General features: G+C 38.7%; 1 protein-coding gene across 2 annotated transcripts; it reads right to left on the reverse strand.

Moving 5' to 3' along the window:
* Window positions 1-3,927: 3,927 nt before the first annotated feature.
* On the reverse strand, window positions 3,928-121,193 carry tmeff2a (transmembrane protein with EGF-like and two follistatin-like domains 2a). Of its 2 annotated transcripts, none has more exons than XM_017470611.3 (10): window positions 120,625-121,193; window positions 93,509-93,618; window positions 78,599-78,728; window positions 50,809-50,835; window positions 31,229-31,325; window positions 15,077-15,225; window positions 14,331-14,390; window positions 13,766-13,889; window positions 10,002-10,160; window positions 3,928-4,931 (listed from the first exon to the last, which is right to left on the reverse strand). In XM_017470611.3, the coding sequence occupies exons 1-10, from the start codon at window positions 120,800-120,802 to the stop codon at window positions 4,835-4,837; spliced, it is 1,131 nt and encodes a 376-aa protein (XP_017326100.1). In that variant the 5' UTR covers window positions 120,803-121,193; the 3' UTR covers window positions 3,928-4,834. The 2 variants fall into 2 exon arrangements, with proteins under 2 accessions (XP_017326100.1, XP_017326099.1); XM_017470610.3 differs by having other exon boundaries at window positions 31,229-31,328.
* Window positions 121,194-144,179: the final 22,986 nt, after the last annotated feature.

Here is a 144,179-nt window from a genome sequence, read left to right on the forward strand (position 1 = left end):
AATTTGATGCAGTGTGCAGTGTATGATCTGAGCACTGACAGGCTGACCCCCCACCCCTTCAACCTCTGCAGCAATGCTGGCAGCACTCATACGTCTATTTCCCAAAGACAACCTCTGGATATGACGCTGAGCACGTGCACTCAACCTTTTTGGTCGACCATGGCGAGGCCTGTTCTGAGTGGAACCTGTCCTGTTAAACCGCTGTATAGTCTTGGCCATCGTGCTGCAGCTCAGTGTGAGGGTCTTGGCAATCTTTTTATAGCCTAGGCCATCTTTATGTAGAGCAACAATTCTTTTTTTCAGATCCTCAGAGAGTTCTTTGCCATGAGGTGCCATGTTGAACTTCCAGTGACCAGTATGAGGGAGTGTGAGAGCGATGACACCAAATTTAACACACCTGCTCCCCATTCACACCTGAGACCTTGTAACACTAACAAGTCACATGACACCAGGGAGGGAAAATGGCTAATTGGGCCCAATTTGGACATTTTCACTTAGGGTGTACTCACTTTTGTTGCCAGTGGTTTAGACATTAATGACTGTATGTTGAGTTATTTTGAGGGGACAGCAAATTTACCCTGTTACACAAGCTGTACACTCACTACTTTACATTGTAGCAAAGTGTCATTTCTTCAGTGTTGTCACATGAAAAGATATAATCAAATATTTACAAAAATGTGAGGGGTGTACTCACTTTTGTGAGATACTGTATATTAATATTATGCTCAAACTTGCCATCCTGAGCCATCTATCTGTTGCAGAAGCATCTAGATTCAGTCAGGATTTTCTACGAATTCAGCCTGTATAAATAATGAAGAAATATTCAATGTTTAAACTTATATTTAGTCATGGAACCTCTGAGATATTATGTCCATTGTTACTGTCTGAATTCCTCCATATATTACAGAAAATGCTGTTCATATGAGGCTGGATGGGGCATGTCTGGGTGGAACAAAGTTCCCAAGAAACATTTCACACACAGAAACACACATCCTTGCACACACATTATAAAGGTTTCCTGTTCAACCTTTCATTTCATGTCAATGAGACAGTTGAAGATGAGGTCGGATTCTACAGTCTGTTGTCACAAATAAACTGAGAAAATCCTCTGCCGACTGGGAATGTCAGGAATCCGACGGGTTGCTGTACTTGTTCGGGCCTTTGCTGTCTGTCAGTATTACCAGGATTTTAGGTTAACATGAATGTAATACTTTTAGGTTCATTTGAATAAATGCAAATGGATTCAAAATAAGCCCTGTAAACTGAATGATGAGTTTCCCAAGTTTCCAAATGTGAAACTATCATTTGGATACTGCTGAATTTATAGCTATTCTCACAGAAGCTTCCAGTTCTGTCTTATGTTTTCCATAGCTTTTGCTTCAGCTTCACTCTGGCCACACCCTCTGCTCATAGCTGTCACCCATGTCTAATTTGTTTCACTAGTGTTATAATACCACACTGTGCAAATTTATACTCTCTTGTTTGTCTTTTATGTTTTGCAAAGTCTTGTTATTGCTACAATTCTAAACATTGATTCCTAGTCCCTAAGCTTCTGTTAGTTTCTTCCCTGGATATCCCTTCAATTATCATGATTTTCATTTGTGATACTATAAAGAAAACAACTACTGCTGCATGTATTAGTGGCAGCTTTATAGTGTCACACCACCATATCTGTGGTAACACTATTTGTCTGTTGTCTGACCCAAGTTAGAGATTTTGACTACAATTTGTGTAAAGGCTTGTATAGAGACATAGAACCACCCTCTGCTGGTTCCCTCATCCTTCAAAAGACCTTGCCACTGATGCATGTGGTGTGTTTCACTGGCATAGAAAATTTGGTGGCTTGGGGAAGAGCTGTGTAGAGTCACATTTTATTATGTAGAGGATAGAACAAGCGCTGTACTCTCCCACATCTAGCTTGGATCAAACTGCAGGTAAGCTGGGTAAACTCCCAGCAAGGTAAGCTCAGTGGTTTTTTAGTTGTGTCCTCCATTCTGATGCTGGCAACTATGACGTGCCCAAATTTACCAGCAGATATGACGGGATTCTAGGGGTTTATTGGGTTTCTATTCCATTGTTCACTCTTCCCGATTATATGTGGGTACACCACCTCTTAAACAACCAAAAGATGATCTCATGGCTCATATGAGGGCTATACTATATGGCCAAAATTATGTGGACACCGGCTCATCACACCCATACGTAGGTCTTCTTCAAACTGTTGACACAATGAATGTCTTTGTATGCTGTAATTTTACAATTTTCCCTTCAATGGAACTAAAAGACCCTAACCTGTTCCAGCATGGCAATGCCCCTGTGCACAAAACGAGCTCCATGAAGACATGGTTTGCTAAGGTTGGTGTGGAAGAACTCGAGTGTCCGTCACAGAGCCCTGACATCAACTGCACTGAACACCTTTGTGATGTAATGGAATGCTGACTGCACCCCAGCCCTCCTCACCAACATCAGTGCCTGATCTCACTAATGCTTTGTAGCTGAATGCTGAATGGAGGTTATTATAGAAGCAAAGGGGGAGCAAAATCTGGAATGGCACAAAAAGCACATATGGGTTTGATGGTCAGGTGTCCACAAACTTTTGGCATTTATTATAATGAGTGAGTTGCTTTCAGTTCCAGACTCAGTATCTCCAACTGATCCTGCCCCAGTTACTGCCCCAGTTACAGCAACAGTTACTGTAACTGATCTTGCTCCAATCTAAATGTCTAACCCTGATACTGTTCCAGTCACAGAGTCCCCCATTGCTTCAACCTCAGTCCCAGCCTCTGCATATGATCCTCCTTGGCTTGGTCTATGCCCTTGATCCTTCATAGGTTTATGCCCTTGTCTCAGTTTCTTCCACTGATCCTGCTCCAGTCTCAGACTCTGCCCTTAATTCTGCCCTAGTTCAGTCCCTGCCCATGATCCTGCTCCAGGCTCAATCTCTGCCCCTAATCCAGCACCAGTCTCACAATCTGCCACTAATTCCCCGTCAGTCTCAATCCCTGCCCAATCTTGCCTCAGGGTTAGACTCCTGATCCCACTCCAATCTCAGTCTCTGACCCTGATCCTACACCAGTCTCATTCTTTGCCATTGATCCCACTCCAGTCTCTATCATGGATCCCATCTCAGTCTCACTTTCCTTCACTGATCCTGCCGATGACTTGCATGGTCACTAATCTTGAAGCTCCCAAGTATTATTATACCTGTTGCAGGTATTTCAAGCTTATTTGGAGGACCACTTAACCACCACTTAACCACAAATTTTCATGTAGAGATTTTAGACAAACATCTTTACCACTTTGTTGTCAGATAATAAATATTCAGTATATTTAAAAAAAAATCAAGTACAGTCCATGTACTGATTCTAGTATCACTAGGGTCTAAGAAGCACAGGTTTATAGTGAATAGTGCCTGCAGAATAAGCATGTGTCAGTATAGAATGGGTCATCAAATGAGTATTCAAGAGTACAAACCATGAGTCTTAACTGAGGGAATATTGATAAGGGAAGATTGAATCCTTCCTTGGTGGCTACCTGCAGCCAAGATCTCCCTTACAACTTTGGGGGTGAAATTAAGCACTTGATTAAATATTAGCTAGGTGCTGTTGTGGTCCTCCAATTTGTAGTAATTTCAAAACTTTATTTCAGTGTGTTTGGTTAATATAAGGACAGCTTCAGAGTGACGAACGTTTTTAATAGTACAATTATTCATTGTTTTAATTAGAGTGTCTGGACCAAAACTGTCAAGAATTAGATATAGATGTATAAATATAGATATAAAAATGTCTGTTAGTGCCGGTTTTACAACATACATGACTTGATTATATATTGTTGGTCTACAGACCGAGAGTATATCCAGTACTGCTCTGAAAGCTTCTATCCATTGTTTGACATTAACAGACCCCCCCCCCCCCCCCCCCCCCCAGATTAGGTCTTGGAAGGATAGTCCAGGGTAAGGTCATTCTTACTATAAAATATCAGCTACAAATTGCATTAGTTAATTATAATTTTTTCCCTCTTCACCGTTGGCAGAATATGTGAATCAGTTTGTGAATCAGTATGTAAATCAGTGTGTCAGCTATGTTGAGTGATATTCACATATGCAATGGGTAAAATTGGTGAAGTTTGGGTTGGACAGCTCAGTGTGAGGTGTGACAGCTCATTGTGTATGCAGTTTTTTTTTTTTGTAAGATTACCAATGTCGATTATGATGTTACAACTGTAATTGCATTTAATGGGTCAGTTCTGATAAGCTCTGATCTAAGGCACAAGAAGTTACATTATTTTGCACAAATCTACCCCCTAGTGGTCAGAACAGGTGTAACATATAACGCATATCAAGCTGTGAGAGGGTGTCCATAGCAAAATCATTCATCTAAAATTTACATTAACCCACAGATGTAGTGTTGTCTATAAAAAAAAGTTAAGAACCCCTATTCTTGCCAAATTGGCACCCACCATAAAAATACAGTTGCATGCTGTTATCTGTTTTGTGATATAAATTATTTATTTACATTTACAGAAAAAGACCCCACCAAGACAAAACAAAGAAACTAGTGGAAATATTACCCATACATAACCAAATAGTAGGACTTGTCCTAACATAATGTCCTAAGATCCTCTCAGTTTGTGTCCTGTGCCACAGGTAGAAGGCACCGCGTGTCACCCCACCTTTGCCTCACCTACAACCCCACCATCACCCCCTCCCCTCTGTCTAGTAGTACGGTCCGGTATGGTCCATCTTGTTGTACCAGGAGGCAGGAGGGAATAGCTGTTTTTGTATATTTAATCACTTGCTACTACATATCCACGATTGTGAGGCTTCTCCCAACACTTAGATGAGGCGGGTGGAGGCGCGCAGGGTGTTCTCAGAGTTGTAGTGCGTGACGTTTTGTTTTTGACGGTTGATACGGTTAGTCCGTGGGCACTTCCTGTAGAGATGGCAAAAATGACAAAAATGGGTGAATATTAATGATGACTGAGTGCATATTTTAAGCTTCAGAAGAATATAAGCGGGAGGTGTGTGGGATCTGGATCTGCACAACAGGAGATGATTTTTATAGACCCTGGACCTTTGATGCCACCTAGTGGTACAATATGAACATATTGGGTAAGCGATGCAGTATGGCTCTTCCTTTGTTCTAAATGATTTTTTAAAAATAGGTAAATAAGGTTGCTGATACAAGAAGTGGGCTGCCTTTTTTCCATTTCTTTCTTTAAATAATAAAAAAAAAATTGTACTCCAACTAGTGGTGTTCATTGTGGCTTTGTATTAGAACAGTTATGAATTATGTCATGTTGGCTCCAGAAGCATTGACTAACATGGTCCATTTTTTATTTGGCTGAAAACCTTAAAGTTTGAAATGCACTATTTACAGTGGGGGAAACAAGTATTGAATGAGTCAACATTTTTTTCAGTAAATATATTTCCAATGAGGCTATTCACATGATATTTTCACCAGACTTTGGAATTAACTCAATAAATCCACACATATAAAGAAATCCAAACATTAAAGTCCATAAATTAAGTTATATGTAATAAAGAGGAATGACACTGCAAAAAAGTTTAACAAAAAAATCCAACAAAAAACGCTAATTGAAATGTATTTAATACTTAGTGGAGAAGCCTCTGTTTGTAATGACAGCTTCAAGACGCTTCCTGTATGAAGAAATTAATCGGCCGCAGTATTCAGGTGTGATTTTGGTCCATTCTTCTAAACATATTGTCTTTAAATCTTGTTCAATTAGATTCAAGTCAGGTGATTGACTGGGCCATTCTAACACCTTGATTTTTTTTCCTCTGAAACCAACTGAGAGTTTCATTTGCTGTATGCTTTGGATCGTTGTCCTGCTGGAAGGTCCACCCATGTCTCATCTTCATCATCCTGGTGGATGGCAGCAGATTCTTCTCAAGAATCTCCCGGTAAAGGGCTACATTCATCGTTCCTTTAATTATAGGAAGTCTGCCAGTACCATGTGATGAAAAATAGCCCCACACCATGATGCTTCCACCTCCAAACTTCACTGTTGGTATAGTGTTTTTAGGGTGATGTGCAGTGCCATTTCTTCTCCAAACATGGTGTGTAGTATGACAGCCAAAAAGTTAGATTTTGCTCTCCTCTGACCAGACTACACTCTCCCAGTGTTTCATAGGCTTGTCCAAAAGAGTTATAGCAAACTTTAAACAAGCTTCGACATGCCTTTTCTTTAGTAATGGAGTTTTGCGGGGTGAGCATGAGCAGTGGAGTGCATTGCTTATTGTTTTCTCTGTGACGATGGCACCTGCTGCCTCCAAGTGTTTCTGGAGCTCTTTCCGAGTGGTCCTTGGCTCTTGGGCTACTCTTCTGACTATTCTTCTGACTCCCTGGTCAGAAATCTTGCAAGGAGCTCCTGTGCATGGCCGGTTGATGACGCAGTGATGTTGCTTCCACTTGCAGCCCCAATGGTGCTTACTGGAGGATTGAGAAGTTTTGAAATACATCTGTATCCGATTCCATCAATATGTTTCACAACAATAAGGTTGTGAAGGTCTTGGAAGAGCTCTTTGATTTTACCCATTATGAGATGCTTATTGTGTGACACCTTGATAATGAATAGCCTTTTTGTAGACCATTAATTTACTAACCCAGCTGATATTAATTTGCACAGATAGGAGGTATAATTACTTTCTAACTGCTTACAGATTTCAGATGGTTCCTTGCCTTACCTTGCCTTAGAGAACTGCCTTTTCTTTGCGTGTTCAATATTTTTTTTCCTGTGTCATTCCACTTTATTCCACATAACTTTATTTTTGGACTTTAATGTTGTGAATTCTTTATATTTGTGGATTTCCTGAGGTAATACTGATGTCTGGTGAAAATTTCATGTGAATAACCTCATTGGACATATATTTACTGAAAAAAAATGTAGTTGCGCTCAATACTTATTTCCCCCACTGTATTTAGTCAGAGTGAGGAAACAAAGGAAATATTCTGACACCATTAATTTCATCATGCCTTCAGCTTGACGTATTCCTTAATCTCTATGTTTTGTATAAGTGTTGTCTTTTTTGGCGCAGTAACATATTAACTAGCATTAGCTGGTGCAAAAAAGGGTAACACTTCAATTTTAAGGTTCAGTAATAAACTACTTATAAGCAAGACTGCTTTTAAATCCTTTTTATTTATTATATAATTATTTTATATAACTCTAGTAAACACATTAATTAAGCAATTTGAAAGTGAATAATGTAAAGGTCAACAAGGTTGCTCAACTCCAGTCATAAGGACTCAGTGACTTGCAAATAATCAGGTTTTTCTCAGCATGTAATCTAGCTCATAAACAGTGCCTCATCTTATTATCAAACTCCTGTGGAGATTTTTGTTTTATTTTATTTATTTATTTATTTTTATATATTTATTTATTTATTCTTGTATCTTACATCTGTGTCTGACATATAACTGAAGAATAACTGTATTAATTAAAATGTTTTATCTTGTTCTCATTTTACATTTTATTTATTTGTGAACATACTTTTAATAATTTCTTGCAGATTTTGTCTATATTTTCTGAGATACTTCATCTTTTTTTTCCAAATTTTTGGAGATTATGTCAATATTGGTAAATATGTTCCTCAATTTTCTTAAATGTTTGTAGCACTTTGTCTATACTTGTGGAGATTTTTAAAAATTTTGATCGATGTTTGCAGCTTTTACCAAGTAATTGTGGAGGATTATTTTTGTATTTTCTTATTTCCTTCATTTTTTCTTCTTTTTTTCCAGCTAATTGCCTATATTTGAGCTGACCACACCTTCGCAAGTCTGTGCACAGATCGACAAGCCCACTGGGAATTTTCCAGATGCTCCAGATGGCTGGTCCACATCTATTTCTGCATCTATCATTGATCTGTAAGTAAACACTCCCCCTGCTGGCTTGTCATGCTCTGTGTGAAGTGCTTCAGAGTAGTTTCTTGGTATTCGTTTAGAAGGTTATTCAGGATTGGAGCAGATTTAAACTTTAATCACTGATCCCCGCACGGCACCACAATCTGCTGACCTTTAACAGAGTATTAATTCAGTGGCCTCCCACTGGAACTGAATACACTCCCACTGGAAGTTGAACCGTGATGAGGTGTGTGTGTGTGTGTGTGGGTATGTGCCTGTGTGTGGGCATCAACTACCCTGAAAACTGCCTTGTCTGTATAACAGCGTGTGAACTGCAGCGTTTGTATAACATGACTCTTTGGCTTTGATGATTTTTGTGATAATAGCACACATGCAAATAATAAGGCATAAGAATAAGATGTTACATATTTACCAGGGACAGGTTGAAATGAAAACAGTGAATGAATACAAATTAAATCAGCTCCACTTATTACCTTGAAAAACCAAATGTGCACAGTATAGTGACTTTTTCATGATGATATATAAATCTGTTTCACTTAAATATTTCATGTTGATATTTTAGTGCTACAAATAACTGTCCAACAGAGCTCAGAGCTCAAAGCAAATGCATTTTCATTACTGTTTTGTGTTTTTGTGGCTGTTCAGTCATGTGTGAGCCTCTAGGACAGAATTATTAGTAGCTAATTTCTTGTTTCTATGATGGTGAGTGGTATTTAAATTTGTTTTGTTAAACATTTTTATTCATTCGGATATAAAGATGATTTTCCATGTATAATGAGCTGTCGGATTGACAATGGAAACCACAACTGAGTTGATTATTTTTTTCAGAAAAATAATCGAGTTTGTTGTGGTTATACATTATAGTAGCTGGATAAAGTATTCTATTTACACTGATCATCCATAACATTAAAACCACCTTCCTAATATTGTGTAGGTCCTCCTTGTGCCACCAAAACAGTTCTGACCAGTTGACTCCACAAGACCTCTGCAGGTGTGCTGTGGTATCTTGCACCAAGACATTAGCAGCAGGTCCTTTAAGTTCTGTAAGTGGTGAATTGGGGCCTTCATGGATTGGACTTGTTTGTCCAGCAAATCCCACAGATGCTTGATTGGATTGAGATCTGGGGAATTTGAAGGCCAAGTCAACATCTTGAACTCTTTGTCATGTTCCTCCAACCATTCCTGAACAAGTTTTGAAATGTCGCAGGGCACATTATCCTGCTGAAAGAGGCCACTGCCTTTAGGGAATAGCGTTCCCATGAAGGGGTGTACAGGATCTGTAACAATGTTTAGGAAGGTGGTACATGTCAAATTAACATCCACATGAAAGCCAGGACCCAAGGTTTCCCAGCAGAATATTGCCCATAGCATCACACATCCTCCACCGTCTTGCCTCTTCCCATAGTGAATCCTGGTGCCAACTCTTCCCCAGGTGAGCGATGCACATGCACCCAGCTGTCCACATTATGTAAAAGAAAACGTGATTCAACAGACCAGGTCATGCTCTTCCATTGCTCCATGGTCCAGTTCTGATGCTCACATGCCCTTTGTAGGAGCTTTCGGCAGTGTACAGAGGTTAGCATGGGCACCCTGAACGGTCTGCGGCTACGCAGCCCCATATGCAGCAAACTGTGATGTGATTTTTCCTGCTACCAATGAATCAACTCTGAGAACTGACTGTTCACTTGCTGCCTAATATAGATGCCATTGGAACGAGATAATCAATGTTATTCACTTCACATCTCAGTGGTTTTAATATTATGGTTTTAATGTTATGGCTGATCGGTGAATGTTTAAAGTAAATCATGTATAGTCATTGGTTTTGTGGATGTACACTATCAGTGGCATAGCACTACAACACAATTAGGGTACTTCACTTGATGTTTTGGCATAGAAGTTTTGGCTAAAAGAGGGGTCTTATCAAGCGGTAAGTGCAATTTTGAATAAACAGGTGTAAAAACTACCCTCGAATGGTAGATTTTGATTCAACGTAATGTACACTAAACTAAAAAGTTTACAAAATGCAAACCACTTAAGATGTCAGCTTTTGTGTGCAACTTTTTATGTGTGTATGTGTGTATTGTGTGTATGTGTATGTGTGTGTGTGTGTAGGCTTACCGGGTGATACACAGCACCACCACACAGATGATAGCCACCTGCAGGGCTCCGATGATGGAGGCAATGAGGACGTAACGGACTTTTCCAGAACCCGGGACCACATACAGCACGTTGTATTCCTTGGTGTCACACTGTGGGCCGCTGAATCCTGAGTGACAACTGTGTGGACCAAAAATCGGCCAATGAGGGAAGGACAACAGACCAATGAAGGAAAAGAACCAATAAGAGTACATCAATGGACAATATCAGTGAAGGTAAGTCAATGACTCAGTAGTGGTTAGTAAATGGGACAATAGACCAATAAAGACAGAGCAGATGTACAAATGTGGTGGGACAATGAAATGCAAAAGAAATATGGGCAACGGCCCAGTGAAGGAAGGCCAATAGGGCAATGAGGATGGGGCAATGGGTGGATGAAGAAATGAAACAAATCAATGAGGGTGTGCCAAAAGATGAATGACAATGAGACAATAGATCAATAACAGTGAGAGAGTTGACCAATAAGAGAAAGGCAACAGTCCGAAGATGGTTAGTGTAACTTAATAAAGAGATATACACTCACCAGCCACTTTCATAGGAACACCTACTTATTCATGCAATTATTCAATCAGCCAATCATGTGGCAGCATTAGAATGTATAAAATCATGCAGATACAGGTCAATAGCTTCAGTTAATGTTTACATAAAACTGCTGATTTCACATATAGCATTCATGAGCGTTTACACAGAATGGTGTCAAAATTCAAAAAACCTCCTGTGTGTGGCAGTTCTGCTGCAGAAATGCCTTGCTAATAAAAGACATCAGAGGAGAATATCTAGACTGATTTGAGCTCACAGGAAGACTACAGTAACTCAAATAATCACTCGTTACAATTGTGGTGAGCAGAAAACCATCTAAAAAGCTCAACACCTCAAACCTTGAGGTGGATAGTCTACAACACCAGAAGACCGAATCTGGTTCCACTTCTGTCAGCCAGAAGCAAGAATCTTATGGAAATAAATTTGTGCCAAAAGTGGCAAAATAAACAGCATTCTCTGTTAACAGTTTTCTAAGCTTTGTTTTCGCTAATAATGGTTTATGAATGTGCTGCCAGCATTTTCGGTTATGCTTTCAAACTTTTCATTTATGCTCAGCAAGATTATGTTTGCCATTCTGGCAAAAACCTCATGTGTGGGCAGGGCTTAACAGCGATTTACTCATATTGGCTAGTGAGATTTGGATCGACAGTGTCCAGTTGAGGATGATGATGATGATGACGCTCTGTGCCGCTCCCGAGAGCTCATTTCGTAAAAACAGTGGTATGAGACTACCCAAAACTCAAATATAAATTTTTTAACTAATATACTGACTAAGTAAGTAACACGTTTTGCTTGTATTTTCTCATTTGTAAGTCGCTTTGGATAAAAGCGTCTGCTAAATGAATAAATGTAAATGTAAATGTAAGTAAGTAATTTCCACTACAAAGTACAAACACTATAACTATACAGAGAACCGCATCCAGAGTGCTCTCCAAAATTCACACCAATGAAGTCTCTACTTCCAGGTCAGGGAGCTGTCGATCTAAATCTCACTAGCCAGAGTAAATTGCCCCGCCCACACGAGAGGTTCATGTCAGAATGGTGCAAAGGTAAACTTGGGCCAAAAAGTTAAAGTTAAACAAAAAGTCAGAGTTACAGTTAAACGAAAAGTCAGCATTACAGTTAAACGGAAACTCTGGCAGCATATTCATAAACCATGATTAGTGAAAGCTTAGAAAACTGTAAACAAAGAATGCTGTTAATTTGAAGACCATGTTGAATCTTTGCCACTGAGTTCACTGTTTTCAGTTTCAGAGTCTTTTTCTTCTTTCTCATTGTATATCTTTGCTTGTTTCATAAAAAGTTACATTCAATACTTTTGGAACAAATTTAATTCCATGGAATTTGAAGCTACAGCAGGCACAGACTCAAAAAACTGGACAGTTAATAGGAAAACTGTCTCCTGGTCTTTTTGTAATCTTCAATTGTCCCGTATTGGCAAGCCTGTTCTCAATGTAGCCTGAGATTTAACCTCATTCTGATGTTTGAAGTGAACATTAACTGAAGCTCACCTATGTCTAAATGATTTTACACATTGTGCTGCTGCCACATGATTGGCTGATTGGATAACTGCATGAATGAGCAGGGGCACAGGTGTTTTTTTTGTTTGTACATTAAGGGCTGTCAAACTCCATTAAACATTTAAAATCACATTCAAATTGGAATTTTAAATGGAATAAGTTTGGTATTCATTTGAATTCATTTGAATATTAATATTAAACTGTTATTAATGTTAAACTGCCACAGACAGCGTAAACACTATATTCTGGATTTGAATAAAAGGATGGCAAAATTTGCTCGTTTCTTAAGCAAAGATAATTATGCGAAGGAAAAATTAATATTTTCTTGTCCCTGACATTTAGTTAGATTTACATTTCTTGGGCAATACAGGATAATAAACTTCTCCAATCTTCAACATAAACATCACGCAGAATCTCAAATGGCTTGCTATTCACTATATTTGCTCACTAAATGGTGTCGCAAAAAATATGAAGCGCAGTATATGAACACTTTTTTTATTCAACCACGGAAAAAGAAAGACTGACATAGTATTGACTGTAGTACTGACATTAATTTTTAGGACATACTTTGTGCAAATTTGTTCTTTAATTAGAAACTAATAACATAAATTTAAATAAAATCAATAAATGATGTGTATATTCAGATATATTCACCTTTTCTAGTTAACAAGGATCATTTAGCAACAAAAACATGTAGGAATCTCATGTTTTTAGAGTTACGTTAGACAGTTAAATGTAAATATTGAAAAGCAGATTTTTTTTTTACCTTTTGAATTTAATTAATATATAATATTATTGAAAAAATTCTGAATATTATTCAAAGGGTGAAATAATTTGACAGCTATGTGTGTGGGCTTCTTCCCTGGACAAAATACCCATGTCCTCAAATATGTCTCTTTCTCTCTCTCTCTCTCTATTTCTCTCTCTCTCTCTCTCTCTCTCTCTCTCTCACACACACACACACACACACACACACACACGCACACACACACACATCTTTCTCTATTCTCTTCAGACTTCTCTCTAGGGAGATTCTTGCTGAGTAACAGCTGCTGAGTGTTGAGTGCAGCACCTGTTAGACCTAAACTCTTCCTCTCTCCTTGCACTCGTTTGCTCTCACATCCTTTCTCACCTTGCACTCACATTAGTGACTGACAAAGCATCAAGAGGCCAATCATTTAGTTGGGGATAAGTGTCTTTTGAACTGAGATAGTTTTGAATGATTTGAATGATTGAACTTTATGCAAATGACTTGTTATATAGTAAAGGTACAAAGAGTGTTTGGTGCCAAACTGGAAAAAAATCAACACTGGTCTCATATTGTTTTAAAAAATGTAAATGGTCATATCATGTCATGATAAAAGCAGTCAGTGCATGCTGACTTGAGACACATCTGCAGTGATATCAGTGATTTGTTTATTTCCAGTGAACTCAATTTTACTCATTATATTTTTCTCTTGAACTAAACATTTCTCTCTATTCACTGTCGTTGTCTTGTCCAGCTTTGTGAGATGTACACAGCAGGGGGAGCTGTTGTGCCTTTTTTTTTTTAGGTGTGTGTGTGTGTGTGTGTGTGTGTGTGTGTGTGCTGGTTTACGGGTGTGTGTGTGTGTGTGTGTGTGTGTGTGTGTGTGTGTGTGTGTGTGTGTGTGTGCATGTGTGTACCTGCAGGATGGTGTGGAGAGCATGTTGGGGTATTCACAGTCTCCGTGTACGCAGTAGTTCTTGTAGTGCTCTGGACAAGGGATGTAAATTCCACGTGCCACCTCCGACACTTCGGGCTTCTCCTCTACACAACACAACACCACACCACACAACACAACACAACACACACATACACAATGTCAGCTACTTTATTTCTCTATCTCTCCTACTGCGCCTCTGTCTGTCTGCCTCTCTCTCTAGCAGGCTCAGTCTCCCTCTTTGTCTAACACTTTCTCTCTCACTCTTTCTCTATGCCTCTTCCTCTCTCTGAATTCTGTCTCTAATCTAACTTGACATGTCTCTGTTGGTTCCTTTATAGCAAGCAGTTACACTACAACACTTTTATTTGGATCAGCACAGATGCCAAAACATCACAATGCAGATTACAATAAAAATGTCTCAGTAAATGTGCATGAACTCAACAAATTACTGTCAGTCAGCAGCTTGCAGCATATTACACTCCCTACAGAGGAATCATTTAGAAAAGCTATAAAACACAAACACACACACACACACACACACACACCTGGCAAGTCGGCTCTAGCGTAGTGTCCATCCTCAGGTTTGTTTCCTGTTATCATGTCACCTAATGGTTAAAACAAAACAAAAAAAAGTTTTAAGTGCACAAGCTTAAATTGTCAGAGAGTCATTAAACTGTAATTTAAATTAAATAATTTAGTCAGCATCTCTGCGGCAGCTGCTATACACTGGCTGATGTTATTGCACTCATTAATGGAGTTTTTTTTGCTTAAACTGTACATCTGGCCAACTGTCCCTCCACAGCAGGTGGCCACCGAATAACACAATACGACAACACTTCACAGGTAAATGTGTGTGTGTGTGTATGTGTGTGTATGTGTGTGTGTGCGTGTGTGTTGCATAGGGAGCTCCGTCTGTCTCCTTAACCCTCATCTGTTTGGGTCAAAATGACCCATTTTCATTTTTCACTCCATGTGTAGCTTTATATTTTTTGGCTCAATTAACACACACGTTCAGTCATTTTAGAATGTCATATTTATATTACATTGATGATGTTCAGATCATGAAGCTGAGTGTGAATAAAAATATCTGATCCCTCTATCGTTGATTGACACTCCCACCTGCGCTGCCAGGACTGTTATGTATCTGTTTCCAAAAGCGTTGTTATCAATAATAACTGAGATGGAGGTAAGGTGTACTGCGTTATTTATGTTATAACTGTATTGTTAGAAAAACTAAAGAGAGTTGAGTGATAGATGGAGGGCTGAACAGGTAAAGCATGACATCGCTTGCCTTGACAGTGACCCAGGAACTTGACTTCGATGCGCTCCTGCCTTTGACAAGAGGCTTCTTTGACTTGGCACGGGTTGTCGTACGAGCGGCCGTCCGATGCGCACACCGGGTTGAAGCTTATGTGGGAACAGTCGATGTTACACACACACCTGTGGACGCAGATTCAGATTTACTGCTGACGATTTATCCACAACCAGAGGATTAAAGTGTACTCTGACATTACATTTAGCTATATTTTAGACCAGTACTGGGCTGTATCCCAATCTGCACTTTATTATTCAAAATAAAATGTAAAAATGTTCGCCACCAGATTTGATTTTGGTGACCAATATGTAAGAATTATTGACTCAAAAATCAATTATTATAGATGAAATAATCTGTAGTGCCATAGGGGTTCAGTTCCATCATTATAAGTCATGAGCTACGTCCCAAACCTCTTCAGTACTTTCACTTTGTTGTCTTTAAACCATTTTGCACCAACTTTGGAGGTTTGCTGGAAGACCCGGTTGCAACCAACTTTCTGGCTGATGTCTTGAGGTGTTGCTTAAGTATATCTAGATAATCTTCCTTCCTCATGGTGCCATTGATTTCCTTAAGTGCACCAGTCCCTTTTCACGCAAAACACCCCCACAGTATGATGCTACCACCCCATGCTTCACAGTTGGGATGGTTTTCTTTGGATTGAAAGCCTCAGACTTTTTCCTCCATACATAGCACTTATCACTATGTACAAACAGTTACATTTTTATTTCTTCTGACCAGATAACAAAAAGCTGGTGACTACCTGCAAACACCAGTCTGGCTTTTTCTGTGGAGTAAGGGCTTCTCTTAATGGTGTATGTACATAATTTGTTACTTGATGCCTCCAACTCCTTCACCAGTTTCTTTATTGTTGTTTAGGGGTTCAGTTGAACCTTTTGGACCAACGCTCACTCATCTCTGAGATTGAATGTCTTTTGGTGTCAACTATATTATTTAATATGGGGTAGTATGTGGTTGGATGGATAAGTACAAGCAATGTCAAACAGTCCTAAATCTTTATATCCCAAATTATCCACACAGAGGTAACATGGAATAACCTTCAAACCTACAACAAAGCACCAAACACACACACACACACACACACACACACACACACACACACACACACACATATCATGGATTAGAATATTATTAATGGATAAACATCACAGACTCAGACCTGGAGGATGCTGTCAAACTTGAAGCTGTCAGTAGAGTTTGAGTTGGCAATGACTAAAGAATTCAATATTTCAGAGAGCAAGCCAAAAATAGGTACCGACACACACTGTGATCTGCATCACGATGTTCTCACTGCTGTCTGTATGACACCCCAATAAAATGATTCGCACACTACGCTAAGACATAAAGTTGTGAGACCTTGCTCTTCCAGTGTCTATGGTGTGTCCAAGTATGTATTATAACAGGATAACAGGTCTGTATCAGGTAAATAAGTGGATAAAAATGACAGCTGTACATTTCTGAATTGTTCAAGGGCTGGGTGATATGATGATTTGCTATAGCATGATAAGTGTAGTATTATGTTTTTCAGAGTGTATTGTAAGTGTTTCTATAATATTGAACCTCTGCTCAGTTTGTGTGTACTTGTTAATATGGTGACGTTTTCTGTGAAGAGACACTTATTTAGCAGCATGTGACAAGCTGTATGTTTTGTGGATGTTCCATAACATACAATGTAACTATGAATAGGTTAAAAACTACAACGTGTTGTTCTAAAATAAATTACAATTCTAATTATTGATAATTGATATCTCCAACTTTGATTGAAGTTGTGCTATGGAAAGTAGCCATAGCGTTTTAATGCTTTAAATGCTATTGTTAAAATGATATAGGTAATGGTTATAATTTAACAGAAAAGTATTTAGCATCAAACAGAAAGAAGAACTTACAAATGGTTAATATTTCAGCTGTACCACCCACAAACTAACGTCTATAATGTGTATTAGTCATCAAGCCCACTTGTTCTCATGTTGGAATAAAATTCACCACTGTTCGTGTCAGTGCCAGTAAACACTGAAGCCTTTGAAAGCCTCAGCTTCCATTTATGAAACTGTTTAGGTTAGCGTTTTCTCAAACACTCTCAAAGAGTACAACAGTAAAATACATAGATCCCCCCAACACAACCCACCCTTCCCCCCACCCAAACTGCCTGCATTAGCAAGCAATGAAATGAATCCCACTACACAGGGTGTGAAATAATGGCTTCTACACACCACATAGTGCTTTATTGTCCATTAGCGCACCATTTTCAGATTCAGCTAAAGGTGATGTGTCACTTGTAACTCCACTGGGTTTTAGAAACGGCATCTATACGACACAATTTCAGCCTGAAAGCAATATTTGCTCACATAAAGGGTCGTAACGTAAAATATTTCGCTGCATAACTCGTGTTAATGGACAGAAGTGGACATGAATTGAACAGGATAAAGTGGTGTAATGGAGCTCTGATGAGGTCATCAGCTGAGGGCAGGAGGATTAGTGGAGAGCAGTGGCTTATGAGTTCTGCTGGCTTTGAGGTCCCAACACTTGTTCTGGCTGCTGTTCTTATTCACACAAGCCTTCATTAGTGAGGATGTAATGAGGATTTGGATGTGTGTGTTAGAGAGGGTGTGTGTGTGTGTGTGTGTGTGTGTGTGTGTGTGTGTGTGTGTGTGTGTGTGTATGTAAAAGAGACTGAGAAAGAGGGCAGGAGGAAGAGAGAGTAAGAAACTATGAAGTTATGTGTGTATATATTTCATTATTTTTTTCTGTGTACTGCAATATGAATATTGAATATGAATACAGTAATTACAGAAAGAACTGATATGTTCTAAACAGATACAAATACAGATGTCAATTTGTATTTGTACCAATTAGATGTAATTCATCCTTAGTGACTTCCTGCTCAGGGTTGTGGTGGTTTAAATTAAGCTACATTGCTATGTGCACATTTATAATTTAAACCACTTGTGAACAGTTGAGTGATGTAGCTAAGGACGAGGAACTGGCTGAGCCAGAATACATACACGATGTTGAAACTGCTGACAATTCTACATCTGTTTCTTTTCATATGTTTTCCAGGGGACCAACAAAAACCCTTCCAGTTTAAGTCACACCCACTTGAGGTTTAAATCTGAATCCAGACAGGAATAAATGGAGCATTAAACAGATATAGATGCAGATACAGATAATGACACTGAGTTACACCCCTAGAATAGATACACTTCTTAAAGGTTTGTTCTATAGTTATAGATATATTATAGATGCACTCATATATAAAGGATGTGACAAAAAGTTTCCATTCCAGATTTATTTGCTCTTTGCTGTTATAATAACCTCCACTCTTCTGGGAAGGCTTTCCACTAGATTTTGGAGCATGGATGTGGGAATTTGTGTTCATTCAGCTACAAGAGTATTAGTGAGATCAGGCACTGATGTTGTGATGAGGAGGAGGCTGATGTTGTGATGTTGACGAGGTCTGTAGTGCAGTTGGTGTTCCAGTTCATCTCAAAGGTTTTCAGTGGAGTTGAGGTCAGGGCTCTGTGCAGGACACGTGAGTTCTTCCACTCCAACCTAAACACACCATGTCTTCATGGAGCTCGCTTTGTGCACAGGGGCATTGTCATGCTGGAACAGGTTTGGGCCTCTTAGGTCCAGTAAAGGGAAATTATACTGCTACAGCATACAAAGACATTCTATACAATCGTGTTCTTGTGTGCTTCCATCTTTGTGGCAGTTGGTCCATATATATATTAGGGATGAACCAATCCTATTTTCAATATGACACTGATATCAGAGCTGCATCAGTGACCACATGCAAGTGTCACACAAGTTCATGGTATAAATTACATCAGTGATATCTAAAATCTGATCCCATACCGATCCAGAGTTCAGGCCCATATACAGAACCTTATATTTAAACAATAGAGCAGAGAAGGATTGCGTTATTGTGAATAGCATCACGGTTGTGATTTGATTGCAGGCACAAGGTGAAGGTAAGTCCAATAGATAACCACAGTTTACACAGTAAAAAAAGTAGTTCCATCACAAATGTCTTGTGTCATGTAACAGGGTTTGGAGACGGATGCAAGTGCAGTTAAAACTTTTATTGAAGAGAGGCAGTAAGACATAAAAATTCTGGGGTAAAATCATGGTAAAAACAGGCATAGAACAGGTGAGGGGTCAGGCGATTGGTAAAGAACATAAACTAGGCTTGGACGAGAATTGAAAAACGTGAGGACAAAACAGGATCAAAACCATGAAACGCTGAACAAGGATCAAAGTCTCTGTACAGGTCTGGCGATAAACACACAGCACACAGAACAAAGAACCATGGGGGTTAAATATACAACGAAATCAAAGGGCAAAACATAAAGAGCTGTGAATAATGATGACACGTGAGGGAGACAGCCAATAAAAGACAGGGGCAGAGACAAGACATAAACCGTAACAAAACACACATGTCCAAAAGTAAACATATTTAATGACAACCCGGAAGCGCACGCTGACAAAATCTGTGGCACCTTGTTGCTATGCAAGAAAATACATTTTGCAGAGTCTGTGAACTAGCAGATTTATTAGCAGATTCCTCTGCATAACAGTTAATATCATTGATAATTGGTAGAAAAGCTCCACTTCTCCATCATGCATTAAATATAACCTGAGTCAGGATGCATCACACCACCCAGCTGGTGATTATTTTCCTAAAACAGCATGCCCTGAAATGTGTGATTCCAGTGTGTAGCACTAGAAGTGGAGCTCATTAATAATGATGAATTAATGATATTGAAGTTTTTGCATGATGAAAATTGCAGCGTGTCCCTGTACTGAATCTTATGTAAAGTTCATCACTTATGGCACCTACATGAATACAGTTTTGTAACGTAATGTGCAGTTTAGGATGTAGAAAGAGATCCAGAGGACCTGCATGCTCAGCACAAATGTCTAAAAAAAAAACCGAGTTCACAGAAACCTGCCGTCCCTGAATGCTTCTAGCCGAACAGTGCCAAACGTCTGACGTTGTAATTATAAACCTGTCATTTTTTTAATATTCTGTACCTCACAAAACTCTCATCCAAGCAAAATGGTGGACGGTTTTCTAATGTTCAAGACTGGAAAAATGAGCATAATTCTCATTGACTACAAAAACACATTCACCCATGAAAACAGACAAAAGCTATTAATTTTTTTTCCCACTAGCCTGTCAGAAATTCGACTTGGCCAGATTCGGGTATCTAAAAAAAAAAAGGAAGACAGCTTGTGTAGCAGCAGTGTGAATCAATGCCCATAAGCAGTGGAGGTGTAGTGCTACTACTATTGACAACATTAGCCCTCTCAGGAGTTGCTGTGTCTAGACTACTACGTCCTACATTTCCTATTAGTTTCACCGTAGTTCCTGAGCAATCAGTTTTAAGAGGAATAGTTAAGTAATAAGCCAGGACAAGTTAGCAATGGTCATGCAAGTCTGATTTTGGAAAACAAAACAAAAATAATTTATCTGTTGGAATACTTGAACTATTGTGTCCTAGGATGTCTTAGAAAACCCCTACTGATATATTTAACAGTAGCACAAATTGTAACAGTTTGTACGTACTATACATAAGGAATGAACAATAATCAAGGACAGTGAAGTGAGGTGTGTTCTGACACGAAGCAGAGTCACTGTTCCCACCCCAAATGTCCTGATGTGATTTATAACATTTTATATATACCAGAGTCTACAACTTTTTTTTTTTATTAATTATGAACAGCATGTCTTAGTTTTTATCAGTTTATAGTTATGTTTAATGCTATGGAACATACATGAAACAAATCAGTTCCTGTTATCACTTATATACAGTAGCTGCTATAAACTGACGTCTCTTTGTTTCTCTTGAAGTTAATAAGACAAAAAAAAAATTGCAGCTTGTCTTATTACCAAGGAGTCCTCTGTCCTGAACTTTGAGAACTTAGTTACCTCTGACTGGTGCAGAGCACTAACACTGCAGACTCCTTAAATAAATACAAAACAAATATACATATTTTTATATATAACAAATATATGATAATGTATTAGAACAAGAGCATTAATACAAACCTGTGATTTTCAGCTGGAACTACTGCTGCTATAGAAAATTAATCTGAATCAAGAAATCAACAACATTGTGTAATAAATAAGAAACACTCCAGCAAAAATCTTAGATAATTAATAAAGTGCATAGTATTGGGGCACTAGGATGCTAATTAATAGAAAGTGGTGTCATATTGGATTGTAGATGTTAAGCACTTATTATAGCGCCTTTTTAACCTTAGTTGTGCTAAAGTGCCCATTCACACTCACACCAATGGCAGAAGAGCTTGGGGTTCAGTGTCTTGCCCAAGGACACTTCGGCATGTCTAGGCACGTGGGCTGGGGATTGAACTACTAATCCTGCAATTAGTGGACAACCAACTCTACCACCTGAGCCACAGATGCTCTGGATTGTTCCACTGAAGCTCTGTTAGAGTTGTGAGTGAGAAAAGAAAAAAGATGAATGTCATAAAGTCTGATGGCAGAAGTGTAACATCTGGTCTGCGGAATATGTAAAGAGTGTGCATTTGAGTTACTGTTGTTTTCCCGTCAACTAGAAACAGTCTGGCCATTCTCCTCATTCTCATTCAAATGCTCAGGAGAATGCTCAGATTTTTTCTTCATTCTGATGTTCGAAATGAACATGACAAGCTTGTGACCTGTGTCTGCATGATGTTATGCATTGCGCTGCTGCCACATGATTGGATCGTCTGATTGGATAATTGCATGAATGAGCAGGGGTACAAGTGTTCCTAATAAAATGGAGGCCGTTGACTGTGTATGTGTGTGTGTGTGTGTGTGTGTGTGTGTGTGTGTATAAATATATATATATATATATATATATATATATATATATATATATATATATATATATATATATATATATATATAGTACAGCTGGAAGTCTATAGTATTTTATTTGACTCCATTTCCCACCACTCTATTTTTATATTGAAGGCATATACAAAAATCAAAGTTGAACTACAGCATAAATGCTTTCAGTTCACACACACACACACACCCACACACACACACACACACACACACACAGCTAGGAGACTCTTGCTCTCCAGAGTGACCGTGGTGGTCATAAAGGATAATGTGCCTGGAGTATTAATATTTAATGCAGCCTCTCACTTTCTCGAAACACTAGTGCTACTGCAACTACACTGCGTCAACAACACACACACTCTCTCTTTCTCTCTCTCTCTCTCTCATACACTCACACACACACACAAACACACACACACACACACACACACAATGGCATTATTGGTGCATGTGTTTGAGTGAGACATGGAACATGAAAACTGTCAGTGACACATATTTCTGCAATGACAAACTTTATCTGCATGTGTATATATGTTTGTGTGTGTGTTTATCAGGCTGAGTGAGGGGATGTCTTATTGATTTGTAAGAGCCATGTGGTTTCCCTGTTATCTAAACTTCGCCAGCAGGTCCACCTGTCCTTTTACAGCCACACACTCACACACACACACACACACACACACACACACACACACACACACACACACACACACACACACACACACACACAAATACACAAAACACATCACAACAAAAACAAGGACACACAATCTCTATCTGACCAGTGCTATCTTTGTAAACAAAGTCTGGTTTGTCTTTGCGCTCATTGTGAGGCTAGAGCTGTGTGTGAACAGACACATAAAACATTATTACTGCAGCTTACAGCATTGATTTCATTTCTAATCCCTCGTTCCATTGTTTCCTGCTATAATCCTGTCATAGGGCACTCAGAGATAGAGAGATAGAGAGAGAGAAAGAGAGAGAAAGATACAAAAAAAGGAGGCAAAGATATTACAACACCAAAATAATAAGAGGGCTGAGGCAGATAGAGGACACAAAAACAACTAAAATTATGGAGGGGAGAGGAAAACTGAGTGATTAATAATAAAAAGTGGGAGAACGTGAGAAAGGATGGAGGAAATGGGAAAAAAAGGCAGATAGAGTGAGACGGGGAGAGAGAGAGTGTGTTTGGAAGCCAAGACACAAGAAGAGAAAGAGACGCAGTGAGGGAAAGAGAGGGAGGTGAGTGAGTCATCCTCAGTTCGAGTGCGTTCGAGTGAGCGTGCGGTGTGGGACCATCCCTATGGATCTGGCATAAACAACTGGAATCGGGCGATCACTGAGAGAATGAGAGAAAGACTTAGGGAGGAAAGGGACTGTCTCGTTCCGGTGAGGCGTAATATCTCTGCTCTCGTGCTGCTGCTTGGCGGTTTAATTCTATAACAGTTTAAATCTTAGACAAGGCCAACATGTAATTCCCCTTGGAGAGCTTTGAGTGGAGAGGCTGCTTGGGGCGGAAAGGCACGTCTGAAACGAGCCCATTTCCATTATGAATAAATACTCTTCTCCCTTGCTGCTGGTTTGAGAAACAGCTCTACAGAGCCAACATGCTTATCAGAGAACACTCAGAAGTTTCCCTAATGGCCTAATAAAGAGGGGGTAAAGGTGGGGGTGGGGGTTCCTTTCAGGAGGAAAAAAAAACTTCAGTGGCTGTGCTGGCATTGATAATGCTCAGAATTCATCAGCTAGATTTTCTATTAAAAACCTTTTATTAGCTCTAAGCTACTCACTACAGTCTTGAACCTTGTGTGTAAGCTATGAACCGACTTTTTCCATCACTGAACCAAACAATTAGCTCTTCTATCAGTTAGAATACACCAGAATTACCAGAGCTGATAAAATAAGACCCTCTGATTGTAGTGAGACCTACTTAACATGACAATATGATACTGCTATTGTGATAAATGATGGTACAGTACATTTTTCTGAGATATGGCAGCTTCTGTCAATATTTTTAAAACAAATATAAATGCTAAGTGGCTGATTAGACGTTAACATTTTGTACTGAATCAGTTTACATATATTTTATTTACTATTATTTAAATATATTTTATTTACTCTTATTTATCTTGTATCACTGTAAATTGTTGCCATATAGCAACAGTGTGTAATAGTGGAAAGTATCTTACAGTCAAAAATAACACTAAATATATGAGATTACAATTCCAACTGCCGCATTTACCAGACTATAAGGTGCAGTGTTCCCTTTCAAAGATAACTCAACTCAGGCTGTGGAAAAGCCCTCGCGCGTGACCAGTATTTGAAGTCTGTGTGAAATCATGCCTATTTAAAGTCCTGCCGTGGTCAGTTGTGAGCCACATCCACAGTCTTATTATCTTCAGTGAGACTGCACGTCGGTGATTTGTTTGAACACTCACAAAAAGACGTTTCATTTCCTCTCTATTTTTCCAACAAAAAAAAAAATCTCACTGACTGCACGCACTGTGAGTGCTTTACAATCAGACAACTCCACTAGCGGCTCTCTCTCTTCTTGGCTGAAGAAAGTTGGGTTTCAGAGCGTTGCGGATGGAGCTTCAGGTCCTGGGGATCCCGTATGTCTCTGGAAAAGGGGTCAGAGACAGGCGCTGCTCTATCTCTTGCTCTGTCTTCTGGGTCTGGCTCTCCGGACTCTGGAACTCGCGTTGTGACTCCTTCTGGTATAGAAAGTCAAACAACCCTCTCTGACTCCGAGGAGAAGGGGGAGCCATTGCACCAAAAATTTATATAAAGCATAAAAAGAGCTGCTTTAAGTGATAAGTAGGGCGGTAGAAAAACTGAATTTAGACTGGCCCGGGGAAGAGGAAGCAGCCCGTAGCAGGCTGGATGAGCGCTATCTCCCCAGTGAAAATACATCTCCCTCACACAACAGAAAACTCCCCTTTTTCCAGAAGTGCATGATGAAATATCATGCTTCTGGGGAAAACCACACACTAGTCATGTTTATAACCCTGCCACGTCAGATTATTCAGCGATCGTTGGGAATGGGTAACAGCATGGGTATTGAGTTATGCCAGGAGCAGGCACTTGCGAGCTACCTCTCTCCATTGATGGCAGGAAATATAGGGGAGCCGGCATTGCCATCCAAGCCATGTAAGGCCACCTCGGAGTTGGTTGGCAAAGCCTATGCGGCAGTGGGTCTCGCGTGTGGGTCACTGCATACAATGGCAATGTTGCAGGCCTACCAAGCAGACCTGCTGAGTGAGCTCAACAGCGAGGAGGGAAATGGGCCTGAGGCACTGGTGGAGCTTCGCAGGTCTTTCTGGGTGACCTAGCAAATGGCCCGTCATATCGGCCGTTCAATGGGTAACTTGGTTGCAGGACAGAGGCACCTATAGCTCAACCTCTCAGGGATGAGGATAAGGATAGGGTCTCCCTGCTGGACGCCCCTGTTGAATCTTCCACCCTGTGCAGCGGTGCGGTTAATGCAATAGCTGACAGGTTTTGTGATGCGAAACAGCAAATGGTGGTGTTCAACCAGTTCCTCCCCCTTCGTCCCAAGTTTGCTCGGGCATCCATGAATGGAGCCTGGGCCAGCACTAGTGCAAGGGAGGCACAGAAGGCGAGTGTGGAAGCACGCCTCCCCCCATGGAGAGCCAGAGGGACTTCACAGTCACAGCCTGCTAGTACACTTGATCTGAGAATGATTATAAATGCCAAGCAGAAAAAGAAGGAACAGTCCTGATGGGCCACAGACGGAAATATTAGGGAACGTGAGGTTGTTAGGGCAGTTAGCCCATAGTATTACTGTAGGGCCTCCCCCAGCCAATATCATCCCAAATTTTCAGTCTTCTCTTGTCAGCGAGCTGTCAGTGGGGAATGAAAATCTGATGCTTTCTTTCCAACAGAATGTGGCAGAGTTAACATCAATAAAAGACCATCTACTGGATGGAAACTACTGGCAAATGTGTCTCCATGGGTTCTATCAACCATAGAAAAGTTCAGAGGTTCAGAGGTGTGCTCACCACAGTAATCAGCACAGAGCAGAGTGTGATGTTAGCACAGGAAGTAAGATCCCTCTTGGACAAAGGGGCCATAGCACATGTACCCATTCTCTGAAGGAGGGAGGTTTTTACAGCCATTATTTCCTGGTCCGCAAAAAAAAGATGGGAGTATGCGGCCAATTTTAGATCTGCATCATCTGAACCGTACTCCTTGGACATACAGGTTCAAGATGTTGACGCTCAAACTTATCGTTCCACAGATTCAGTTTGAGGACTGGTTTGTGACGATAAATCTAAAAGATGCACATTACCACATAGAAATATTACCCAGTCACAGGAAGTTACTGAGTACCACGTACCAATATCGGCAACACGTACCAATATCGGGTTTATCACTTTGTTCTAGCTTTATCCCCTCTCACATTGAATGGATACCGCTCTGGCTCCCTTGTGACTCCAGGGCATCTGGGTACTAAACTACATGGATGACTGGTTCATTCTAGCGCGATCCAGGGAACTGGCAATTCAACATTGAGATATTGTTCTCGACCACATGAGGAGCTTGGGGCTTAGATTGAACGTGAAGGAAAGTTTGCTTTCTCCAGTGCACATGACAATTTTTATACGGGATATATGGGATTTTACTATGATGAGGGCGTTTCTATTCCCAACACGTGTAGGGTCAATACTATCAACACTGAGCAAGATAAAGCTGAGTTGAGCCATACCCTCCAGTCTCTATGAGAGACTGTTGGGGTTTATGGCAGCAGCAGCCAATGTCATACCGTTGGGCCTATTGCACATGAGACTGTTTCAGTGGTTGACTGTTTCCTTGGTGGTTTCAGTCATGGGTTTCATCAGAGGATGCCGTTCGGCAATGCCTAAGTGCTCTGAAAATTTGGAGATGTCCCCGGTTTCTAGCCTTGGGTCACACTCTTGGGGCATCTCCTTATCACAAGATGGTAATGACAAATGCCTCCCTCATGGGCTGTGGTGCGGTCTTAGACGACTGTCCAGCACACGGTCTCTGGAGTGGTCCTCATCTGGAGTGGCATATAAATTGCCTAGAAATGCAGGCCATATTTCTAGCACTGAAATTCTTTCTTCCTCAATTGTGAGGACACAATGTGTTACTTGTGACAGACAACACAGCAGTGGTCTCATATATCAACCAACAGGGAGGGTAACATTTGCGCCCCGTGTTCAGGCAGGAGCAACTAATTCTTTCCTGGGCAGTGGAAAGGAAAGTTTTTGTCAGTGAGTGGAATGTACATTCCGGGCAACTGGAATGTGGGGGCAGACATCCTTTCGAGGCAGGGGCTGAGGCCAAGGGATTGGAGGCTCCATCCACAATTGGTGGAGTCTGTATAGTGGATGTGTTCTGTATGGCGGAAGTGGATGTGTTCGCCTCTGAGGAGGCAACAAACTGCCTGCTGTGGTTCGCCCTCTCTCCTCTCGCACCATTGGGGCTGGAGGCCATGGTGCACATGTGACCAATGTCACATCTTTTTCCCCCGATTGCTCTGCTCTCACAAGCTCTAGCGAGAGTTTGCCAAGACCGTCTACGTCTGCTGCTAGTACCTTATTGGCCGAAAATGGTTCTCAGAGATAATATCCCTGCTAGATGGCATTCCCTGGGAGATTCCTGTTTGCAGGGATCTACTGTCTCAAGCCAGGGGGTTGATTTATCACCCACGGCCAGAAATATGGAAACTTTTTGTCTTGTGGTATGAGGAACATCAATTAGACCCAGTAAACTGTGCAATAGCTACAGTCCGGGAGTTCTTACTGGGACGTTTCTTAGCAGGGTTGACATCTTCTACAATCAGGGTCTATGTGGCCAACATTTGCATCTGCAGACCATGCATACCTTCCTGAGACTTGTCTGTGGTCCTGAAAAGTCTGTCAGGCACCCCATTTGAGCCGTTAGAGTCAGCCTTAGAGAAGCTTTTGACTCTAAAGATAGCTTTTCTGCTGGCCCTATCTCAAGCGAGTAGAAGATCTACAAGCTCTCCTTCTTGCCCCTTCCTGCCTTGACTTTGCCCCTGGATTAGCCAATGCTTTCCTACAGTATATCCCAGGCTGGATAATATTCCTAAAGTGCCTAGGTCTGCTGCCCAGCCGATAGTGTTGCAGGCTTTCTGCCCTCCTCTGTTCCTTACACTGGAACAAGAGAAATTGCACCTACTGTGCCCAATAAGGGCTCTCTGTACTTACATCTAATGCTCTGGCCAGTGGAGTAAGTCAGAGCAGTTGCTGGTCTGCTTTGGCAGCGCCAGTAGAGGTGATGCTGTGTCTAAGCAACGCATCTGTAATTGGATAGTGAAAGAAATCTCTATCGCTTATGATGCGCCCAGTCTCTGGGCATGAGGGCTCATTCCAGTAGGGGGGGGGGTAACCTCCTTGAAGGCTTTATCCAAAGGCGTACCCTTACAGGATGTATGTGCTGCAGTGGGGTCCTCTATGTTGCACACATTCAGTCACTATTACAGTTTGGACTCGAGTGTCTTGCAGTGATCTTTGGGCTCGGATCTTTTTGAACAGGCATACCCTCAGTACGATGGAGTAGGTATTCTCATTACCACAGCATAAAGCTCACGCAACATTGAGTTCCCTTTGAAAGGGAACATCTGGGTTACACATGTAACCCTGTTCCCTGAGAAGGGAACGAGACATTGCGTAGCTTTGTCATACCGGGGCATGCCTGTGAATTGTGTCTTCGCATCAGATAATAGAGGCTGATGAAGTGGTTCACATGTGCTGTTTTATAGTCACGTGATGTGCAAAATTGCCACATAACCTGACTATACCTGACTGCCTCTTTCATATAGCTTAAAATGGGCCATGGTTGGATCTTCCAGCAGGACAATGATCCAAAACATATATCAAAATCAACACAAAAATGCTTTACTGACTTACAAAATCAAGGTCCTGCCATGGCCATCCCAGTTCCCTGACTTGAAACTCATAGAAAACCTGTGGGGTGAACTGAAGAGGAGAGTCCACCAGCATGGACCTCAAAATTTGAAGGATCTGGAGAGATTCTGTATGGAAGCATGGTCTCAGATCCCTTGCCATGTATTCTCCAACCTCATCAGGCATTATAGGAGAAGACTCAGAACTGTTATCTTGGCAAAGGGAGGTAGCACAAAGTACTGATTAAAAGGGTGCCTATAATTGTTGCACACCTATATTTAAAAAATACTTTTTTTGGATAAACCTGTGTTTGTTTGATATCCATGAGAGCAGAGCATTTTTGTGAATTTTTTGAACAAATGAACAGAAGGTTAAACAATGGGTTAGGGGACTCAGATGGCCATGGCAGGACCTTGATTTTGTGGTCAGAAAGCCATTTTTGTGTTAATTTTGATGTATATTTTGGATCATTGTCTTGCTGGAAGATCCAACCATGGAGACAGTCAGATTTTCATTTAATATCAGTTGATATTAGATAGTCCATGGTGCCATATATCCTAACAAGACACACACATCTTTCTTGATCAGTCCAGAGAAGCAGTGGCACGCTAAACACAGCAGGGTCACTGTATTAAAATCTAGAAAAATGGTCCCCGGTTGATATGTTAATCCAATTCATTTTGTAATACGAACCATAAAGCTGATCTATTTCCATGACTGGAGGCTTGAATACAAATCAGCCGGTTTAACTATCAAAATAATTAGTTGTAAAAAACCTGCCACTGACAAGTTTTGTTAGCAAAACAGAAAGCCTGATGACCACTATAGGGCTTGATTGTGCTGATTGCCTGCTGTTGCGAGACAAGGGTTCCCTGCGAAACCTGCTGAATATCAATGAGCGCTTGATGATGTAGCGCAATGTTGGCTCCATTAACACAGATGAAACTGTCATTATCTCCCTCAATCCAGCATCCCATGGAATACGTATGCTAATCAATCATCTATCTCATGTCAGTTTTTGAGTTTCAAAGCAGCATTCGGGGACCAACTTGACACGTTAACAAAAAGTTATAGAAAAATAAATCCCCAAAATGATGATATGCTAGAATATCTAGTGCTAGTGTATCTCATCAAAAGATTCGGTTCACAGGGATGTTGCATCATTTTAATATATAACCTTATTTACATATTTTGTGCTATTGGTTGGTTAGTTATTTAAGTGAACTCTGTGGATAAAAAGGCTGCTTTGTTGCAGCAATTTGGGCACAAATGAATTATACTGAAGAAATGTCATACTCTCTATCCATGTTCAAATACATTGATAATAAATGTTCAAATTTTATATGATTTGAAACTGTACAGTATGTAGTGCCAAACATACTGTCAGGAACTTAAACTGGAAATGTGTGTGCCAGAAATACAATCAAGTCTTTGCGCAAATACGTGAATACCCTTTCAGTAAATGTTATTTTGCTGCATCTTTTTATTGGTTGATGATGATACCTTTGCTCAGAACTGCAGTTATGTTTGTCTTCTGGTTTGACCATTGGCTACTTAAGCGCAGCGAGTACTTGAGTAAACTTGTCTGCTTGGTGGAAAACCCACCCTTCCAGTTTCTCCTTTTTACTTGCTAGGGTGCTAGGATGGGGAATGTTCTCTATAATTTTGGTGTATTCGCATTAAATGTGAACTGAAATATGCATATCAAGCATAATCGATCCAAATTCTTTACACAAGACTCTATGTAAAGTGTAGTCACATAATATTACAGTTAGCTGCCTTCCAGTTGTAATCAGGACCTACGGGGTTTTGCTTCATGCATTAGCATGATGTTTTTAACTTCTAACAAATAGAACACTAGCTTGGACAATATACATCTTGAACCTTGGAACACAATTATTGCTATATAACCTAAAACTGTTACTATTATAGCAATAATTTTTTATTATACAGGTATTGCTTATTTTCATCAACTTTTCTGTATATTATTGCAACTTGCATTGCAAATTTATTAAAAAAGCCGCAGCAAAATCAAGCATGTTTGGCAACAATCACAAAAAACTCAGTAGAATCCTGTACGGACTGTATAACTACATCCCATTGGTACATACCCTCAAACAAACAAATGTAGTGGCTTTGATTACATTCTGGTACTTTGCAAAACCTTGGAAAGCCAATTGTAACATCAATCCTATCAAGGAAATTAGAGAAAGTCATCACTGTGGCCAAACAAACAGTACACTAACATCTATTGCTCCTAACACAACATTATTAAACATTAATCTTACAAATTTTGCAGGATGAAAGTTTGTGAAGTTTTTCAATTTTTTTTGGACTCACCATACATCCTCTGCATCCACGTCACACTCTGCCCCAAACTGGCAGATATCGCAGGTTGAAGTCTCCTTCTGTCCATTCTCAGCTGAGCCCTCATTCCCTGCTGTGCCACACACAGAGGACAAGAGGCAATTTTTCTGAATAAAATAAAATACATGTTATGCATTGGGTAATAATTACCCAGAAAGTGATAGTAAGACCTTCACAAGTGAGATGGAAAAGGACAGAGGGGATATGGTGAGGCACAACTCCAATTCCCTCTTTGTCTCTCTCAGTGATCTCAAGCCCGGTCAAAATCCCCCACTGATCTTTTTCTAGCCTCTCTGCTCATTTCATCTTGATGAGTTCTGACTTGTTGCTCAGATGGTGACTTCCCGTGAGTGGCGGGATCTTAAAGCCGCTTGCTATCACATATGGGCCCTCATCAGTGGAAGGGGCGGAAAAGCAATCCCACACGCCACGGAATTTAAATTGTGTTCTCTTCTTGAAGCATCCTGACCCTCTATTAGAGGTGATATTGTTATTTATATGCCTTGTGAAGGAGGGAGAATGAGAGCGAGAAGTAACCTTTTTATGATCACCTCTGAGTCATTGTGCTTTTTTCTGTCACATGTTTGCAAATTTGAAGAAGTAAATATGTCTGTTTTGATGGTAAAGTGCACTTATTTGATCTGGAAGAAAGCACGTTTCTACTCTTACTGTTTTTGAAGTGTTGTACTTGGTTTTTAAGAATGTCTGATTATCCATGGCCTGGATTTTGGCCTTGAACCTGGTTCACCTTTGCACAGATGCCTGTAGCACTGATCAGCAGATTTGATAAATCTTTGCACTCTTTTACTGTTTTTTTTTTATGTGTCCATGGCCTGTTCTTGCTCCTGACCCCATGCCCACTTCTAATTAAACAAAGTTTTCTTCCATCACTTTTGTCTTTCCAAAAGTTATTCTCTGTCCCTCTGTGCTCTCATTGCATCTCCAGGATTTGGCAGAGCAAACACTTTTAGTAAGACCCTGATCATGATCAGGATTATCTGTCACTGTTCTGATAGTAAACTGAGACTTGTGTGTCGTGATGTCTGTCTGCTGATGAGGTGCCGACCCGGGACAAATCTCCGGCGGGTCACAAGGTCAAAGCAGAAGTGTGCAAAACTGCAGACGCCCAAGAAAGTGAACTCCTCCTATACCTATACATGCAGATACTACATATGCTATGCCATCACTCAACCTAAAGAGGTGCATTCTGAAAAGGAAATCATTTCGAGAATCAGTGGATAAGCATCTCTTGAGGCAGAAACTGATAAGATTGTGATAAGGTGCTGATTTAATATGGGATGTCCATGCGTCCTAACCTGTAATCAGGTTTAGTATCTGAGGAAGGGGCATGAACCTCCTCTAATAATATTCTCAAAGGCACAAAAAAATTTCTTCTAAATGTGTTGCATCAAGTGTTTTTTTAAAAAAAAATATATAATAATACAGGGAGCAGAAGGATCTAGAGCCATGAAAATGATACTGAAATAACCACAGGGCTGAAAATACCTCAGATTGTCCTTTTTGGTCAAAAGGGCAAGTATCCATCACCATCACAAGAAAAAGGAGAAAATAAAATAAAGAATGTTTCAAATAACGGGCAGTCGATCTCTCCTACCAAATCAAAAAACCACAGAAGTGTCATTCCACTCTGTACCACAGTGAAACTATATCGACCAGGTCCTTGCAGCTGGAATTGAAACTAAACTCTAAATGTATGCATTATTTTATTAGAAACTCGCCGGTAATTGATTTGAAAATAAATATGATATTAGTATTATTTGGAATGGCTTAATTTTATTTGTTTGTGCTGCACCCTGCTGGAAGAAGTGCCATGGCAGAGATGACAACTGCACTTTCATCTCGTTTGGGATCAATAAGTCCGTGCAGAACCGTACAAGCGCGAGCTGCAAGGCTGAACGATCCATTTCAAAGTTAAAGCTCATAGCATCCAGTGCTCTGTCTGACACAAGGGCTGAGCCGCCTTAGGCTTAGTATCTAATCTACACTTCAGCCTTCGAGCAGAGCTTATTAAAAAACAGGTACGCTGCTTTTCCCCAAGGGCAGGGCAAATCCCATGGATTGGGGGAATGAGAGAAAAATGAGGGAAGGGAGAAGCTGTAACAATTATCCCCATTTCCTTGCTGCTAGATGGCTGCTCTCTTGGTATTGATCTCTGCTGACCAGAAGTGTGGTCGATCGCCCACCCCCGCTACTTTCATCCCACACTGCTCCATTTAGGAATTAAGAGTCGAGGGGTTTGCAAAGCCTGCAACTGACAATCTAGGCTATGCTAAGCTGCATTTAACATTTAGGTCAACACTCTTTGATGCTCATTAGAGATTAAAACCTTTCCGTAGATAATTGCTTCTGTGGTTTATATTTAGTAATGACCATACCCATTAAATGTGCAGGACTGGATTTAAAAAAAAAGAAATTTCTTTTATGTTTTTTAACCTTAATGATTTATGATGCTTTCAACTCTGCTAATATCAGCACTGATTCTGAGTCACTACTACATTCACACTTTGGTAGAAATGAGACAAGAGTGGAGAGCTGTAAATGAGACAGTCCTGAATTTCAAAGGATTCGTCAAGTATATCCGTAAATGTTAATGACTTCCTGTGATGGAAAAGACCGACATGTTGTATATGTGGTCAAACAAAGGACAGAGTAACACAGAGAGTGAGAGACGAAAGAGCTTCAAAAAATCTGTCACATAAGTGATGAATGAGTGTTACCCATCTAGCAGACACACTGTTTGGGAAAAATGTCCTCCATAACAAGAGGGAAAGAAAGAGTGTAGTTTATGTGTGGACAAATTGCAGCAAAAGCTCTATGCATCACTAAGACAATATCTTGGTTAAATTAGTACATTTTAACTCACGTGCAAGCAATCCATGCAATGTTCACCTTCTGCATGCATTTCCAAAATAATGTTCACTCTGTTTGTATTAGCCAAAAAAATGACAGGTCATTAACATTAAAATGGATTTGAATATTAAATACTGCCTAGTTTTCACCAAAAAGCCTTAAAAGGGACATTTTAAACATTTGTACATAAAATATAGAAGCTCTGTGATACATTTGTGTCTATGCATAATTTATCTAACAAGACATCACTGCTTATTGTGTTCACATTTAAACTGTTAGCAAAAAAAAAATCTGCTATAAGAATGCTTAGATGAGACTGATACTGAACTGTTCTATCTGCCAAGAAACCCCTTTAACCAGACGCAATACCTGTGACATAGCAGAAGTGAGCAACTGAGCCCTAGATGGACATGGAGGGTCAAAAGGGTTTGGACAGAGAGAAGAGGGGCAGGCTAATTTGCACGATCAATAGACAGGACAGTGTTGACTCAGGCAAGAGGATGGCTTGCCTGCAGATCATGCTTCATTGATGGTTTCTATATTCCAGTGGAGTGTCACATTTTTAAACTCTACTTTAAACTGAAGCCCATTTTAACTCTGTCAGGTACATTAGGTACAATCTGAGCTCTAGTGATTGTAATGTGAACTACATAAACATTGGAGTGATTTGATTATTCCTTGACCCCAGTTCCCATCCAGCACCCATGTACCATGCCCTCCAGTAATATTGGCACCCTTGGTAACTATGAGCAAAGAAGGCTGTGAAAATTTGTCTTTATTGTTATTATTATGAGGAACATTTACTTAAAGTGAGAGTTGAGCATAGCAGACGAGTGCTTTGTCAAATTATTTTTCAAACCACTGGTGTAAAAGCAAATAAAAAATAAAACACTGCCATTATTTGATTAATTTGTCATCTCAAAACAGCAAATTAAAAGCATCAGAGAATAGCCTACATCCTCTGCACACATTCATGACCTTGATTTAATATCACATGGCTTCCTTAATTGTGTTTCTGTCACTGTACTTCTAGTTCATCATGCAAAAGAACAGGATGTGCTGGATCAAGTGCTTTTTTAAAAATTTATTAATTTTTTTAAAGGTACTGAATAATGAAACTATATATTTGTAAAAGCCATAAAATCCAAATGAAACCAAATTTGCAGTGATTAATGTAATAATTACAACTAGGACTATTCATGCTGCAATATACAGGCAATATACAGGCAATGTACTAGACCATGGCGCACGGTGGCTTAGTAGTTAGCACGTTCGCCTCACACCTCCAGGGTCACATGTTCTCCCCGTGCTGCGGGGGTTTCCTCCGGGTACTGAGATTTCCTCCCCCAGTACCAAGACATGCATGGTAGGCTGATTGCCGTAGTGTATGAATGGGTGTGTGAATGTGTATGTGATTGTGCCCTGCAATGGATTGGCACCCTCTCCAGGGTGTGTACCCTGCCTTGTGCCAAATGCTCCCTGGGATAGGCTCCAGGTTTCCCCATGACCCTGAAGGAGGATAAGCGGTATAGAAGATGGATGGATGGATGTACTAGACCATTATTAGGTGTTTATTTCAAATAGGTGTTATATGTTTATTTTCTAAGTTGTCCCTTGCTTTTATGTTGCATCATATTACAACTCACAGCAAGGAAATAACATAATTTCCATATTTAGTCCACATTTTATATCCCTGATTTTCCCTTAGGCAAGTGCTTGTGTTTAAAGTTGATGGTCTGGACTCTATTGAAAACTGTCTTGCTAGTAAAAAAAAATCATTGGTGACTTAATTACATGCAGGTGATTTTAATAATAATCTGAATGGGGAGCCCAAAAAATTGACTTATGCATGTGCGTAACCTAACGCTGAACACTGAATGAAATCTTCTGCAAGTAGCTTGGAATAGGTAGAACATCTCACATACAAGAGCTTTAATAAAAATAAAAAAGACAATTTTTAAATAAAAAAAGACCATAAAAAAGATTATAAAGAAAGTTCAAGGTTTCATGCAACCTTTTCAAGCAGAAAATTTATTTCAAATGAATTTTGCAAAAAACCTTAAGAGCTTCCTCAACACTTGAACAACTGCATGGATGCCACCAGCACCAGTGCACTCCAATCTGGCTCTTACAGCTAATTCCCCAGCACAGACGAGTCATTAAACCTCCTTCTTGACCTAGTCAGGTCTTCACAAGTGGTCCAGTCCCACTAGATACAGCATTCTAGGAAACCACTTTTTTCCGCCACTTTGACTCATTTCCTATCCACACCTGACACACCATGACGATGTTGCCAATAATCCATTTGCACATGTAATTACAGCAATCAGCTGACAAGAGAGCCACTGAGCGAGGGTGTCTCATTTCGTGGAGTGCTCCCGAGGCCCATTTCTTCATCAGCTGTCGGCTCTTTTTGGAGTGCTCCAAAATGGCAGATAACCGGCAGAAGCAAGGAGGAACACTCAGAGCCTGGAGAGGTGGTCGAAATTGGTGGTCGAAATCATCCTCAAATGGATTAGAGTAGGAGAACAAGAAGAGAAATTAAATCCTCATTTCAGTTCGTGGACCAGATCGGATTGGCTGATAAAATTTGAAACCGATGCAAAGCACACTGTAGGGTGTAAGGAGGTAATTGGCAGTAACTGATTCTGTATGCATGATCCCAATTCTTCGTTATGGTACAACAAAGATGCATTTTATTTAAAAAATACATGTTCATGGATTTGCTGGTATTCTAACTTAGTAACACTTTATAACTTAAGATTTAATTGCATGACTCCCCGGATAGTGTACTTTAAATTTATGTTAGGAGTTCATGTTATTTACTTGTTTAATAGTTGTGTTATCAGTTGTAATGGACACAAGTAGTTAATTTAGTGCTTGTGATTTGTCCAGGCACTTAAAAACAAACACTCTATAACTCATTTGACCTAAAAATGTGACTCCATATCCCGTGATGGACTGGCATCCCTTCTGGAGTGAATTCTCCTGGGATTGGTCCCAGACCCACCATGACCCCGCTGAATCCACACTTGGCCGATGAAATAATTAAAGAGCACCTATTATGGTTTTTAAACGTGCCTAATTTTGTTTTCAGGGTCTAATACAATAGATCAACATGCATCCAAGGTCAAAACACACTTTAATTTTGTCATAATTTACAATACAGCATTACCTTTCTTTTCCAGTTTCACAAACGACTTGTTCAATGATCCGTTCATTCTAAACTCTTCCTTTCAGAGAGCCTACTCTGCTCTGATTGATCAGATGTCCCAGTCTGTTGTGAATGGTTTACATCACATGTTGGAAAGGAAACGCCCACTACCATATCCGAGTTTACCATATCCGTAATAATGTCCGTTTTGCCTTACTGATTTGAGCCCGAGTCTGATAATGAGGCATCGGAAGATAAACCCTAACCACCATCGCAAGCACGATGAGAATAGGGCGTTTCTCAGTCGTAAGTTTATATGTAGTTTGGCAATAATGTGAATTAGCCAGTACGTAGAGGCTAACAGCTAACAGGCTAACAGCTGTGCACTGGCTGTACATGTATACAACACAAAACCACTCATAGAAAAACACTCGGTAGAAAATATTCACATAAATTTATACATAAATAATTAATCATACTTATAGGTTGTGATCCAGAGGCACAAGATGGTCCGAATGAAATGGGTATGGCCCCATTGTTAACGAATAATCGTTTCGCAAATCCCACATTGACTTTAGTTAGATTTGAGAAGCAGTCGTCAATGAAATGATGGAAATACAAACGAAGGTTGGAGTTGAACTGCTGTGGTATTGTTTTAAAATGAATTCTAATCACTGATGCTTTACATCCTCATCCTTTGGGAGTCCATGCGAAGTGGTTTTGCTTTTGCAACACAGAAAACAACGTCTTCTAGACATGAACCAAACTCTTTCAGGACACAGCGTCAACTGTGGTGTTTGAGGGCGTCTAAAAATACACGCTGTTTGCGAGCAGCCAATGAAGACCAGAGGAGGGTTTTTTGTTACAACCTACGTAGGTTAGTACAGGAAGTAAGTCTGAAATTACTGATGACTCGTTTCAACTGTTCAGAATCGGTTCTTTCTTTTTGGAGTCAATAACTCCATTTGTTGTGTGCTTTTGATTTTTGAAACTGTCAGATTTTTTACATTCACATACAGCTATATAACACACTACATGAAAGATAATATCTGAAAAAGCATAATAGGTTCTCTTTAAGTTCACAACAACTCAGCACACTGGGAAGAGCTTAGTATTAGATGTAAAAGTGTGCAAGTTGACAAAGAAAATAAAGAATTGAGCAGAAAAAAAATGTTGACAACTTAAATAGGAAGGCAAGGGAAGCAGGAGGATGCACAGAGACAGAGAAACGGACTGAATCCAAAAAAGTCAACATGAGAAGAATGCCTCGGGGAGAGGGTGATGCTCAGAGATGAAAGACTCTGGACATCTGAGGAAAGGCATGGAGGGAGAGAAATACCATCCCCAACACCTAGCGGTCGATGGCTAGTCAATAAAGTGTCACTTTCTGCAGGCTAAGAATGGAGAACTGGGGTTTTATTGGAGGAATTGGAGTGCGGTTGAGGCTGTACTGAATGTATGCCATTAGCGGCTGCAGTGCTTGGCATCTCGCCATCTCAACGCCCCGCTCTCCCTGAAGTTCTCACATTAGCCTTTCTTTGCCCTGGAGGGGGAGGTGGAACATCGCTGATTCCCGTTTTATACCAGGTTTTATAGACTTGAAAACACACTGCTATCAAAAGGTCAATGAACAATGAGAGCCAGCGAAACAGAAGGAATAAAAGCAGAGAAGCTCCTGAGAGTTTATTTTTTATTAGGTTACAGAACTCGAGTGTTTAGCCAACTGCAATTACTTTTCCAATCCCTGTAGAGGTCAGAAGCTGCTTTGCTTTAACACAATATATTGCAGGTGGCATCAACTTGTGCCTCATCACGTTAACTGGTCTAAACATGTCTGACTAAACTTTTGTAAGAAATATAATGATTTTGTAGGATTTCATATAAGTTATAAGAAGAGGTATGCCTGCTTTACATCCCCTTAGGCCTGTTCCCTTAGTGACATGTTAACCGATCCGGTGTTAACTGCTTCCTCCATTACACCACTAGTAATGGCATCAAAATCTCATTTGAATATGTATGCACAGAAACCATAATTTATAACTTTATTAGTCCTGTACACCCCCAAACAGCATCAATCCTTCCTTCAGGGAGTTGACCCGGAATAAAGCGAGCCGTTCCAGCACTGTGTGCTAGTCTTTGCTACTGAGCTCTTCTAATCCTTCTGGCACTGTACTCATCCTGCTGGCTGAGCTTTAGGAAAGGTCCAAGTCAGCAGCACTGGGCTAGCAAATGAGAACAGCAGATCTAGATGCTAAAGACAAATCCTCTCTGGTAAAGCCAGAGACTGAAGGTCCTTACCAGCTAAGCTTGGATATATTAACCTCCAAATTTTCTCAGATGGATGGATTTTAAAATGTTTTAAAGACAGCAATCAATGAAATATTGAGACATTCAATAAGGAACCACTATTAAATAATGGAAAGGAAAAGACCACAAAGCATTAACATTTTACTGCTCATTCCCTTTAACATAGCATATTACCGAGTTCATTGAACTTTTTACTGATTATTTTCCCTTTTGTTAAGGCTTCTGGGGGATTCTACACTGTTTTTTCATTATACATGAAATGCAAAACAAACCTGAACATGGAAAGAAAGATATGCTTAATTTCCACCAGTAGATCGGCAATGGCTTGGTTACAAATTCAAGAATATCTGTAAACACGCAGGGTGTGTGTTGGTTTTCCATCAGACAACGTTATATGTAAGAGTAGTTATCATGTTGCACCTAGTGATACTACTCAAAATTAAGCTGCCAGTCTCTCTTACAGGCTTCCATTGAGCATGAGACACAGAGTCATTTTGGATTTGCCCTAGCTAGAATATGGAGAATTTTGCTTGGATCACAAGTTAGAACATTCCTTTAAGTAAATAAATAAATAAGGTTTTTTGAAAAGAGTATGAAACTTTGGCAGATAGTCACAATATTACTGAAAACTTTTGTGCTGGTACAGAATTCACTTCAGCCAGAGGATGATTTTATCAAGACTGCATCTGTCCTATTTTTCCTATGCTTCACCCATGTGGCTCGGCTCACCTGGTACTTGGGCAAGAAAAGGTATCTAAATTCAGCACTGGCTAGCAGGGCCCTGGCACAGAGTGACAACATGTGGGCTCCAGTATAAAAGCATGAAAAAACTTCCCCAGTATGGGTCGTATTGGTACAGCCAATAGGTATATTCTCTTTTCAAAAAAGAAAAAGATTTCATATGTTTGCCCAAGTGAGAAGAAAGTTTTGTGTAGTTTCACATTGCTAAATCCTAAACAAGAGCCTTGTACACTCTCTACGGGATAATTACTATAGAAATATGTAATAACACTGAAAAATATGTGGTGACTTGAGAACTTAGTGGTGAAAGTTATACATTCCTTTTAAACAGTGTGTTTATTAGAACATATTTCTGTGTCATTAGAAGATAATTCAGAGATTGAAACTGATATTGATTCTGAAATTGATACACTGTACAAACAAATACCTCACTTGTAGGCATGTGAATTTTTCTACAATTATACTCACTTGAGTGAGGAGAGTTGTTCTATTGCTCAAACATGATATTACATGGCAGGTCATACCTTACATTTACCATGGTGGTAACATACACTCCATAAAGAAATAACAGTGAAACATGTAATTGAACACAACACAATCATGTCCAATCAAATGGAAAGTTTTGAAATGAGATGAAGCTCCAAACAGTGCTGATTTTGTTAATGCATTCATTTTAATTGGGTGTTGGTGCAAACCTGCACAAGTCAGCAGTAAAAAGAAACAAGAGCAAGGTGCCTAAGGCGGTACCAAGCAACTGGCCGGTTTGGATTGATCTCAGAATAACAAGTCTTGTCCTTCCTGAATGCTCCTGACCAAACTCAGCTGGTTGTTAGTTTCAGCTCCACAGCCTCGTCCGCTGCGAGAAACCGGGATGCGAGTAAAAACTAAGGACCTTTCGCTGTATAAACAAACATTCAACAGCCCAGTAGAGCTCCTCTTTGCACTCTTTTCTCCCACTAACACACAAACCACCGACCCCGAGGGAGTTTACAGACACATCCCAGGGTAAATGAGCCTTTCAGCATTCAAAGCTCTGTATATCAACAAACAAGCTCCTCAGATGTTTACATTTCAAAACACTGTGCCTCCTACCTCCAGGGACTTCAGTCTGCGCTCACTACAGTAATTTGGAGGATTCAGGGTTGTGGGTACTCCAGATTTTTATACACATGTGGTTTGATGCTTTTCTCTGTGTGAGGCATAGACACACAGGCACACAAATATGTGGCACACAACACTAAAATAGGCACCACAATCATAAAAAAAATCTCGCTACTAATGTAATTACTAAGAAATAAAAACACTTCTGGAAATGTATTCAGAAATGAACTTTTATTCATTAATTTATTAACTTTTATTAGAAGAAGTAAGCAAAGAGGAATGACAGATTTCACTTGTGATAGAGTCTCATCGAAACTGGGCAGTTGAAGACTGGAAAAAGACCAAGCAATGCTTTTTCTCTGAAACCTCTTCTTCCTGTTACTGGCTGATATGTCTGAAATCTGATTCGGTCTTCTGCTGCTGTAGCTGATCTGCCCCAAGGGTTGATGTGTGTTGCATTTTGAGATGCTATTCTGCTCACCACAGTTGTAAAGAGTGGCTATTTGAAATAAACAAGGCGTAGCCTTTCTGTCAGCTGAACCAGTCTGGTCATTCTCCTCTGACCTCCATCATCAACAAGGCATTTTATCTGCAGATATGCCACTCACTGGATGTTTTTTGCTTTTTTTCTCACATTTCTGTGTAAACTCAAGAGATTATTGTGCATGAACATCTCAGGAGATCAGCAGTTTCTGAAATACTTACAATGGCCTGTCTGGCACCAACAACTATTCCACAGTTACCGAGATTGCATTTTCTCCCCATTCTGATGTTTGATGTGATCATAAACTGAAGCTCTTGAACTGTATCTGCATTACACATTGTGTTGCTCCCACTTGATTGGCTGCATGATGATTGCATGAATTAGCACGTGCACAGGTGTACAAGGATGCCGCAGTATTGTTTGATGTAAAACATGGCTTGGAGATGATTGAGATATAAACAGGTCATTTGTGCTGCATAGATGTACAGTATTTTCCTTTGGGCAAGTAGCAAGTGGACAAGTGGGCAAGTGAAAACTTTGAACTGCAGCAGGAGTGAATTTTTCTCATAGAACATAAGATGACTGCTATTGACACACACAGTCGAGAAGATATGGTTTTAAAACGTGTTTCCAGTAATTAGATATTAATTAAATGATGTTGTTAATCGCTGACAGCAGCCATTATGGACATTGCTGCAGATTTAGGAGATGCTCAGATGTGTTTATTTCTATGCTAAAACAATTACTGAAATGTAAAAGTAGTATTAAAATAAGGATTAGTTTAAATTAAACCATCCAGTTAAAACGAATTGTAATCTTAAGACTTTTTAAACATATTTTTATTAATTATTTGATACTTTCTCAGTTTTTAAATGAAGTGCCTTTTTTGTAAATCTGTTAAAACAAAATGACTAGCCCGTACTTCTTGATAAATACTTCTGCTTTGACAGTAAATGAATGATTGTCGTATACTTTAAACAAGAATATAAGAAAACATTTAACTGACGTGATTCACCGCACTGTGTATCATGACCTTGTTGATATGGACTGTGTTTACACTAGAGACAGTAAAAGCTTATCATAGTTTGGATTTTTACAATTACTTTCTTTACGGACTGGAGGGAAATATTTGCTCTGAGTTGTGTATGGTGAATTTAGAGCAAAATCAAATGCAGCCTCAAATGTGCTCAGCATGGTTCATTGCTAAGAAGGAGAAGTCACGGTTAGGTTTCTTACTTGGCAAATAAGTGCATTACACAAATGAGTGTTCACCTGTTACTGGTATTAACCTCTGGTTTAAAATGCCTGTTAAAACCCTGTTATGTTTGTGCAACATGTCACTTTTAAGTATATAATATTTCATATAAGGTGAGATAAGATTCCTGCTCCAGGTCCTGGAGTTAGTGGCTATCCAGCCATCTCTGTTCCCTGCAGTAATCCAAGAGTTTCACAATAGCTTGTTTTTGGAAATCGGTACTCTGAAAGCAAGTTTGTTCTAGGCATGAGGAAATATTCAACCACTGAATGGGATGGTCTGAAATTTAAATTGAACATCCTGTCATTAAATCAGGTGCGCAGAGTGTGGTTTTTTGCTAGTGTAGAATGATGATCACTGGGGATGTTCTTGGATGAACAACATCACTTCCTGTGCTTATGAATATCTGTCGAAGTGTCTTGAATATCTGTTTGAAATCCCTTTAATATTCGTTTGAAGTGGCCTGCCTGGAGACTGATTTGACCTCACCTTACCTTTACTTCACTGCTTTCTTTTCAAAAACTGTCAGACATGATGTTGTGATCACTTATATAAAAATGCAATCTGTTGACAACTGATAAACGGCTATGAATAGGGAGCACTGTCCTCTAAGTTATTTTTTAATTTCTTCACCCATCCTATATGTCAGACCCCTCTTTTTTTTGTCTCTGTCTCTTGACCTTGAGTCCATTTTGCCTCATAGAGCCTTGCCAATCAAAATGGCACCTGTCTCTCTTGGGCAGTTATCTAGGCATAAACCTTCCATTACTGCATAGGGCTCATCTTTATATGCCTGGTGCAGTCCATGCTCCCCTCCCTGCCCTTTCCAACCTGCCCAAGTCATTATTTTATATTTCCCAAAATATAATAGAAATCCTCTTCTGGCCCAAGGGTAACCCATACTGATACATTACATCCCTTTCTGAGCAACAGAAGGCTCAGGCACACTGCAACCCATCGCGCTCTCACTTTTGTTTCATTTCATTCAGATCCCACCACGTCTGACAGATTTACATTTCATCAATCCTGGCCCCGACTATATTAATAACTCTAGATGTATTTGATGAAGTTGGGGGAGAATAGCAAAAGAGCTGACGTCGACATGAAACGATTGTTTTTCCCTCTCATTGGGTCTGTATCGGCTTTGTCTCTGAAGTGAAGGGATGTCTAAAGGGCGACATATATGATAACTATGGAAGAGGTTATGAAGTAATTTTCTTTTTTCAAAGCAATTTAAAAAAATGTTGAGTAAAGACAAAATTTTTTAAAAATTCCTTTCTTTTTGGTAGTGCATTGATCTAAAACCTGCACACGAATCCACTAAGTGCTTTTGTCAAGGTGCCATCTCTATTGAGCAAAGTGAGGATTGATTTAAATAAAAACAGCTTTGCATCTGGATTGCGTAATTCTCTCATGCTCTGAACACACAGCGATAAGATGTAGCCCAGAGCACTGTGTAAATAAATATATAAATATTCTGACTCACTTTTTCCAGTTCCCTTTGATCTGCTTTATACTGCAGTCTGTTAAGTACTGAGCATTAAAAATCTAATTTCCCACAAAAAACCCAACACAGTGGGGCAAGAGAGCAAGATACATAAGGATCTTAATGACATTGATTTTACTGCACTCCGAAGACTGCATACTGCTGTCACCTTTTGCATTAATAACATTATTATTAACTGTACAAGGTGAAACATAACTGCTTTTCAATTTTATGGTTTATAATTTAAGGATTACTTTATTTAGCACTTTAATGTCTACATTATCATCTACACAACGTTTCTATATATATTCTACTATATTGGTATTCCAGATAAACTGGAACCTTAGTGCTCCAGTTTTCATGTTTTGAAATGTTTTAAATACTAATAACTCCAATCTTGTTGTGTGGTAATAAATATAGACAGCATGTGGCAAGATCAATGATGTTAAAATGTTAATATCAAATGTATATATATATATATATATATATATATATATATATATATATATATATATATATATATATATATATATATATTGCGTGTACCATTTGACCATTCCAGGCCTCCTATATCATCACAGCTGAAATGGCGAGATTAGATTACCCGCTGTCTCGAACCCCTAACCTCGTTTCCATGGTGATTGAAAGTCCGCGCGTAGAGGAGCTTGCAAGGCTCATTGTCGTCGTTTTTGTGTGTGTGTGGGGGTGGGTGGGGGGTGGGTGAGGTCATTAATTCTCCCTGGTAACAGTAGGCGAGGGCGTTTTTATAACGGTCTGAGGCCAGACGCAATGGCTGCTTAATGGGAAAACCAGATATGTTTCAACTGCAGCGGCCCAGACGGAAACAGGTAAATAAATAAATACGTTTATAAAACTAACAGCTCACAGTACAAATAACGGCTTCGCACAAGGCTCTCCCTTAGTAATTGGCTCCTGTGTGCAACTTGGTATTGATTATAGAAAATCTAACAACATTAAATAATACTTGGCCCTTGCTATGGAACCCTGGCTGGAACAGTAAACGGATTCTGCCGTACAGTAATTAGGATTAATGAAGTGCCGGCAAATCCATAGAGGTGCATCACTGCAGGCAGCCGCAATACAGCGATTAATCACTGCAATTAGACTATGACACTGTTTACAATAATGTAACAACTGCCTTTTGATTATTTAACAGACATCCATGTGCAGATGAGAAAGGAAAGATGGGAATGCTCAAGAGGAAAAAAACTAGGCAAAAAATGGAAATGACTGCCCTATAAACTGAAATAATGAGGTTATTCCACCTCATGTAGTGTCTCAGGTAAGTGTCTTTAAAGTTCTGGACAGTAATTAAAACCACCAAACAGTGTTTTAATGAGAGAGTGAGAGACAATGCTTTCAGCATAATGAAGTAGCTCATTATCGTTTACTCCCTTCCGTAATCTCGTTCACTCTGATTGGTTGACCCGGTATTCCTGACCAAAGACTTTTATAAAGAGTTGAAGTTTATGTTAACTTGTGTTTATGTAAAATGTGTTTGTTCTATCATTCTTCTCTTTATTGAGCTTACTTTATGATCAACCCTGTCCAGGGTGTACGCCGCCTTGTGCCCCATGCTCCCTGAGCTCCAGGTTTCCCTGTGACCCTGAATAAGGATAAGCGGTATAGATGATGGATGGATGGATGGATGGTTTATGATCATTAACAGTCATTGTGTGCTTCTCTCAGGACACTCATGTTCTCACAGCCCTTTTAAACAGGTTTGGAGGTGGAGGTTATAAATTGTGATTTATTCAATCACAATTTGGTTTGGTTTATCCTGCAGGCCCCAGTGATCTGCATTAAAAAAATTAGGTGAAAGAAAACAACAAACACCATTTCCAGAGGAGGATAAAGTATATTTACCTTAATGCAAAGTTTGTCTCAACAGTAGATTTACATTAGGGAACATTGAAACTCGGTGCAGTTAAGGGGAAAGTCTGTGAGACATGCTGGAAATGTGTTCAAAATACTCTATGAATAAATGAATAAGAGTGTAGACATGAGTGTGCAATATGCTAATGAGGTAAATGTGAATGAAAACCTTTTCAAAGGCTCGGTTAAACGCAGTCAGGACTGGATGTGTGAATGTTCTGTGAGTATTTCATACAATCCTGACCTTGCTGTTGTAAAATTGTCATTTTGAGAAGCTGATTCATTAAGATTAATCAACTTTCTCATTATTAAGACTTAGCCACTGGTAAAATTTGGCTTCAACTGGCAGAATTGGACTTTTTGGACTACAGCTTATAATATGTCTCTTAAGGCCTTGTTAATTTGTGCAAAAGTATTCAAGTTTAGTTAATCACTTTACAGGTGTAAAAACTAATTTACAAAAACACTGCCCCGTATTCTCCACGTTTATACAACACCACGTCAACTTGCACATTTTTCTGCAAGTATTATCAAATTTGCACGTTTTTACACACTCAAACCTGTAGTACATCAAGACGTCACAGTGTGCAACTCAAACATGACTTTTCATACACCATGCCAGCTGCTTACAACTTCACAGTTTCAAAGTGTAGGACACTAAAGTTCATAAAGCACTGCAGTGACTAGGTAAGTGTTATCTGTGTAGTCAATCTGTAGTTAGTTTTCTGTGATTTCCACATCTTCATAGTACGACTCGTTCCGATTTCTTTATCACAGTATACACGTCACACCACTACTTTGAATGTAGCTTCTAAAACTGGGCACGGCACTACAGGCAACAGTTACCTAGCATGCATTTTTATCCAGCAGTCCCACAGACGGATGTGTGTGAGTGTTGGAAATCCCTGAGGGGGCCTTGGTGATCTGTGTGTGCTTTTCTGTAAAGTGCTCAATAGGCTTCCGCGGCTTCCCACAAGATTTATCTCCAACCATTAAAATACATTTGATTTTTATCACACCAAACTGCTGCTGTGCTTTCCTAATTCTCTTTCTCTCCGCTTCTACCTTCACCTCCCTGTCTTTTATCATTCTGCATCTCTTCCCGAGCCTCTGCCGCTATCGTTTGCCTTATCGACTTCCACCCAGCTGTCTCTCTCACTCTCTCTTTCTCTTTCCGCCCGGTTTATTGATGCTTGTCCGGTCTTATCGCTTTTCTTTTGTCTCGCTGTCCATTTTTCTCCTCTCACCTGCTTCGTTATCCTCAATTTGTCTCGCAGCTCAATCTTGTCTGTCAATGTGAGGAAATATCTATTTTCCAACCCAAGTTAAATGTGACTTAACGTTCAGAAACTGAATTACTAAACACAAAAACAAACTATAGTAAACAAACTAAATGAAGCTCCACCTCATGCACACCATTATATGACATCTTATAGAACAGTTAGTTCCGCTCCACTAATTTGATTGGACGAATGGCATTTCAAGAGTGCTTATATTTACTACAACCGCAACTGGCATGTTTCACTGTGTGTATAGCAAGGTCTGTGTTAGCCAAGTAAAATTCCTCTTCCTTGTTGAAATAGTTGCTACAGTAGAGTTAGTGACATCTTCGGCAAACATGGCAAAATATACTTTTCCAGAATATAACTTTTCTAGAATATTACTCAGCCTGTGGCTTCATACCTACAGCAGAATCACATCTGTGCTGATATTCAGTATAACCGCACTCTTGCCCATGCGATATTGCTTAAATAATAACGAATACAACAGATTTAATGCGTGTAATCTTTAACTTCTGAAATACTCTCTTAATAGACATGTGTGCATGTGTTTATTGGATTATCAAATTAAAAAATCAAATATGATCCAGTACAATTTTTTGCCTCATACAAATGAGTTTTATTAATGGTTTGAAATCTAAAAACAAGACATGGTTTTCAAGACATTTGTAATGCACTCTTCATCTCTTTAACTTCCTAACAAGTTGGTATGCTTGCATCCATTTTCTGTACCTACACAGGGTCACGTGGAGCCTGGAGCCTATCCCAGGAAACTCGGGGGCACAAGGTGGGGGACACCCTTGTGCCAACCGATAGCAGGGCACAATCACACACACTCACACACCCATTCACATACTATGGACAATTTTGACATGCCAATCAGCCTATTGGGGGAGAAAACCGGAGTACCTGGAGGAAACCCCCGAAGCACAGGAAGAACATGCAAGCTCCATGCACACACTGTGGAGGCGGGACTCGAACCCCCAATTCCAGAGGTGCGAGGCAATCGTGTTAACAAGTTGGTATATGTGAAGAAAAGTGTTTCACTGTCATGTACACGTACTGTATATGTGTCAATAATGCCCTGCTTTCTTATAAATGTGCTTTAGTATAAAAATATATAAAATGTATTAGCTGAATGAGACTTTCACTTCAATGCTGTTTTAGTTATGAGTCTAGACTGCACAATATAGCATAACTATTGTCTGTTTCTTGAATTTTGAATCTTGAAAAACCACGCTGAACAAAATAATACATGTTGTTTAAAAATGGTCCCGAAAGATAAAAATTTTATATTGGGATGTTCAAGATCCCATGTTCTACTTTTAGTTGCTTGATGTGAGTATATTTAAACAAGCTTGCTAAATCTTTTGGCTAAACCCTTGTGTCACTTGATGTAGAAAATGGGCTCTGAGTAAAAGCAAGCCCTTAATGACATTTTATTTTGAGATATTTTGTTTAAATTAAGTATTAATTTTAAAATTCAATATAAAATATAACAAAGACTGGGTACTAAAAGTGATATTAGATCTACTTTAAGTAGTCAGGAATTTCAAGCAGACATATGGAAATATATATAAAGACATAATGTAGTCACTGTTTTTCTGTGGCTGAATCACATTTTTGTGGGGTTAATGTGCACTATACAGGTTCTACAACAATGACCCTAATTTATCCCCTATTTAGTCAGTACTGTACAGGTGAAGATTGTAAACCATCACCTGGCCTCCTTCCAGTATTCTGTATACAGTGCCCTCCACTGATATTGGCACCCTTAGTAAATATGAGCTGTGAACAATTGTCTTTATTTTTTTAACCTTTTGATCTTTTGTTAAAAAAAGAGATTTTCTTGGACACTCGAACCATCCTCTTCACAGTGCATTAAGACAATATAGCCACACATCCAATTCCAGGTTGATTCATAACATTTCCAGTTGGAAAAGTCTGATCAGTCTGATCATTCTCCTCTAACCTCGCTCATCAACAAGGCATTTATGTCAGCACAACTGCTGCTCACTGGATGTCTTTGGTTTTCACACTATTCTACATAAACCCTAGAGACAGTGTGTGTGTGTGAAAATACCAGGAGATCATCAGCTTCTGACACCTGCATGCCACTGTCAAAGTCACTGGCACTGTGGTGAGAGTCGAACTCCAACCGTAGAGGTGCGAGGCAAGCATGCTTATCACTAAACTATAGTGCTCACAAGGTGAATATCAGAAACAAGAAAACAAGAAAATATGCAAATTAACATGATAAATTAAAAAAACAATTAATACAATTAAAGACACTGTGTAAATATAAATCACTTGTTATTATGATCACTGAACACAAAAGAGGAAGCATAAATAGGATGAGAAACAATTCCAAAGCGAGTAAAGCTGCATTCTTCCAAACCAGTGGAGCGCTAATATCACAGCTCTCCTGAAAGGCGTCAGAATCCTGGCGGACGGAGAGAGACAGTGGAAGAAGGGCAGAGTGAAAGGAAGGGAGTGACACGTTTGAGATGAGCCTCATATCCATGTGGAGCGCTTTACAACGTGCTGTCACTCACTCGGTGGGGTGGAGTGTGGGGTGTGGATACGGTGTAGTAAACAACAAAGGATGAGCAACTGAATTTCATTTGCAGTGAATAAGCTTCCATACGATGTCAAACGACTGAAATAAAATTAATCTTGTGTGTGTTTGTGTGTATGTGTGAGTGATTGAGTAGAATAGGAAACATTAGAGACACTGTGATGTATGTGTGAGGACAAAATGAACGAAACCAACATGTTGTGCCTATGTTTGTGTGTGTGTGTGTGCGTGCGTGTGTGTGTGTGTGTGTGTGTGTGTGTGTTACATATATACATACAGTACTGCATACAAAGAAATGCTGTGCTTTTGTTGTATGTGTATGCATGAAGGTAAGTAATGATAGAAAGACACTCTGTGTATGTGCGTGTTTGTGTGTATGTTTTCATTTTACCAGCCCTACCTTCATCCCCAGATCCAGATCCAACCTCTGTAACACAGAAAAAAAGGCACATATTCACTCAACATCATTAGAGTCATTATGGTCAAAGTCAGAATTATGATCTGAATATCAGCAGCAGACATTACGCAGATAAAGACATGGAGAGAATAAAAATGTCTCGCCCAGACATCTCAGAGGTGCATTCGGGCCACTGGATGTCAAATACATAAAGTACAATATAATAAATGGGCAAATAAGCATAAAAATAATGGAGAGATGAATCTGTTAAAGGTCTGTAGGATGATGGAGTCATAAAAACAATTTTGTGGCTTTTAAAGGGCTTTTAAAGAGTCACCAGTCATACTGTTGTCTTTCTTTCTAAGTTGAAATGCAGATGAGAACATTCAGTCACACGCACAGACACAGTATATACACACTCATATGCGTATATATAGTATGTTGATCCTAACCATAAAGTCATTATTTAGCAATATTTAATGCTGAAACTTTGTAATTGTCATAATGTAGCTTTACGATTACGCTAATGTCCTAAAGGCTATGGGATTTATATTATTACTGTTGAGATAATGGTTGTTATGGTTGTTATTTACCACACGGAGCAGGAAACTACCGTAAATACTGGTGTAACCCACCTGCTGTAAAAACACTAACAAATGAGATCCTTAAAAATTGTACAAACACAATTCTAAAATCTAAGCTTTTTAACTTATAGGGGATAACAATATTCTATACAACACACACAGACACACACACACACACACACACACACACACACACACACACACATCTCTCTAGGTCAGGTTCATTTCAGAGCTAAAGATAAAAGACCATTTTAACCTCTCTGGTGAAATAATAACAATAATATTTTTTTATTGAATTCAATTTCAATTAAATTTTATTTATATAGAGCTTTTAACAAACGACAGTCAAAAAGCAGCTTTACAGACTCTGGATATGGATTTAGATTTAAATCCATAGCTTTACAGTCTACTACCTACTGGTGTCTGTACTGGTGCCTTATGGACAACACATAAACTATACCATGTTAGTGTCTGATTAAGGTTCTATTTATTATTTAATTTTTTTTCTTCATATTTTTGTTTTGACCTCCTGTGCACATGATAACTGCATTTTGGGTCACAAAAATGAAGCTTTTCAATAACACCATTCAGGATAGAAATTATTATTATTTTTTTTTTCATGTGGACAAGAATAATGGATGTTGTTTTAAAACGTTGATGTCACAGTTTGAACTTGTGCATGACCATTGCAGTTTTGCCAAGTTAGAAACATGCCAAGACTTCATTTAGCACGGTTGATGATCAGGTTGTTACTTAGTTGTCTGTAATTTCGTATTTGATAATGTGTTTATAATTTAATTTCACTTTCTTTGTACTGCGTAACCACAGTGATTCATAGAGTGGTGTAGGGACGAGTCCTAACACCAGGAAGTGTGTTAGCATTTTAGCACTTCCGGTTCCATCATCCCGAAAGTTTTATTCTACGACATAAAATACATCAGTAATACCCCACTCTCACAAGATGTTTTAAATCTTTTGCATGTCTTGCGGTTGCTAACAAGTGGTTAGCAACCGTTCTGCTTTTGGATCCCCTCATTCTCATTGGTTATAACAACGATGTTATTTTTTGCAATTTGGCTTCTCTACCTCTCACTGCGCAGCTCTTAATGTTATTACAGAGGAGTTTTACATAACTTGCTACAACATTTTCAAAACATTTTCACGTTTTCATTTGGACAGATATAATTGTCAAAAAAATGCTGTTTAGTGTGGATGGGAATTATTTTTTTTTGTTTTTGTTTAAACAGTGGCGTAAAAACTACGTTTTCTAAAATATATGGGCCTAAGTGCTAAATGAGCTGTACTTTATTCTCAGGCAGTGTATTACAGTTGGATTCCTAGTCTACACATTCACAAACAATATTCTGTTTGGTGACATAATATTCATGACATCCTAATTAAGTGAGAATTTATAGTATATGCTGTATGTGGCTCTGCATTCAATTTGTCATATATATGTAGTTCCTTTTACCTGCATAGTAGCCCAGTAGCTTTGGGCTGATTTATATTCTTATCTGTTCCCTTAGATACTATACCATATTACCAGACTACACATATTACATATTATTTCCTGTCAGGATATGCTGTATGCTCCATTTGTCATGTATGTATCTTTTACGATTTCGACCCAAGTCTGAGCACATAATTATCACAATGGCCAGCAATAATAATAAAAAAAAACAAAACAACAAAAACAGAGAAATATAGTAGACACAATAGGTGTTAATGTAAAGCCTGATGTATAAGTCGAAGGAGTATTATGATGAATCACCAGCCTTTATTTCTCTCTTTCTCACACAAACATGTTAAAGTCCCACCTTGACATATCTTGGCACATCCAACGCTACACAAAAGACACACTTCACAAATGCATATTAGACCTGCAGCTACATAAGCGGGAATGTGGCAAGAGAATATTTTCTGGCGTAAAGACAGAAAATAAATATAAAAGGACAAAAAGAAGAAGACGAAGAAGCAGGAAAGTTATTAACGTCCCTCTGCATCTAATACCTGAGGCTGGATTATTCAGCTCAGTAGGATAGCGGGAAGAAGACGATTCCCACAGCGTGCACAATTTCAAACATGCAAATTGTGAAATATGATGCTCTTTTGTGTAGGCTGCAGGCATCAGGTTATTAGTGTAACATTTAATCTAAAGTGAATATGAAAACTTGTTAAGGATGAAAATCATAAACAAATAGAACTAACTAATAGAACTAAATAGAAATAACGACTATTGAGAGAAAGTGAAATAAAAATGTGTTCATGTTGTTAGTTTTCATTAACACTAATCCTGCAAGTACAATCACGCTATTTTCAGCACCTTAAAGCTCAGAAATATGCAAAACTCCACCGATCTTTCTGTTTCAGCGTGAAGCATCTTCAACAAAAGAAATAAGTGACACCATAGACAGCAACCTAAAGTGAAGTTGAAAATAATACAGATGTACATGGGCACAATCTCACACACTCACACACACACACACACACACACATACACAAAACAAAAACATGTGGGCACCTGCATAAATCAGTGTTGCTTTGTGTCAGTGGGTATTGGGGTGCTAATAAATACAAAATCAGCCTCGCACCACATACACACACACTAACCCAAAAAGATATCGCGTCTGCCGTTTTAGTATCTGATAGCTTGACAAATGCGGTGTTGATTCAGGAATTCAGCCAGCGTTGTCCTGTTGAATCAGAGACGCAGCACAAATACTCATGAAGGCTCAGAATGAAAAATGGCAGAAATTATAATTATTATTATTTATTAGTATAATTATGTTTATTTTCCCTCAATATTCTTAACATGATTATTTATCACTATCAATCTTTCAGCCAATTTAGGTACCAAAGAGTGTTCATTTCATTTCATCAGTTTAATATAAAGTGTTTTTCTTTTACATTATACATCCTAAATCATAAAATTCTTTTAAATGTATATATCTTTGAATCATTATAAGAGGCTTCTTAGTCACATTACACGAGCAGTTTTAAATGCTAAATATAAAGACAATTACACTCAGACAGACAGACAGAAAGATAGATAGATAGATAGATAGATAGGCAGACAGATAGACAAACAGACAGACAGATAGATAGATAGACAGACAGAGAGATAGACAGAATGACAAATAGGTAGATAGATAGACAGATAGAGAGACAGACAGACATACAGACAGACAGATAAACAGACAGACAAATATACAGACAAACAAATAGATATGTAGACAGATAGACAGACAGACAGATAGACAGAACGACAGACAGATAGGTAGATAGATAGACAGACAAACTGCTAGCTAGCCAGATAGACAGATAGAGAGACAGACATACATATAGACAGACAGATAAACAGACAGACAGACAGACAGATAGATAGATAGATAGATAGATAGATAGATAGATAGATAGATAGAATAAAATAAAATTTGAACAAAACTGGCAACTCAGAATTTCTGAACTCTGGCTAGGAGAAACTAAAGAAAACTCGAGAAGGTCTCCTCAACTCAGAGTTCAGCAAGTGGCATCATACCAACATGGCTGCATCAACCGTAAATAAAGTAGCACTTCTTTATTTTTAAATGAGTTATACTGTATATATTAATATTTACTTTAAATCAATCAGCATATTACTTTAAATCAATCAGACATCTTCACTTGTTAAATCGATAACACTGACTCTACAGCTCACTGTTTAAGGAGGCAAATATGGTGTACATAATTCATCACAGCTAACTGGCTAGCTTGTTGCTAACAAAAGAAAGTGGAGGCGTCCAGGTTTTCACCCCCACTTTGTAGCACAGAGGCTGAAATGAGGAATTCCAAGTTCTGACTTCCGACTTCTGGGATAAGACGGATGCAGCATTGCCAACAACGCATACAAACAAATACACTGTTAACACATGAATGCGGAGCTGATTTAAAGCACAGACGTTAATAAAATGTATATCTAATGTCAGCTTAGTGTTGGGCAACTTGTAGCTAAGCTGTCTGGATGAGTGAAGATGTAGCTGAACCATGACCTGGATCATCTGTACTGCCAAGGGATTCAATGTATTCAACAATTTAATTTCAATTTATTTCACCGAATCGAGAAAATACTAACCAGTGCAAATTTTTCTGTTTTCTTTTTCCCGTTAATTATTTTCATTTTTTTAAGTTTAGGGAAGCTGAACAATAAAAAAACTGCAGTTGAAGTGTTAAAATATTAAAATCCATTTGTGTGTTAAGATTGTCAACATAAGACACCATAATAATCTAATAATCTGTGACATTTTGAAAAACAGTGAGGATGGGATGATCTGTAAAGTAATACAGGGCAGCCTCTGAAACTTCACATTGTTTTTTTATGGTATTTATGAGAATTTGAAATTTTGAAAAACCAGATAAAATAACTCTGACAATAAAAAATTCATACACAAATCTACACAAAAGACAAAAAATATATATTCACCTCTTATATTTCTATTTATACTTACAGTATACACTGTGTATAATGTATAAAACATATACTAAAACATTTTTATTAGAGATATCCACTATCTTTTCTGCACCAAGCTACTGTGGCACTTTTAAAATAAACAGGAAGTTGGCGGTACCAGGTACCCAGAGCTCTCTGTTACTCAGTGGGACCTTCCTCATGAGAGATGAGTCTGCAGTTCTGCTTGTCTGCAACAGGACAACGACAAAAGGCTGATTAAGTATGAGGGCCTTCAAAGACTCGTGCATCGCTCTGAACCTGTGCCAGGTGCCGTAATGCTCTAGTCGTTTTACGTGAGGAACAAAAAAGTAGTGAGGTGACGCTGCACTTTTTGTCCTCCCTTGATATCGAGGTTTGAGCGGGATCTTTGCTTGAGGAACCAAGGCAGCTGGCCACCGTCAACACACAGCAAAAACCCTGATCAACTGTTAATTAATGCTTTTACAAACACCGCTGTGAAAAACCTCTGATGCCTAAACTTTCTGCTTTGGGCTTTTGGATCTTTGTCATGCGATCACAGGATTCCTTAAATAGCCTATTTTATTCAAATCATAGATTGTTTATGAATAGCAAAATCAGAAACTGAGCTGAGAATGAACGTTATGTGGGAAGAAGTGTGGGTATGCACTGGGATAAAGAAGATTAATAAGTATGTTAAGCCACTTTACAATAAAAAAACAAGAACTGATCCAAAAGGAAGGTAATAAAATAGGTTTTAGCTGTACAGTATTTTTTACCAACTCGGCCAAAGTGGTGACAATAAAAGCAACGGTTGGTCTGGTATAGCAGTTGTAAGGTATGGATTTTGCGAATAGTGTTTTTCTGCAGAACCTAATGCACCACTGCTCATCAACTCAAAAAAACTTGCGTTCTCCATTTCAGTGACTTTTACACGTTTAACCATGCTTCCAAAGTGTCACTGGTCTGCCTGTAATCGATTTCATGTTATGTAAAGATATGAAGCTAAAAAAATTTGATCCATGTTTATTGGTAAGTCAAGATGTACTGAATTTTAAATAACTTTATATCAGAAATATATAAATGTGTTAGAAAATTATGAAATGTTCATGTTGCCCCGAGGTGATAACGTACTGTAATAGAATCACACTAAGCCATAACAAAACTATCAAGTAGCTATATTGATATTGCACTTGCAAGTAAGATAGTTAGAATTATCTGAACATTTTTGCATTATAGTCATGAACTAACCATTTTTAAAAATTGATATTGAATTGGCGAAATTGCACTTGCATGAAATTGTTCTGCAATTGGCCTTTCGCCGTGATGTTTGTTGGTAAATGAGACCTTGTAGCTGTACTCATGTTCGACACACATGAATTGAACAGAGCTTTGGCTGGATGCGCATTGTGATGACGTCACATGACGCGTCCTGGGCCGAATCTGCGGAAAATCTGTGGTAATTTTGAAAAATTGCAAGCTCCTCTGAATATTGCGGAGTTTGTTAGATTTTGCATTAATTTCCTGGAGGGACTGATTATGTTAGAACTACAGTACATTTATTAGATCAAAGCAATATTGCATGAGCAGGAGTGTGATTATCCTGAATAGCGGCATGGCTGTGTGCATATTGATATTTCAGACACATTGTGACCAAATGTTCTGTTCTATTCTGGAAAAAGGTTTCAAAGAAGCTATACTCACTTTATAGCCTCTCAGATAGCTTGCTAGCAAAGTGACATTGATTTGTACATTCCCGTTACAAGTGCTTCCGGTAAAAATGGCTTCCCTTCTTCCTTTTCATATTTTCAAAAGTTAAGTCAAATCTTATATTCCTGAAAAGTATCGTTTGCCATGTCTGCTGATTATGTCAATAACTTTACTGTAATAACCGTTTCGAACTAGGAAGTGGAATTTTACACAGTGAACACAAGTGGAGTGATACACACAGTGAAACATCCCAGTGTGGTTATAGTACACATCAGCACTCTTGGAATGCTGCTCAATCAATGTAATTAGTGGACCAAAACTGCTATGTTGTTTAATATATTATATATATTAAGATAAATATTATAAATATTATATATATTAAGATAAATCTTTGTTCTACTGAGCTTCAAAAAAGTATCAAGCAGAGGCTCCGAATGGATGATAGTGAGGATGAGATGGCATTTAGCAATAGCATGAGCAACCCTACATGGAGATAGTGAGAGTGAGGATGATGACAAGGGTGAAGATAAAGGTACAGTGATGATATTGAATCTACAGAGAGAAAGTGAGGATGAGAAAGATGATGATGATGATGATTTTGAATGAGAGAGAGAGAGCGAGAGAGAGAGAGAGGCAGGAATTATTAATAAAGGATAATCAAAAAATGCAATTGCATTACATTGCATTCTCTTACACATGCATGAATAAGTTGTGGGCTATGCAGAATGATGTTTCAGGGGAAAAACACTTCCATTGTTTTAATATTTCCCATTATTGTACAATGTTGCCTCGTGGCAAAAGAAAAAACAACAACAATAAACAAAACTGAAAATAAATATTCATTATTTGAATATTTGCAAATTAAATAATAGGTTAGAGTTGAGTTATTATGTATTCAATAGGAAATCAAAGGAATTAAGACTAATTTACTTTAAATGCTTTGATGCTTTTACAGTGTTCTAGATATCTAGTATTATTATTGTTATTATTATTGTTGTTGTCGCTTGGTACAGTTCAATATTATACTCCTATATAAAATATCTCTTTTTGAAACTGAATATTATACTGTGATATATATGTATATACCAACACACTGATCATTTTAAATGATAGTAATATACATTTTTGCTATTGCTCCCTACATTATAGCAGGCAACCATGTCATCACAGGTTTACACGAGGGCAAATTCAACAGATGCTCAGTGTGGTATGAGGTATCAGGTTAGATGTCCACCATGTGAGGGCTTCACAAAGAGGAAAGCAACTCCAAGTAAACATCATGAGAAAAGAGAGGCTGGGTGTAGCTGATTAGTAGCACTGCTTACCCATGAGTACCAAACCAGAGCAAAACCATACACCTGGAACCTTTGGTGCTGAGTTTGTGGTACAAAAGGTTCCAGCACTTATCATAAACATGAACAATATAAACCCAACTTATGAACTACTGATACTTTGCATGTATGATGTTATAACTCATTAATTAGCTTAATTCAGACATGAATCACTAACACAACTTACTGAAACTAACATAAACGCTGACACTCATCCCTTGTAAACATATAGTAGAATGCTTTATTTATGTTTTTTCAAGTCTTCTTCCAAAATCCTCTTGCTGAGAGGAGTGCTTCACTGAAAGGTGGAGTGTGTTTTCATGCCAGTGCTATCTTAACTTTGATTTCCAATAGCAAAAATGGACTGCCTTTCCTTGCTCTCCATGTTCATGCATCGCTGAGCTAATGGTTAACTGCCCCATGCTGTACAGCAAAAAAACCCCAATATGAGCAGCGGCCCGTTCCTATAATCAGCACATTATTCACCCTAATCGCAGTGTAGTGAGGATTCGCTAAAGGCTGGCGGGGTAAATAGCCTACTTATCAATGCTGGCAAAAAGGAAAGAGGCACACAGGCTAATCAACACTGTTAAGTTTTTTTTCGAGTCTGCTACTGAGAACTGGTTATGAAAAGACGGCAAGTGATCGCATTAAAAGACGGCAACGAGGGAAACTTAACTACGATATACTTCAATGGACCTGTGGACAGACGATTGATTGGCGAGTCAAGTGAGATTCTGTGTCCAAGAATGAAAGTAGCGCATTTACTGTCCTTTGTATTTTATTTATTTCATGTATTATTTGGTACAGTTAATTGTCTGCCTAATAAACTGGTGTGACTTGAAAACCAAAGAACTCAAACAGCCTGTGGCTAGTTTTCCCATTAACTTCCAGTGTACTGTATGTTTATGCTAACATCTCCTGTGTTAGTAGCACACTTCCAAACTTCTGAGCGATTGTAATATTTATGCTGTTGACATTTTTATGACACACGGGGACTGATTTCAGTGTTGATATCAGTGTTGACAATAGAGGCCATACTCTGTCTGCTCGTGTAAATATGAGATAAGCTTCATGTAGCAAATGTGAAAAATGTGTGTGTGTGTGTGTGTGTGTAAGCTTTGATTCTCTGTGTGGATTGGCAGGGCAGAAGCACAGAAGGGGTCTTTAATGTCAATCCCATCTACAAACATAGTCGAGTGAATCTTCCCCAGTGAAATTAGACACATACAAACACAAACACACATCCACACATAGACATTTTAGAACATATGCAAAGCAAACACAACTATCCAATCCATATTACATATTAGAACAAGCCACTCACACATCACTAATCTATGAGTTGCTTGTTGTACAAGAGAAAAGCTCAAGGGCACTCATTCAAACACACACACACACACACACACACACACACACACACAAAGAAGTGCACTGTGGTTAGAGAATGTATAAAAAGTGTTATATTAAGTAACAAAACCAGCAGCAATTTTCTGAAACATGGCTTTTTATTCGCTTTTAAGGTCCTCATTGATGGAGTCTCTGTGTCCCGATTCAGTGGACCCAATGCGTTGCACATTTCTGTGTTTCCTCCTCGAACACAGCCAGTTTAAATCATTAAGTAATTATTGAGCTCTCGCTGAGCTGAATCAGCTGTGTTCGAGTTGAGAAAACACCAAACTGTGCAATTGGAAAGAACTAATTTAATAGCCAAACAATTAATTTTACAACAAAACACTGATTGGTTGTTACAGATTTTTACACAGCATATTATTTAGCAGCACTTTAAAGCAACCGCTAGGTTACATATAACCATATTGGGTAGTTTAGCTGGGGTATTTGTTTCAGCATTGAGTTGTTTTGGCAACGACCCAACAGGATCAGGTTAGATATTCCTGTCATGACCATACAATACATTGTGACTAACCATGACACTGTGACACAGTAACCTCGCAATAGACAACGTAAGTTATCCTTTATTGTTTTCTTATGGAAAAAGTTGTACAAAATAAGCATCAATTTTATAATTTTAGGCATAAATCTAACTAGCTTTTCACATGTAGGTGTCATTTCTCTAAATTTTCAACAAGCATGTTTGATATCAAACGGAGCTCCTGATATCAAAAGTCAAATTTTAGCATCTTAGAAGACAGCTAAAATTGTATATCCCTCCATTTTCCGTACCGCTTCTCCTACACAGGGTTGTGGGGAGCCTGGAGTATATCCTGGATGGGGTGCACAATAACACACACACACTAACACACTATGGACAATTTGGAAATGCCAATCAACATACAATGCATGTCTTTTGACTGGGGAGGAAACCCCTGAAGCATGAGGACAATATATAAACTCCTCACACACATGGCAGAGGTGGGAATCAAACCTCCAACCGTGCTAACCACTAAGCATCAGATTTATAGAGAAACATCTAAATGAATTATTTTTTCTCTTTCACATATTAAACAATGCAAGTAAAATATTTTTTTTTTAACAAAAGGATGTTGACACTTCTACAGTTACTGCACTTTAATTCTAGTGGTATAAATGATTTCTACATTAAGCCAACTGTAATATATTATTATTATGTTTTAGGTGGGCTACATCTGCAGAAAGAAAAAGGTTATGAGACTAAACATTGCAGTAAAACAACTACGGATCGCTTACAGACAGAAATGTTTGAGGTCTGACAGAGATCAGGACTGTTAGGACGGATTAAGAAACATTTACAGGACAAAAGCTAAACTGCACCATGTCATCTCCTTCCTTTGTTATATTGTATATATGTCAATGTGCCGTCATGGTAATCTGCTTTCATATTGTAGCCAGAAGTAAACAGTCTCCCTCTTTGTTTCGCAAAATGAGTTTTTGCCCTGTGGAGCATACAACACAGGCAAATGCATGTTTGCACATATTTGATGTTGTGAAAGACATCCTTCCTGTTATTGTGTGTGTGTTGGGGGGGAGAGGGGGGATATATAAATATATATATAAATATAAATTTTATATATTACTTTGTGCAAATAAAATATTGTTATTTGTATGACATTAAACTTCGCTGGAGTTTTTTTTTTAGAGTTCCTAATTCACTGGAGAGATCTCTCACTCTGTCACTCATTCTGTTTATCCATTGAGTATATCTGGATATCTGGATAACATTTAGGTGATTATTAATGGAGTCTGACTCAGCATCAGCTTGAATACAAAACATTTGTCTCTCTGCAGCATAGCAATGCAGCCCCTCTGGAGCAAAAACTCTAAAAACAAAAAGACGTTCACAGTGCACAGATACAAAAGGCCATTCTGGAGTTGATGGACAATTTGAGAATGGTGTTAAATCATCAGGGAGAGAGAGAAACACTTCAGTCCTACCTATACAGCTGAGCTTCAAAATGTCACATTTACATTTATTCATTCGGTAAACGCTTTTATCCGAGTGACTTACAAAGTACGGCTGAATCAAATCCAATCAAAACATCTAGCTGAGCAGCTGACGGATAACAGCACTGCATTGCTTTAGGGCCCAACAGCGGCTCTCTGCCAATCCTGGGATTTGAACTAACAAACTTCTTGGTACTAGCATATGACCTTTAACCAAACCCACACACAACTTAAGCTTTTTACAGAGCATGAAAAAATGAACCAGTAACCCAAAGGTATGCCAAATCAAATGGGTTTTTAGTGACTAAGACACAAGCCCCTACTTACTCTGAGGAACTCAAGTAAGTAGTACAATAAGTATTACAACAGGAAGCGACCAGAGTTGGGCCTACTGTATATTATAAAAATGTAAGCATATCGCCCATTATTATTAATTTATAATCTGAATAAAACCAAACTGTATATAGACTGAATCAATCTATACAACATAAAGAAGAAGCTCAGAAACTCTTGAGGCAATTAAAATTCAAATACGTTTAACAGTGTTATAAATGTTGTGAAATGACTGTAGCCATGTCCGAAACTCCACCTTCTTAGCGCCTAGCTCCAACTGTTTCGGTGGCTTGTTTTTCTCTACCGTGTATTCATAGCATGTAAACAATGCCAAGCCCTGCCATGGCTCAGCTTGTTGACAGTGCCAAAATAATAAGGCACACCCTCAGCCTCCATTTAAATCCTGCTTATAAAGAACTTACTGTCAATTATTTGCTTGGTCTTGCAGGATGTGATCTGCTTTGCGTTTCCATTCACACGGCGGAAACATGAGAACTTTCTGAACATGTAGCCGCTTACCTTCTCCTCTTATCTTTATCTACGATATTAACCCTTCTGCTATTTCAACTCACACACTCTGCGGTAAGAAATGTATGATTATGCAGCTCTCTGCCCCATGTATCCCTAGAACACTCCATCACAAATATGGATACATTACTATGGATTATGCCATTTCTCTTCAAAGTACAGCACCTGGCTGACCTAGACTAATTTTGTTTCTGAATTTGGTGTTGGTTCGGAATAAGTAAACAAGTCTTAATTGTCCTTGCATCTTATCCCCGGGGTGGCATGGTGGTGCAGCATGTACAGTTGCCTGACAGCTCCAGGCTCCACAGTTCAATCCTGAGCTCAGGTTACTGTCCGTGTGGAGGTTTTCATGTTCTCTCCTTGTCTGTTTAGGTCTCCTCTGGGTTCTCTGGTTTCCTCCCAACTCACAAAAACATACAGAACTGACAACTCCAAATTTCTCCTAGCTGTGAAAGAGTGTGTGAATGTGTGCCATACATGGTGTGGAGCTCTGCAATGAGCTGGTGTCCCTTCCAGGGTGTATTCCCACCTCATGCCCAGTGTTCCCAGGATAGGCTCCAGGAATAAATCTTAATTTATGTTGTAAGACTAGCCTAAAGCTTTTCAACTCTCAAGATGAAGTCCTGTGATTGAGTCACCTAAATATTTATCCATCCATGCATCCATCCATCCATTTTCCTCAACGCATATCCAACACAGGGTCGTGGGGGAGCCTATCCCAGTGAACCCAGTGAAGACAGGGGACACTGCAGGGGACACTAGGGATTCACCTAAATATCCACCACTAGTATTCACTCTCCATCTACTATTTATCATCATCTGATTCATTCAGCTTGCCTCTCCAGCCTTCTCGTGTCTTGACGTTGGCCCTCTCCACAAATGACCGAAGACCCTTCCAACTGTCTGGAATTTCTCTGCAAGTCTGGAGCCTATCTCTGTACAGGTGTCCAGGCTTTAAGACAAGCTTGACTACATCTTCCTTGCATTAATAAACTTGTTGCACAAAAACTCATCTATCTTCTTCTTCCAGGCTCAAAGTTGCTTCATTAATGTCACCATGGATGATGCCTGCCTCTTAGAGCTTTGGCTTCTCCTTCTTATGCACTGGTACAGCATCTTCTTCTACTAGTATGTGGTGTCTTTGCTTGAAGACTTGAATACCTTCCTCTGTTATGTTCAGTTCTCTGTTTACTGGCTCCTCTCTTGCCTCTATGCAAGCTACATATACACCATTACTGTGTGACATGGATAGACAGACATCCTTATCCAGAGTCATCCTTATACATTCAAATAACTTCACAGTCATTCATATAATCAATAAATGACACTCCAAAAACCTAAGCTTTATATTACTTCCCTTGACACGTAACACCACTTCATTCTAAAGGCCATGCATATTCCAGCTCCAGCTGACTCTTTCTGTCATTTTCAATTGTAGAAACTCCTCAAGCTTATCCAGTCCTGACTCTGATAGTTATCCTCTTATCTGACAGGCTGGAGAGAAAATTTTAAACGCTTCTGGTCCTTGCGCTCATATACCGGACAGTCTGAAAATACTACCAGTAATTCCATGCATCACATCACATTCTCTCCTTGCAGACAATCTCCCTCCTTGCCTACACTATGCTGCCCCTTGCTATTTGCGCTGTCTGTCTGGGATTAACTTTATCATGCAGCTCGTCAATGGATTTCCTCATGCTATTGTTATCTATTCTCAGGTGACCTTCCTTGTTGTTTGTGCATGGACACCTTCTAACCTGGTGACCATTCTTGACAGCAATATAACATTTTAACAATATAACATCAAACAAATCAGTATGGACTCACAGAATGCAGTCACCCCAGGACTCCAGCTCAGTTCTCAGAATCAGTTTACTTATGAAAGACAGTTAGCAACATGCACAAAACTTGACCTCTCTTCGGGTTAACATCCTATATTTACAGGTGAGATGGGAATATTTGTGCAATCCTATCTCCTTTAAATTCCATGTGTTAATTTCCCCCTTTGCTATTCCACAATCAATCATCATGTCACTATTAAGTGAAGGTGTGGTCTACACTTGTTATAGGCAGGACATGGCAAGGCAAGTTTAATTATATAGCTTATACACAAGACAGACAGATGCCACTGTAAGCAATTTCATTGTGCTAAGAATTAAAGTCATTAAAATGAATTAAAGATAAGAGGATGACGAAAGATAAGATCAAAATAATGATTGATAATATGCTAACGGCATAGTGCACTTAAGGATTTTAAATAGCACAGGTGAACAGAAACGCTTTCAAGACTGACAAAACACTGCAATTAGCTACTATGTTGCAAAACAAAAGTTAAATAGGCAAACTGCAGCTCCTTTGTATTTCATGTTGTATTTCATGTTCCAGTGAAGGGTGTAACTGCAATCTGTGCTTGTTTAAAGTCAGACAGGAAATACAGCCTGCCAGCTTCTCAGCAGAACTTTTCACAAGATGAGAAGCTTGAGGCTGCCGTTAGAAGTGTATGGTTAAAGTTCTTTTGAAAAGATAAAATTAGGGCTGTCATTTTACGTATGGCTTACAAGAAAAACATCCGAGAGAAAGTCATAACTGGAACATTTAGGGGAAATAAAAAAGTGGAGATAGAATATGCATATTCTGTAATATTTACTAATGTACTGGTGAATAACACTAAATAATACAATACAAGTAAATACTGATGACTTGAGTGAATAGAAAAATATATAATAATCTACTACAGCAGTTTAACTTTTAAACAGGCTATTATGCATAATCTATAGAAGAAATGAATCCTTTGAGAAATATACATATTTTTATATTTATATATTTTTTATGCTTATTCCATCTGGCACAATTTAACAGACAACCAGAATAATAACAACCGCTATATAAAATATCTCAAATATAGGAAAACGCAAGTACTATTTCACTTTATTAGACTGCTTTTAAACAAATAGAAAGCTTGTCAAGCTTGAAATGGTGTTATTCTATTGGCAAATCATTTTTGTTTATTTAAAGCATTAAAGCATTGCTAGAAAGAAGCAAAATTATCTGCTGACAGAATAAGATCATTTTAAGCTTGATATTAGTAAATATCTATAGATATAGGTTTAATAGTCTTATATTTGTAATTTAACAACAATCTCATAATGAGAAATGTCAGATAACTTTATTCAAGATATCTTCACTTCTTAAGAAATTGTTTTTTTTGTGGGGGGTTTTTTATTGTGTGAATATAAATGATGAAATTAGCAATATTTTTTCAGCCATATTATTTCCATTTTAGATACTGGAATATACTAATGATTTCCCTTACTGGAGTTGACTTCACTGTATGCTATTACAAAAGTTTTTGTTATAGTTCATTCTTCAAGTTAAGGCAATTCCTTGGACCTAAATTCCAATTTTTTTTAAAAGCATCGTTTAAAAGTGAATAAAATCACAAATGTTTGATAGACACAGAGGCTGTGTTCACACCATGTCGGAATTACCGTAATTACTAGATGATTTTTAACCCAGATTTTCAACCCAGATTTTCTACTCTAAGCTGTTCTACTCTGAGCTGTGCTCTGAGCAGAATTAAATGGATCCGTATGAGATGATGATGTTGACAACTGCAAAATTACATTAAACTGTATTGTAGGTCTCTTGTTTATTTTTCTTGGCTCTTTTGTGACTTGCTGGATTTGCTGTGCACTTGGAGGAATTTGGAAGGGCGGATACTTCCGTTAAGGTTCACTACTGTGCCGAGTTTGCCATTTGGAGATAATGGCTCTCACTGTAGTTCTTTGCAGTCCCAGAGCCTTTGAAGTAATTACAGTAATTCTGACATGGCTTGAACACAGCCTCTGTGTCTATCAAACAATTGTTAATTTTAAGGACCTACAGGCCGCTCTTGCATCAACAAAGTTCACTGTTCATGACTCCACTATCAGAAAGACACTGAAAACCACTGCTAACCAGAAGAACATTAAAGCACATCTGATTTTTGCCAAAACACACCTTGAGGATCCTCAAACCTTTTGGGGGAATGTTTGATTAGAAATTGATTGGATTGTGGATTGATTGATTAGAAGACAGGGGTCCCCTTACATCTGGCAAAAAAACAAACAAAGAATTCCACAAAAAGAACATCATACCTACGGTCAAGCATAGTGGTGGAAATGTGATGGTGTGGGGATGCTTTGCTGCCTCAGGGCCTGGGCAACTTTCAATAATTGAGGGAAACATGAATCCTGCTCTCTACCAGAAAATCCTAAAGGAGAATGTCCGGTCTTCAGTCCGTAAATCGAAAGTCACATGTATCTGGATTATGCAGCAAGATAATGATCCAGAGCATAGGAGTAAGTCATAGTCTTAAAGTAAGTGAAAGCCTGAGCTCCAGTTATCCGAAGCATTTGTTTTCAGTAATTGCTTAGTTTTTCACATTGGTGTTAGGTGTTGGATAACTGTCACGTATTGTGACGTAACGGAGATAAGGTAGGATGCAATCACAGTAGAACAGGTTTATTTAAGAGAGAGACAGGCAGACAAATCCAAAACGTGATCCACAAACGTAATCCAGTAACATGCAAAGTTCAGGCGATCGGCAAACAGGCATAAAGGGGCGAGGCAGGAATCAAGGTCATGGTCACGGAAATACAGGGTCGAGGAACAAAACAAGAAACATGAACAATAGCGCAGGACTGGTAGCGGAGAAACCAGCGTGAACAAATCTAACGAACCAAGAACCAAGAACCAAGAACCAAGAACCAAGAACCAAGGCTATGGCTATGGCTATGGCTATGGCTATGGCTATGGCTATGGCTATGGCTATGGCTATGGCTATGGCTATGGCTATGGCTATCTATCGTGAGGCCTCTAAACTAAGTGACTAACTCATTCAATATTCCGCGCCGTGTGCTGGGAGGCGCGCGGTATATGTACAAACGTAATCAGCCTCGTAATGGCTAACGGCTGAGGGCGATTCAGACACACATGAAACAATAGCCAATGACAGAACGGGGAGGTGACATAACAGAAACATAAACAAATGCACGTGTAGAAATGTCACGATTGTCCACAAGGGAAAAGCAGGTGCTCGCGCACCTGCTCGTGCACGTGCGCTCATATGCTCCGCAGCGCGCTGCTTAAAGGGGAACTCGTGACAATAACATTATTGCTTCAATAAAAAATAAATAATAAAAACTATATTATGTGTTTATTCATGTTGCCTTTGTTTTATGTTGTATTTCGTTTGATCGAAAACTATTTAGATCTATGAAATAGACACAAAAACGGAAGAAATCGGGCAAATACTTTTTTTTCACAGCCCTGTAGTTGATCCAATGGATTTCTTTGGTTTTATTTTTTTATTGTTATTGTTTATTGTCTGCTCATCTCTTTTTGGATGTAATCCCTAGACTTGCTTCTTAATTCTGTCATTATATTGTCTACCTATTGTCTACATTATATTGTGCACATTTAAACATCATTCACTACTTGCTAGTAAACTGGTTAACCAAACAATGAAGACAAAAGTAAAGCACGACATTTTAGCACATTCATCAAGTCTTCTCTGCAGAAAATGCCTGTCTGCTGTTCGGGCACATATGGGTGTTGGCCTCAAATTGCTTTACCTTTATATTACGCTGCCAATCATGAGTCAAGTAATTACATTAATACCAGCACTGCAATGATTTCTCCATGCTTGAATGGACCTGAATGCCTGATTACAGGGGCATCTATCTCTCTTAAACCAGACTCACATATATATTGTAGGAGGTAATTAATTACAATAGTAAATAATTAGGAAGTGGCTACATAGTGCTGATTCACATTGTCATTTGCCTCAGAAAGGACATGCGCTTAATTATGGGATTATTATGAGTGACATTATATGTATAAGGTCCAAGTAATTTATTCATATATGAGTTCAGAGAACCAGACAGGCACTTTAATAAACATTTCTATGGATAAAAATTAATTAAACTTGAGAACTTTTAGTGCTGTCACTTGGCCAGGTGTGTGTTTTAATACCAGATAAAGTTAACAAAAGATCTGGAGGTGTATATGTGCCATCTGTATCTCATATCACATAACATGAAGACTAAATCTCATATATATATATATATATATATAAACAGATTAAATGATTCAGAGACATATTCATAATACTGTAGGTGCTAATGTCAAAATAGGTGGTGAAATAATGAAGCAGAGGGGATAATGACTAGAAGGAAGAATGGCTGCTAATGATATTCACCTGAGGAAAAAAGAAAAAGCTGGACAGGAAATTAGTATTTCCTGGAATCTGTGAAATAAAATGTGAACAAATGATGTGCAACTGTCAGTACAGAACTTATTGGAATGTTGAATCCAAGAATACACTTTATATTAAAGTTCACTTATATAAGAAATTAAACGTTATAGGAAAATAATCCTCAATGAGGCTATGTGGTTGATTATTTTCTTATAACAGCATGCCGTTAAAGGTTTTTTTTTTTTTTTTTTTTTTTTTTTTTTTACAATTTTTTATGTATTATTGAACGACAATTTATAGTTTTAACCATTTATATTTACGTCTAATGTTGTAGAAGATCCTTAATTTTTTATTTTTAAATGTTCGCTGTTATAGCAGCTATAAAGAGCCTACCCAGCCTCTCATTTTTCACTAATTAAAAAAACAAAAACGATTATTGTCATGTTACAGACAAACATAAATCGTAACAAGACCATGCCCATACACGTCCTTGTGAATGATTTGCTTCTATAGAAACGATAGCCTATTAGAACAAGCACATGTGATTTGAATTCCAGCCTACTGTCAGAGATGCTGTTAGAGAAATTTAATCCACAGAATCATCAGCACTATGGTATAAATATAAAAACATTATTTACTTCATTAGTTTACATTAACCATGAACATTAGAATGAATAAACAATAAGTAATGTTAACAATGAAAGAAACAAAGTAATACAAATAAAATAACAAATCTGCTTAAATGTTAATGAAATACACGTCCACTGAATAAAGTTTTAAAATTAAATTACGTGAAAATTGAATTAATTAACAGTATGTTAATTTGATCATTCACTGGTGCTTTTCTTATTTATGGTTTGCTCATGGTAACTATGTTCCTGACTCAATATCTATCCATCCATTTGGAGGAAACCGGAGTATCTGGAGGAAATCCCCAAAGCACAGGGATAACATGCAAACTCCGCATACACAGGGCGGAGACGGGATTCGATCCCCCAACCACGGAGATGTGAGGCAAACATGCTAACCACTAAGAGACCGTGCCTCCCTAAAATAGTTTTCCAAATACTGGGCTAACTGTCTTGTGCATTAAACTTCATTCATCTGTTCAGTGTACACACACTGTGGTGGTATGTATTTATGAATGCATCTTAATGTATCTTATCTTATGAATATTTTTTATTTATTTATTAACAGTTTCTAAACTTTAAAAAACATGTATAGACTTGCATCTTGTACTTTTAAATTAGCTTGGTAAGCAAACATGTACAGGATATAAATGACTCACTGCCAAGTTCCTCAGATGATGATTAAACAGCTTCATAATCTCAGCAATTCAGTTTAAATTCTTGGATCTTTAGCCCATTAAGTGACTGCAACCTTGGCACTAGAGTAACACTGACTTTTTTCCAAAAAGAAAGATGAAGGTTGTTATAGGCTTTGGAAACACCTGCTGAAATTCTGGACTCATCTCATTAACATGTATTTAAAGAACACATCGTTTTGTACCAGCAGGGCCAAGTTAATTTGCTTGTTTGGCTTAAATGAAATACCTTTCAGTTACATACAGTCTTCTACAACATTATGGCTGGAGCTGTTCAGTTACTGTGAGTAATTGTAATTGAATCTGTGAGTGAAACTTTGCTTTCAGTATCTGGTATGACCCCCTTGTGCAGCAATAACTGCAACAAAACGTTTCCGGTAACTGTAGATCAGTCCTGCACATCAGCTTGGAGGAATTTTAGCCAATTCCTAAGAACAGAACAGCTTCAACTCTGGAATGTTTGTGGGTTTCCTCATATGAACTGCTTGCTTCAGGTCCTTCCACAACATTTCTATTGGATTAAGGTCAGGACTTTGACTTGGCCATTCCAAAACATTAACATTATTCTTCTTTAAACCATTGTTTGGTATGACTTGTGTGCTTAGGCTCGTTGTCTTGCTGCACAACCCACTGTCTCTTGAGATTAAGTTCACGGACAGATGTCCAGATATTTTTCTTTAGAATTTGCTGGTATACTTCAGAATTCATTGTTCCATTAATGATGGCAAGTCTTCCTGGCTCAGATGCAGTAAAACAGGCCCAAACCCTGATACTACCACCACCATGTTTCACAGATGGGATAAGGTTCTTATGCTGGAATGCAGTGTTTTCCTTTCTCCAAACATAACGCTTCTCATTTAAACCAACAATTCTATTTTGGTCTCATCCATCCACAAAATATTTTTCCAATAGCCTTCTGGCTTGTCCATGTGATCTTTAGGAAACTGCAGACAAGCAGCAATGCTCTATTTGGAGAGCAGTGGCTTTCCCCTTGCAGCCCTGCCATGCACACCATTGTTGTTCAGTGTTCTCCTGATGGTGGACTTATGAACATCAACATTAGCCAATGTGAGAGAGGCCTTTAGTTACTTAGAAGCTACCCTGCGTTCCTCTGTGACTTCTTCGACTATTATTTGTCTTGCTCTTGGAGTGATGTTTGTTAGTCGACCACTCCTAGGGAGGGTAACAGTGGTCTTGAATTTCCTCCATTTGTACAAAATCTATCTGATTGAGGATTGGTGGAGACCAAACACTTTTTAAAGATGGTTTTATAATCTTTTTCAGCCTGATGATCATCAACAACTCTTTTTCTCAGAAAGCACCTTTGCTCATGCCATGATACACTTCCACAAACATGTGTTTGTGGAAAGATCAGACTTTGATTAGATCCTTGTTCTTTAAATTTAACAGGGCACTCACTCACACCTGACTAACTGTGAATCCTAGAGGTTCATCTACTGTTGCCACTCACAGATATGTAATATTGGATTATTTTCCTTAATAAATATATGACCAAGTATAATATTTTTGTTTCATTTATTTAATTGGGTTCTTGTTGTCTACTTTTAAGACTTGTTTGAAAATCTGATGATATGTTTGGTCATATTTATCCAGATATGCATATGCACTCAGCCAAGGTTAATACTTTGTTTCCAGCTTGGTACTAAAGAGTTATGTGCATATTTAGAAGTATTTAAGCTTCAGTGTTTTGTACAATCCACAACATCACAAAGTAAGGCTTTAAATAATAAAAGGCAAGCAATTAAATCAATCAAATCCTCCATTAACTGAGTATGAATCATAAAATAAAGTAATGCTGTTACCTTCATGTTATAGATCGCAGTTGCTATTCAGGCTTTAACCCAATCAACTGTCAATGATGGACAGCACTGAATTACATATAATTCTTTACTGTCCTTTTTTCAAGTATCTGATCTTTATTAGTACATTAGTACAGTACTGTGCATGGGTTTTAGACACATGCAAATCTGTAAATGCTGTAAAGCAAAGATGCCTTCAAAAATAATGAATCTACATAAAAATACTATAAATAACATTAAACAGTAATAAACTAAAAATAGCTCAATATTTTGTTGACATCTTGCTTTTTAAAAATGTGTCAATAGTCTCAGGTAGATTTTGTGCAGTTTTATAAGGAAATTATCTGGTACGTTTTACTGAACATCTTGGGGAATCTCCTACAGCTCTTCTGGAGACTCTGACTCTGACATCTGTTTTTTGCAAAAAAAAAAAAAAAAAAAACAACACAAAAAGACAGCAGCCTTCATAATTTTCCCTCATAAAGTGCCCTCGTGCATGACTGGTATCTGAAGATTGTGTAACATCAAGCCTATTTATAGGCCTGTCGTGATCAGGTGACGTGGTAATTAAGTGTGTTGCATGATATAAAAACGGCACCTGTGAACCGTGCCGTCAGCCTTATTATCTTCAGCGAGACTGCATGTCGGTCGTTTGTGTAACGCTCGCAAAAAGACTCTTCATTTCCTCTCTATCTTTTCCAAAAAAGAAAGAAAAATCTCTTTACTTTTCTGTCTCTTTAAAAAAAAAGAGAAAAGTATGAGTGAGAGAGAATTCAGGGAATGTGTTGCTTGCTCCCGTTTCATCACAGGGGGGGAACACACTTTCTGTGTGAAGTGTCTAGGGATAGAGCATGCCAGGGCAGCCCTCGAGAGGTTTGACTGTGTGCAATATGAATGCCTTAAAATTAGGCAGGTCCGCTCGCGGCTCGCTCTCTTCTCTGAAGAAGGGAGTTGGGTTTCAGAGCCTCGCGGATCAGGTCCTGGGAATCTCACAGGGATCTGAAAGAGGAGCCGGAGACGAGCGCTGCTCTATCTCTTGCTCTGTCTTGCTCTAGCTCTCCACCGGATTTTGGAGCTTGCATCGCGACTCCTCCATACGCTATGAAAAAAAAAAAATCCTCTCTCACTCTGAGGAGCCAGAAGGGTGTGCCAAAAATGGAGAGCAGCTCTCAAGCATATAAAGAGCTGCTTGAAGTGATTACTAAGGCTAGACAAGCTTTTTTCTCCCCAATGAAAATAAATTTCCCTCACACAGCAGAAAACTCTCCTTTTTTCCAGAAGTGCATGACAAAATATCACGCTGCTGGGGAAAACCATACATAAGCCATATTTATAACCCTGCGATGTCAGATTATTCGGCCATCATGGGGAATGAATGGCACGGCTATTTAGTTATGCTGAAGGTGGAGGAGGTGCTTGTGAGCTACCTCTCTCCATCGATGGCAGGTAATTTATGGGGGATGGCTTGCCATCCAAGCCATGTAAGGCCACCTCGGCGCTGGTAAGCAGGGCCTATGTGGCAGTGGGTCATGCTTGTTGGTCACTGCCTACAATGGCAGTATTGCAGGCCTACCAAGCAGACGTGCTGAGTGAGCTCGACATACAGCAGCATTCAGCCATATACTTCCCCATCGTGTTGAGTTCCCCCGGGCATCCATGAGTGGAGCCCGGGCCAGCGCTAGTGTGAGGGAGGCACAGAAGGCGAGTGTGGCAACCCGCCTCCCCCCGCAGACAGCCAGGGGAACCAGATGGCCACAGTCACTGCCTGCTAGTAGGCCCGATCTGAGAATGGTCATAAAGGCCAAGCAGACAAAGAAAGAGCAGTCTTGAGGGGCCACGGAGTGACGTATCAGGGGACATCTGATTCTTTCCCTCCAATAGAATGTGAAAAGGTTAACATCACTAAAAGGCCATCTGGCAGCGTGGAAACTACTGTCAAATGTGTCTCCATGGGTTCTGTCAACCATAGAAAAGGGTTACCAGGTCCAGTTCAGAGCTCGACCCCCCTGGTTCAGAGATGTGCTACTCACAGTAGTCAGCACAGAGCAGAGCCCGATGTTAGTGCAGGAAGTAGGATCCCTCTTGGACGAATGGGCCATAGAACATTTGCCCCGTTCCCTGAGGGGGGGAGGGGGTGGGGAGAGGCTTGGGGGGGGTTCTACAGCCGTTATTTCCTGGTCCTCAAAAAAGATGGGAGCACGTGGACAATTTTAGACCTGCGTCATCTGAACCGTACTCTTTGGACATTCAGATTCAAGATGCTGATGCTCAAACTTAGCGTTCCACAAATTCAGTTCCAGGACTGGGTTGTGATGATAGATCTAAAAGACACATATTTCCAGTTCCAGGACTGGGTTGTAATGATAGATCTAAAAGACACATATTTCCACATCGAAATATCGCCCTGTCAAAGGAAGTTCCTGAGGTTCATGTTTGGAGGCAACGTGTAACAATATTGGGTTCTTCCCATCAGGGTAGCTTTATCCCCTTGCACCTTCACAAAGTGCGTGGATGCCGTTCTGGCTCCCTTGCGACTCCAGGGCATCCGTGTACTAAACTACTTGGATGACTGGTTAATTCTAGCATGATCCAAGGAACTGGCGATGCAACATTGAGATCTTGTTCTCGCCACATGAAGAGCTTCAGGCTCAGGTTGAACCTCAAGAAAATTATGCTTTCTCTAGTTCTAGGTGTTATATGAGATTCTACTACGATAATGGCATTTCTATCTCCAACATGTGTAGGGTTAATCCTAACAACATTGAGCAAGATAAAGCTGGATCTGGGCATCCCCTCCAGTCTCTTTGAGAAACTGTTGGGGCTTATGGCAGCAGCAGCCAACATCATACCATTGGGCCTACTGCCTATTGCACGAAAAGTCTGAGGTTTCGTCCGGGGATGAAACCTCTAAGAGTAATCAGTGTCATGTGGCGATGCCTAAGTGCTCTGAGAATTTGGAGGTGTCCCCGTTGTCTAACTTTGGGTCACACTCTAGGGGTGTCTCCTTATCGCAAGATGGTAATGACAGGCACCCCCTTCACGGGCTGGGGCGTGTTCTTAGATGGCTGTCCAGCTCGCAGTCTTTGGAGCAGCCCTCATCTGGAGTGGCATATAAATTGCCTAGAAATGCGGGCCATATTTGTAACACTGAAATTTGTCTTCCTCAATTAAGAGGTCATCATGTTTTAGCTGTGACAGACAACACAGCAGTGGTCTCATGTATCAACCACCAGGGTTACATTCACGCCCCCTGTTCATTCTTCTCTGGGCAGAGGGAAAGTTCTTGTCAGTGAGTGCAATGTGCATTCCGGGCAATCGGAAAGTGGGGGCAAACATCTTGTCGAGGCAGGGGCTGAGGCCTGGGCGTTGAAGGCTCCATCCTCAAGTGGTGGATTCTGTATGCCGGAGGTTTGGCCAAGCAGAAGTGGATGTGTCTGCCTCTGAACACAATGGTGCAAACATGGCCGAGGTCACATCTGTATGCTTTTTCCCCGATCGCTCTGCTCCCACAAGTTCTATCGAGAGTTCGCAAAGACCCTCTACGTCTGCTGCTAACACCACCTTATTGGCCACCTCGAATATGTTTCTCAGAGATAATATCCCTGCTAGATGGCACTCCTTGGGAGATTCTCATCCGCAGAGATCTACTGTCTCAGGCCAGAGGGCTGATTTATCACCCTTGACCAGAACTATGGAAACTGTGGGTCTGGCCCCTGGGGGGCACCAGCTCATAGATTCTGGTCTCACAAGTGAGGTTGTAGAGACCAGGTTGAATGCTAGAGCACCATCCATGAGGAAATTGTATGCGCTCAAGTGGTGACTTTTTGTCTCGTGGTGTGAGGAACGTCAGCTAGACCCAGTGAACTGCACAATAGCCACAGTCCTGGAATTCTTACAAGGATGTTTCTCAGCAGGGTTGCCTCCTTCTACAATCAGGATCTATGTAGCCAATATTTGGGCCAGCTATGCCCCTCATGATAAAGAGTCTGTGGGGCAACATCCTTTAAATTCTAACTGGGACCTTTCTGTGGTCCTGGAAGGTCTGTCAGGTGTCCCATTTGAGCCCTTAGAGTCAGCCGTACGGAAGCTTCTGACTCTAAAGGTAGCTCTTCTGCTGGCCCTGATATCTCTCAAGTGAGTAGGAGATCTACAAGCTCTCTCTGTTGCCCCTTCCTGCCTTGACTTTGCCCCTGGATTAGCCAAGGCGTTCCTATATACTGGGCCAGATTATATTCCTAAAGTGCCTACATCTGCTGCCCAGCCAATAGTGTTGCAGGCTTTCTGCCCTCCTCTGTTCCTCACACCGGAACAAGAGAAATTGCACCTACTGTGTGCAGTAAGGGCTCTCTGTACTTATGTCCACCGCTCTGGCCAGTGGTGTAAGTCGGAGCAGCTGCTGGTCTGCTTTGGTGGTGAAAGTAGTGGTAATGCTGTGTCGAAGCAGCACATCTCTAATTGTATAGTGGAAGCTTATTACTCTTTCGCGTATGAGGTGCGCGGTCTCTCTACACCTCTGGTCATAAGAGCTCATTCCACTAGGGGGGGTCACCTCCTCGAAGGCTTTGTCCAACGGAGTACCCTTAGAGGATGTGTGTGCTGCAGCGGGGTGGTCTACGCCACACAGATTCATTCATGTCTTGCAGTGACCCTCAGGCTCTGACCTTTTGAAAAGACCATGCCCTCAGTATAACAGTGTGGGTATTCTCATTCCCACAGCGTGGAGTTCACGCAATGTTGAGTTCCCTTTGAAAGGGAACCTCTGGGTTACACATGTAACCCTGTTCCCTGAGAGGGGAACAAGACGTTGTGTAGCTTGGTCATACTGGGGCATGCCTGTGAATTGCGTTTTCACTTCAGACAATAGAGGCTGATGGTGCGGTTCACAGGTGCCGTTTTTATATCACATGACTTGCTTAATTTCCACGTCACCTGATCACGGTAGGCCTATAAATAGGCATGATGTTGCACAAGCTTCAGATACCGGTCACGTGCGAGGGCGCTTCCCACAGTGTGGAGCTCACGCAACATCTCTTTCCCTTCTCAGAGAAAACAGTCAGACGTTTTTCAGTCTGAAAATGCTCTATTATGTAATATGTTGCTTTCTTTACTGACATACAAACATTTTTCTGAAACATAATATTCTTTTTGTTTGGACATGTAAAATGTTTTTGTACTTACTGAATAATGCAGAAGTCATGAAATAAACATCTATAACAAAATTTGTACTAAAGAAAGACTTGCAGACTTTTTACATTGTGAAGCAACTTATCACTCTGGAGTAGGAAAAAACTGGAGTAGCCGAAATATCTAAAATATGTTCAAATATGCTTCCAAGTTGAAACAAACCAATCATTATTCAGTGTACCTTTTACCTGGCTGAGAAAGCTTGCTGTCTGTTTACACTGGCACTTTTCTGCATGAATGCCTTGTTGTAAACAAGGAATTCATTTTATGATTCACAAAAATATTTTGTTCGGAATGCATTTGCTGAAAGTTTATGACGGCAGTCTACTTGAATAAGAAGACGATTTATTTGAAAGTATGATTGACAGGTTCATTCACGTCCTGCATTGTAGACAGACACGCCCCTAACGCGGTGAGAAACTGGCAAAAGGAAGCAGAGGGGGATATTCGCAGTGTCTTGTTTTTTCTGGAGTTAAAGATGTCTTGAGAAACTGATAACAGAACTAAAATAACTCTTTACATTTGACACTTAAGTACAGTAAAATGCAGGTACTATTTTACGTGAACTCATCATGAAATGTGCGTGGAAGTCTGTGAGTGGAAGACTTTTACTTTTACTTGAGTGGCATGTTAGAACAGGAGTTGTATATTTTGTGGGTTTTATTATTTTAGTTATATACTGTAGCTCCTACACTCCATACATCACTCCGCATAAAAGCCACAGATTTATTACTATCCTCCAACTGAGTGTTTCTCAGGTCTCATCCCATCAACTCTGCTGTTCTTTCTGACACCATTTCTGTTGGTGCTATATGATTTACACACACACACACACACACACACACAGACACACACACATGCACACACATGCGCACACATACACACATACACATACACATAAACACAGCAAACTTACCGATAGGACAGGGTCCCTCTGACACCACCAGGATCTCGGTCTGCTGTTTGCAAGCATCCCTCCGGAGCAAACACTCGTTATTGTAGAACTTGTTATTGGAGCCACACACTGGGGCATAGTCGTTGTTACACTGATCGTGGGAGAAGAAATGAAGAGTGTAAGAAAGGTCTGCTATATTTTAACAACATATTGATTAAATTTTTTTCCCTTATTGTTATGAGTGCCGCACTGATTTTTTAGGTTGCTATCAGCATTCTGGGGAAGGGGATTCACTTTCTTTCAACGTATTCAAGTTGTCTTTTTCAATTTTCGGTGTTCGATTATGTTATATTCCATTTGCACTAGATTATTATAGAATAGACACAAGATGACTGACAACATATTTTCAATGAAAAACTGTCAATATACCCCAGTCCACAGGTTCCTGTATTCTCTTCACAGTTGGAAAAAACACTTAGAAATGCCAAATAATGAAGAGCAGCAGTGCTGGCTGCAACACATTTAGTGCCCTAAGCAGGTGTCACCCTTTCACCCACTACCAACTACTGGCCAATAAACAAAGCCACAGTGCCACAATATTTTGTGACCTTCGCACTTCAAACTTTTTCACTTTTTCACATGGTACAGGTGGTTCTGTCACCACTGAAAATACATTTCAACATAATCTGTTAAAGGTCTCTCAAATTTTGTCAAGATTAGGTCTCTATCGGTTCAGTAGCTAGAGCTGAATAATATTTGAATTTTTTTTTTTACTCTTTGAGCCCGGCCCCTTTTCCCACCCATGAATACAAAGATGGAAACTAGAGTTACCATTAGCAAGTACTGTCATGACATCACTTTCAAGTACAACGATCAGCCATAACATTAAACCCACTGACAGGTGAAGTGATTATCTCGTAACAGCGGCACCTGTCAAGGGGTGGGATATATTAAACAGTAAGTAAACAGTTAGTTCTCAAAGTCAATGTGCCGGAAGCAGGAAAAATCTGCAAGTATAAGCATCTGAGCGACTTTGACAATTGTGATGGTTAGTACCTACGAAATGTCTTCCAATGAAAGACAACCAGTGAAGCAGAGACAGGGTCATGGGTGCTCAAGGCTCACTGATGTGTGTGGGGAGAGATGTCTGTGCTGGACAAACAAGTCTGATCCATGGAGGCCCTACCTCACAACTTACAGGACTTAAAGGATTTGCTGCTAACATCTTGGTACCAGACACCACAGCACACCTTCAGAAGTCTTGTGGAATCTATGCCTTGACAGGTGAGAGCTGTTTTTGCAGCACAAGGGGGACCTGCACAATATTAGGCAGGCGATTTTAATGTTATGGCTGATTGATGTATAACACTATATACACACAAAATCCAGCTTATAATGATTTATGAGAATGGCCACAAGTGTAGTCGCTGTACTTTTTTCTTGGTAATAAGCTCTTATGAGCGCTAAGCGGTGGTATTAGCATGTTAGCAGGGTGTGGCATGATGGAGTGTGAGGGAATATGCATTTGGACCATAACACAGTTTTCCAAAGGGGATTTCTCAGCAATGTAAAACTTTTCTCCTGAGTTTCTGCTGCTTAAGCCATCGTTTTTTTTTTTTAAATCATGTACATCATGTATTTTAATCATGTATAACCAGTAGATATTATTAGTATGAAAAAAAATTGACTATTGCACCTTTAAAAGAAAAATTTCTGTGATGTTTTATATGATAATAGCATTTCTGATTTATGTTTTTAACTTGTCTCAAATAATCATTCAAATTAATCTTCAGAATAATCATTAAGGAAAAATCCACCTTGAACAACTTGCATGTTAATCTTCATATCTTCAATGACATCTAAGATTTTTTTTCATTGAAATTCCAAGTTATAGTGGTTCCAGTGGAATTTAGCCCTCAAAGAGAGTGATGCAGCCTCACTGGTCCTTTTGGCCCTATACTTGTATTACTACAGTACCTTCAGATATCCATGTTCAATATATTTGTAAACATTAAGAGGTAATGAATTATGGGCCATTCTTCTTTTACATAGTGTGTAAAAATTACTCAATATAATCATGCACCTTGAGGAAACTTCTGTATTTTATTCATCACAGCACAGGCCAGATATCTCCAGAGCCAGAACAGGCAAAAAACAAAAAAACAAAACATAAATTGGCTTAGAACACTTGCACTAGTCCAACGGAAATTTATGTCTGAAAAAGGATTATGTGGATACAAGCTTCGCATTATCCAGCAACCCTGAATCATGATGAAGTCTGGAGGGGACAGAGATTTTATTTTTAAAGCAAATGAACAAAATATCTGGCCTACATATCTCTGAGCTGATCTCAGCTGTGTTAGCATTTCTTTTTTTAAAGAAACATGTTTGGGTAAACAGCTAGCACAAGAGAATACAGAGGTGTGCGTTTGTGTGTGTGTGTATGTGTGTGTGTGTGTGTGTGTGTGTGTCTGTGTGTGTGTGTGTGTGTGTGTAGAATCTAAATGAAGGCAGTGAAGGAAGACCCAAATATATTCTGGCAGCTTTGAACTTCCGAAGTTTCTCCTATAATGAAAGAGAGACTAGGAAGTCCTGAACATCAAGATGAGAAAACTGGTTCAGGACTGACACGAGATCTAAGTCGTAAAATGTAAAATGTAAAATGATAGCGTTTGGTTGATGGGTGACCTCAAGGAGTATCTATTCCTGTATACCCATCCTGTATTTTGTTTTTTGAATCAAACACATCCTCCAGCAGCACTGCTGCATTTCAGCAGAAGAAAGGACTCATCTGTTTCGCTCCCTTGCTGTACTGCATATAAAGTGGGTGGTCTTCCGGAAACTGGAGCAGATCCACACCTCAGGCAGGTATTCTGGGAGAATATGATAATGCCACATACGGGTACACCTGGCTTCAGCAAGCAAGAGATCTGTCTCTGTCCTACGCCATGCACAAGGTGAGTAAGAGAGGTGGATATGATATAGGGCAGCGCTGGCCTGCCTGCTCACTGTTTGGATAAGCCACTGTATTGGCCTTTATCCAGCCATGAAAGGAAGAGAGGAAAAGCCGTGCCCATTGATTCCGGAGCCCACTCCATACCCACTGTTTTATCGGCTGGGAGGCAGTATAATGTAGAGGGAGAGCGGTCGGAGCCAAGGTTGGCAGCGGTGCAAGAGATCCGGTTGAATGGAGGATTGAGAGGTAGGAACAAAAGAACAAAATAAATTAAGGTTGGATATTTGTGGATAGATGGATGAGATCAAAAATAGCAGATGGATCTCGTCAAGAATCTCATTAGGAAAATCTGTTAGGAAAACCGATACATTTTGAATCATGTAGCTCATTTCTATTAATCAAAATTAAGCAGCAAGCACAGGAAATTTTTACTGTTATCTCCAGAGAAAAAAATAGAGAGAAAGAAAGAGAGAGGGGTTATAAAAAGAGACAGATTGGCAGATATACCTAGACAGACATAAAGGTGAGAAAGAGAGAACGTAGCAAGGTAGAGTAGAACTAACAATGCTCTGAGGTGCTCAGTGAGAATAAAGCCCCACTGATATTACAGGAAATAAAGAAAGAAGAAGTTACGAAGGACTTGCCAGTTTCAAAAATAGATGCAAAGGAAGCAGTGGGGGAGTGCAAGAGAGAAAATGAAAACGGCACAGAAAGAGAAGAAGAATAGAAGCCAAAGATTGAGGCGCTGCCATCACATGGCTTTCAAACCCCTCGTCCTCCGTCTATGTCTCGGCAGCTCAGAGTTTTCAATCAGGCTTCGCTTTTCACCAGACATGATGCAACAGTACGAAAGATGCCCTGCACCCCAGGGTGCCTCGAGAGGCGCCTGTTCTTCCCAAGCCAGTGCAATTCACTCTTTTCATACTCGTCCCTTAAGGCTATCAATATCGCCACCCTTTACGAAGTGTAGCTGTGAACTGTTCTCACCACAGCTGAAGGAAATACTGAGTAGTTTGGAAAAAGCTATAGGAAGATAAGAGGATAATCAGTGATCTGTTTCCAGGTGAACACTGTACATCAATAGTGTCTCAATTATAAAGCAAGGAGAGTTTGAAGAGAGGGAAAAATATAGAGGTGTAGTTATGACCTGCTCAGTCTCAGATCAATGCAGACAGTAATAAAAAGTGTAGACAGATACAGAAAAGATATGATAACAGGGACCAGACAGACATGTTCTTAAGTATAAGGTTAAATATACAGTAAAACCCCTAGAACCCTCTTCTCAGACAAGTCAAAAAACATGTAACTATCCAAAGAGCTCTCTCTCCCTCTCTCTCTCTCTCTTGCTCTCTCTAAAAGAAAAATTCTTCCAAAAGTACAGGGATGTATTGATTTCATACTCGGTATCAGGATCAGAAATGAAACATGTCTGTGTTCAGAATCTGCTGGTTTGTTTAATTCTGTGAACAGTTTTACTAAGTGAAGATCCGGCATGTGAACACAAATTGTCTTAAAGCATGTCACTGTTGTGGATGGCACCTTTTGCACAACCAGGCAATAAACACTCACACAAAATCAACTCACTTATAATAAAATGTTGGTATCAGTTAATAAATAAATAATTTTGAAATTGATTTGTGGCACAGTGGCTCTCAAGGTTATCATGTTTGCCTCGCACCTCCAGGGTTGGGGGTTCAATTCTCACCTTCTGCCTCCACCCTGCATGTGTGGAGTTTGCATGTTCTCCCTATGTTTCAGGGGTTTCCTCTGGGTACTCCAGTTTCCTCCACCAGTCCAAAGACATGTGCTGTAGGCTGATTAGCATTCTCAATTTGTCTGTAGTGTGTGGATGGGTGTGTGATTATGCCCTGATTAGTATCCTGTGCAGGGAGTCAACCGCCTTATTCCCCGAGAAGATGGTAAAAAATAAAAAAGGGAGCGGTGCACTCCTATAGACACGATCTCTGTCAAGGTGGCACCCCATATAAAAAGAAATTGAACAATACTTATGCTATTTGTTTCTGCAGGTTTGGTTGTCAATTAAGAAATAAAAACCCCAGTGACATGCTGTTATAATACAATATTCAGTGATGGGGTGGTGTGATGAAGCCCGACATGAAGCAGAGCGAATTTCACTGAATATTTTGCCATAACAGCACATCCCAAAGTGTTTTATTCCTCTTCCACCACAGCAATTTGTCAATATTCAATTGTCATTATTAACTAAACAATAACACATTTAGAGTTAAATTTAATGTCATGAAATATGAAACTAGTCAGTTCTTTAGTTCCTGTTCTCACTTAAGTCCAGCTTGTCACGTTAACACAACGCACAAGCCCTCCGACATGAGGACTTTCCTGTTTCTGCACACTTACAGCTTAATCTCTGACTGGTACAAAGCAATGACACTGGGGACTCCTTCCAAAAACATTAAACAAATGTTTCCTCTCAGAAAATGCCATCATAGTGATATAAATTTTATTGTGTTAAATGACAATGCACTGCAAAATCTTATCAAGCGGAAATAACGTATAGTCTAATTTATCTAGTATTTCGTATTATAAGATCATAATGAAAATAAATATATGATTTAACCAATTTCTAGCCATTTTTTAAACTCTCTTTATGCTTGAAATTGTTATTGTTCTATTACTAGACAATTTTGTTCATTTTAAGCATTTATTACTAGAAAGAAGCAAAATTATCTGCCAATAGAACAATAACAATTTCAAGTATAAAATGAGTTCAGAAAGACTAGAGATTGGTTTAATATTCTTATAATAGGAAATACTACATCAGTGGGTCGTTCCATCTCAAGTGGTCCAATGCAGGTTGGTTGACCATTTTTTATTTTGTTTTTAATTTAAGAGTGATTACCTCTGTATATTGGCATTGCAAAACCTCCAGTTTTTTAAAAAAGTTTTTTTTTTACTTGGTTTAACTATGATGCCCATCTTTGTGTCATGACACACAACAAATTTAGGTTAGCTGTCTCCTTGGAACAAAAACTGATATCTAGAGCACATTACATAGTACATGTACATATATAAACATTCACATTCATGTTCCTTAGACTTAGAACTTAAGAACTTAAGAATTTAATGCTCAAGATTGCTCACAGTTCCATGTTTAGGGTTAATTTATAATGGGAAGGGTTAAAGTCTCAGTCTTAATTTTTAGGGTGTACTTAGGTAAGTATAGTATGCGTGCAGAACATTTCAGGTTTGAGAATTCTCTTTTTTATGGGGGCAAGAATTATATATATATATATATATATATATATATATATATATATATATATATATATATATATGTATATATATATGTATATATGTATATATATATATATATATATATATATATATATATATATATATATATATATATATATAAAATTCCCCTAATTTCAGGTTTAATATCTCTGGTGGGGGAACAGATACGAATCTGAAGTTTTCACAGATATAAGACCTCTATAGTAAAATTCTGCTGTAAAAATTTTGAATTTAAGATTACACTGGTTACAGAGCTAATCACTCAAACACAATTCGGAAAATTAAAAATGGTCAGGCAACCAATTTAACTACATTCAAGATATTTTCACTTGCTAAGACGGCATTTATTGCAGTATAGATTTTTAACGTGTTTAGTATTAATCTTAGATTATGGTGAGCATTAACGTGAATGAGTTGTTACTATGGAAATTATAACAAATGCATTAATATAAACCTGTGAGTTGCTGGAAGTACCGTCGGAGCGCACATTTTATAGAAAATTAATTGCAGAATTGAACTGCGCTCTGGTATGAGATTTCATAGCCAATATATTTCACAGTGCATGAAATCCATCCATCCACTTTCTACACAGCTTATCCTACTGGTCGCGGGGAACCTGGAGCCTATCCCAGGGAGCATGGGGCACAAGGTGGGGTACACCCTGGACGGGGTGCCAATCCATCGCAGGGCACGCTCACATATACATTCACACACCCATTCATACACTACCTACACATTGGACACGCCAATCATGCATGCAATACATGCATGTCTTTGGATTGGTGGAGGAAACTTGAGTACCTGGAGGAAACCCTCGCAGCACAGGGAACATGCAAACTCTGCACACACAGGGCTGTGGCAGGAATCGAAACCCAAACCCTGGAGGTATGAGGCAAATGTGCTAACCACTAAGCCACCATGCGCCTACACAGTGCAAGAAATAAAATAAAATAAAAAATATACATTTAAGCAAAGTAGTGTCATTAGTTTGTGCTATTTTTTATATTTTATTTTATTTTATATAAAAACCTATTATTTTATATTAAAACCTGCTCATACCTGGAGAGAGAGAGAGAAGAAACAGATAATACCTTGACCAATGGACAAAGGAAATCAGTACATAATGTACACTCAAATCTTAAGAATATGCATTATAGTAAACCATGATAAAAATCAAAGCATTTCTACTCAAAGCATTTCTGATCAAAGCATTTCTGCTTGTGACTAATGTGATGACATTTTTCATATTCACATACAATACGCAAGTCTTTTTGATAATGCACATCATCATCTTGCACCTGTATTGCCATATGGCAGTTTCAGTTATGTCCTGCAGGGGCTGCTGTGACTCTTGCTTGCAACAGGCTGACTTTCTCCGGCTCACGTTTCCTCATTCACATACACTCTACACATAAACATGGCCTAATGCATGAGCGTGCTGTCTATCCGTGCGGCCCACCTTTTAACACGTCACTGACTGTCCATCAACCGATATACACTAATGCTTGCACTTGATTATAAAAAGGCATTTTCATAAAACATGCCATTTATGTGTAATCTCAGTGATTAGAATGAGCAAACGGATAAAGAGGACAAGATGGATGATGTAATGTGATGTGATGGCATGTTTTGGTGTAAGAACCCCTTCAGGAGTATGTGACTATCCGTCCCTGCTTTAATTTTTTTAGTCCATGAATCAATTTAGTCAATGCCTCCCACTCGAGCATTAATCAATCCATCCATTAGGCCGCTCATTCATCCGCCCAGTGCCACAAAATAGTCCACTTGTCCAAAGATGAGCAGATCAGTGGATCTCCGTTCATGCTGAGTGCGTCGAGTCTGAATAATCTCTCTCGTGAAGAGACTTGCTTCACAAAGCAGTGTGCAGAGAGTGTACTGAGACAAGCAATTAGAGTTTGACACAGGGGAGAGTGTGGATGGAGTAGCTGTGTTTAAAAAAAAAAATCCAGAGCTGGGGAAGTGTGTGTAAGCCGCTGTAAGGCATTAGTACCAGCAATTTCTTGCACAGATATCAGGTCAGCTAGAGGTCTGTGAGCTGTGGAGACAGTTGCAGAGGTGCTAATATAAAAGACCTTTATTCTCCAACAGCTGTGCGAGAGACTCATAAACAAGGTGAGAAGGACACAGCAAATGTTTGTGTGAGTTTGTGTGAGTGTGTGTGTGTGTGTGTATAAAATTTTAAATGTATTTACTGAAAATGCACGAGTATAGTTAGTGTGTATGATTTGTTTAGCATGTGCACATGTACAGCCTCACCCATGTGTGAAACGCTCCTCGTAAGCCTGTCAAGGAGTAAGTGTGAAATCCAGTCATGTTATATTTATAATGGCAAGACGTCTGGGGGGGATAACGCCAGAGTCCCATATGGTCCCCCAGCCTGCAGCCCACTAATGGAGTGCCTGAATGAAATGGAGAAATGGGGAATAAGAAAAGCATCTTCATACGCTTGACTCTTCCCCTCAATATACAGCAGCTTGATAGGAAATGGGTATACCGAGTTAATTATGCATTGCGCAACATGATCCAATCCATTTGCATCATTAGACATTATGTACACCTTCCTTCACCCAAAATGCCTTTGTGAGAACTGACCCCTGGGTGCATTAAGACGGCTGAGACAGCACACGCCGAGAAACATGAGAGCCCGCAGTGATGTGGAAAGTGCTCTGTGAGTGAGAGACTGTGATTGAAAACAGCTAAAGGGGAGACATGGAGCACTGATATGGACACACATGCACATACGCACCCGAATTAACCTGATGTGTCCAGGAGACACATCTGCAAACAAGACATTTGCCTCAGACCATTTCTTTCCTTCGGTTTCCTTAAGTTTGTAGTTGCACTATTATCTGGTGCATATCAGTTAACCGCATGTGATCCTTATCAGGAGAATAAATCTGTCAAAGGGACCGAGCCTTGAGGAGAGGAAGGGCAGGCTAGGACATAGTGCTCTTGAAATTCCTAAACTTTGCTATTTGCTGTCCACGATGCACTACTTGTGGATTTCTTCCACAAAAGCGTCCTTTTGTTGAAAACTTAAAGGTCAGTTTTAGCAAAGCAGAGGTGGTTTACAAAGGTGACTGAAATCACTGAGTGCTTATACCTGAGGCACCTAACAAAAGAAAGAAGCTTTCTCTGAAATTCTGTGTTGCTCACTTGGTTGTCAGATAAGCCTGTTATATGATGGGCATCTGGTACACTGTTCCTGACATGTTAAAATCCCAAAGGGGATAGCAAAAAAAAAACAAAAAAAGCAGGCCTCCTGTCTGATAATTAGCTCAGCACCAAGGGGACAGCCTGACTTTGGACAAGAGCATGGATAGAAAGACCTTGCACAAGGACACAAGAATATTCTTCATATTCTTTCATGCATGATTTGTTCCGTCTTTTCATTCCCAAATGCTCTTTGCCTCATCAGTCACCTCTCGAAAACCTGTCCCTTGAGGTCAGACACGAGGCAGCTTTGACCGATTGTGAAACAGGAATTAAGGCAGCCTTCCAGAGTGATAAATTCAACTTCACCCTTATCTGAGAAAGCAAGAGAACAACTTTGTCCTCGTACATTAGAATTCAAGCCTAGCCTTCTCACAGATGCACATTATCTATGACAGCTCTGAGAGAGAGTGGGTGAAAGAGGGTCACGTCGAGGGGAAGAAAAAAAATCGGCTACGATATGCGTGCGCAAATAATGGAAATCTGCCGTGTGTGTCTCCACATGATATTTCTTTCCTTCCCTCGGACCAAGACACGCCTGCTGATGTCCGGCTGAGTGACAGTCCACTATTCCGAGGATGCCCTTTCTGGAGTAGTGTGTGCCGCCTGATTCTGACAGGAGTGGAGTGGTGGAGGTTGGTGGAAGGATGGGAGAACCCTGGCTTCTGCCTCTCTCTTTAACTGCTTGGCAGTCTGCTCTTGATTAGACTGAATCTCTGCTCAGCGTGGAGCTCCCGGGCCCTGTCAGGAGAGACGGCTCTTCTGTAATGGTGTCTGACAGGCTGAAGAGAGGCATGCGGGGGTGACACATATGCTACTATCCAGGGGAAAGGCTCTCACTGGAGTTAGTGCTACAGCAACCCCTCGGCGCTCTGTTCTCATTTCCAAGGCAAATAGCTTTCCCAAGGCTCCCGCCTATAAGCCGCACGGGGCTGGGTAAAGTCCGAGAGAAAAATATAATTCTCTAACACACCCAAAGTAGGGATGGATAACAGGTGGCTTCGCTGTGCTGGATTCTCATTCAGCTCACACAAAAAACTAGTCCATTATCTAATCTGTGAGAACTGCCTCCCTGATTTTAATTGCTCCATTTGTAATGCATCAGTGGAAGTTAACCTTTCGTGGACTATGTGGTCATATCCTGCAGAGACCTCTCGGCACAATTGTGGCCGTTCATCTTAAGCTACAGCTATTAGGAGGGGCGTTGAGGGGTGAAAATATATACCAGTTAGAGTCCCAGCAAAAAAAACAACAAGTCAGCTCTAAAACATGCTGAGAAAGGAAAAGTAGAAGGCTGAGAAAGAAAGACAGGTGGATCTGCTGAAGCTGAGGTAGGTAAAGCCCAGATGTCTCAAATGTGTAAGAATCTCAAAAAAGACGAAGCAGCATCTTACAACTATTTCTGTATTTTGCAGATATCAGTGCAAAAGGCTATACAAAGATGAGCTGCTTGTATGGCTACCGCTTTCAAGCCAGTAATGGCACAGTCCCCAGACACCCATACAGCTGAGATGACACCAGGGAATACTGTAAAGCACTAGCTTTAAACCTGCTGACTTACCATGAGAGGTCATATTGCTGATGGATAAAGGAATCACAAATGTATGCAAATATATGGAATGAGGGCTTCATGGCGATGTATGTGATCATGGCATAATTCTAGACCCTGTGAGAATGTCTCGCACTGAACACAAGCTTGTTAGGATGGTTGTCTCTGCTTTTTTGTCTTAGAACTCAGTTCCCGTTACGGTAATGAAACCACATCCGTTGTAAACAGGAAGGCCTGCAGTATGTCATCCGGCACGGCAGCGAGACTAGTCGTATATCAAGCAGACAAGCAGGGAAACAGAGTATGAATGGCAGCCAAGCAAAGAGAGCAGGTGCGAGAGTGCAAAAATTGATCAGTCATGCTAGACAGAGGGCAAAGACCACACAACATAAAAGAGAAGTGACGGACATGCAGTCAAGTCTTAGATCAGGGTACAAAGAAGCAGAACCGAGTCCAAACAATGCACTACAGACGCACTGCAATGGTGAAACAAGTGCAAAATGAAAGCACGATAGATGAATGATTGAGTATGTTAAAAGTTGAGATGAGAGCCACAACAAAGTGAATCATCACGAATGGAGCACGATCATACCAGCAGAAACCCAGCAGGCGGTAACTAGGTGTGACAAAACGCCTCATGAATAGATGTGATAAACAAGACCTGACATCCCATAAACCACGACTAAACTGGAAATAAAGCAAAAGTACAGCTGGATGCATGAACATTTCAAGATCAATTAACACTTCGAGCTGGTCAGTTTCTCCTTCAGTATCAGAAACTTGTAAATGCACAAACTTGCCATGATGCAACACAAGTTGATCAATACACTCTAACAGCTGCAGCAAAATCCCGCTTCCCTGCCAACCTCTTTCCTTTTATCTTCCCATATCCAATTATGGGCCAATGTGTAGGCTAAGATAATACAGTATATTTAAAGAACCTGCAGAAAACAATGGCTATTAATATGCATGAATGTGAATGCACATATCATAAGAACATAAGAACATGCCCTAATTTAAAATATGCTGCATGTAGGAAGATTCTTTAAAATATATAGCTTACACTGTAAAGGCAAAACTGTGTCATTTTGCTTGATTGAAAATGATTAAATGGTTTTGCCATGCTAGATTTGGAATGATTTCCTGCCTCCAACTTGTGAAGCTCTCTTTCTTTTTCACTGATGGCAGTACTAGTTTGTACCTGAATCATAAAATTGAGGGCTATCAATACTGCATGATTTAGTCAAGGTAAAATCAAAATCATATGATTACAATGAATGACCACAGAAGACTATTATTGGACTATTCCGGTCCACAAATGTGGAGATGTTATTGGAGTATTTTCTTATTTGGTCTCACTATATACAGGTGTATAGGTCTCTATATACGAGTCCATATTAATTCCTTATATCCATATTTGCTTTTTTAGGCCTGCTTTGCACATAAACACAAGACATCATTTAAAAATATTTTTCAAGGTCATTTTCACACTTTTTTTTTTCTTCTTTTTCCAGAGTATGCTTTGATTGGTGAAGCGTGAAAGACAATAATAAAATACTTTGGAAAGTGTGTTAACACAATGTACATTTATAGAAGAGAAATTATATAATCTGGTGTTATACAGATGAGGATGGTTTCCCTTTTGAGTTTCAAGGTTTCTGCTTCATGTCATCTCAGGGAATTTTTCCTTGCCACTGTTATATTTATAAATTTCACACTTAAATTGAATGGATGTTATCTGCTCTCAGTCGAGTAAGGTGACTGGTTGTAAGGTCATTTCCTAGTTCAAGTTTTGTCATGCCATTGAGAGAGTTATTGTTAGCCGAGGAGATGGAAAGCTTTATTGATATATAAAAACAAGCTTACAAATTATCTCACATTTAGTATGTGAGCACTTATACTGAAAACACTGTGGAAAACTCAAGTCTGGTGCTGGTAGTAAAAACCTTCTTATATGAGAATGGCACATCACTGTTTGTAGGTATTCCTGCATGATGACAGACCCTGCATCCAAAAATGTGCTGTACTTCACAGCTTGAGCATTGATACAGAACGAAAATAATAATAAAAAAAACTACAAAAAGATTAACCTAATGTCTGCCATTTTGTAAACCTGTGTGCACAAAAATGACATGTGGAATTGAGCAGCTGATCCACGGTTCAGAAGGAATTCTTCTATGTGAAAGCAAAACTGAGATTATGAGTGCCGATCCCAAACAAGCCCAGAAACAGTATTAAATCAGTAAAAACTCCCTAAATGTTTCTGTGCTCATTGGGTATAAATTTTACCATTCATTTGTATATACTATACTAAAATCCATAAATATTTCCATTATTCTATTGTGTGTGTATATATATATATATATATATATATATATATATATATATATTTATATATTTATATATTTATATATTTATATATATACATATTATCTATATAGTTTAAGCTTTACCTATTTTTTCCTCTGGGAAAATGTGCACCACATACAGTACCCCCTAGGTGATCTCTAAAAGAGTGCTGCACAACACAAGCCAAAAAGGGGGCCATTACAGAGACACTAGGAGCCATAAAAGAGCAAGTTGCATGCAAGCGTGACACTAGGAGCGATGCGGCAGGCGCCTGAAAGGCCTGGGTGTGAGGTGAATAAACTTCACTGAACGGACATGAGGAGCTGAATGACCTCTATTCATCCCCAGAGATCAAACCCACTTCCCCTCTTCCCAGCAAGCTGAAGCTTTCACTACCTCCCCTGTTTTTGCTAACCCTCTTCCCTCCAGGCTCTGACTCTGACACAGCCCTTAAGAGGATCCTCCTTTGATGAATTACTCCACTTAATGGAATAAAGACATGGACTATGATTTGGTTTAAGCTCTCTGACGTCAAGCTTTTCTCAGCTGCAGTAAGTGAACCCGGCAGCCCAGGATAACTGCAAAGGCTGTGTACGGCCCCTCAGGAGGTAACAGGCTCCGAAATAAAAACAATGTGACCCAGTGTTGCCTAAAAACATGACGGCCTATGTCCTGCAGCCAGAGACCTATTTTGTCTAGAGAGATAGATAGAGAGAGAGAGAGAAAAAAAAGAGAGAGAGAGAGACCCTGAAATGGTAACTTTATTTATCTCTACCAAAGAGACTAATGATGCCTTGTGAGCTGGGATAAAAATAACTGAGTCATTTGGACGCGCTGTAATCCATTTTCATTTCGACTAAACTCAAATAGATTATTAAGGACGTCTCTCGCGCTCTTTCTCTTTCTGTCTCTTATCCCTTTTTCTTTTTCCTCTCACACTCCCTCCTTTTGCATTCCACAGTTGAATGGAAGCCAAGGCTAAATTGGATAGGGGTGGTTGTGCTCTTTCTTTGACAAGACAACAACCCTGGATGTAAAACAGCCTCATGCGAATTTACAATTAGCGCGTTGCACTTACAATTAGTGTGACATCGAATGCTATAGTGATAATTAAGTTTGCCAAAATTTACTGTGAAAAAGGAGGCTGCAAAATCCCAGCCAAAGGAATGGAATTAAACCAGAGCCTACAAAAGCATTGTTTTTCCAAAATGCAAAATTATTTGAAAAAGAGAACTACATCACATGTAGGAAAAATAAAACTATTGTTCACTACTAAAATATCAGTCAAAGTCATTTGACTACACTGATCTGATTTACAGTGTCTGCAGTAGATCGTAATACCGCTTTTCCCTCTTTACTGCTTTATAAGAGTTTTCAGTCAGCAGAGAAATAAATACTTTCAGGTGAGACTGGCTTGTTTATAATGCTGTAAACAGCCTGTGTTTGAGGGTGATCCCAGGGCAAAAAAATAACACTTTTCTGATTGCTTGCATATGGTTCAGTCTGTTCAGTTTACTGTGTGCCAGGTCACAAAAAAAAGAAAAAAAAAGAAACAACAGTATACACTCACCTTAAAGTCACAGATGCAGGTTATTATGTCCCCGATTCTGAGACACTCGCCATCAAACTTGCAAGTGTTGGTGTCACAAAGGAAGAGATCTGTGTCTCGGTCATCATCACCTGCAGAACACACACACACACACACACACACACACACACACACACACACACACACACACACACACACACACCTCAATAACAAGACATTATGGTGGATCATGGATAATTAATGATTATTTAAGTATTGTCTGTCTAATAGTCAGAAAAAAATCTATATCATGGTATAGTTAAAATCATCAGGGTGTATATCACAGTATATTGTTAGCCCTTTCATTTCAAAACCATTGACTTATTGGTTCCCTGTTGAGCAATTAACAATACCAAACAGACCATCACATTTATATTGTCCTTTAACTCAAATGCCTTATGCAAAAAAAAAGAGGAACTAAATTACATTTATAGTTTAGCAAACTACTCCACCCATTATACACTGCTTCATCATTTTATTCTTAGAAATGAAAATAAACCATATTTACTGTTTGTGCTAGGCGCTAACACGACCACACACGCTCCACACAATCTGCTCAGGGAAAGGCCAGCACGCAAGCTCATCATAGCGGCAAGCCTACTGCGCTTTTCCCCCATTTTTGGATGAACACGAGTTCATCACATGTTTGCTAATCGCAATGTTTATAATAATATATTAATATTTATACATATCCAGCTGTTTTTTGTGGATGTAAATATCAGTATGTTCTAATAACTCACGCTGAGCACAGTTAAAAGTGATTATTAAGCTATTGATTCTGTGCAGCCATACAGAATAAACTACACATTCATTGGTGTTTCCCATAAATACAGATACACACTGAAGATATTCTTGTCTCTATAACACTTCGTGACATGAGTTTGATTATAGATAGACCAGGTGTGCTTTGGAGGTGAGACTAGATTGAGAAGAGGCTGAAAAGTGCAGACTGATTGAAGAAGCATGTTCTTGTTAATGCTGTACTGCATGAATTATTACATTTACATAAAAATATTTTTATTGAGTTATTTAATGGGGGGTTGGTGAATTGTTGCTGTATGGCAACAGTGTGCAATCGCGGAAAGTATCATATAGTACAAATCATATGAGATTACATTCCAATTACTTTATTTTGCAGACTATAAATTGTAGAGGTTTTTTTGCCACCTAGTAAGCATGTAAAAGTGATATCTTCTATAAAGGAATTAAAGTTGTAAAAAGTATGTGGATGGATTTATTCATTTACATTTACATTTATTCATTTAGCAGACGCTTTTATCCAAAGCGACTTACAAATCGAGAAAAAACAAGTAAAGTATTTTCAAAGTATTTTTTTATTCACTTAAAATATGTACAAAAATTAGATCCAGACATGTTTTGGGTGAAGTATCTTTTTCATTCTTTCTCTTGAATTCTTAATTTTTTCTCTTGAAGCATAAAATTTAGATTGCAAGTCTGAAATTGCAAATTTTTCTTACTTTGAAAGGATAAATATAGTATTAAAGAAGTCTAGTCTCTGTTTTTTTTTTTTTTTTTTTTTTTTTTGCTATGTAGGCCTGTTTCAATAATTTATTAAACCTACCACAGTTCCATTATTGCATATTGTTGCCATATGGAAACATTTACATTTTACCATTTAAAAGAATACTCAAAATATATAAACTTGTTTAAATGACAAAAAAAAATGTTAACTCAGATAGTGTCTAATTTTTTTCCTTTAAGTAGCCTAATATTTTGCCTAAATATTGAAAAATTTATCACGTTTTCAGAGCCCTCTGATGACGACCTGCACCATGCCATGTGATTGCAGAAAAGTAAGTGCTAACATCACTTCCTGGTCATGTGACATGACATTTTTTTATGTCAAAGGTAAAGCCATTTTTTTTCTAGTTACATAGGAAAACAGTAGCTCTGTATTACTGCCTATCAAATAAAAATTGGCATATTGCCATATGACAACACCATGCAGTGAAGACTTAAAGTCTTTAGCTCTGGAGCACAGGATCTCAACCCTAGTCCTGAAATACTGCACTTTATAGTATTTTTACTGCTCTATCACACTCACTTCAACTCAGGAAGGTCTGTTAATCAGCTCATTAGTTGAATTAGATTTGTTAGATCAGGGAAAACACTATAATATGCAGGACAGGGTGGGGTACTCTGGGATCAGGGTTAAGAGCCTGTGCACTTCATTGTGTGAAATACATTGTTTTCTCACAACTAAACTGTTCCATAGTGGTATAGTGGTACAGATGAAATAAAAAAAATTACAAAGATTATCTGGGATTAAGCATCATTCTGCCACTGCTATCTGTCCATCAATTAAATTCAGTTCAGTTTATTTGTATAACGTCTTTAACAATGTACATTGTCACAAAGCAGCTCTACAGAAATCTGGATATACATTTTAAATGTATAAATTTATCTTTAATTATTTTATCATTAATAATAATGCAAAACAAAAAACTGTGCAACATGATTTCAAACCAAATTCGTGACAAAACTCTGACCTCAAAAAACACAGCCAGTGCTTCAGAATATGCTGTCTATCCATGACTAAGCTTTGTTGTAGATACATTCCTTTTACAAAGCGAGACAAGCCTCGCGTTGGGCATTTTAGTGGCACATGGGTACAATATGATGTACTTCTTGGAGCAGTGGCCTCAATTCCCTCTTCAGCTCAATACATATGCTGAGTGTTTGGGATTCACATTTTGCTGAGGTGCCTGACAGAATCATCACAATTTGAAGACCACGCAGCGTTTTTGAGCCCAGCGCGAGTTTTGTAACACTGTTGATGAATCGGTTGCAAGTCCAAATGAAACAGGACAATGTGCAGTTGACTGTAACACAACCTGTGAAATAACCAGTTCATTTACCTCATACAAAAACAGAGATGTGCTGTGAGCCACACAGCCCGTTTATGTGTGATGTTTATGTGAGACATTGCACTGTGTGTAATCATTCATGATAGGCCTCGTATTCCTCTCATATATTCAAATTCAAACTTATATACATCACCATAACTGGTTCGTGCTGCAACAAGGAATTGTTTTTCCTCCTTGGGATATTTGATGTCAAAGCACATTAGCTTATGGCAAGGATTATATATTTTTTACTCGTCGTTCCCCAGGCTCGTCTCACAGCTTCGCCTGAACTGGAATACTATACAGCTCGACACAAGATGAGCTCCGGTGGAGCTGATAGTACTTAAGACTCCTGCTTAGAGGGCTGATCCTAAAGTGGCCTTACGTAACCTGCATGCCTCATTTACATGCCAATTAAAGCAATTACCCACAGACCTCGCAAACTGCTGGGGGGAAAATCAAGATGAGCCTCAGAGAGCAAGGAAGGGCAGAGCTGTAGTTGGATTGCACAAATGAGGCATAGTGTGGCCAATGGGTGCAGGGCAAGGGATGACAGAATACAAAGTTCTCTTCAATTTTAGCATCTGCCTATCGATAACATTTTAATTGATCAAATATAATCATAAATCAGCCTTAAAGTCTAATATTTTTGAAAATGTATCAAAATAAATTGTTAGTGTTTAGTTTAGATGTGTTGGTTAAATAGTAATAATATTATTTATTAATCCACAGTACATCTATGTTAAACCAACACTTAATCATGTACTCATTAAATTGGAGACTTGCTTTGACTTGACTCTGCGCAGGGGTGCCGCTAGGGTTTCTGGGCCCCCTAACTAATTTGTACTCTGGGTCCCAAGCCCCCACATCCCAATTATCTTTTCTTATTGCCACGTGTAAAAACAGTCAATATCAATAAGCATATCAATTATTGCATATTCAATAAGAGACTATAAAGAACTAAATTTGACCAGTTTATTAAATTAACTGAAATTATGCATTTATAACTATATACAAATAACTATATATACAGTACAAGTAATTAACACCATTGTACTCTCTCTCTAATATACAGACACAATAGAAACTCTGTCTGGGTGTTTTTATAAGCTGTCGACTTGTAATTTCTTATTCCCCAATGAACTTTACTATTTAGAGGTTCAAGCCCTAAGGGCTGAAACCCTATTAAAAAATCGGCTACTATGTGGAGCTATCATGATTTTTGTCTGTGTTAATGGCTTTATATAACAGTGTTTTGAACAAACACAAATAATATATATCAAATGATAAGTCTTCTTATTCTAAACATAATTGCCTCAAGAACCATTGGTGCCTGTCAAATCATTCGGTAAACATTTCACATAATGTTAAAAACCTACTTTTGCGAACTAGTCATAGGTTTTTCACTGAAGTGAAATAAAACTATAGTAGGATAATTCTTTGGACTATTTAGATCAATAATTACCCAAAAAAAGTTTAAGTTTTGATTTACCCTCGTAAGGGCACATCAAAAAGTTTGAAGTGGACGTGGTCACTTTTACTTAAATGGCTATAACTATTGAACAGAATTAGCTATTTTCACCAAGCTAGGGATACTTAGGTATGGGTTCAATTTGAGGACAATTCTAAAGAGAATGCTGACTGTGACCAGTTGGTGGCGCTGTAACAGATCAAAATATGCAATTGAGAGTAAATGTAGAACCATTGGTCCAACAGACGATAAATAAATCTTGCAAGAATTGTCCTGGTCCAATCAGCATATACGAGGACAATTGTGAATCTTGAAAAACATGGCTGCCATAGGTCGAGCAATGTTCAGCAGCTATTAGACAAGCTTAATGAAGGTTGATATTTCTTAAAATGATCTTGGTTTTTCTTTATTTAGGTGCTTATAGGATTGTACAATATTAAGTAATAACTTTTAACGTCTTTAAAGGCCCTAAACGGCTTGAATAATTGCTGCTTGCAGCTATATTTATTATTATTATTATTATTATTATTATTATTATTATTATTATTATTATTATTGTTGTTGTTGTTCATTAAGTGAATAATAGGTTTCACACAGCTCCAGAAAGGAATTAACTAAAACAGTGACAGGATCATTGAATCAGTGAGTTGAACTTGAGAATCAAATCGGTTCTATTTGTGAATGAATCATTCAGACTGGTTTTACCAACGGGATTCTCCAATTCATTGAAATGAACCGACTCAAACAAACAATACACTCACGAATTGGACATCATTACAACACTTCTCTCATAAACTCACTAGGGACAAATGTGTAAATTTGCTGTCCCCACAAAATAACTCAACACACAGACATTAATGTCTAAACTGCTGGCAACAAAAGTGAGTACACCCTAAGTGAAAATGTCCAAATTGGGCCCAATTAGCCATTTTCCCTCCCCGATGTCATGTGACTTGTTAATGTTACAAGGTCTCAGGTGTGAATGGGGAGCAGGTGTGTTAAATTTGGTGTCATCGCTCTCACACTCCCTCATACTGGTCACTGGAAGTTCAACATGGCACCTCATGGCAAAGAACTCTCTGAGGATCTGAAAAAATGAATTGTTGCTCTACATAAAGATGGCCTAGGCTATAAGAAGATTGCCAAGACCCTCACACTGAGCTGCAGCACAGTGGCCAAGACCATACAGCGGTTTAACAGGATAGGTTCCACTCAGAACAGGCCTCGCCATGGTCGACCAAAGAAGTTGAGTGCACATGCTCAGCGTCATATCCAGAGGTTGTCTTTGGGAAATAGACATATGAGTGCTGCCAGCATTGCTGCAGAGGTTGAAGGAGTGGGGAAGTCAGCCTGTCAGTGCTCAGACCATACGCCGCATACTGCATCAAATTGGTCTGCATGGCTGTCATCCCAGAAGGAAGCCTCTTCTAAAGATGATGCACAAGAAAGCCCGTGAACAGTTTGCTGAAGACAAGCAGACTAAGGACATGGATTACTGGAACCATGTCCTGTGGTCTGATGATACCAAGATAAACTTATTTGGTTCAGATGGTGTCAAGCGTGTGTGGCGGCAACCAGGTGAGAAGTACAAAGACAAGTATGCAAGTGTGTCTTGCCTACAGTCAAGCATGGTGGTGGGAGTGTCATGGTCTGGGACTGTAAGAGTGAAGCTCAGTGCTCCATTACTATTGCTCCATTGTGTGGAAAAACATACATTCTTGGAAATATTGTGTTCCAACTTCCAAGGATAAACATCAGGGTGAGTAACTGATAGAATTTCTATTTTATGTTAATTATAACAGGTTCATATGGGCTAGCTGCAGAATGATAGCACAAAACAGGGAACACAAATCATAATTTTTTTTTTAAAAAAGTGGGTGACTAGCTGTCTTCCCCATCTTGCTCGCTCCTCTTTTTCATGTTTTTATTTCCTCTTTTGGTATCCTGATTTTGTCTGCGCCATCTCTTGCCATCTACCTAGGGCATGTAACGACTCACAACTTTGAAGTGTCGCGTTTCTGAATAATCAGCAAACGTCTTAAGGGGACACACACACATGCATTTGGCAGTCTGAGGGCATTCATTATAGCATTCTACTTAATAGATTATTGTGCAAAAGAATCCATTTAAATACTGAAATCATACAAGAAAATATGGGGTTCTGCTGGCCCCCCTGAATCGTCCTAATGCGTCACCCCACCCCCATTATGGTGCCCCTGACTCTGTATGACCTAACTACTAAGAAACTGGTTCACTTTTTCAAAATTAGGTAATGAATATATGGCTCATGAATAAGATGTTAACATTTAAGAGTAGAATACAAATTTGGCAACAGTATTAGGTTGTATAGTGATAATAAGTAATTATGGTGCATCATGAATAATTAATGTTTATTTAACTATTGTCATTATATACAACTATTGTATTATAGTTATGCTGCGTTCATGGTGCCTTGTAAGCGGTAAATTGTAAGTCATAATGACGTAATTTCCCACCTTCGCACATTCAATGTGTGAGGTAGAAAAAATAAACATGGAAAAGCGTGTCTTTTGTTTGCTCATAAAAAGCTACTTTAAGTGCACTTTCACAGTTACAGGCCTGAGTGGTGCTGTCCAACTGTAGTGACCTTCAAACAAGTTAGCCGGCTAATGTTAGTCATAACTCTAATGTTGATGATTACTTTCTCAAAACAGGGATTATTATGATCAATTTTATACATTTAACCAAGCATTGTGTCTGTATATAAATTGATTTAAAGCCAATACTACTATAAACACATTTAGAGAAGAGGGATGTTACACTATTCACAGTGTGAGCGTCCATGTTGATTTGATGTCACTCAGTAAACAGGGAAGGAACATGTAGTTGAGAAGACTAAATTTGACAATGTTAAAATGTCAAGTGGATGGGTATTTTCTGTGGCTTTTACTGGTTGTAAGAGGGGAATTAAGTTGAAGTTGCAACTTCACCTCGATTGCAGCATTATCTTATGCATTATATTATGCATCAGGTTGTATATCACAGCATAATATTATCCCTTTCATTTCAAAACCATTGACTGATAGGTTCCCTGCTGAACACTTAACAAACCCATACAGACCGTCACATTTATATTGTCCTTTAAATCAAATGTCTTGTTGACTATGTATAAAAAAACGTAAAAATACAAACTAAATGAAATGTAAGGTTGCTGTTTAGAAAACCACTCCATTAATAAGTGTACACTGCTTCATCATTTGTGCTTATAAAAAAAAATAACAGCAGGTTTTATTCTTATAATTAACAATAAATATCACATTTTCTATTGTTTGTGGTAGGCGGCAACACCTCCACACTATTCAGCCACTGATTCTAACTCTAAAAAACACTCAGAAAGCTACAGCTACAGGATAACTGCAGTAACCAATAAAAAACAATGTGTAGTTATCCACGGAGCCATGTGTGATTATGTGTATCGTGATGTTTAGATGATGACGATGATGATGATGATGACTATGAGGATGATGGGAACTGTTGCACTGACGTACCACAATATTTAATGTAACAAAAATGAATAAAATAATTTTTATTATTAATAAGATAATATAATAATGATGTTGTTATTTAATTAATAAGACTTGTTATCTTTGGCAAATTGCTGTGGCATAAAACCTTTCAGGATATGCTGTTATAGGATAATAATTAACTTCAGGATGGTAACAATAACCCTGCTGCTCTTTGGGCCTCATCACACCACCCTCCATCCATTTTCTACCACTTACTCCTTTACAGGGGTACACCCTGGACAGGGTGCCAATCCATCGGAGAGCACACTCACACACACATTTATATACTATGGACACTTTGGACATGCCAATCAGCCTACCATGCATGTCTTTGGACTGGGGGAGGTAACCGGAGTACCCAGAGGAAACCCCCACAGCACATGCAAACTCCACACACACACGGCCCCAGCGGGACTCAAACCCCAGACCCTGGAGGTGTGAGGCGAACGTGCTAACCACTAAGCCACCGCGCGATTGAGGATTACTTTCGTCAATCACAAGCCATCAAGAACCTAATACAGGGTCTCTGAACATGAGCTTTACAAATGGAAACTAAATGACAAAATTTTTTAAAGTAACGAAGTTGCAAACATTGTATATATGATGTGCAAAACATCTAGGTGATAATCCTGATGCTGGCATGTATGCTGTACCATCAGTGCTTTTAATAACAGCTGTAATTCCTGCCTTCAGATCATCAGCGTCTGTCACCTGAGTGTTTGTAAACATGATCTTTGAAGAAAACAGAGCGTGTGATGCCGGGCGATCTAGACACGCTGGAACAATTTGTCTATCCACAATTGGATGAACTGCAACCACGTATCATCCGTGAGTCTCTGAATCAGACATTCCCAACCAGGTGGTTTGGATGTGGAGATGGCATTTTTTGACCACCTAGATCACCTGACATCATGACATCAGCATCAGGATTATCGCCTGGATCTTTTGCGTATAACTAACAGTGCTTCTACTGAATGTTTGTAACTTCATCACTTTCAGAAATAAAAAAAAACATTTGGGTTTTGTGTGTATAATTCCTTGATTGGCAATTCTATGTCCATGCATCTATCCATCCATTTTCCATGTCGCTTATATTACACAAGGTCGCAGTGAGACTGGAGCCTATTCCAGGGAATTCGGGGCACAAAGCGGGGGACACCCTGGACAAGGTGCCAACCAATTGCAGGGCCCAATCACATACACACACATACACACACACCCATTCAAACACTACAGACAATTTAGAGATGCCAATCATCCTACAACACATGTCTTTTGGACTGGGGGAGGAAACCAGAGTACCTGGAGGAAACCCCCCAAAGCACAGGGGGAACATACAAACTCCATGCAGCAAATCTGTTTTCGTAATTATTTAATTTAGTATCAACTCTGTCAAGATCATTTTCAGCCACTGTATATTTGTATATTCAAGCTGCAAGTTTCACTGCATCATGAATTTGATAAATGCATGATTTGGCTGCATGAAGTTTAGCCAGTTTTTTTACAGATCATTTTGACTGTTTGAATGACTGATTTACTATAAAATAAGTAAGTTGCCAGCCAATTAATAGTATCAATTTCAGGAAAAAAAAGAGAATCAAGAGAAGTACAATCCTTGTAAACACAATGTATATTATTATAGATCTCTCTAGCTAAATTCTTTGTTTCAAAATCTTGTCTTGTAACTGAGATAGTCGTTTTGTTAATGACGTTTATTAACTATTCAAGTCATGTTCTCTTCTCAAAATGACAATTTTTCCCCCATTTGCTTAACATTACTTAAAGCAACTCTATAATAGGGGTTATATTGTGATACTGATACTGCTATGACATGCAAATGTTTGTTATTGGACAAAACACTCGTAAAACATTCCATAGGGACATTTGTGCTTGGGTGCTGTGCACAAATGTACATATTATAAACATTTTATAAGTTTTTGCTTAAGTGACATATCTCATTTTCAGGGCACGAGCATTAAGACACTTTAGTTAAGACTTAATTAAGATTTCCAGCCAACTATCTGATTTTACTAAGAATTGCTTATTAAGAAATTTAATATATTTCCCAGTGCCAATCTTTCAGCTATCTCAATACATCGGGATTGCAGTAGAATTAATTTCTTACAGTGATTTTTTTAAATACTGTGTCAATTGTGATCCTTTATGCACGGTATTTATTGCATTTTAGACACTGACTGAGAGACATAATATTTCTGGACCACATTCTAATCACACTTTCTACCTAAGTAACACTCATGCAAAGGACGTATTTGGTATCTTGGACCTAAATAATTTATTTTTCCACGTTGTGAAATGCTGTTACTGATGAACAAAGCAATACAACTGCAAATTGTACAGTTACAACAACTCTGATGATGATCAAAACTATTTATTTTAACTGTTGTAATTCAAATATACACATGTAGACTGATTTGTTAGATATATTTTGTTATACATTGGGGTCCAAAAGTCTGAAATCACTAAAGAAAATGCATCTATTTTGCACGCTTTATAAACTTAAAACAATTTTTTTTTTATTACAAATGATAATAACAGCAATGACATGAGTGAATAGCAAAATTGTATAGAATAGCTACATGAATTTAAGAGTTTTAGTAAAGAGGGGTATGTCCCATTTTTACATTAATGACTGTGTGCACTCGAGCTGGCATGGACTCCACAAGTTTGTGCAAAAGCTTATGATCCAGTTTAGATTGAATCTATCAGTGTTGTCTAAACACCTGCTTCAATAGAAAAGATTAGACATGAGGAAAATATGACCTTTTGTACAAAGCAGTTAATATGATAACAAACATGCTTACATTTAAATAGTGCATAATCTTATATAGTCATATTGAACATTTACTTTTTGTTTTAAATATTTAAAAATTCTAAAACCTTCTGCTCATTTCCAATTTTGAATGGAAAAAATAAACAAATAAACAAATCCCAGATTTTCAGTGTGGTCTCAGATTTTTGTACAATGTATCATGTACTATAAAATCAATTATTGGGTTGCTCAGAGCCTTCCTTTATACACAATGCTTTTAGAATGTTTACATGTAAATAAAAAGTTATGATGAAACATTATATATAATAATTCATATATAGTATAATATATGATATATACTTCCAATCAAAAGTCTGGACACTACTAATCATAGAAAGGTGTTCTGTGTGTCAGGTAATGGAGACGAAGCCGGATGCAGGAGAAGAAAAGATTTAATACAAATCAAAACAAATAGAAATATAGAACTAGTGGCAACAACACACATAAAACAATGACCATAATGCAGAAACAGGAAACAACGGCAAAACAAGACAAACAAAAGACAATGTGTGCCGAGCAAAATGTGACATACATGTGATCATGAACCCCAAACGTGAATCAGGTGCAGATAGTCACGTGACATGATCAGGTGAGGTGCAGTGGCTGAGAATCGTAGTCTAGTCCTTTTCCGGTATTTACATAACAGAACCCCTATTTAACGCACGGCTCCCAAAATGTGTATAGGAGGGGGTACTGGACACCTAGACCAGATGTCCCTAACATTAACAAGTTCAATCGAGTATCATCCCTCACGGGGCCAGAAAAAGAACCCTTGGCATGTTCTCTGGGGTACAGATGTGGGGCGGCCTCTTCCGTACCACAGAGATGACGCAATATCCCCGGCCTGGCTTGGGCGTGGAGCAATGGCTACCGCGCAGCTAGCGGGGGGAACAAAGCTCTAGGAGGAGTCTGGGGGTGGGGACAGGAGTTCCGCGTTAACCATGGAGCAAGATGGGGGAGCAACGCTCTCTGCGAAGCATGGGGGGGATTTCCTCCACAGAGTAGAAAGGCGGAGCGATGGCCGAAGAGAAGCCTGGTGTAGTGATGTCCAAGGCAGAGCATGGGAATGACATGAGGCGTGAAGCCTGCAGCGGAGCAGGGAGGTGGAATGATGTCCTCAGCTGAGCAGGAAGGCGGAGCAACGTCCTCACCGAAGTAGGAAATTAGAGCAGTGGCCGAAGAGAAGCCTGGCACAGTGACATCCGAGGCAGAGCGACATGCGGCATGAAGTCCTCATCTGAGCGGCATCCTCGGCTGAGCAGGGAAGCTGAGTGTAGACCATTTACCTGTGAGCGGTGTCCTCAGCTCAGCAGGGAGGACGCCACTCACTGGTAAATGGTCTACACTTATGTAGCACTTTTTTTTAACTTTACACGTTCTACACTGTGTCTCATTCACCCATTCAGACACACACTCACACACATGCAAGGCGCATGTGGGCCGGGAATCGAACTGCCAATGCTACAATTAGTGGACAACCTGCTCTTCCACCTGAGCCACAGCCCCCACATAGGCAGGCTGAGCGAGAGCCGTGGTAGGGGAGGGAAAGTGGGGAAAGATCTTATGCATGGCTTTTCAGCCATGCTTCTGTGGCCCTGATCAAAGATTCCCTCCCCTCTGGTTCCAACCTCAGGGACTCCAAGATTTTCTCTTGGGTGGAGAAAAAAATCTGCTCTATCCATTTTGACTGTCTTTCGTTCTGTCAGGTAATAGAGACGAAGGCGGCTGCAAGTGCAGATAAGCTATAACGCGAATCAAAACAAAACACAAAACATGAAATATAGAACTAGTGTTAACAACACAAAGGCAAGGCAACAAACACAAAACAATGACCATAATGCAACAACAGGAAACAACAGCAAAATAAGATAAACAAAAGACAGTGTGTGCAGTGCAAAACGTGACTTAAATATAAGTGAACGTTAACCCCAAAAGTGAATCAGGTGCAGATAGTCATGTGCCGTGATCAGGTGATGTGCAGTGGCTGATGGGAATCATAGTCTCTAGTCCTTTTCCTGTATTTACATAACACAGTGACTATTTTCTATTATTTTAAATAATAATGCTAATATTTACATTATAAAATAACACACACTGAATTATACAGAGAGAAAAAGAAAATATACATATATTTTTAATTCTTAACAGTTCCTGATGAAGCGTCACACAGTCTTGGCTTCTTCTCAATTGGTTTCACGTGGAGCTTTACCCAGGAGGCATTTCTTAAACTTATCTTATTTTAAGTAAAAACTAATAATAAAACTACATTTTGATTCAGAAATAATATCTTTACATTGAAATTAAATTCATTATTTGCATCTGTCATAAGTTTTAATCAAGATGTCTTTAATACAATGCATTCTAGGGTGTCTAACTTATAATATTTAAATAAAAAATCTACGCCACTCTCTATACAGCACCAGTCAGTGGACCTCTGTCATTTTTTTTATCTAAAGGTAATGTACGGGATTTCTTTCTAAGACAAATATAACGTATGATTTTAATTTAATGGTGAGTGGTCAGTGTGCGGGAACTGTTGGAACATAACGTCCCAGGTGGCTTCCTCGGGAAACTGGTTGAGTGAACAGTAGCGGTTGAACCACAATGCATCTTACAGATACCAGTAACTAAGTTGGGCAGTACCTGCCGACAGCGGCAGATTAATCAGCTGATAGTTTTTAAAATTGATCTGAATGAAAACATAACATTCAGAGCAAATTTATTCTGAACTTTATTACAAAAATAAAGAGTATTGACTGTACCTTGAAAATGTACTGTACTTTTTAAATTATATATATATATATATATATATATATATATATATATATATATATATATATATATATATATATATATGTGTGTGTGTGTGTGTGTGTGTGTGTGTATATATATATATATATATATATATACACATACATACATACATACATATATATATATATATATATATATATATATATATATATATATATATATAAATAAACTATTAATAAATATTAAATAAAAGATATACATCCCAACTGAATCAAAAAAATTATACTCCAAATAACAAATGAAAATAGGGACATCCAAAATGAATAAAAAAACACTTCAAATAAAACAAAATTTGTCAGTGATAGTTTTTATTTTGCCTTTAGAGGCTGCTCTTGTACTGTAACTATGGACAGCGAACTCTTCTCAGCCGCTCCCGCAATGGACACAACCGGGAAAAACTATTGGTGTGGATTTTTGCAGATAACGTTGGTTCCAGCAATTTGTTATCTGTGCCAATTAATCGACCTCTAGTGAACACAAGGAATCTGTAAAGCTATGAAGCTTATTTCAACAAAGCTACTTAAATCAAATAATTTCTGACCACTGCATAATCCTGATAGTCACATCTTAAAGTTCACCTTTGTCCTAACGTGGGGAAACAGTAATTATAATGTAAAAATTAGGAAAGGTGTCAATAGTTTTGCCTGGAAACACATATGAAGGAACTGCTAAGCATTTCACTTTGTGAGATCTAAAATTCATCCTAGAAATTACTAAAATAATTTACTATAGAAGGAATAATATCAGCTTCAGGCAGAACCTGAATCATGTGGCTGTATTAAAAGATTAAATGTTCAAGTAGCATTAATATTTAGGCTTTTCACTGTTTCTTTATGTTTAATTCAGACAATTGTATATAACTCATTCACAGGATTTATTATTATTATTATTATTATTTTTACATATTTTTCTATGCCAACCAATCAAGATTTGTCTTTTTAGTATTAGTCTTAATCTATTCTATAATTAATGATTGTAACAATGAGATTTCATGTTTACTGGGAAATTATTATTGCATATTATTAAATACAGATGAGTAGACAAACCTAAATCTTTATTCTGTTGCTATAGAGTCTGAACAATAAAAAAAAAGCACATGAAAGTTAAGGAAATTACTCCAACATTAATTTAAATAAATAGATCACCAAGAATATTGACATTAGTATTTTTGTGTAAGGTTGACTGACTAGTTATAGCCTCTACATAGTAATAAAGGAGTATTGACAATATCAAAACAAAAATCTTTGCTGAATTAAGCATCCAGAAACACACAATTACATTAAGAATGATTTAAGAATGCATTTTAAAAGGCTTTAATACTGAGTCACAAAACCACAGACCAGTGAAAAGTGCTTTGATTTTGCTATCTGGAGGGAAAAAATCAGTATATTTTCCTCACAAAGCCTCACTGGTTGTTGTATTGAAAATATGACTCATCATCCTCAGCACATAAGACATCTCTGTAATAAACCCTATTGATGCAAGGAGGGATTTCATTATTCCACAAAAGCTATCGGACAAAGGCTGTGGACTCTCAAAGTCTCACCTCATTACCCAGAAATCACATAAAGACAAGCTGTCCAAGGCAAGAAGATTTACATTGCAGAGACAGCAGGAGAAGCTGAGAGTGTGTCAGTGCAGAATAGATCATGGAAAGCCATCATGGTGTTCATATGGACCAACTGAACTGGCTTTAGTTAATCAGACCCTTAGAATAGGGGCTCAGCAATCCAACCTGAAAAATGTCAACAACTAGCAGAGGATTATTTGGTTAAAATGTGTCTGACACTGAGAAGCCTTCCTTACAGCAATATTACCATAATATTTATTTTCTTTCATTAATTAATTCATGCAACACTATGCATAAATTTAGTTTATTAACAATATGTTTTATCTTCATCTCAATTAATAGTTTTTTATTTAAGCGTATTATTTTGGAAACAGACCCTAAATTCATCCAAATGTTCATGTGCGCTTACATGGTGTATAAATAAAAACTTTTTAAGACAATATGATAAAAATATGACTTCAACATAATCTAATTTGTTCAGTCTAAAGGAACTAGGCTGAGATCATCGGGGTCATGTTGGGAAATCTTCCATCTTTTATATTGTTGCACTTTTAATAGAAATGCTAAATTAATTACTTTAACACACACACGACTGAAGGGTTAAGTGCTTGTCATGTTTACCCAGTACCAGTTACCAGAACATCTTTTCAGTGACATGGACTACCAATTTATACTTATTCAGGTGTTTATGGATCATGCTGTATACTTAATTATATTTGAACTAACTGTGCTCAGTTAGGAACTCACCAGCCGATTTATGATATTATCTAATCAGCCAATCATCTGGCAGCAGTGTAACACATAAAATCATGCGGACAGAGGTCAAGAGCTTCAGTTAATGTTCACATCAAACATCAGAATGAAGAAAAATGTGATCTCAGTGATTTTAACCCCGGCATGGTTGCTTGTGTCAGATGGGCTGGTTTAAGTATTTCAGAAACTGCTGATCTTCTAGGATTTTTGGAAACAAGAGTCTCTAGAGTTTACACAGAATAGTGCGAAAGACAAAAAACATTCTGTGGGTGGAAACACCTCATTGATGATGAGAGAGATCAGAGGGGAGTTGCCAGACTATTTCAAGACAACAGGAAGGCTACGGTAACTCAAATAAGCACGCTTTACAAGCAGAAAATCATCTCAGAATGTATAACATGTTGAACCTTGAGGTGGATGGGCTACACCAGCAGAGGATGACATCACGTTACACTTCTGTCAGTCAAGAACAGTAATCTGAGACAACAGTGAGCACAGACTCACCACAACTGGAAAGTTGAAGATGGAAAAACATCGCATAGTGTACAGGTGTTCCTATTAAAGTGGCTGATGACTGTATAAAATTAGTATAAATTGTAAAGGTGCTTTTAATGTGTTTCATTTCACTAAAACCTGTTGTGGAATAAATCATCACTGCTTACCACTGGGTCTCCATTGAAACTTTTGTGTAATTTCAGTCATACTGGACTCAATGTTCTTAAGCAAACAGCCAACGATATGCTTGTCATTTTATGTCCTCTTGGGCATGTGTCCTTGCAAAAACAGACATACCTCTGTGGGCTAATGCTTAACATCTCGTTCTAATTCACAGTCTAACAACATTCTCCTTAAATAAACTTTGAGTATCGCTCTGAGCCAAACTGACACTGACACACCTCTGACAGAAATGGAAACTCCACTTGGAATTATAATATTTGTCCCAAATGCAAGCCAACTTTGTCCCAAATGCAAGTAGCTTGTTAGCAGTTAGCTTATGTTAGCGTTATTTTGAACTTTATTTGATTTAATGTCAGAAATATATCAGTCCTGCCTGTTGTTGATACATGACAGTGGTAATGTTTTACAACGCGAGGACGTAGTCATGTCACCAGAACTGAGTCAAGACATCAGTTTCCCAACGTGTAGTGAGCCAAGGTCCTTACCAGTGTCCCAACTCGTGTACACGACCTAGGGAGCTAGTGAGCTGATTGAGATGCATGTAGTGAGTTTTTCAGCCTTAGTGAAAACAGACAGAATGCTGTTGGTAGTTTTATCAGACAATCCTAAAATATAGCAAAAACATAATAAATGTTTTGCCTTACAAAAGACTCACTTCATAACCCATCTTCTAAATGGCGGGACTGTGGAAGGTTAGAAACAGGAGTCGTCTCTCCCTAGAGTATGTCAATATTGTTTATTGGATGGGTGTTGCAGTGACTTCTCTTTCTAAGTTCCACCTCACTAGGTTGTACACCTTTCTGTAAGACCCTGACAATAAGACCTGATAAAAAAATGGGTCAAGAGGTAAAAGCAAAGAAATAATTACAGAACCCAAGGATGACTGAAGGTGCAACATGCTTTTCCTATCTGTAACAGACTGGAAAAGCATGCACTGCCAAAGTAGTAAAGGGAGAGAGTATTTTCTCATCATATCATATGTATTTGCAAAGTCTAATTTTATATTTTGATATTTGGCCCAACATTAATTCCACTGGAATGAAAATTCAAAATGTCTCTTTTTGACAATTATAAATATGGTAATCATGTGTCCTATACCTAATAACTGGCAAACTTTCCTTTATAGAAAATGAGGGTCAGCACATGTCCTATAATTTACAACATGCTACAAAAAAAATAAGAAATGAGTCAAGGGTCATGTGATTCAACTCATAATTAAATATAATGTTTTGCTAAACGTTAGATGTAACGTTACTATGATTTGAGGGTCACATGACAGTGGCTTCCTCATGGTTTTGCTAACCGTTTTAATAAGCAGAAATCCGTTATTGTAAAATGCCCTAACAATTGTAAATGAGAGGCTTGTTTTCTAACAGGCTACTTATTCATGACACACTGCCTCGCCCGTCTTCTGTATGTGGGCCACTTGGGCCACTCACGTCACTTTGTAAATAGAGTCCAGTCAGTATTAATTTGTTGCACTACGGCCCATCATGGGGTAATTACAAACACACCTTCTAGGTTCAAAATCCTGCCTAGAGAAGACAAAGGAAATTACCCAAGGTCATTTATCCCCACAGAGCTTCATTAAGTTGAACTTAATTGGATGGGAACATGTCCAATCTGGCAGCACTGACCAGCTCACTGAGGATTGTGGAACAAATAAAAATAATGACACCGTTGTGTAAAAGAATCCAAGAACTGATGGTTATTGGACATTTTAGTGCATTGTAGCTGGACAGCAGAAACATGATTAATAAAGGGTTCAACTGCTTGATATGGAGAACTGAATGGAGCTTCAGATGATTCAACAACCTTAAAACTTTCTATGGTTCTTGGTGGTGTGACACACCTTGATACTGTAACAGTAGCATACATTACTTTTCCAAATGCCACCACTTGTTGCACTACACACATAAATGAATCATGATCTGTTGGAACGATTTTTATTAAGCAAATTAATTAACGTGCAGTTTCAGAATCAGTAACAAAGGATCAAAGAAAAGTGCTGATGAAAACTGTTCGAAAATGCTCCTAAGTGCGAATCTCATGGTTAAACATACTGAGAAAAAACAGACAGTAATCAGACTCAAATAACACATTTTATATGTTGTGCGAGGACAAAACACCACAGCTTATAACTAAAACATTTAGTTTTAGTTAGGCCACAATTGTAAGTGCTTGTTCTACATCCCATTCCAGATTTATTCCCCCTTTGGTGTTATAAAAACCTCCATTCTTCTGGGAAGGCTTTCCACTAGATTTTGGAGCTTGGCTGTTTGTATTCATTCAGCTACAACAGCATTAGTGAGGTCAGGCACTGATGTTGGGTGAGGAGGGTCCAGTTCCAGTTCATCCCAAAGGTGTTCAGTTGGGTTGAGATCAGGGCTCTGTGCAGGACACACAAATTCTTCCACTACAACATTGTCAAACCATGTCTTCATGTAGCTCGCTTTATGCACATGGGCATTGTCATGCTGGAACAGGTTTGGGCCTCTTAGTTGTGAAAGGTAATTGCAATTCCAACTTTGTGTCAACTGTTTGCGGAAGAAACACATATGGGTGTGAATAAAGTCAGGTGTTCAAAAACTTTTGTCCATATAGTGTATCTTTTCAGAGGGTGCAAACATGATGCTCAGTGCTAGGTTGGTGGTTAAGACATCGGACTACAGATTGGAAAGTAATGAGTTCATATCCCAACACTGCCAAGCTGCCACTATTGGGCCCTTGAGCAAGGCCCTTAACCCTCAACTGCTCAAAATAAATATAAATTGCCCTGGATAACGGTGTCTGCCAAATGCTATATATGTAAATGATCATATACTCATTGATTTCCATTAGTCTATATTAAAGCACGTAACAAGCCTACTAACTCACTATATGTCGATAAATTATATTAGATACCATTTTTAGCCTTGTCGATTAGGTTTCCGGGCAACCAAAACATGTTTTGACTGGGCATCACACTACCTAATGAATCATTTGTCCACCCCTGATATGATCAAATGATAGTGAGTCAGAGTCCCCAATAAGAAAGAACATCAAGAAACATAGACATTGTCCTGGAGAGTGACAGTTTAATGTGTTTCCTCAAACAAAGGTTGCTTGTGAGTGGTGCAGCAGACACAAGTTGTTTGGAAGATCACATGTTTGAATTCTGACAATGCCACAGCCATCTGTGATCAGTAGAGCAAAATGGTGCAAAAAATGGCTCTCTGGGTGGGAGGGATGCTATACACTCTCTCTTTCCTGTCCATCACAGGGATACTAGCCAATCATGGACATCTGTAAGCTCATGTATGTGGAAGAGGACAGATAGCATTGTCTTCCATGTGTCCACACATCCCTGTGAAGCAGCATGAGCAGCAGTCTGAAAAGATGTGTTTGCTTAGTGTTTTTCTAGGCACTCAAAGAGCTTTACACATTATGGGGGGGTTGGGGGAGTCTCCTCAAACACCACCAGTGTGTAGCATCCCATAGTCCACCAGAATGCCCACTACACACCAGTTATTGGTGGAGAGAAGAGGAGAATGATGTAGCCAATTAAGGGATGGAGATTAATAGGTGGCCATGATAGATAAGGGCCAATGGGAGAATTTTGCCAGGACACCGGGGTTTCACCCCTACCCTTTTTCGAAATGTGTCCTGGGATTTTTAATGACCACAAAGTCAGGACCTTGGTTTAATGTCTCATCCAAAAGATGGATTCATTCTCCCTGCCCGATAGCTTCTGGGGTGAAAGTGCGATAGCTAGTGGGTGGGAATTGGAAGTAAGGAAGGAAGTAAAGAGGAAGTAAAAAGTAAAAAAGTAGTGGCTATTCTTATGTAGGAATGCAATGGTTTTTTTCTGTGCTTTAGTGGCTATAGAAAACATTTTTAGATTCCTTACATAACCTTTATGAAAGGAAGCATGAATGCCATATAGTTCATTGTGCCTGCAAGTTATATCCACATCTTCTTTTACAGAATATGAAATTTATTATGATGTTCTTCCAGGCTTCCTCCATTATGGTTTCTCAGTTGTGAATGGCCATCATTATGCCACTGTAAAAAAAAAAAAAAGAAAAAAAAAAACCCAGCGGCATGATGAGTTGCCAAAGCGGGACAAAATGAAGACGGTTGGTAGGGTAGTTGTGTGTGTAAATCCTTGCTGTTCAATAACAAGCAATCATTTGTACTGCAACAACAAGTCAACATATTGGAGAACAACGACTCAGAAAATATCCATCAATAACAGTGACATCAATGGAGAGTCGATAGAATGATGCCCCATCATCATGCTAACATTTCCCCCCCCTTTTTTAATGATGAAATAAGGAAAAAAATATAAGGCTTGCACTTTCTTCTTTTGTTTTTTTCCCCTCTGTCTGCTTGTTGGAAGTATTGGACTTGTACAGTGTCAAAGGAGTGGGTTTGGGCAACTGCTGTTTCTACTCATATGCCAAACAGCCAGGTATCGAGGGATGGGGCTGATTGTTCTTTCTGCCCAAGGCCACTGTTTCAGCCCCGTGAATAATTAAAAAAAACAAGCTGGCCAGCATCAAATATTTAACAGGTGATGTTTATACACTGCTGTATAAAGCATTATGGCATTTTCTGGTTGAAAAACAGGAAATGTAGTTTAAAAGCCAGGGTTTTTGTCTCACACAGGAACTTTCACTTTAATATGTGTGTCAAAGCTAAAAAGTGGATTTTGAAACCCAACAAAAGCAGTCTTCATGATTTTAATGTGGTCTATTAATATGCTAAAATATTAGCAATGTAATTATTGCAATTTTACTCTTATATAACAGATCGCTTTTTTGGATGCTTTGGGTTGTAAGTAAAAAAGGAGAAGAAGACATTTGGGGGAAAGAATGAAAACACATTAGACGATTTTCCACTTGAAGGTACATCTGCATCTAACTACATTCTGCTTACAAACCAGTCAAATCTTAAGGGATTACTGCAGCAAACATGCTGGTTTCTGGTACTGTAGTATCAGAAGCTTGCAAACATTACCACCATATGTTCACAATCACTAAATTAGGAATCTGTATTATGGTTACTATTGTCTGTGTTAATGAACTCTGAGCTAATCATGTAACTCTGACTTTTATGGCTAAATCAACCAGGGACGTGCAGAAGCGGGAGCTTTGGGGGCTCGAGCCCCTGCCCTTTTTCAAAAAAATTTTAAAAGTTCCCCTCTTAACATTAATTAATAAACAATTATATTATGTAAAAAGCATTTGATTTTAAATTAACAGAAAAGTGTGCACAAAACACTAGCAAATTAATCACAAGAAAGTCTAAGAATTGTCCTTTTTATTTGTCCGACTCGAGTCTGCAGTCAGATAGTCTCATTGTCATGATGCAATTGTGATGCGTCTTGCTTCAACAGGCAGACAGGTATGCTGAAACCACTAACTCTTCTGCTAACCTTTTAGTAATATTAGCAGCATTTTATATGCTTATTGTCAGTAGTTTTCAAATTGATTGAGAGGGAATGTGTTGGTAAGTACTAGCTACTCAACTTTGTTAAATTTCCAGACATGCAAGTAACCTTGTTATATTATATGTATGTTATATAGTCAGTAAAGGCAGGATGCCAAACAGACAGAGACAGCAGAAAATGAAAGAAAAACTGAAGGAGGCAGCAAAAGAGACAACTTCCTTATCAACATGGGAGAAAAAAACGTGAGCTAGTATGAGACAAATAGTTGCAAAAAAAGGCTCGCTGCTATAGTCTGCATTACTGGTGTTCTATTCGGCTATACACCGATTACCCTTGCCCCCCTCGGCACCGCCTCCACTGTCGTTTTGCTTTTTTATATACATAAAAAACATTTAGTTCAGTTGGAGAATGTTCAATGGACGCTATAAACTGAAAGCGTCTGCTTCATTCAGCATGAGCTGCAGAGTTGCAGCACAGGATAATAATTAACCTACTTTTCAAGATCACGAATATATATATATATATATATATATATATATATATATATATATATATATATATATATATATACTGTGTAAATATATATATATATATATATATATATATATATATATATATATATATACATATACATATACATATATATATGTACACAGTATCTCACAAAAGTGAGTATACCACTCACATTTTTGTAAATATTTGATTATATCTTTTCATGTGACGACACTGAACAAATGACTCTTTGCTACAATGTAAAGTAGTGAGTCTACAGCTTGTATAACAGTGTAAATTTGCTGTCCCCTCAAAATAACTCAACACACAGCCATTAATGTCTAAGCCGCTGGCAACAAAAGTGAGTATACCCCTAAGTGAAAATGTCCAAATTGGGCCTAAAGTGTCAATATTTTGTGTGGCCACCATTATTTTCCAGAACTGCCTTAACCCTCTTGGGCATGGAGTTCACCAGAGCTTCACAGGTTGCCACTGGAGTCCTCTTCCACTCCTCCATGACGACATCACGGAGCTGGTGGATGTTAAAGAACTTGTGCTCCTCCACCTTCCGTTTGAGGATGCCCCACAGATGCTCAATAGGGTTTAGGTCTGGAGACATGCTTGGCCAGTCCATCGCCTTCACCCTCAGCTTCTTTAGCAAGACAAAAGTTGTTATCATGCTGGAATACTGCCCTGCGGCCCAGTCTCCGAAGGGAGGGGATCATGCTCTGCTTCAGTATGTCACAGTACATTTTGGCATTCATGGTTCCCTCAATGAAATGTAGCTCCCCAGTGCTGGCAGCACTCATGCAGCCCCAGACCATGACACTCCTACCAGGCCTTTTCTGAGTGGAACCTGTCCTGTTAAAACGCTGTATGGTCTTGGCCACCAGGCTGCAGCTCAGTGTCAGGGTCTTGGCAATCTTCTTATAGCCTAGGCCATCTTTATGTAGAGCAACAATTCTTTTTTTCAGATCCTCAAAGAGTTCTTTGCCATGAGGTGATATGTTGAACTTCCAGTGACCAGTATGAGGGAGTGTGAGAGCGATGACACCAAATTTAACACACCCGCTCCCCATTCACGCCTGAGACCTTGTAACATTAACAGGTCACATGACTCCGGGGAGGGAAAATGGCTAATTGGGCCCAATTTGGACATTTTCACTTAGGGTGTACTCACTTTTTTGCCAGTGGTTTAGACATTAAATCTCAATTCATCTTTTTAAAATTAAATTTTAATTGTAATTGTTTTTATGAATGTAAAAATAAAATACCATAGGTTATATTAGTTACTAAATTATAATTACTAGATTATATTAGTTTACATTGTCTACAAGGGTGATAAGAATATTTAGTTACATTAAAATTAGTAAAGTAGTTAAAGTACTAAAGTACTAAAATTTGCTCTTTGGTGATATAGCCCTTTTTGACATTTGAGGAACTCTCTGCACGTCCCTGAAATCAACACATTGCAACAAAGGCTATTCAGTCTACAGCTGTGAACGCATCATCTACAGTATCCACCACAATCTCTGGACTTCAGATCAATAAAGCCTGGGTCAGGAAGCCTGTATCACTGTTAACTGTCCTCAGAAACTGTTTCATTTGAAAGGCAACCTATAAAAGACTCACATTTCTATTAACATATGTTACAGAAAAACAAAGCAGGTCTTTGATGAGTGATAAATTAGCAGTCTCTGTTTGTCCCCTTGACTGCACATTCCTGTCTTGTAGCTGCCATGCTTTTCACATTTTTTGCTTACTACTTGCCACACAGGCCTGTGTTAAGTAATTATAAAGCCTCAATTACGACAAATTAGTCACATCAAGTGAAGCGACTTCTGACTGTGTCCTAGTTATTAGTCTTTTAACTGCCTTGCCCTTGCATTCACCAATGTGCCTTTTAAATAGTCACCTTTGGTCACTTGTAGCAAAGTGGAATCTACATGCACGATTACACTGCAGTTGTGCTCAGATTAAAAAACAACAACAACTCTGCTTCAAAACCAGTTTTGGGTACATGTGTACAAATACTATGAAATCATGTCTCTATAATGGCAGCTCAATCAGCTCAAAACATTAAGAATAAAAACGCAAGTACCACAGGAAAAAAATACAGCTCTCATTATTTTACAATCAGTGTATTCATGTTGTGTTGTACAGTATCATTCATCACTGATGTCATCATTATCATAATCATCATCATCATTGTTACCCAGTATCTATTATTTCACTCTTAGAAATCGGCATTACTATTGAAAATTCTCTAATAATGAAAATCTCTATATAATATAAGTGATTGCACTATATAATGACACTACATAATGCACTATATCATATTTTATACTTTTAAAATGTTTCTATTTGTGTAAACATCATTAGGATTAAATTATTCTATCCAAGTAATTATTTAATGCAGCTACAGTTAATCAAGCATTAGTCTGTTCAGAAACCATATCGGCTGCACACTTAACTTTCCCAAGTTTTACAAAAAGCATGATTATAAAATCAACCATAGGGTTTTTTTTTCTTCTGTTTTTGATAAAACTATCTTACATGCCACTTTGCGCCACTGCCTATGCAACAATCTTTTTTTTTTTTTCATAACTCAAATATGATTCAGTTAGAATTTTTGGAAGAACAAGTTATTAATAACTTCTTAATTAGTATTAAATTGATAATTCCTGTTAAATAAACATATGAACAATTTACATATCCAACGGGTAATGGACCAAAAACTAATAGAAGCATAATAATAATTATAATAATAAGATTTTTTAAAATTTTCTTTTTCTTTCTTTTTTTTGCTGTAAATCTAGCACTTGTGTAAATGGATTTACAGTAATAACACACTGGAATAAGGATTTGTCAAATTGCGGGGTCGCTCATGCACATGGTTCTGACGTCCAGTAAAGCAAAAACAAACAACCACACAAACAAAAATAGACATTGGTTCAAACGTTGACACAGTAAAATTTTAAAAACTAAAATGTCTGGGTTGGTGAAATGCACCCAACATGATCATCATCATCATCATCATCATCATTATTATTATTATTTAATTGTTGTTATTGTTTTCATTGTTATTCTGTCTGTTAGACTTTACCGATTTTAATGTCTGAAATGAATAGATCTCATTGAGGTTATTTTTTTCAGAAAAATATTGGCCTTGGCTTTGTTCTGAAGACTTGCAACATACAACACACAGTGTATCAGGAAGGAGATAGTGTAACCACCATTTAAAACACTGATCATTCAGAGATTTTCCAAACGCGACAAACAATCACATACCGGTGTGTTTTATCATTTGGACTCATTAATGGATGATTTCACTTTGTAAGGCATGTGCAAACACCATCCACAGTCTTCTGTGGGCAAAACAATATCACAATGAACAGAAATCATCAGTAATCAGTGATTTAAAATGTTAGAATGAGTTTACAGTGAAGTAATGAAACAAGTTTTGGAATAAACAGGAGTGTCTTGTAACTTTTAATTAGCAGATTCACTTACAATCGTTTCATGTCTTAAAATTTTGTTTATCAGTTTGGGGTGTGTGAAAAAAGATGCTCACGTTGAACATGTGACTCATGTGAATATCATTCAGAAAGGCCTTGAAACTTGGAAAAAAAACAACAACAAAAAAACAAGGACAGCATCCAAACAAGGCTATAAAATTGCACTCAGGGGACAATGATCACTTTGAGGCTACATGTTAGATGTTGACTGAACACTCAGAGTGAGTGTAACTTGTATGTATTTGCTCCTTAAAACCTGATTTTGTTGCTTTACGCAGAATAACTTGCCCCTCAGTAAAGCCAGAGGCAGCACTAAACACCATAAGCCTGCTTTCTACTATTTCAGCCTAAATCTACACATTCTAGCTTCCTGTTTCTCACATCAATGCACGACATCACTACTGTACCAAGGCACACAATGATTTCATGCATTTTCCTTGTTCGGTTATTTTTTATTTTCTTTTATTTATTTATTTATTTTTGGTGGTGTCAAGTGCCTTCCAGGCTCCGATAAGGCGTCCTAAACCGCATCGTCTCCTACTGAACACATCTGTCCAATATTGCTACACACCTTCAGGAAGTCTATTTAAATGTAACCAAGCTATAGATTTATATATATATATATATATATATATATATATATATATATATATATATATATATATATATATATATATATATATATATATATATATATATATATATATATATAAGCTGGAGTGAAAGTGGGAGACATAGTCTAGAGAAAGATAGAAACATGCTGCGTTCCCAACCGCGCAATATGGCACTGATTAGTATTAAAATATGCAGTAGGATAGGTTATTACCTTTACATTACCACTGCCTATATGTTATATACAATAACAAATTTTGCATTAGAGATAATACGATATTAGAGCACAGGAAAGAGAATGGTTGTCCCAAACTAATACGGTTCCGAACTGTCTATGAATCTGGCCCGGGCTGGTGTGGATCAGACCCGGGATATGTGTGTAGAAGAGCGATGCGCGGTTTGGGACGCAACCTGAGTACAGTGTCGGTCTCCTCGGCTGTTGCGCAGAACCTCCACCCGCTCTGTGTTTATAAACTTTTGCAACCTTAGAAAATAAAACAAATGGATTCCTCACCCGAGCAGTTCCACCCGGTGGGCGTCTGGCAGTCGCTGAGGGAAGATGGGAAAGCGCGGAGGCGCTGCACGGGGAAAGTAGCGAGGAAAGAGACCACAGCGACCCACAGCCAGTCTCTGGCAGCGCGGCTCCATGAGCGCCGAGGCTCCGCTGTGGCCGAAACCGCCGCGAAACCCATCTCAGTTTTCCTCCCGGTAGTCCGACTCAGGCCAAATCACAGGCCGGAACGGGGCCATTTCCCGCGACCCATTAAGCGCTGCCGTTAGTCGCGCGACTGCACCGGATCCGCCCGGAACCGAAGAGCAACCAGGCGCGAGATGATGGAGAGACAGAGAGATAGAAGGGGGAGAAAGATTGTGAATATGATGATGAGGAGGAGGAGGATGGAACACCAGGATGAGAAGATGCCCAGGAAGTCAAAATTAAAAGAAAAAAGAAAGACAACTAAATAATTGATAAAAGGGGGCAATAAGGCAATTCCATTTCGCAAGCTGGGTTTAAGATCCGCTGGGCTCCGAGATGCGTTTACTTTACTTTCATTCCCTTCTCGCGCTACCCGTTATAACCACAGTGACTCGCAGCGCGCGAGCAGCAGGTTTCCAGTACGCTCCTGAGTCATGTGGTCTAGGGCCGGGCGGAGCCGCGCCGCTGATTGGCTGAGACAAAGAGATCGAGAGAGAGACAGAGAGAGAGAGAGAGAGAGAGAGAGAGAGAGATGCGGGGGAGCGCGAGGGACCGGGGCGTTCACGCCCAACGCTTAGACTGGTCGGTTGAATATATCACATCAGAATCCCCAGTGCTGTGTGAATACACTACACTCTCTGACTATACACACAGTGGGGTCCAGAGGTTTGAGAGTATTAGTGAAAAGAATTCTATTTTGCAATCATTTCTAATTGCATACAGCAATTTTCATTACAGATTATATTACAGACAACAACCTGAGTGAAAAGTATAGAATCTCTGAAAATTGACATGAAATTCAAAGTTTCTTAGAATTTGTTATGTCCCGTTTTTTGCTTTAATGGCAGCATGCACTGAAGCCCGGCATGGACTCCACAAGTTTGTGCAAAACCCTGTGATCCATTTTCGATCAAATTCACCGGTGTGTGGTCTGATCACATGACCTTAAAGATCATTAATGTACTTTTAACTAGCTTTTAGAGTAATAATTTAGTGTCAGCATGGTGGCACAGTGAATATCACGGCCATCTCACAGCTCCAGGGTTCCTAGGATTGATCCAAAACTCAGGTTACAGTCTGTGTGGAGTTTCTCTACATTCTCCTCATGTCCACCTGAGTTTCCTTTGGGTTTCCTCTGATCTCTCAAAACATGCAGGTGGTTGCATGTACACTACATTAAGTGTTTGTGTGTGTTTGTGAATGGTGCTTTGTGAAGCACTGGCGTCCCATCCATGGTGTATTCCCATCTCGCACCCTGTATTCCCAACTCCACATTCATCATGACCATGACCAGGATAAAGCAGTTACTGAAGATGAATGAATGCATTCTTGCACCTTTTCAGTTAAAACATACACAGCGGGTATCATTACAGTAACAAGGAAAGTTACAGTTTAATACCCCTTTTTTCTTAGAATGTACAGTGTTTATATAAAACCAATTGGACAAGTCAGCACTAAAGGAGTTACTTTAACACCACTAAACTATCCAGTTGTTTATTCATAATAATTGACAGAGTTTACAAAACACTGCATTGGTTAATCAGTGCATTATTTAAGGTTAACGCTACAAGAATGTGTTATTCCATCAAATATGTTAATTCAATACAGTATGAGCTCATTCATCTTACTTTAATAGCATATGGGTTTGTTCTAAATGTGGTGAGAAATAATTCAATATAGTAAAAGCTAATTTAACACTTTGTGAATGTATTAAATATAGCAAGAGTTAATTCAATACTCGTTTAAACATCATAAATGTTCATTCAGCACTACAGTGGTTAATTAGAGATTTAATTTGTCATTCATTTGTTCATTCATTCATCTACAGTAAGCTCTTTATCGTGGTCTGGATACCATTAGATCTGGAATTGATTACAGGAACACTGGACACCAGTTCACCTTGGATGGGACACCAGCCCACTGCAAGACACCATGAATGCACACATTTACTCACTCATTGACATCTAGGGGTAATTTATCTTAGCCAATCCAGTCAGTGGCACCAATGCACCTTTGGATAATGGGAGGAAACTGGAGAATCTGAAAGAAACCGTCATGGACACAAGAAGAACATATGAAACTCCACCTGAGCTCAGGATTGAACCAGCAACCCTGGAGCTCCGAAGTAGCAATAGTACGCTCACTGTGTCACCCCTCGAGTTAATTAAATGCTATAAAATGCAATACAACTCTGTAGTTGTTTATTCAGTGTAAAATGTTATTCAAAATGTAATTCAATACCGTGAGAGCTCATTCAACACTACAGTGTGGTTAATGAGAAGCACACGGTCATGTGACGTAATAAGTACACCCCATGGAAATTGTTGACTTTTTGACATATTTGGACAAGCAAATATTTGATGCTCTTTGAAACACTGCCTATTAATAAAGGTGATACACTATCAAATTACACATAAAATTGACATTTTGCACTAATTTTTACAATTTAAATGAACAAAAAACACCAGATCAGTCAGATGGAAAAAGTAAGTACACCCCTACATTTATCACACCTTCAAATCCATTAAATTACAGTCAGGTGTTCAAGATTGGGTGGCAGTGATTAGAAGCTGCTTAGGGAGTGCAGGTGGAACCTGTCTTATTTATACCCCTCTCATATCTAGTGTCTGGTGTTCCCTTTGTTATTAAGGCATTTGGTGTCATAATGCCAAGATCTAAAGAGTTCTGTAAGGCCTTCAGAAAAAAGGTTGTGGATGCCTATGAGTCTGGCAAGGGTTTAAAAAAGATCTCCAAATTATTTAATATACATCATTCCACTGTAAGGAAAATAATCTACAAATGGCACAGCTTTCAAATGATTTCACAGATTTCAAACTCCAATTTGTCCAAGACTGGCTGTCCCAGAAAATTCAGTCCAAGAGCTGTCTGATGCAAAAAGAAGTCTCCAAGAACCCCACAATTTCATCAGAGGATCTGCTAGTAAGTATTGGTACTGTTGGTGTTAAAATGCATGCTTCTACAATCATAAAGAAATTGCATAAATTTTACCTTCATGGGTGGCGTGCCAGGAAAAAGACTTTGCTGTCTAAAAAGAACATTAGAGCAAGACTACAGTTTACCAATGAGCATATAGGCAAAGACCAGGCCTTTTGGAATAATGTGCTCTGGACAGATGACTCAAAGCTAGAGGCGATGCTTTTCAGGAGAAGCACCTCATACCAGCTGTGAAGCATGATGGAGGTATTGTTATGGTTTGGGGTTGTGTCACTGCCTCAGGGATGGACAACTTGCATTCAATGATTCAACTATGAATTCTGCATCATATCAAAGAGTGCTTAAAGATAATGTGAGGCCAACTGTCCAAAAGTTAAAGTTGAACCTAAATCACACGAGCAAACCCACCAAGGAATAGCTCAAAAAGAAGGAATAGAGGGTTATGGAATGGCCTAGTCAAAGCCCAGATCTGAATCCCATTGAAATGTTGTGGGGGGATTTGAGACGGGCAATACATGCAAAAAAACCTTCAAACATCTTGCCACTGAAAGAGAATTTAATGGAAGAGTGGTCAAAAATTCCAGCAAGCCTGGTGGACAATTATGCAAAAATGCCTACAAGAAGTTATTTCTGCTAAAGGGGGCAATACTAGCTTCTGAGACCAAGCGTGTACTTACGTTTTCCACAGAAGGATATCATATCTTTTTATATTTCTGTTAAATAAATGATTGAAAAAGCTCATTTTCCTTGTGGTTTTGTTCAAATTTATCAACTTTATTAATAGGCACTGTTTCAAAGAGGATCAAATGTTTGCTTGTCCAAATATGTCAAAAAAAAGGCAACAATTTCAGAAGGGTGTACTTATTTTTTTCACACGAGTATATATGTGTTAGTCAACACCAGGTGTTAATTGAAAGCTGTAAAAAATGAGTTTTAGGCTAACTTGGAATATGCTGTGCACCGAAGAAATGTCTCACTTAATCATGTAAAAGTTATAAACATGTCCATGTCCATGTGAAATGGTGCTAAATGATCGGATATATATTACATAGCCTTAGTACACACCTACATATCCAAGTGTTTAAATTGGAACTTTGGACAGTGAGACAGGACCAGTGTCACCCAGAGAACTTTAATGCAATGGTTCAGTTTAAAACTCTAATGCTCCTAACAATAAATGGAAGAACAGACCAATTAGCGAAGTTGCATTTACATAACGCTAATTGGTGTCTATTTACTTTAATTTATTGTTAGCAACATTAGGTAGTATCCACCAATTAGCAGAATGTCATTTGCATAATGCTAGCTTCCATTCATTGTTAACCAAATTGGGTTAAGCAGTTCCTGTAATGGCACATTGGTCTGGCATGGTATGTATGTGTGTGTGTGTGTGTGGAAGTGGGCATGCCGTGAGGCCTGGCAGTGTAATTTAGCCTCGCTAGTTCAAACACAGGCCTGCAGGAATCGATGTGGCTGGAACTTGGATAATTGTGAGGCTTTGAAATAACACGGACAAGAGCTTCCGGTCCTAAACTTCATAGATTAAAGTATCAGATAGCAGGAGGGATCAGGTTCTTACAAGTCTGGTAATTGATATGCTTTTGCTTATGAGTAGGCCTGGCAATTGAGTAGAAAAAGATCATTATGAAACAGAGCAAATGAATATGTTTGTTAACTGTCATCATGTGTCATTCTGGAAGCTGGAAGTGAAAAATATTCTTCCTTCTCAAACAACCTGCTTTGACTTCAATCGTAGTCTTAATTATAAAGGGATCATATTCAGCAAAGTGATGATGAAATTTGCACTGTGGCCTAGGAAGCCATTCAACAGGTTAAATGTTGACCTTTTCTATTATTATCTACTGTATAGTTCTGGAAACTGCAGGGTTTTAAAAAAACAAACAAACAAAAAACAAAAACAAAACTGAAATATGTTTCCCTTTTGCATGCAAGCAGAAGTTCTAGCAATTAAAGCAAACATGAACATGGAGAAAATAACATTTAAAGACTTTCAATTTTCAGTTCCACTGAAAGACACTGCACCTACTTCTACATTTGTAACCAGAGTCTACATATGAAAAAAACAACAACATTGCTGACAAGTTTTAAAGAACTATAAGTTTATAATGAGAAATGAACTTACTGATTATCAGTTTCATCCACATCATTACCTCATCACCTGAGTTAAAAATCAGTCACAGCCTCATCATCATCATCATCATCATCATCTCCTCTTCACTCGAATGATCACTGTTCATGCTAACATCAGCGGGGAAATAATCACTGTTTTATTCAGTCAGTTTTGTTCTGTTGACAAAATTTCTTGTTATTAATGTCTTTTTATTAAGATAATTTAAGGCAAGACTACAGGTATATAGTGATCTTTAATACAATAGATATAACGTGCAATCTTCATACATAAGAACACACAAACACAAATCCAACAATAATCAACATTATGGGAAATTCTTCTGTAATATCATTCTAATTATGATGAATGCAGATCATCTAGATCAGAAAGAGAGATTTTTAGTTCTGATAATAGAAAAAATGGTTTTGAGAAAACAATTTTAAAAACAGAGGTTTTATGTATGGTTCAATGTGCTTCCAGTCTGGTTTGTGTCATTTATAAGGGTTAAAAAGGAAATTGACATATATATTATAAATATCATCATCAGGAAATAAGCTTTGCAGGGGTATATACTGTAACATGGCACCACTGTACTGAGTGGGCAGAGCTTAAAGCTTTCTTCAAAGTTGCTAAGTTTCAGATAATGGCAAAACAAACAAACAGTGAAATGAAAATTATTCTGCTGTGTTTTGATACGTTTTTCTATTCTTTTCTTTTACTTTATTCTAACAGTTTGAAAAATGTAATATGTTATACAAAAAATATGAAAAATGATTGTGGGGCTGGTGGCTTAGTGGTTAGCACATTTGCCTCACACCTCTGGGGGTTGTGGGCCTGAATCCCACCTCCACCCTGTGTGCGTGGAGTTTGCATGTTCTCCCTGTGCTTCAGTGGTTTCCTCTGGGTACTCGGTTTTCCTCCCCCAGTCCAAAAACATGTGTTGTAGGCTGATTGACATTTCCAAATTTTCCATAGCACATGAATGTGTGTGATTGATTGTATGATTGTGCCCTGTGATGGGTTGACCCCCATACAGAGTGTTCCGAGCCTTGTGCCCCAAGTCCCGTGGGATAGGCTCCAGACTCCCTGTGACACTGTGTAGGATAAGCATTATGGAAAATAGATGGATGGATTGTGACCAAAATTGATGTTTCTACCTGTAGTATATTGAGAAAGAGCATTGTGGACATTTTGACAGCCCTTATCTGATTACAAACAACATTTATTAATCTTATATCCATTTCACTATGGCAGGCAACTATACAAAAACTTGATCAAATCATGAAAAAAAATCACACTTAGACAGCCAGGTTTTAGAGCTCTTTAGGCAGATTGTGTTGACTGTTTCTGCCACTGCAGTTGCTAAACTGGATCACTCTAGAACGTGTTCTTTGCTACAGCCTAAATTAAATAATATCCATTTTGTTTTTATGAATTATATTTATCATTTCATAAAGAAAACATGTCAAAGTACATTTTTGGCAGAAAAAGATCAATTTTGGTCGAAACCCATTTTTTTTTTTGTCATTTTTCCATCACTTTTTCAGAATTCAGCCACAGGGACAGGTTTTCCTCCAGACCACCACACACATAATGTATCAAATATATAAAGAATTATTCAAGGGCTCTCATTTGAGACAAACAACACATGCATATACAAAGTATCAAAGTAACACTCTGTCAGCATCATTAAATATTCCTGATAAAATATCACATCATGTATCAGATTTTTAACCATTTATTAATTAGTAATTAGCACACATAAATGCTGCACATAGTATCTAGCACAATTTAGCTTTTTTTTTTTTGAGTGCAAAATATGCTACAAAATGGAACGTGAACGTACTGAATGACAATGTGTTAATGTCTACATCTGTAGGAGGAAAACAACCATTTCACAAGTGTACTCAATTTCTGGATGTGTTAGTGCTTTTTAAGGAATGAATCACTGTTGATGTGGATGTGAAATAGAAAGTGAGACTCATCCTTTTCTCTATCAGAAGACAGAACAGGCTCAAAACCATGAAATCCATAACGGAATAATGAATAACGAATAAGGAATAACGGCTTAGTATGGCTCTGGCAGCAAAACTCAGAAATGCAATATATTGCACACGAGGGGTTGAGGACTAAACATAATCAAAGGTAAAACATAAACAGCTGAGACACATTAACAGACAACCAATAACATAACAGGGGCGGAGACATGACATAAACCATAACAAATACACGTGTAGTAAATGAACAAAGACAATGACAAAAACCCATAAGTGCTCGCTCCGGTGCTCAGCATCTCTAACAGTGTGAACCTCTAACAGTGTGATATTTGGCAGGATATTAATCCCCAGATGGTGGATTAGTATAGCCTGATTGGTCACATAGGCTGTATTCCAATAATGTTTTTAATGTGCTCTTGTCCACTTCTCCTTAGCACTCCTCCCAGCCTACTGAGGGAATTTTTGTCAACTAAATGGAGATTCCAAGAGTTGTTTAATATCACTGGGCTTTGGAGAAGCTTTAGTGAACTGCTTATAGACTGTGTAAGCAGATCAGGTCCAGAAAGAAATGCAGTTAGATTGGAAACAATATCAGTAACAATAGTATTGTGAGGGAAATTATTAATTTCTTACTTTAAGAAATTAATAATTTAAAAATAATTTTTTATTTACTGTAATAGCTCTGTTCAAGTTCATCAGTGAATAATGCCGCTTGTGGTCATGTCATGGAGATCAGCACAGAACATTCTTTCCTCTTATATTGATGTTATTAAACATGTTATTGTCTTCAGGAATGTCTGCATATCTGCTAAGACCTTGAAACCACCAAACTGGCTCAACCCTCCTAAACTCTCTTTTCAAGACTCGCAGATGTCCAGCTCTCCTTATCTTAAAACTTATATAGGGCATGTTAAAGACGAGTGCCTCAGAGCGCTCTCATCTTCTATCCTGCTTTCTTCTATCCTGCATTCTTCTATCCTGTATTCAACCTTCTGTAATAAACCTTTTTCAACTGAGAGGATGAGTTTACTGGTGTTTGAATTTGATTCAATTCAATTCAATTTTATTTGTATAGCGCTTTTTACAATAGACATTGTCTCAAAGCAGCTTTACAGAAATATCAACATGGTATACAGACATTAAAGGTGTGAATTTATCCCAACTGAGCAAGGCTACGGTGGCAAGGAAAAACTCCCTAAGATGTTTTAAGAGGAAGAAACCTTGAGAGGAACCCGACTCAGAAGGGAACCCATCCTCATCTGGGTAACAACAGATAATGTGAAAAAGTTCATTATGGATTTATATGAAGTCTGTATGGCCTTAGAAGCAGCCGTAGTCCCAGCAGTCTGGAATTTGAGAAGATTTGAGCTCCATCCAGAGGCAGAAAGGATCTGGATCTCTAGTATCTCCATAAATTCGTGTGGGGCTCGGCAAAAGGAGAGAGGGAGAAAAAAGATTATTAAGACCGCGAAGTAGTAAAATAGAATCTAGTTAGGGTAGGCTTGAGTAAACAAATACGTTTTAAGCCTAGACTTAAAATTTGATGAATTTCAAAATTACTTTATTTTTTTTTCTTAATATGGTACATTTACTCAGTTTAAACATTTGATATGTTTTCTATGTTCTATTGTGAATAACATATGGGTCTATGAGATTTGCAAATCATTGCATTCTGTTTTTATTTACATTTTACAATTTTACACAGTGTCCCAACTTTTTTGTAATTGGGGTTGTACATGTTTAGGGCTTAGCCTTGTTTTTTTAATCACTCAATGGTACCGATTTCAGCCCCTGTGAACACCACCAAGTACGGAACAGGGTCGGTGACATAGCTACTATCAGTCCCTATAAATTCACATTTCTGCCATGCCTAACCCTTGAGAGCTTTCTGAAACAGGTTCAATCACTGAGACTTACCTTGAGTCATTTTCAAGCCCTGAGTCAGCTTATGTGCTAATCTTAGGCTCTGTTTTGTCCCATGCGCCAGCCCTGGTCATATTGAATTCCAAAAAACATACGGCCCAGAAAGGGTAATGAGTATAACACTGGGTCCACCTCAGGTGTTGAATCTGGCTTAAGGGATGGTCCTTTAGTCTTCCTTTGTGGCAGATTCAACACCTGAGGTGGACCTATTGTTATGCTCATTTCTCTGTTGCCTTGCTTATGCTGCCTAAAGGCCCTTTTCCCTTCCTCACTGGCCTTGTTCTCTTCCTGGTTGTGTTTATTGTCCCTGTTCCCTTCCTGGTCATGTGCCCCCCTTTTCCTTCCTAATTTGTACACCAAACCTGTTCCCCTCTTGGTGGTGTTCACTGGCCCTGTTCTGATTTAGGTGGTGGTCCCTGCCCCTGATTGCTTGCTGGTGCTCCTCATAGGTCTTATTCCTTTTCTGGTATCCTCAGGGGTTCTGTTTCTTTCCTGATGCTCCTCACTAGCCCTGTTTCATCCTGGCGGTGTTCAAAATACCTGTTCCTGTCCTGGTGGTGCACACTGACCATTTTCCTTTCCTACTGGAAGAAAAGAATTTCACTGTGATGTAATGTATATATGACAAATAAAGGCTTCTTCTTTTGTTCCCTTCTTGAAGCTTCTCAGCAGCCATGTTTCCTTTCTGGTGGTGTACACCAGCCCATTTTCCATTCTGGTGGTGTCCACCAATCCAGTTCCCTGCCTGGTGGTGTTGGTAAGCCCTGCAGCTTTCCTAGCCTTAGTGTCAGACTTTGCTTCCTCTCCAGCCTTAATCCCATGCTGCTTCATCACTGGGCATTTCAGCTACTTACCCCTTTTCTGTACCCCTTTCTATATAACTGAATCTGCCCTAGTTTATTGGACCTTAGCTGGGATTTTAAGCTGCATACAGTGCATCCGGAAAGTATTCACAGTGCTTCACTTTTTCCACATTTTGTTATGTTTCAGCCTTATTCCAAAATGGATTAAATTCATTATTTTCCTTTTCACAACGTGAAAGAGGTTTGTTTGAAATCTTTGTGAATTTATCCATCCATCCAACCATCCATCTTCTACCGCTTACTCCTCTTTGTGAATTTATTAAAAATAAAAAACAAAAAAAGGACATGTACCTAAGTATTCACAGCCTTTGCGCAATACTTTGTTGAAGCACCTTTGGCACCAATTAGTGCCTCAAGTCTTTTTGAGTATGATGCTACAAGCTTGGCACACCTATTTTTGGGCAGTTTCTCCCATCTTCTTTGCAGGACCTCTCAAGCTCCATCAGGTTGGATGGGGAGTGTCGGCGCACAGCCATTTTAAGATCTCTCCAGAGATATTCAATCGGGTTCAGGTCTGGGCTCTGACTGGGCCACTCAAGGGCTTTCACAGAGTTGTCCTGTAGCCACTCCTTTGTTATCTTGGCTGTGTACGTAGGGTCGTTGTCCTGTTGGAAGATGAACCTTCGCACCAGTCTGAGGTCCAGAGCACTCTGGAGCAGGTTTTCATCAAGGATGTCTCTGTACATTGCTGCGTTCATCTTTCCCTTGATCCTGACGAGTCTCCCAGTTCCTGCTGCTGAAAAACATCCCCACAACATGATGCTGCCACCATCATGCTTCACTGTAGGGATGGTATTGGCCAGGTGATGAGTGGTGCCTGGTTTCCTCCAGATAGGACACTTGCCAGTCAGGCCAAAGAGTTCAATCTTTGTTTCATTCATGGACTGAGAGTCCTTCAGGTGCCTTTTGGCAAACTCCAGGTGGGCTGTCATGTGCCTTTTACTGAGGAGTGGCTTCCATCTGGCCACTCTACCATACAGGCCTGATTGGTGGAGTGCTGCAGAGATGGTTGTTCCTCTGGAAGGTTCTCCTCTCTCCACAGAGACACGCTGGAGCTCTGTCAGAGTGACCATTGGGTTTTTGGTCACCTCCCTGAGGCCCTTCTCCCCCGATCATTCAGTTTGGCCAGGTGGCCAGCTCTAAGAAGAATCCTGGTGGTTCCAAACTTCTTCCATTTAAGGATGATGGAGGCCACTGTGCTCATTGGGACCTTCAATGCTGCAGAAATGATTCTGTACCCTTCCCCAGATCTGTGCCTCGATACAATCCTGTCTCAGAGGTCTACATACAATTCCTTGGACTTCATGGCTTGGTTTGTGCTCTGACATGCATTGTTAACTGTGGGACCTTATATAGGTGTGTGCCTTTCCAAATCATGTCCAATCAACTGAATTTACCACAGGTGGACTCCAATCAAGTTGTAGAAACATCTCAAGGACGATCAGTGGAAACAGGATGCACCTGAACTCAATTTTGAGTGTCATGGCAAAGGCTGTGAATACTTATGTACATGTGCTTTTTTTGTTTTTTATTTTTAATAAATTTGCAAAGATTTCAAACAAACTTCTTTCACGTTTTCATTATGGGGTATTGTTTGTAGAATTGTGAGGAAAATAATGAATTTAATCCATTTTGGAATAAGGCTGTAACATAACAAAATGTGGAAAAAGTGAAGCACTGTGAGTACTTTCCGGATGCACTGTATGCTTGTCACTGAGGTGGTAACATCCATTGTAGACAGTATTATTCTACAAGAATATTTTTAAAGTACATACAGTTATTGGACCTTAAGGAGCATTGTTGTACCTTCAAGAGTACATTTAAATAGTTTGGATCATAGCAAACAGTATAATCATTTTACTTTTTCTGTGATCCAAGTGTCATTTAGAGCTGCTCATTATTCACAGCCTTTTATCCTTTTATTCAGGTCATGGTCCTGTCTGACCCTTCACCCATCACAGTGAATCTTTCTCTAGTTTCAGTATCAGCTCTATTCTCAGCCTCAAACACAGTTACCACGTGTGCTTCTGTCTGCACTGCTGGTTTTGCTTTACCCTCTGGACCTGTGTTTTTTCATAGTCTTGTCTGTGTTCCATATCACAGTCCAGACTTTGGCTAAGGCCTTGGGCTGAGTGGGGTATTTCCACTACACAAACCACCTTGAGGTACAAGTCAACCTCATGATTGGTCTGCTTTGGGGTTTTGGTGTTGGGGTCCTGTCACTGTGCCTGTGCTTACTACAGAGTACAGAGGAGCAATAGGAGGTACCCAAAGGCAATTGCTGTTGCTGGCAAGCCCCAATATTTGCTGCTTATATGTTATGTCCACTTCTAAAGCAAGCCATCAAATAAACCCCAATTCCCTTAATATCCAGCCAGCAACCATGTTGATGATTACACACATCTTCACAATCACACACATTCCTTTAGATAACCTAGACATTTAAACTGTCTTTGAAAAGCCTTGCTCCACCACTGCCTATGACAATACTAAGTCTGTTAAACATTGCCTGGTTTGTCTTGCTGTTTGACCTCTGCTTTGTTTACTGTTTGCCCAGTCTACCCATTTGTCCAATCTAGTTTAGTTTATGCGTGACCTCTTGCATGTTTATCATTTTGGATATTGCTTAGCCTGTTTGCCCTGTTTTTTTTGTAATAAAAGCCAAAACTTGCACTTGTCTTCAGTAAACCTGATACTGTATATGTGAGATTAGTCATTGAACCTGATTTCACCTCTTAATTCATTTTACAGAACAATAGAGAACTAGACAGGTTGAAATTTGAACACATTTACACATGGAATTTATCACTGAGATCTACTGAGATGTATGCATAGATGAACAGTATGCAGCATCTTAAAAATCCTTAATTGGGGACTAACCCATGAATAGCTTGTAATGGTCCTATTGCTGGTGCACAGTTTGCTGGTGGATAAATAGGAAAGCATTAGACAGGCCCTTATCCAGTTCTCCCAGGGTGAATTATAGCTCCTTCACCAAATGCTGTAGTAACAGCTTATCAGATATGGACACAGTGTGGTATAGCATAGGATTCCAATCTATATTCACAAAACATTATATATAAAATGCACTATCACTGGATAGAAGCTTTTCTAAACACATTAACCTATTTTGGATCTTGGGAAACACTATAGAATAAAATCTATTAACTGCATTTCTGAGTATTATGTTAACTCATATAGTGAATAATATAATGATATAAATGATGATAAGAAAGTCTCAAATAATTATATTTTTAGCTTGTATAAACTTTTCCATTTAGGTCTAAACAAAATGAAGTTCTTAAGGGTTCTTTGGATGGTTAACAGATTTAATGGTTTAATGTAATTGGAACCTTTTCTGGAAGATAAACCGTTTTGAAGGGTTCTTAATATGACCTCTAAGGATAGCCGTAAGGTACTTTAAGGTAACCATACTTGCTTTTGGCTCAGTGGTGGACTTGTGGCTAGCATGCAGCATTTTCACCACCATGGCCTGGGTTTGACTCCCGGTCAGGAAACCAACCTCTGCCACTGGAGGGTTGCATGATTCAGTGCACTCTCCGTGCTGGTCCCAAACCCAGAAAATGTGGAGGGCTGCATCAGGAAGGGCATACGGCATAAAACCTGCCAGACTCAAAATATATGGAAGGGTGATCTGTTGTGATGACCCTGAACGGCAGCAGCTAAAAGTAAGAATAAAAAAAAGTGTGGGCATCATTTATTGAAGAACATTAACATCCATCTACCTTAAAAAGAGGGACTTCTAAAAGGATTTCTAAAATATGTGCACATAACCATACTTAACACATCAGCATGATAATTGCAAAAGCTTAGCGGGTGCTGGACCAATAATTCACAAAATCCAGCTGTCGTCTCTCTGCCTTTGCGGAACTTTAACAGATGTCATTTATATATTAATCAGGTTTGTTGATACTCACCGTTAAGTAGTACCGGCACTTCTAAAAATCTCTCGTTGTAGCAACTGTATTTTTGGCTGCACACCCACACTAAGTGGAAATTAATTTCACAGATTACAAAAAAAAGTGTGATTGTGTGATTTAATAAATTCCTGTGGAGTTTGTGATTCATGTATGTATGCATGCTTGTGAAAAATAATAGAATGTAACAGCGTGACACAAGAGCTCACGTTTTTGCACTTGTCGCAGACCCAGTGTGTACTGAAACAATTCTTAAAGTGGACGAGCAGATGAAAAAAAAAATGCATCAGTGGCTATTATTAACGTAATATATAGTATGTTTCAAATATTGGCCGTTTGGTATATAGAGATACAAATAGGAACACGGCTAAATTTGACTTCCTATACTGAATCTACATGCCTATTACATGTTTTAAATCATACGTGCATTTAATGAACATTGACTTATTATTAGCAAAACCTTAGGGGGAAAAAAACAAGTCTTGTGATAAAACTTAATAAAACTTAAAAGATTGCAGGATTTATTGTAATTATACATAAAAAGTAGAATCGAATTCTGCTTTTCTTCACATAGCTTGGAAGGCCGCTGAGGTCAGAGCACAGGTCAGCCATAACACAGCAGAAGCAGAGAAATATAAGGCATTGCCTACAGGCCCAACAGTGGCAGCTTGGCAGTGCTGGGATTTGGACTTTGAACTGCTCTAACTCTGCCTCAGCACTATATATAAAACATATTTTTATATCACGTTTGTCATTTAGTTAGCACAGATTGTGCTTCAAATTACAGAACATGATTCATAACTGTTTGTCAGGCACTTGGCTATATAAAATGCATCTTGAGCAGCATGTTACATAATGTATTGTTCACCAATATTCTCTCAGGCACTGAACACAAATTGAGGAGTTAAGCAGTTAGGTAACATGTCTTTTTACTTTCACACTTAATAATGAAGTGAAGGTGTTGTGATGTGTTTATAATTCCTCTCAGGCAAAAATTTCATATTCTGTTTTTGCACACAAAAATGCCACTGTAGTCTCCAAAGGCCAAAGAAAATATTGGATACAACGATACACACCTTCAGCTGTATAAAAATGTGTATGCAGTAGTTGTAATCAGGCATAGCTCTTCTAAACCTTTAAAGAATCAAGATAAAGACATGAACAGAACTCCATTAAATCCTCTTGTCATATGCAGTATTTTCCTTGAGTTATAATATCCTCTTTTTTTAAGCGATGCCTTTTGAAACTGTGCTCTGAACCACTGCAGTGTGTGTTGATATCCCCCCTATCATTGCCAAAAGCTTTCTCTTCAATAATGCTCCACATTTTCACCAGTCCTGTATCATAACACATTGTGTATTAATGCTGGCTTAAAACACATCAGATCTTGAAACAAATGATTTTCCTTTATAAGGACTACTTAACAATATGAAAATGTAAATTTGTTATGTTATCCTAACATGCTGTATGAAGCTTGCTGGAAAATCATTATATTCAGTGACAAAGTAACTACACTAGATTTGATCTGTTTTGCATGTACACTGATCAGCCATAACTTTAAAACGATCTGTCTAATATTGTGCAGGTCCCACTTTTGTCGCCAAAAAAGCTCTGACCCGTCGAGGCATGGACTCCACAAGACCTCTGAAGGTGTGCTGTGGTATCTGGCACCAAGCTGTTAGCAGCAGGTCCTTTAAGTCCTTTAAGTTACGAGGTGGGCCTCCATGGACTTGTTTGTCCAGCACATCCCACAGATGCTTGATCAGATTGAAATCTGGGGAATTTAGAGGCCAAGTCGACACCTTGAACTCTTTGTCATGTTCCTCAACCCATTCTTGAACAAGTTTTGTAGTGTGGCAGGGCTCATTAACCTGCTGAAAGAGGCCTCTGCCATTGGGGAATAGCATTGCCATGAAGGGGTGTACTTGAGCTGCAACAATGTTTAGGTAGGTGGTACAGGTCAATGTAATATTCACATGAATGCCAGGGCTGACGGTTTCCCAGCAGAGCATTGTGCAGAGCATCACACTACCTCCGCCGAATTGCCTTCTTCCCATAGTGCATCCTGGTGCCATCTCTTCTCTATGTAAGCGATGCACATGCACCCGACCATCCACATGATGTAAAAGAAAACGTGATTCATCAGACCAGGTCACCTGAAAAAAAACAAAAACAATGGAGGCCAGAATAATCCATGGTCCGATTGTGATGCTCACGTGCCTATTGTAGGTACTTTTGGTGGTGTACAGGGGTCAGTATGATCACTCTGAACAGTCTGTAACTACTCAGTAAGCTGTGATGTACTATGTTCTGACACCTTTCTATCATAACCAACATTAACTTTTTCAGCAATTTGGGCTACACAGTAGCACTTCTGTGGACCTGGACCAGATTGGCTAGCCACACGTATCAGTGAGCCTTGGGAGCCCATGACCCTGTTCACCAGTTGTACTTTCTTGGACCACTTTTGGTAGAAACTAACCACTGCATACCATGAACACCACACAAGACCTGCTGTTTTGGAGATGGTCTAACCCAGTCATTTAGCGATCACAATTTGGCCCTTGTCAAAGTTGCTCAGACTCACACTTGCCCATTTTTCCTGTTGCCAACACATCAACTTTGATAACTGAATGTTTACTTGCTGCTTAATATATCCAACCCCTTGACAGGTGCCACTGTAATGAGATAATCAATGTTATTCACGTCATCTGTCATTAGTTTTAATGTTATGGTTGGTCAGTGTAAATTTGGTTATTGGTAAGATTTGTAGATTGGAGTTAAATTACTCAATCATGATTTAAATTTCAGACTTCATACTTTAATTTTTAGATTTGACACATTTGTTTGACTCTTTTATCTTACAATTGAGACAGGATACAACTGAGCAGATGATGATTAATGGTCTTGCACAAGGAACCAATGCCTTAACGACTGTGCCACCACTTACCCGTCTTGTGTTATAATTGTCCTGGCAAAGCAGCACAATTGTAACACATGGGTCAATTGTAACACAATTTTTTAAAAATAGGTAACACTTTCTATGAAGCCCATGTTTATAATAAATTACAGCCCCATTTATAATTATTTATAAGCAAGTATTACTGCTCTATAAACACATTTATAACAACACATACCACCTAAGACCTACATACAAGACCTAAACTTTGTTTTAATAACAGTTACAGCTACATTTATATTATTGTTATAATTATTTATAAATTATACACTTGCTTTATCAGTTTGAGCATCATAATGCATTATACACCAATTTATAAGTATTAATTAGTCAGTCTTATGGTTCTATTAATGTATTCATAAAATACAGCCTGCAGTTTATAATGTTATTATATTAGTTATAATGACTTATTAGCCATGCAGATTTATTTCTATGTCAAATAAGTGAATTATTTGACATAGAAATTATATTATATTATATATATATATATATATATATATATATATATATATATATATATATATATATATATATATATATATATAAATATACACGATTTTATATAGTTGTTGATTGTTGTGTTGTACTCCTTATAAATACTTATTGTGAGTTATAATACAATTACTAACCTTTATAAATGCATCATTGATGGCTTTAAGTAAAGTGAAAGCATAGGATTTAGTTTACATGATGCAAATGTTACGTACTCATGAACATGTGCTCATTACACAAATAGAAGATGTCCAGTAGCAGAAACCACCAATAAAATACACAAATATATGCAAATGGAATAAAATGAAATAACAAATTGGAAAAGCATGAAACTTTTAGATACAAAATGTGCAATGTCACAAATAAAATTTGAAATTTACTCCTCATCTCATTTAGCCTTTACTGAAATCAGCACCAGAGCCTTGTTAGCACTGTCACATATGTAATACAGGCATGCAGAAGGTGCTGTTTCCACCTCCCATGACATAGACATGGGATTGGATTTTAGGAGGCAATAAGAACTATTTACAACAAATATGAAAGTGCAAAATAGAAACTAGTATATACAAAACATGAACAAAAGTGCAAAAAACTTGAATAAAAAAAGATTAAGAGTCAGAATCCAGTGCGCATCATTGAGCTTAGCTGTCTTTGACATCATCCCAACTCAGTGAAACAAAGATGGTCCACTATAGTACACAGGAACACATCAGAAGACCTGCATTTGTAAATAGTCTTGCTGTACTTCTTCCTTTGAAGGCAGTACACAGTGTTTTCTCTCCCAGCTGAGGCTTTGTGTCTCTTGGCAGAGGTTGAGATGTTTACAATTGTCACTGGATAGCATGGACTCTTCTCTGTCACCCGTGACATGTCACTGACAGCTGCAGCTGTCCCTGGCTCAGACACACTGAACTTATGGCTTCAAAACTCCCAAAATCCACAATTCTAGATCTTGTGGTTGCCATTATTTCATCGATGGCCAGGTTCTGGTGAGGCTGGTAGCACACCCTGCATGTCAAAAAGAGCTGCTTCCTGGTGGGCTTCAAATAAAAGGGACATTTTATTCGTTCACTCTGCTCATCATCTTTGACGTTGCTCATGTACAGGATCCAGAATATTGCCTCAAATCTGTAGAATGCCAGGACAGAGTTGGGAATGGAAAATTATGTAGCTTATTCTTTCTCCACAAATCCCAAACTCTTGATGGCTTTATTACGCCACAGTAAATGACTAGGCCCAGGAATTTGCATATCTTCAGGCTAGTTACAGTACTCCATGGAGTCTACATACTCTTCTGCTTTTACTCTGCATATAGGTTTGTGTTGTTGCAGAGACTGTGGCTTTATTGAAAAATAACGAACAGCTCTAGAGAACTGTGCTGCTGGTGGCTATCAACACGTACCCCAGGAGTATGGGCAGGAGAAAAGTGATATTGTACAGGAGGCACATCATCCTCATTAATATTATGCCACCTGTCCTGTTGTGCTGTAGGTGCAGGAGCACTGGCTCTCCTAATGGTTCTAATGAGTGACACATGAGTGACCCCTTTTCTCTGACTTCTCTGGAGGGTAGACGGAGCTGTCAGTTTTGCAATGGAAACCTCCATGTGGGTGTTGGGGGTGAAGGCCTCAGAAGAAGTGTGAGGAGGATCAGGAGCATTTTCTTCTTCTTCTCTGTAACAATAAATAATCATGAATACAAAGTACAATAACTACCCAAAATCACCCATAGTAAATGCTAAAGTGGCTTTTATATTTATATAATAACAATAATAATTCTATATTTCTATTTAGCTATCAAAGAACTCATGTGGGTACATTTACTGTTGTTTATTATTATAAAAAATGCAGTGCCATGCTACATGTGAAAAAAAATACTGCCATGTTACAAGTGGAAAAATATAGTTTAATTCTACATGCAAAAATGGATTCACATACTACCTGCAAACAAAGACATTTCCACACTACAAGCAAAAATGAAAAATAGAAAGCAAAATAATTTACGTACTTTTCAAGGACCATGTCCACTCCATGCTGGAATGCTCCTCGGCTCAATCTATGCTGCCTTCCTCCAAAAAAAACTCCAATTCCTGGCCAGAGTCATGGGGCGGTCACACAAGGTTTTAACGCACAAACGCATTTGAAAACGACAAACGCATTTGAAACGCAAGATCGCTGCATGATGAAAGTTCAAATTTGGTGAACTCTGACCTGCGTAATCGTATCATTTGAAGATGTGTGGCCAATAGATGATCGCGACATCACTGCATGACATTTTTAGTAAAAAAATTAAAGTAAATAAAATGGAAGTGCTAATTTTAACGGTGTCGAGCTATCCTGTACTTTACAACACAGCTTGAAAGATTATAAAAACAACTTAAAAAGAGAGTCTGCTTGGTTTTGACGGATGATATCATATCCTGTTCCCGCCAATATTTGTAGCGGCGGCCGATAAAAATACGCATGCTTAAACTCGTGTGAGCGCTGTCATGACACACTTATCTTATAAGCCAATCTTATAACAGACTTGCGGTAATAAAATAATTATTTTTTTTATACTGATTGAAAATGTCTGATAAGTCGGTTTCCATTCCGCCTGCGGAAAGGAACGCCTGAATACTGGTAAATGTTACTACTGAACAATAATGGCTTTAATAAAATAATGAAAAAACATATTAATGCAACAAATCATATTTTTGAACTGAAATGAGCTGCTCTGAGGTCTTTGACACCATGGAGTGAGTGTGTGGAGAAGCTCTCCTCATTTACTGATAGATGTCATGCTGCAATCAGCAGTGCCATCAAAGAGACAATCTCCCAGATGAAAATTGATGGAGAACCTTTGCCAGTTGCCAGCACCTTCTGAGATACAGTGTGTCAGCCACTTCTTCTTAATGCACTTGTTCATCTCAGACATGTCTTGATGTCAGGAATTTGTTTGTCAATATTTGTTTGATTAGAAAGTTTGACTTGTTAAAAGCTGTAGCTCCTCAGCCATATGCATGGGAATGCATATTCAGATTTGATACTACAATGTTTTGCTGATATGTAACATAAAAAACAACCTTTGCAACAGTTTGCATTAATATGATTTCTGTTTTTTCATTACTTTATTAAAACCATTATTGTTCAGTAGTTACATTTACAAACAAACAATTTTAAAGGAATTTATAATGCATAATATATCGCTTTGCTTGTATCTTTCTCATTTGTAAGTTGCTTTGGATAAAAGCGTCTGTTAAGTGAATAAATGTAAATGTAAATGTAAATAATAAGCTAATCTTCATGATTTCTTAACATGTGAATTATGGAAACTGCATCCTATGCTTTCACTTTACTTAAAGCCACCAATAATGCATTTATAAAGGTTAATAATTGTATTATAACTCACAGTAATTATTTATAAGGCAGCACAACACAACTATTAACAACAATATTCAATAATTCACTAATTGGACATAGAAATAAATTTGCATTGCTAGTAAGTCATTATAACTAATATAATAACATTATAAACATGCAGGCTGTATTTTTATGAATACATTAATGGAACCAAAAGACTAACTAATTATACTTATTAATTGGTGTATAATGCATTATGAACATGGGCATTGAAAAAGAAAGTGTATCACTTATAAGTAATTATAACAATAATATAAATATAGCTATAACTGTTATAACAAAGTATAGGTCTTTATGTCATTATAAATGTGTTTATAGAGCAGTAATACTTACTGATAAATAAATATAAATGGGGCTATAATTCATTATAAGCATGGGCTTCATAGAAAGTGGTACCAAAAATACTGTAAGCTTATATGTACATCAGGAAAATCAAATTAAACCATCAAACATTCAAGACTTTATATGAAAGTGTATCTTTGAGAGTAGCTTGGAAAATTATTTACAACACCACTGGATGTGCAATACAACATGTAGAGAAGCATGCACAGAACCTATTTAAAGGTTTTTAAAGGTTAATGGACCAAACTGTGAACAACACATAATTGTGGAGTCAGTGTTATTATTAACAACATATTTACCATAGTTTTTTTTTTGGTGGTGTGTTGCTATAATCTAAACATTATTCTATGATATTAAAAAAAAAGGTTAATGCCTTTTTTTTTTAACCTCTGCATCAAGTGCAACTCATGTGTACGAGCATAGAAAGTAGTGGGTGCAAATCTTTTCTGTCCTAGTGATGCCAACATTTACTATTGTCGGTGCACTTGACCTTTTATGGAATTTTGTGGACGTCACTACATGCAAATGAGCTGTGTTAGGAATGCACTTTGCACTTATATATGGGTGATCAACATACGCACGCAAGTAGAAAATGTTAGTTTGGTTTGGCTTATGCAAACCTTTACACATAAATTTACTAGAAGATTAATAAATGAGGCCCAGTGTTGGCAAGAGATAACCATTATCATTTGTTATCGTCATCATCACCACTATACAATAGCTGCACAGCCAATACTGGTAAAGCAACATTTTGAAGTGTTTTCAGTATCAGACTAATGAGTGAGGCTTGTCTGGGGTTAAGAACAGTGCTTGAAGCTTCATGCAGTAAAGGAGCTCTTAATGACACAGCATTTAATTCACTCCCAAAGGTTTCATTCAGCATGCTGGGTATCTTCTAGATCTTTCTATCAACTATTCTTCGATCTGTATGTATTGCAGGGGTGGACTCAGTGTGGTGGGGGGCCCTGTGCTTGGGTCCTATACATACACCATGACATGAACTTCCATCTGCCAAAAAACAGAAAAGAAAGCAACTCTAAACAATAGCTACTATAATATCACAATGACATGGTATTTGCACACAATTTATCATACAATAGCAGCTACTCAGACACTCTTGTACATAAATTGTATCTGATTACCATTTTCTATTTTTCTATCAGTATCAATTATTAATAATTATAATTATTTACAAATTACATGTCCACAGTAAATATGTGATTAAATATGCTCAGCTTGTGGGTGTCGTAGACTGCTTGCTGTTGTACAGCTACTTTTTACTGTTCTAATGATATGAGGTAATTCTTCCCAACTAAAAAATTCAGTTTGTCTGTGTAGGCTGTAGTTGGTTAGAGTGCCTTGTAGGGTCTGTGCTATGAAAATCAGGCAGTTCGTAATGTAAAAGTTTTTACACTTTACTTTTTTTGCTTCACTTTATCAATGTTCCCTAACATCCCAGCAACACAGATACTCCTACCATATTTGGAAAAAATGTTCTCATAAGTCCAGATCAGTTGTTTTACCTTCTGATGTCGCATTCAACATGTAGTCTTGCAGCAATTTTGTGCGCTGTTTGTGTATTATTGACCAGAAATACTTGAATATCTGAATATGAAACTAACTAGTGTAAAAGAGACAAAGGTGAGGTATAAGAGACAAAATGCTACCCCAAATCAAATATCTACCCAGCCACCAGGCATGGGGAGTAATGGAATATATGTAACAGCATTAAATAATCAGGATACAAAAAAAACTGGTAACTGTAATCTGTTACAGTTACGTCAATAAACAAAGTAATCAGATTACAGGTACATTTTGTAAAAAAAATGGAAATATCAGGATTAAATTTGTTTTCATTTAAAACCAAAGAAATTGCTCTTTTGACATAACTAGTGTTGGTAAGCTACTCAAAAAAAGGTAATCCACTTCAGATTAGTAATTACTTTAAAATTGTAATTTCATTACATTACTGATTACTGCATGTAAAAAGTAATCAGATTACTAATTGCTTTACTTTCATGTTACTTTGAAAACATATCAAACCTACAAAAATAGACTACAGAATGAAACTCATAGTTCTTTCAGTAATTTTAGCACACGTCAATGTTTGACATGATCAGAAAAAGTTGGATTTATCATAAAACATGCCTCGGGTGTTGTCACTGTTTGTAGAACTACCAGACCGATAAAATATAAAACTTTTTTAACTAGGCTAGTTTGGTGTTGCTAGCCAAGGGGAGGAACAGCTAAGCTATCATTGTATGGGTTTAGCTGCTACAGTGCCATCCAAAGTACATTATCTTTCCTTATGCTTTGCTCATACCATGTTCATGTAAACTGGACCTCATACAGACATGTACACATATTGTTT

Source organism: Ictalurus punctatus, chromosome 6 (genome assembly GCF_001660625.3).
Source record: "Ictalurus punctatus breed USDA103 chromosome 6, Coco_2.0, whole genome shotgun sequence".
In the NCBI taxonomy this organism is placed as follows: Eukaryota; Metazoa; Chordata; class Actinopteri; order Siluriformes; family Ictaluridae; genus Ictalurus; species Ictalurus punctatus.

Excerpts from the sequence above, each read along its gene's own strand:
- tmeff2a (XM_017470610.3), bottom strand. The coding sequence starts at position 120,802 with ATGGGTTTCGCGGCGGTTTCGGCCACAGCGGAGCCTCGGCGCTCATGG. Across the intron at positions 78,729-93,508 it reads CCTGCATCTGTGACTTTAAG|TGTAACAACGACTATGCCCC; the intron begins GTGAGTGTATAC and ends TCCCACGATCAG. Across the intron at positions 10,161-13,765 it reads CTCTCCACACCATCCTGCAG|TTGTCACTCAGGATTCAGCG; the intron begins GTACACACATGC and ends TGGTCCACACAG.